Genomic DNA, 144,179 nt, shown 5'->3' on the forward strand with positions numbered 1-144,179 from the left:
CCCTATGTTGTAGCACTATTTTCTATCCTCAAGATCGCTTCATAGTTGTATGATGGTTGCTGCAGCACCAGCTTTTATGTCCACATCACATTGGACAACCCTAGGTGCAAGGAGGGCTAGAAAATATAGTATTTTACAGGGTACAATGTTGCACAGAATAAACTTGGGGTTTGGTTAGTTAAGGAAGAATGAGAGGAAGGATTAATAAGTGGGTAACTAGTAGTTTTTACCACAGTCGAAATCCTTTTATATTCTAGTTCTGGGTTGAATTTTCTCTTTTCACTCCTTCTGTTCTTTGTGGAAGTAAAATTTCCTTTCCTTTTACTCAGTTTTGGTACTTCTCTTTCTGCTACTTTTTATTCTAACAAAGCTCAGTTTTTCTTTTTCTTCCAATTTGAGATGTCAGATTTCCTTCTCTTTGTAATTTGTGTGTGTGTGTGTATGCGTGTGTGTGTTTTACTTCGTCATGTAAATAGATTTGTATTTCCAGAGTAACTCTTTTTAACATTTGCTTCATCTTCTAGAATGTCTCTTCTCATCTACAGGTTCACAAATAGATATTCTTAAGTAACTTTTCTCTCTTTTTTTTTTTTTGAAGCAGAATATATATAGCAAAACCATAAACATATATCTTGATGAATTTTCACAAAGGAACATACCCATGTAAGCATCACCCAAGTTAGGATACAAACAGAATATCACCAGGAGACCACCTTTCTTATGACCCTCCCAGTCATTTCTGTCCCCAAAGTAATGAAAACCCTAACTTCTATTACATTCATTAATTTAGACTGTTTTAGAATTTTTTTAAATGAAATCATACAGCATGTACTCTTTTGTGTCTAGCTGCTTTCACCCACATTATATATTTGACACTTGTCTACAATGTTGCATGTTGCAGAAGCTTGTTTATTTATTTATTTATTTATTTATTTTTTGCCTTAGAGCAGTGATTCTTGGGGAGATGGAAGAAGGGGTTTGATTAATCCCCCCGGGGAGACTTTTAGCAATGTCTGGAGATATTTTTGGTTGGTTGTTACAACTAAGGGAGTGCTACTGACATCTAGTGGGTAGAGGCCAGGAGTGCTGCTAAATATCCTGCAGTGCACAGGTCAGCCCCTCACAACAAAGAATTATCTGGCACAAATAGCAATAGTGTCCTACTTTAGAATACTCTACCTCACTCTTTTATTTATCCATTCCACTCCAATGGACATTTATGCTGCTTCTGTTTGGTGTTCTTATGAACACAGTTGCTATGTACATTCTCACACATGTCATTTGATACATATATGTACATGCTTTATATAAAGTATATATCTAGGACTAAAATTGCTGGTGTGCTCAACTTTAGAAAATTTTACCAAAACATTTTCCAAAATGATGCTATTAATTTATACTTTCACCAGCTGTGTGAGAGTTCCAGTTTCTCCACATCCTTATAAATCCTCGATATTGCCATTAAAGTTTTTTAAAAAACCATTTTGTAGATGTTAGTAATACCACATTGTAGTTTTAATGTGAAGTTTCTGTATGATTAATGACATTGAGAACATTTTCACATATTTGTTGACTATTTGGATACCTTATTTTGTGAATTGCCTATTTAGTCTTCTGCCCATTTTTCTGTTTGGCTGTTTGCCTTCTTATTGATTTGTAGGAGTTCTTTATCTATTCTGGATATGAGATCTTTATCAGCTATAAATATTACAAATACCTTCTTTCATTCTGTGTCTTGCTTTTTTTACCCTTTTAATACATCTTTTGATGAACAGATTTAATGTTAATATCCAATTTATCAATCCTTTCCTTTATGGTTAGTGCTTTTTGCCTTCATTTTTAAAGCTAGTTTCTTTGAGATTATAATTACAGATTGGCAGTCATTTTCTTTTAGCACTTTACATAATTCAAATGTTTTTCTACTTCCATCATATATTAAGTTTTCTATTGCTGTATGACAATATTACCACAAACTTAGCATCTTAAGACAAAATACATTTATTATCTCATAGTTTCTATGAGTCAGCTGTCTGGTCATGACTTGGATGGGTCCTCTTCAAGCTGCACTTAGGGTGTTGGCAAGGACTGGGCTTTCATTTGGGGATTGACTGGAAAAGGATCTACTTCCAACCTCCTTGAGTTTGGTGGGAGAATTTAATTCCTTGAGGTTGTAGGACTGAGGACTTCAGTTTCTTGCTACCTATCAGCTGAGGCAGCCCTTAGCACTTAGTTGCCACCCACAGTTCCTTGCCAAGTGAGATTCCCCAACATGGCCATTGTTTCTCAAAGTCAGCAAGGGAGGTGAGACTCCAGTAAGATGGGTGCTATGATCCTATGAAACATAACCATGTAGTCTTGTAATCCATGTAAGCACATACATGTAATCATGTGCATCTCATCACCTTTGCCTTATTCTACTGGTTAAAAGCATGTCACAGGTCCTGCCCACACTCAAGGGGAAGTATCACATGAGGGCATGTGTTCAGGAGGAAAAGATCATTGGGGCTGCCCCAGAAGTCTGTCTACTACACAGCATTTCTTTCTTTCTTTTTTTTTTTTAAAGATGACCAGTAAGGGGATCTTAACCCTTGACTTGGTGTTGTCAGCACCACGCTCTCCCAGTGAGCTAACCAGCCATCCCTATATAGGGATATGAACCCGCGGCCTTGGTGTTATCGGCACCACACTCTCCCAAGTGAGCCACAGGCCGGCCCCTACTACACAGCATTTCTGCTGAGAAGTCATCCACCTGTCTTAACATTGTTCATTGGAAAGTAATGTGTGTTTTTTCTATGGCTGCTTTTAAGATAGTCTTTTCATCTTTGGTTTTCAGCAATCCCATGATGTGAAAGATGTGTTTTTCTTTGTACTTCTCTTCATTGGGGTTAATAGAACTTCTTGTGTTAATAGCTTGACATATTCCATCTGTTTGGGAAAATTCTGCCATTATCTCTTTAGCATTGCTTCTTTTGCTTCTCTCTCCTCCTTTTCATACCTCCAATTACCACATGTTAGACCTTCTCACCGTCTCCTGCACAACTCTTACACTCTCTGTACCCTTCATCTTTTTTCTCTCCATTTTTTCCCATCTTTTTTCCCTTCCTCTGTCTGGATATTTTTATTGACCTATCTTCTAGATTACTAACCTTGTTCTGGTTAGTCTGATCTTTTTCTCAGAAGGTACTCTCGTGTTATGATTAAGAGCTATAGAACTCTCAGCACATAATAACTTCATCCAAACCTCTGCACTAAGAGATGACCAAACTAGCATGGCTTCTAGTAGCATAAGGCCATGTCCCTAGGATGACCCAGGCCCCCCATTGAAATGCTTACTTGAGAAAGCTCAGTGCTGCTAGGAGAACTTACCATTTGTTCTAGCTAACACCTGATAATAGGCCCTGACCTCTCTTTCTTAGAGCATTTACTATAAAGGGCTTACAATTGTGAAACCTTCCTTTGTCCTTTTGAGGTATATATGTATCTCCTACAACTCAGAAGTGACTTTCTCAAGAGCAAGAGCCATTCCTTTGAAATGTAATCATCAGGAAAGATAGGGCCTCTGTCTTGCAGTGTCTGTGGGAGAGTAGAATTCATTCAATAATTACCAGCTAGCAGACACAGGTGGCCTCATCCCATTTATACTGACCAACCCTTTGTAATTTTTCACTTCTCTGACTCTACTGAGCCCGGCTTGTCTCCTCTCTCATTCTCCCTTTAAAATGCCCAGTCATCTCTGCACAAATCAGAATGGAGCTTGGCTCTTTTCCCTGCTGTCAGTGGTTCTGAATAAAATCTGTTTTCACTGCTTTAAATAATTTCTGGCTGTGTTTATCTTCAACAAGTAATACCAGTATGGTAATGGTGGTAACAATAAATGTTTAAGTCATTATTGCTGTGTAACAGACTACCCTCAAACTAGCATAAAACAATCATGGATTCTGTGGATGAGAAACTTGGACAGAGTACAGTGGACATGGCTTATCTTTGCTCCTTACCGTCTAGGGCTTCAAGTTGAGAAGATTTAAAAGCTCAGGATGTTTTAACAGCTGAGGGATAGAATCATGTGGGGGTGTGTTCACTCATATGTGGCAGTTTTTGCTGACTATTGGCTGGAATCTCAGCTGGCTGTCGGCCTCTGGCTAAACACTTATACAGGACCTCCCTGAGTGGTCTTTCCATGATGGCTGGCTTGGACTTTTTCCCAACATAGGGGCTGGCTTTTAAGAGTGAACATAACAATAGAGCAAGACAGAAGTGTATGGCATTTTTATGACCTAACCCTGGAAGTCACAAAGCATTACTTCCACCATATGGTATCAATCAAGGCAGCCACAGAAGTCCACCCAGAGTCAAGGAAAGGGGACACAGCCTCCTCACCCAATGAGTGGATTGTCAGGATAATATTGTAAGAAGAGCAGGTGGCCACCTTTGGACAACACAGTCTGCCAAAGGGAACAACCTCTGCTCCTGAGCTGAGTGGAAATTCTTCTATTAAAAGGGTTTTGCCTTTAAGTGTGGGTTCAGATTTATTTATTTATCATGTCAAAGAAGTCCATCTATTCTAATTTTGGGAGGGATTTTAAAAAAGAAAGAATACATCCATACCAGCCAGCTGCCAAAAAAAAAAAAAAAGGCAGGGGGACAGAACAGAAAAGTAAAAGAAAAGGAAGAATACATGGTGGATTTTTTCAAATGTCTTTTTAGCATCTATGAAGCGTCTATAAAGAGGAAGCCAAATAAGGTAAAAAATGAATGAGGCTGTGATTGCTCCCTTTGAGGGAGCTGTTCATTCATTCACTCAATAAACATTTTTGAACACTTGTGTGCCAGGTACTCTGCTAGGCACGAGGTTAAAATACTGAACTAAACAGAAGTGATTCCCTGCTCTCATAAAGTTACAGCTGAAATAATCCAGATCCAATTAAATGCCTGAAGTCTGGTTTTTATGCCTGCAAACACAGAGAGAAGTGTTGCTACCCACTCTCTCACCCCTGATCCCAAACAAATTCAGTAACCTAACCCAACCAGCATCTCTTTCATTCCTAGGTTAGTGAATCACTTGTCTGGATCATGTTTGAAAGGCATGGGGCATTGACGTATATAATATTAGCCACAAGAGGGCAGTCATATGTTTAGAGTATTTTCAAAGGATCAGAAAAAGGACAAACCCAGTTCTTGAAAGACTATCTCTGGGGTTCAGACAAATCGCACGGTGAGACTCACTTCAACAGGGACACAAGCCCAGCTCCCAAACTGCTGTCCTGCTTCAGGCCTGGGCATTGCACCAATTTATCCTGAGGCTCTGGTCCCTTCAGTGGAGAATGACGCAGTGAAGCCTCATAAGGGCCATGAGAAAATAGATTAGGGTCTTTTAAACCAAATACTTCAGAGGAAGTTAACTGCACAGAAACCCTAGAGGGAGGGGCCCAGGGCACCTGCAGATCTGCCACCTTTCAAATACTCACTGAAGAGAGTCACTTATTGAGCAATATCTATTCTACTCAACAACTTGCTCTGTAGTCAAGCTGGAGAGAAATAGACTTGCTCTGGCTACTAAGAGAAGACTAGTTTGCACAACATTATGAGAAAGCAGTAAGGACAGCCATGAGCCAAGCAGTGTCCGGTTAGAATGCCCCTTCTCTCCATTAGAGAGGAAGCATGCTGAGAGGTGCCCAAGACTCCAGCTGATCTAGACACCATGCACACTTGCTGCTTGGGGTCTTGCCAGCTTAGAAGTGATTCCAGGAGCCCTTCTCCTTCCTCTCACTAACCTGGTATATAGGATCTATCTCCAGTCTTTTTTTTTTTTTTTTTTTAGTTTGTCAAAAGTATTTTATCAAAGTCCCACATTCCCTCCCCAATCTGGGTCTTGAGCAGATCTGGGAAAACATAAGCAAGAGAGACTTTTAGGCTCTACCCAGCCTCCTCCCACCCTCACATTCATACATGGAGAAGCTGATTGAACAGGAAGAAGGAAAGAGGAGTAGATGTAGGGAGAAAAATGATTAATATCTCAAAAATCTTATTCTTCCCACAGGGCCGTGAGAATACACACCTTTAGCCCAATTCTGACATATGGTAAGAACTCAATGAGTGTTAGTTATTATAGGTTCACAATCCCTTACTAGAATTTCCAAAGCCCCCAAAGCTCTAAAAGGCCAAAAGTTTTTCATAACTCATTTGGCAAAACCTGATCGGACCTATACTAATGTGTCAGCGAAACCTCACCTGAACCATTGTTTTGATTTGAATACTAAGTATTATCCCATACTCCACTGGGGATGTTAAAGGTTTATGGCATAAACCCCTGATTATCTTTCTAAAATCTGGAACATTCTGAATTCTGAAACCTAACTGGCCCTAGGGATCTGCTTCTATATGAAATCTGGGTTCTATATCTTATCTCTGCTATTACCTAGCTCTGTGATCTTAGATGTGGTAAACAGGTCCTAGGGTGGCCCTACACTTCATGTCTACTGCTATTTATGCCCTGTATAATAATCCTCTCCCTTTAAGTGTGGGTGAGACCTGTGGTTTTCTTCTAACAGAATATGGCAGAGGTGAAGAGATTTTGAAGATGTAATTAAGGTCTCAAATCAGTTGATTTTTGTATAATCAAAAGAGAGATTATCCTAGATGGGCCTGACTTAATCAGACAAAAACATTTAAAAGAGGAACTGGACCCTCCCTGAGGCCAGAGACTTCCTCCGTTGTTGGCTTTGAAGAAGTTGCCGTGCTGTGAGAGCACCTACAGAGAGGGCCACTTGTCAAGGAGCTGCGGGCAGCCTGTAGTTGCAAGAGAATCTGGCTGGCCACCAGCAAGAAAACAGGGACCTCAGTCCTACTGCAGGAAGATAAAAACTGCCCATGGTCTGAGAGAGCCTGAGACCTTTTCCCACTTGAGCCTCTGATGAAACCACAGCCCCAGCTGACACCTTAGTTTCAGCCTTGAAACCCTGCAGCAGAGGAGCCATCTAAGCCAAGCTCAGACTACTGACGCACAGAAACAAAGCTGATAAATATGTTGTTTTAATCTGCTAGATGGTAGCAATTTGTTATGCAGCATAGAAATCTAGTACATTAGGGACTTCTCATAATCTCCCTGGGCTCCTTTTGCTCATCTGTAAATTAGTGAGGTGATTGGACATGCCTAGGAGCCTTTCAGGCTCTAACTTTTGGAGACTCTATGTTTGAGGCAGATGCTGAGTACTTTCATGTTGGGGAAGGGGAGAATGTCCCTCTAGCGTGTGAGCAGATGGGGAGAGGGGCTGCCAAGGAGGTGTGCTGTTGAGTTGGCTGGTGCACAGGCAGAGAAAAATGCAGACAGCTGAGAACTCACCCTGAGTCCCTGATGATCCATCTGCCAGGCTGGACGCTGACCACAGCTGGCACTGCTCCTGGCTGCAGAGGCGATTAGCTTTCAAGTGCAGGAAAAACAAGCATCCTCTTTTCCCTGCTTTGTAAAGGAAGCTCTACCATGCTGGGCATCTGCCCCCATATCTGTTAATTTAGGAGAGGGTGAAGGGTCCACTGTCAACAATCTTCATCTCAAGACACCTAAAGCTCTTGGGCTTGTGACCTCTAGGACTAACCTGGGGAACTCACAGGAAGCTGAGTCAGGGAGGGCATCAGGTTTCCTGATAGTTCTTGGCGAACTTGTGAAGTAGGTAAGGCTGTGCTTCTGTGTGCTCCCACCCTGCCAATGTGCCAAGTCTCCCTGTTTCCCACATGCTCTGTCACCTGTTCCAGGGCCCCAGACGACCAACACACCCCTGAGATGGAGCATTGATCCTCTGCCTTCCCTCCCCCAAATACTCCTTCACACACAGCTGACACTGTCATCTGACTGGCTAAAGGGATTGTCCCTTATTAAATTCCTTGGGGGATGATCTCATTAAACCTTGTAATGGGTCACTTCTATTTCAGGGAGAATAAATTTGCTGCAGTCTATGGGCAGCTAGTTAAGTGCAACCTGAGGAAGGGATTGGGAGCAGGAGTAGGCATGGGTGAGGAGGCAGAGGAAGCCTGAAATTTCGGAGAGTATCTGGACGAGTGAGGAGCTAGGAGCTGGTCGGAAGAAGGGGGCTGGGGGTACACTGGAGGAAAGCCAATAAGGAGGAAGACAAAGGTCACGGAGGAGGGGGGCATGGAGACAAAACCAAGTGTCCACTGCAGCCTGATCTGCTGAGATAGCCTCCTAGCTGCCTCCCAGGCCTCTGTGCTCAGCTCTGCCTGGACACATGAGTGCAAACCAGCATGAAGTGATAAGGGCCTGGGCCAGGATGGGGCAACAGAGATGGAAAAGAAGGAGATATGAGAGAACTTGGAAACAAATTTGATATAGGGATGAAGGAGAAGAAAGAGCCCAAGATGACCTTTAAAAATCCCTGGAGAATGGGGAGAGGTGCCAGAGTACAAGCCCAGCAGAGGCCTCAAATCAGTGCCAAGCTCACCGCACTATTGTTTGCAGAATCCCTTTTCACTCATTTCTGAAAAAACATTTCCTGTCTCCAGGCTTCCAGCTCTTCAACCATTCATTTATTCATGCGAGCAGACATTCAGCTCACAGGAATTGAGAAGGACGGTGGATCAGACCCTGTGCTGAACACTGGCAATGCAAATATGAACAAACTGGCCGGCCTGTGAGCTCAGTTAGTCAGAGCATGGTGCTGATAACACCAAGGTCCAGGGTTCCATCCCTGTGCCAAAAATATAAATATGCTTCTTAGGCCAAGGAACATGAGTCAATTCAGAGCAGTTAGTTTATCTCAGTCTTTTACTTCAATTCCCTGTTATCAGATAGTTGTGCTGATTTTCAGGATAGCTGCTGCAGAGAAGAGAATACAGAGACAGAGGAAAATTTCATTTTGGAGACCTTAAAGTCAAATGAACTTGTGACTTTTGGTAGTGCGGGGAGACAAGTGACTTCTAACTATTTGTGTGGCTGTTGACTGGTCTCTGAACCCTCTGGGCCTGGATTTTATCATCTGCAAAAGGAGGGAGTAGGCTTAGGTGATTTCTGAAAACTCCTAGATCTTTCTATGCTCTTGTTTTATTGAGGTGGAAGCTTTGAATAGTTTGACTGTTATACAAATGTGAGGTAAGCCTTTATTTCAGAAAGGAATAACAATGAGGGTACACGCAGAGCAGGTGTGGGTTGTGACACGAAACCTCCATTCTCTACTCCTCATGTTTCCCAGTGGAAGGGGCTTCATTTGGAACCACATTCCTGGAGTCTCTCTGGCCTGTCTCTCTTGGGAAGAGGAAGAATGACTTAGCTGGAAAGTTTCAGGGAAGGAACTGAGCATGCTCAGCCAAGCCTTGCCTGCCTGCAGAGAGGATATATCCTGGGCTGCTCATCAGGCAACGAACCTGCTTTTTGTGGGCAGGGCTGAGGTTGCGCCATACTCCCTGCCACTAAGTGAATGTCTGTCTACACCAGCAATGACATATTAGGAAGCCTATGGGGACTGTGCATTTGCACCACATCCTCCAATCCAGCTTTTATCTGCCATGAAGTTGCCATTCATTCATTCATTCATTTATTTATGAAGTTGCCATTTAAATGTTCACCTGAGCTGTCCAGTTAGCTCAGTTGGTTGGAGTGTGGTGTTATAACACCAAGGTTAAGGGTTTGGATCCCCATACTGATCAGTCGCCAAAAAAAAAAAAAAGAAAGAAAGAAATGTTCACCTGTTTCTTGTATCTTATTTCCCAACAGTTTCCAAACTTGAGGAGAGGAAGAGAGAGGCTTATTTATTATATACACCCCAATCCCAGCAAAAAGAAGGGAAAAACCCATCGCAGTCCATGTTATGAATAAGTCTTCCTAGGGGATTTCGCTTTTTTCCTAAACTCCTCTCTCACCAGTGCCCTCACCATTCCCAAATGAGTATCTACCTCCAGGCACACTGATTCCCAGAACGGCCTGGCTCTTTTATTCCACTGTGACATCTTTCTAGAATGTGTTCCCTCTTCTCTATGCGACAAAATTCTCTTCATTCTTGGAGCCTTGGTTCAGAGGCCTCCTCCCAGGTAAGTCCTCCCCAAAGAGGCCCAGGCTGAGTTTGCAGCTTCCTTGTCTCAGTTCCTGGAACTCTGGTGCATATTTCTATTACATTGTCATATAGTCCTGTTGTTAGGTGACCTCATGTCTGTCTTCCCCACTAGAGCAGACTGGGTTGAGCGCTGCATCTGGAAGGACTTCCTCTGGTCACTTCTGTGTCACTGGCACCTGGCATGGTGGTTGGCTCCAAAGCAGGTGCCCATAAAGTGCTGGCTAAATGAATGAGTGGCAGGATAATATTTTGACTTATCAATCTGTATGTTTCTCATAGTATTCCTTCCTACCACTTCTATTTCATGTAGACTGTGAGGCTGGTAATTCCTCGCATCAGGGTTTTGGGCTTGGTACAAAGCAGAAGGAAACTGAAGCAGTGACTCTTCCTACTTTGGAAAAATTGAAACTGGGTTTCATGTTTGTTTCTTGGGTTGAGGAAGAGGAGAGGTGGGGAGATGACCTTTGAGAGAGAAACGATCCTGAGGGTCTGGAGGGGAGAGAGGTGTGGGTACCCTCACTGCTGCACAGCCATCCACGATAGAAGTGGCTAGTTCACCTTCAGGGACTGGGAGGCCTTTGGGGGATCTTATGCTTGGCAAAGATTTCTGTTCCCCACACATGGCATGAAATCAGAGGGCCCAGTGCAGCCCTAGGCTAATGTAGGAATCCTGCTGACATCGCCCATTGTCGGGCTCTTTTACCTGCCCGTAATCCTGCAGGCTGAGCCAATTGTCGAGCTAGGGCTGGGTCTGGAGCTCACAGACCCCTCAAGCCCATTCACAGACTGGGTCACAAACCCTTCACGAGCCAGGCTGGGTTCCCAGACCCTTCACACACCAGGCTGGGTCACCAGACACCTCACACGCAGGTCTATGAACTAGGTAACGGGACAAAAGGTCCTTGGAAGCTGTACGTGGGAGAACACGGCCACGCAGCACAGACGCCTGAGGCAGTAGACACCAGCCAAGTTGGCGGCACTGTGCAGGTGCACCAACTCCACCCACACACAACTTGCTTACAAAGAATGCACCAGACCATTCCCAAGCAGACCCAAGGCAAGGGGCCCTGATTAAATTATTCTATTTTCCCAACACCCACCTACTGCACACCAGTGGCAAATGAGGAATCTGCACAGATGGAAGACTAGAGCCCTTCAAACTTTCTGGATACGTGGATTCTGGGGGTGCCTGGGTCAGGGAGGAAAACAAGGCCTTGGCAGTGACTGAGATGGACTCTCCTGCCAGATGGGGGCCTTAAAGTAGAAATTAAATTGATTTATAAGAAATTTTAAAAGTTATGTTTCTTGCAGACTTGAGTTGGAGGACTAGACTATTATTCACTACAAATGAATTCTGAATCTCTCATTAATTTCCTGAAAGGTTGCTCTCCCTCCGCCTCTTCTGCAGAGAAGTTTTGCCAAGGCTTGAACTGGCCCAGAATTTACTCTATTGTTCCCTCACCTGTTGCCTGGAAGGTGGCAGTTTGGAAACTGTATGAACATTCCCAAGACTCATTGGTGACCTGTCCTCACAGCAGCCTGGGATAAGCCTGACACGGAGGGGAAATCCCTTCGGTGGATGGGTGCTGCCTGACAGAGACTAAAGACCTGGTAAATAAAACTCTCTGTCGTTCCCTCAGTGAGGACAGAGAGAGGAGGGGCTGTGCAAGGCCACGTTGTACCCCTAGGAGGCTGGAGAAGATGCTCCACATGAAAACGAGCCCAGCTGGGGTTGTGTGGGACAGAAAGGATCCCTCCAGACCTGCAGATTATGCCACCAGTCAGCACCAGGCTGACCTCCAAGGAACATGGGGTGCCCAAAGAGGACCATCAGGTCAATAGATCTCTCCAGCCTTGACTAGTCTCTGCAAACATCTCCCTCCTCTCTTCAGCCCCTCTCTTGTCCCTCGGCTCCACCTTGATGCTGCAAGAAAAGCTGCCAGGAACCATGTGGAGATGGAAGATGTAATCTCCCACTTTCTCACATGCAGCCTGCCTGGGAACACACTGTCTCTGAGGCAGACTGAGGAGAATTCACATTGTGATGGACCAGAGCAGCAGAGAGAAGAGGGAAAGGCAGAGTGGGGACCAGGCAGGGGAAATGACAGAAGGAGAGCTGTCAGCTTGGTTCCCCCCAGAAGCGGTGCGTGAGACAAGAGCTTGCACAGGTAGTTTATTTGGGGAATTATCCCAGGAACAGGAGTGAGGGGGTAGGAAGAGCGGCACAAGGAGGGACGGAGAGCCATTCCGTGGGTGTGTCATGTTATCAAGCGAGTCTCCACGGAGGCTGACTGGGGCTTGGTTCTCCTGGCTGCCCCCAAGGCAACTTGTAGAATGTACTTAAGAACTGTCCACTACAGGGGAAGAGAAGGGGACATTTATCCTCCAGCTCCTGTCCCTGCTGGTCAAGGGTCACCAGCAAGGGTATTAACTCCTTCTTTCTTCCAGGTATGTCCATGGTTGGCCATGGCCATGCAGGGTGACCAGGAAGGTGACATCAGCACACAGCTGGTTGCTATAAATGGCTGGAGTGAAAATGTGAGCCAGGAGGATGTCAGTGGGGGACACAATATGAGAGAGAAGGGTGAAAAAGAACACAAAAGCGTAGAGATGGGAAGGAAAAGAGGGGGCAGGAACAGGGAGGGAGGACAACTGAGGGGGACAAAACAAACTTGAATGGTCCCTGTTTTGGAGAGAGACACAAGCAGGGCAGAGGCAGCCCTTTGGCAGCTGGACACCCTCTATGGAGCTCCTGGTAAGCTCTTGGTGTCACAGAATTCTTCCTGCCACTAAGCTCTGGCAAGCCCACAGGCAGGGATGGTTAGCCTTGGCAGTGACCATACATCCCCACCCCCTTGTAGCCAGGGGCAATCTCTTTTGGGCCTCCCAGGAAGATAAGCTGTCACCTTGGTGTTCCTGACTCTTCCAGTTCAACAACATCAACTTAGCATTTCTGGTTGAGATCACACCTCTCCCAAGGGGCAGGTTGAAGGAACATGATGATATAAAATGATCATGACCTGTCAGAATGGAAGCAAACTTCCTGCAGTCCCTGTGGCCATGGCCCTTCAGTTGGGTTATGGTTGCTGCCACCCCTACAATCCGCATTGGTGGTGGGCTTGAGGAGATGGGCTCTTGAAGCTTCTGAAGTTTAAGTGGAAATCTTGAGAAAAGTAAGGAAAGGATTCCAGGGGGATCTTTTCAGTACCCTTTGAAAAGCTTGAAACCTTCCACATTTATATTTTAATTATACTTTCAACCCAGTTTTATCTCTTTCTACACAATAACTAGTCTTTTCCTTCTCTGAATTATTATTGAATTAATAGTAGCATGGATTTAGCTCTCAACCATCCTTTCATTCTTCTTTTCAAGTTATTCTTGTCTTCTTGGACTGTAAATTCTAAAACTTCACAGTATTTCCCAGGTTCCTGGTATACCAGGACTGGAAAACTGTTGGGGTTGGAGAGTGCTAAGAATGCACAGACCAATGTGTTAGACCGGCCTTCTTAGGCCTCCGGTTTTATGAGGATTCTGTAAAACCTGGCTCAACAAAAATGTCTCCCTCTTCCTCTGCCTCGCTGTCTGAAATTCCTACTTTGTATGTCACTCCTTGAGTGGCATCCTTCTAGAGAAGTGTTTATTTTAGTTGGACAGAAGTATTCTGTCACCTGGGAGGGGTAATACATTAGTCAGCCATTGCTAGTAAGAATTAGTTTCCGTAGTTAATTGTTGCTCAGACATGGAGACTGCAAGTCTTAGATACTGAGTCCTAAGCCAAGAAGGTTGGTTGTTGGAAGGGAGGAGGGGCAAGAAGGGCTGAAGTCCTGGGGCCTTGACGGGTGAGAGGATGCACTGGCTGGGTTAAGGAGGCTGAGCATAGTGGGGAAAGACACACCAAAGACACACTTTGATTTCATAGTTTTGCCTTAGGGAAGGCTTCCTGTAGTGAAGGTAACAGTATTCTATCCATTTTATTAACAAGATCTTAGTTCTCTGAGGTGGGGGACTGGTTCTTATGCATCTTCTATATCCCTCAATCTGACCCAAAGTGCACGGATGCGTGTTCTCTTGGATTACAAGAATGGGGCCAGCTTTGCAGCTCACCTTCCAGCTTTGCAGGCATCCTGGACTTATAGTGGGCCTGGATTTACTTACTGGGTCTTCCCTGTTATCCCAGGAAGGGATTTTGAGATGCCTCCCTGCAGAGCTGGTCTTTTGCCCTTCTTGTGACTTAAAGGACTAATGCAAGAAACCACAAGCAGAATTAAAAGGTTAGAGCAGCTCTACTAAGCATTTTAGGAACACATTTCTCCAAAAAGTGAAGTAAGTAAAAAGATACCATTACTCTGGGTCTCAGTGCCCTCTTCTGCAAAATAAGAGGATGATTTCTAGGTCTAGGCCTGGTGGTTACTCATGGTTACCAGTAAATGACAGTTACTCAAAAACTGGGGAGACCTTTGGAAGCTGCCCTGTGTCCTGTGGTCCTGGTGGCTTGCCACCTGGCTCCCAGGCTGCTCCCACCAGGTTCTGTAAGTCTCTGCTTTGTCTTTCTCCTGGGGAGCCCCATTCTGTTCCCCAAGGCCTGGTGCCTTTGCACTGACTCCTCAAGAGAGAAGACACATGAGATACTCTGTTTAATTTTAGGTTATTGTTGCTGCTGTCAGTCTCCTAAAGTACTTTAACAAATGCTTGTATTGTTCTCATGCCCAGAGCTTTTTCAAATGATCAGCACATTATAAAACACAATAATGAGTCTAATTCCCCACCCCCCAACACACACACACACACAATGACATTGCTAAGTCCCCCAGATATGTTCAGTAGTGAAATGAATTTGGGATTTGGAGGCAGCAGAGCAAGGTTTGGTCCTGACTCTCCCATTCAGTGCCAGTGACCTTGGGCAAGTCATTCATTCATTCAATAAGCATTTATTCAAAATCTCCTTGTGTTAGTCATATAATTTCTACAAAATGGTAACAATATCCATCCTAACTACCTTTCAGGATTGTTTAGAGGAGCTAATAAAATTGTACTTATGAAGGGGTTCAAGTTAAGTTCTATACAAATATACATTATCAGCATTAATAAGCAAAAAGATACAGAACAAAATTGGAGGGGTGGGGGACTAGGGCCCAAACCACTTGATATATCATTCATATGAGAGATGCACCTATTCCAGACTCTGGCTGTGTCCTGTGTGTTCCTCATGCCAGCCTTTCCTCTGGACTTTGCCCAGGAAAACTTTCTCTTCATTGCTGTCCTTGGAAGCCCTGCTCTTTCTCAAAGACCTTAGCCAAAAGCTTCTTCTCTATGAAGTCCTTCTTGCTCTCAGGAATTAATTCCTCCCTCCTACATGTCCCTATATTCCTTGGAGCTTCCTCTGCTACTGTGCTTTGTTTCTAGGTTGAGCCCTGTTATTAGATAAACAGACAGCAGCATTCCTGAGTGAGGTGACCATGTTCTCGGCCAGAAATCCTGACTCTTCCCCCCTTAGTCCATATGACCTTGGTCAGGTGAACTGTCTTCTCTGAGCCTCAGTTTCCTCTTCTGTAAAATTTACCTATTTTTACTGGTTGTTATGAGGATTACGTGCCAAGGGCCTCCAATAAGTGTCTTTCGAATAAAATAATTTGCTGGGCTCTCCTAATACACACTAGAGGAGATGGCCACTTAATAATATGTGCAAATGAGGAACGGTCGGATGGTCCCCGCCCCTTTACATTTTCACCACCCAGGATTTGGTACCTGAAATGTCAGAGGGAAAGATTAATACCTGTGGATTCCTCCTATGAAAATAAAAACTTTAGACAAATTAAATTCAGCAGAGTTTAACTGAGCAAAGAACAATTCATGAATCCGACAGCCCTCAAAACCAGTGGAGGTTCAGAAAGCTCTGTTCCCCAATGTGGGCAGGCACTATTTATGGACAGAAATAGCTTCATTGGTCACAGCTCTGCATGTGTCTTATTTGAGCATGGTCTGATGAGTTGGCCACCTGTGAATGACTGAAACTCGGCTGCTATGATTGGCTGAGACTCAGCTATGTGTTACAAAAGTATACTTCTTTTTTTTGTCTTTTTCGTGGCCGGCACTCAGCCAGTGAGTGCACCGGCCATTCCTATATAGGATCCGAACCCGCGGTGGGAGCGTCCCCGCGCTCCCAGCGCCGCACTCTCCTGACTGTGCCACGGGCTCGGCCCCAAAAGTATACTTCTAAGTTAGGCTGTCAGCTGGTTTCCCTACTAAGTTAGGTTGCAGTTTGTTAGATAAGGATTCAAAGTAGAGGCATCCTCAGGCCACATTGTTTTAATTCAACACTCCTCAGAAGAACTCCCTTAAGTTTCAATACCATTGGGAGAGCTGAGGCATTAAACCACTTCACCTTCTGGTGTCTTGGATAATAGCAGGAATCCTGATGAGAGATTTGGCCTAGGACAGGTCTTGTTGAACCTATTTAGTTCAGATCAAATATAACATATTTATTTAAAGTCAAAGTTTTAGGATCCTGTGTGTTTTTTTTCTGGACACCAATTGGGTGTCCAACAATTCAATTCAGTTCTGACACTGACTACCCAGACTTAGCACAGACCCCACAGGCTAAGGAATCAGTCCCACAAAACTTCCCCAACTTCAGACACCAGCCACAGGTGAGGTCCTCAAGCTACACACACTTTTGTCTGGCAGAATGCAAATTTGGGGGTTCCCTTGACCCCCCTCCCATTAAATTCAATAATTCACTAGGACAACTTACAGAACTTGGGAAAGCCCTTCGCTTACTAGTAAATAAACTTACCAGTTTATTATAAAAAATGCAACTCAGGAACCCAAATAGAGGAGACATATAAGGCGAGGAAGTGGTGGAGGTTAGCTTGGAGCTTCCATGCCCTCTCTGGGTGCACCACCCTCCAACCCCTTCGACATGTTCACCAACCAGAAGTTAGCTCCTTGAATCCCCTTGTTTGGGGGATTTCACTGAGGTTTCATGACATGAGCTTGATTGATTGAATCAGTGGCCTTTGGTAACAACTCAATCTCCAGCTCTTCTTTCTTTCCTGAAAGTTGGGGGTGGGGCTGAAAGTTTCAACCCTATAATCACATGGTTGGTTCCTCTGGCCACAGCCCCCATCCGGAAGCCATCTAGGGACTCTGCAAGAGACACCTCATTAGCATTAACTCCGGTATTGTCGAAAGAGGCTCCTTACGAATAACAAAAGACACTCCTATCAGGCAGGAAATTCCAAGGACTTGAGGAGCTTTGTGCCAGGAACCAGGGCAAAGATCAGATGTACATTTTTTTATTCTTCCACTGATCCCCTGATGTTCTTACTTAAATACCATAGTTTCCAGATCTGGAGAGGGGAAGGTGGAGACATTCTCCCTAAAGCTGGTGTTTCAAGGGCCTCAAAGCCCTTAGGAAATTCTTTCTACCGAAGCAGAGTATGTCTCTTGCTGCCATTCACTTGGAAGTTCCCTAGGGCTGGAGGGCCTTCCCTACAGTTTTATTTCTCTCTTCTCATTCTGCAGTCCTCAATTTTAGTGCTTTCTTCTCCCAGAGCCCCACAAGCTTCCTGGTGTGGTCAAAGTGGAGTCCACTGCTCTTCCCTCTCCAAGTCGTCGGTGGTCTTGACTATAATACTCAGTAGAGTCTAGGTGAGAGCATTGTATCCTGCTTCCCCATTAGAGCTTAAAAAATAAAGCCCAGACTCCTTACACTTGCGTTCAGTCCCTCAACTTCCCTCCCAGCCTTCTGTCTCCTCACTCCTCTGCTGTCCAGCTGCAGGCAGTCTGGCCCTTGGGTTGTTATCCTCCAAATATCCCAGGGGCTTTTCTACCTCTCCCCCACCATCCCCCACCCTCAGATCAGCTTCTCAGCACACTTGTCCCTTCAGTCATGAACCTATCTATCTGTGCCTGTGCTGGACACTAAACGGGCCAAGGCACTGTCTCTCTTCCTCCTTGTTAACCACCTTTAGGCAGGTTCCAGATCCTCCGTGAGGCATCCCTGATTGCCCTTGTCCACAGGGCCCCTTCTCTCCTCCTAGTCTCTCACTGGCTTGGCACCTGGTGCTACTTCCTCATTCTGACATCCTCGTGGGTTTCTGAATCTTAGCCCTACTTCCTCCATTCACTACACGTGTATTGAGAGTGTTTAGGTGGTGGCAGTGAGGCACGGAACAGGACAACATGGTTCTCGCCCCCACGCTCCCTACCCTCTGGTGTGTCAGATGGATGTGAAGGAAGAATGTGTACAACAGGAACACAGGAGAGTAGACGTTATGAAGGAAATGAGTAGGTGCTGTGTTGAGAAGTGGGGGTGCTACTTAGATGGGGAGTCAGAGGAGCCTCCTCTCCAGCCAGGAGGTCTCACAAGGTCAGGCACTGAGTCATACAGGGCAATTCCTTTCATTAGAAAATGAGAGACTAAAACTTACCTGTTCATAAATTTAAAACTGTCCTTTGCATTTACTTCCAGTTACAGACTTTCTATCTATATAGATGGAGATTCAGAGGATCACCTGATTGGAAAGAGGGACTTGGAGGTGGGTCTCAGAGCACTTTATCCAAGACAGAGGCACCTCAATCCTCCAGCCCAGAGAATGGAAGAAGCTGAGGGAGATGCCCCCCCAGCAACCTTTGGCCACCTCATGGCAGTACTTTCATGACATCCTTCTGCACTATTCCATTCTGGTTCCATGTGAACTTGTTGCCCTGGAAAAACAAATCCGTTGAGATAGAAATGTCACTGTATTTGACCACTGTGTGTCTATATGCCTAGCAGGTGCTGCCCTGGAGTGCTGCCATCAGAACAGCAGCCCCATTTTAGAGCAGTCTTGCTGAGCCAGGACTCGTGCTGAGAGCTTTACATATATGACTGTTCACCCTTGTGAGAGCCTGCAAGGGAGTACTGGGGGTCATCATGTCTGACGGGAGAGGACATCATGTCTGAGGTTCAGCGAAGTTACATAGCTGCTCAAATGTCACTCTGCTAGAATGAGGCAGAGCCTGGTTCGAATTCAGATCTGTCAAACTCCAGAGCCTCTCATCCTTAAAACCATCTGACCTTCAACTACTTGAAGTCCTCAGAATGCTTCCATATACCTTCCATGTGGAGATGTAATTTAATTCTGTGGAATTATGCTGTAAGGCAGAGCAAAAATGTTAACTCTAGAAACCGTGACTTGTCTGAAGTTACTAGCTACCATATTGTGGAGGTTTAGCATTTCCCCAGATGTCACTGCCTTAAAGCAGGTGCTGGGTGAACATAGCGGATGCTGGTTATGCTGGGGAGGGGTAGCCCAGCTCTTAGAAACCTGAGAAGGAAGGGAGGGGGCAGCTTAGGGCCCAGAAGTGAGGGTTCTCCCCGCTGATCCCTCCGTTTTCTTCATCTAAAGGGTGGTTCTAATAATAGCATCCATTTTACAGGACAAATGATAGAAGTAACTTGCTTGGTCAGGAGGGAAGAGACTATAGTCAGAACAGGCCAGGCACACTCTGATGCTACTGCTCAGGCCACCATGTCTAGCAGGCACCTGCTCCTGGCCCAGCTCCATTCCAGGTGGTGCATCAGGTACAAGAAATGATGCTAAAGGGTGATTCTGACAAATGTGGCTGTGGCCTCTAGGGCTATGACAGAAGGTGAGAGAAGAACCACTGATGTGAGTTAGTTGTAACACATTTGTAGTGTAGGTCAAGGGGTGGCCATGTTTGTAGGAGAGTGTATGTGAGCAGAGGAGTCTTGATGGGCAGTGAGAGGCCAGGATGGAGGGGTAGGAAGGATGGTGGTATCTGGGCTGAGCTGGTTTTATGGAGGAGATGGCATTTCAGTAGCTTGTAGAGGTGACGATTGGAAGCACCGGAGACTCTAGGGGAAACAATTCTTTTTTTTTTTTTTCCGACCGGGAAGGGGATTGTAACCCTTGGCTTGGTGTTGTCAGCATCACGCTCAGCCAGTGAGTGCACCGGCCATCCCTATATAGGATCCGAACCTGTGGCCTTGGTGCCATCAGCACCGCACTCTCCCGAGCGAGCCACGGGGCCGGCTCTAGGGGAGACAATTCTGAGGCAAAAGTAGGATCAACTGCCCAGCCCTTCCTGCTCCTACAGAAGGGGAAGAAGAAAGCAACTGTCCCATTTAATTGAATGTCCCATTTAGTTGAAATATAGCAGTAATAGGAGTATTAGTAATTAGGATATCAAACCTCCTAGCCTCCAAAAATATGCAGTCCATTCATTGTAGGGAATTGACTTGTTGGTATTAAACAGGAGGAGCCAAGATGGTACCTTAGTAGTCTGGATCTTACTTCAGGATTTCTGCAGCATTCCATGAGACTCTCAAGGAATCCTTTTAAAACTGAATGTATTAGTCCACATTCATTCACTCATTTCAAGACTGACAGCTATAACCTTAGTAATTTTCTTCTGTCTTTTTCTCCTGAAAAAGCCTGGGCTCTTGTCATTGCCCCACAACCTCTCAAATTCCTTCAGGACTAAGGTAACAGGAAATAGACGAATAAATGAATGAATGAATGAGTGCAATAATATACACAGATAAAATATTTATCTGGCACGCAGTGTCTCAGTGACTCTCCAGAAGGCAGTTGGTTGTGGTTATGAAAGTGAGCTCTGCAGTTGGACCGTCTGTGTGGGATTACAATCCTGCCATTTACTAATGTGTCCCCTCGGGAAAGTCACTCTGTGCCTGTTTTCACCTTTGAAAATGGCGGCTACTAATATCATCAAACACACAGGATTGTTATGATGAATGAATCCATTTAAATGCATAGTAGGGTGCCTGCCATGTAGTAAGCATTCAATAAAATTTGGTTACTGTTATCTTATTTCCTCTTTATTCACTTAACTCCCATACCCAGAGGCAGTTAGCAAAAATGAGTGAATTTGGGGAGCTGAAGGGCCTGGTCTAAAAGGGAGACTGATGTTAAGAGGAGTGTGCACCCAGTGCTGTGAGATTTTCAGAATCTTCTCCTGACGAGTCTCACCCGAGGTTCCAGTACAGCTCTTTGAAAGGTAAAGAAAGACCTTTTACATTTTCTCCTGAAGACCCCCCCTCCCCCCATTTTCAAAACCCTGCACTGCCTTTAGGGAGCGCGGGACCTTGGCCAGATCTTGAGCTGTGAGGTTTGTCCGCAGCATCCTCTTCCTCCTTCGGAAGCCCTCCACCCACCAGGTGGCTTTCGCCCACCTCACCTTTGTCCGAGTCCCGCATGCACCGCGTTTCCCCCACCCCCTGATCTCACGGAGGGGCCTCGAAAATTCGGAGTGCCGCTGCATCACCCTTCCCAGGGCGAGCTGCAAATCGGAGCGACCGTGGAGGGGGAAACGGGGCGTCTGAAACGCTCGTAGGGGCGGGGCGGGGGGGACTCCCTGTCGGGCCCAGTCTCACCAGCAGGTGGCGGTCTATTTGCAAGGTTCCCGTCCAGAAACTTGAACAGGATGTTGGTGCCACTGCAAGAGAAGAGCACCGTCGAGTCTCCCCGAGCCGAGCTGTTGGCATCTGCGAAAAAGTGGGGAGAGAGGGTAGCGGGCTCCCTGCTGGAGTGACTCAAGGATTCAGACACCGCGAGCTTCATTCGGGAAGGCTTCGGGAGGGGGTGAGTATGAGCAGCGTACGAAAAAGAGAGCGCCGTCCTTTTCTAAGGCACTGTCCTTGGTTTGCATCGACTGGCTTTCCCACCCTCCGGGAAAGACATTTCTGAAAGGGAGCTGTCTGAACATAAGGAGGGAGTACGGGGAAGAAGCCCGGGAAGCCGGCGCTAGCTCGCCCTGCGATCTGCAGCGGGAGGAGCGCGCGTTCCCTCTCGCCAGATGTCGCTGTCTAGCTTCCCCCGGCCTCCGGCTCCAGTCCCCAGAGGCTCCCGCCGCAGCGGCCGCTCTAGCCGACCGGCGCGGACTCTGTGGTTCCGGGCGGAAGTGAGGCGCCGAGCGGAACGGCCTCTGGTGACATTTTCTTGGGGCGGCGCGGACGAGTGAAGGGACTTGGTGGTGGAGGCTGCGGAGGCGGCGAGGTTCACTTTGGCCCTGGTGGGTCTCTGACCGCGACTCTCTGCTCGCCGCCGAGACTTGTGCCAAGAAGGAGAAGGCGGTGGTGACCTTCGTGTCCCGAGTCACCGCAGCAGGCAGAGTCCCGGCTAGGGGGTCGGTGCGTGTCCCGACGGGGCGCACGGAGTGGACGAGGAGGTACGGAGCCGCCGCGGAGCGCAGGTGAGGTGGGAAGGGGCGCGGGGATGCGGCCTGGCTGCTGGTCTAGCTGCGGGGAGCGGGCTGCGTTCCAGGGAGGGGTCAGGACAAGTCGGAGGGATGCGGGCCGCGGGTGAGGCGTCCAGGCGCTGGGGTCGTGACGCGCCCGGCTGGTGGGCACCGGGGGCTTGCGCCCAGACTTGGCAGGGGGCGCGGCCCGGGTGAAGGAGGGACGCCAGGGGGTCGAACACCTCCGACCAGTTTGCTCGCCGCCGCTGGTGACTCTTGCGTCCTGGCCCAGCCGAGTTGGAGGGTCACCGCCACCCTCTTCCCCAGGCCGCTGGGGCTGGGTCGAAGCGGATCCTTTTCCGCTGCGGCTGAGGGGGAGGCTGGAGGTGCCGCAGCCCCCGAGCGTCGCGGGGAAGAGGCTTCAAGGCTCTGGAGTTGTCTTCACGCAACTTTCCGGCTCCCAGCACTCCAGGGAAGCGGTGGCGGCAGCTCCGCCAGCTTTGCGATCCGGGGTCCGGCGCCGACATCTGTCCTTGCTGCGAAGAGCCCCCGCGGCCGCCCCGGTGCCGGGGCTGCCGTGGTCCTGGAAGGAGAAAAGGCTTGCTAAGGCTTGGACGCCGCCTGCCTGTAGGCGCTTCTTCGGTCCGCAGGCGCCTCTGGTCAATGGGAGAGATGTGTCAGTCTCCAAAGTGGACCTCTTCTAGGGAGTTTGTCAACTTATTTTTAAAAAACCAGCGAGGATGTAAACTGACGAGCCTCGGATTAAAGACTATCGCCTTCCCTTTCTCTTCGCAGAGAGTCGTCTTTTCCCTTAGCACTTCGTAATTTATTTCTTACAACATCCATTTCAGTGTATTGTGCTATTTATGCAGCATCCCCTATCGGAACTTCACGTCATTCATTCTCACTTTTAAATCATCTTCCCCCGTCACAAAGTAGATCCTTTCAGGTTGAAGGAAAGAGCGTCTGTACTGGTCCTCACAGGTCCTTTACCAGTTGAGCAGTTAGTTTATGCTTGGGGATGCGCTTTTTTCTTTCTTTCTTTCTTTCTTTTTTGACTGCACTTTTGCTTTCTGAACCCTTCCACCCAGAAGGATGAAAATCCCACTGATGATGCTTTGTCAAGGTTGGACCTCTTAATTACAAATACATCTGGCAGTTTTGCTTAGGTTATTATGGTTGTAGCATCGTTGGGCACATGCTAACAGCTTGAATCACTCCCTTTCTTCTCTTGGGATATTTTAAGGATGGAGGCTATTAACTTTCTAATGAAGTTTTGCTGATCCTGGCAATTTGGATTCCTTCAGTAGTCAGGGCATTGCCTTTTGATTTAACAAGCATTTTTAGAGGTCTGCAATTGATAGTTATTACCTGAAGTCTTGAGAAGTCACAAAGCTAACCATTCTTTTAGTAGGAAATATAAATATTTTGACTACGTAATATGCCCAATACAGTGCCTAGATGAGTGCTTTGTGCACAGTAGTTGCCCAGTAAATACAAAATTATGAGTTAAATTCGAATTCCGGAAACCAAGATGAAATTGATTGTAATGACCTGTATATGCTACTTTAAAAAGAACTTTAGTGAAATTTTATGCAATTCCATTAAATGAAAAGTAAAAATATTTCTTAGACATTTTTAAATCAGGTTGCTTTAGAATGCTTTTTTGTGCCACTGTAATCTTAAAACTTCAAACCACATCTTTTTCATAGTGTTAACATATTAAGATGTAAACTTCAAAATAGGTATATACAATCTGAAAGGCAGGGAGAAACTTCAAGGTAATTATACCTAAAGGACCAGCTAAATTAGATTTCTTAACGGTAAGTTTTTATTTCCTGGCACATTTTGTGGAAAATGAGATGGACTGGATTTTGTAGGTGGAAACTTTCCCTATTGTTAGCTTCATATTGAGTTCATGGTGTAGTTGTTACATTACTCACTAATTCAGTTTATATAACTTTACATTTCTATCTATCTATCTATCTATCTATCTACCTACCTATCTGTCTATCTGTCTATCTGTCTACCTGTCTACCTGTCTACCTGTCCGTCTGTCTGTCTGTCATCTGTGGCTGGCCAGATTACATCCAATAATATGAGAGTAACTTCATAATACTTTTTGTTTTATAGTTTTCATGATTAATTCAAGACCCAGATATTAAAGATAGATTCAGTTTAGTTCCTAATTTAATGCAATTCTGTTAGAATTGATTGCAAAGTGTATGTCCTTCAAAGGTTTCTTGCTCCTAATATTTATAGTGACACTGGTACTTTCAGTCTCATTAATATATGACTAGTAACTTCTGTCAGCCTCGGTACTTACTTGTTATTCAGTTGTTTTGGTGGGATCCCCAATCTTTGTTGTGACTTGTACATGGATAGACTTGATATGTAAGTAATTTGAATTTTTTTTTCCCTTTTCTTTAAAGCTTGGATCTGGTATATATTAGAGACCCAAACCTTATATTTGGTAACTTTGGTTAATCATCTTAGACCTTTTTCATTTTCCTGCACATAACTAGGGATATGAAAATTATGTATATTCTTGTTTACTGAATTGACAATACTTGAGAAAACCTGTAAGAGATGAAAAATGTTGTACTGTTAGTATGTGTTCTTTTGAAGCATACTGATTTCAGTGTTTTATATTATTTTAGGAACAAGTTTGAGACCAGATAAAGTTTCTTGGATAGCTGTAATTATGTAGGTTAAATGAAATACACATATAATAACCTCAGTAACAAGCCGTGAGACTATGGAAGGGGGAAGAGCTATTGAGAAAACACAGAGGATAAAATATTTTTGTCGAACCTCTTTATTCTCACAACACTAATTTATGGATTGCTTACTGTGTGCCAGCAGTGCTTTAGTTGCAAGACCTGTAGTGGTAAGTAAGACCAACAAGGTCCTGGTACTCAAGGAACTTAAACATTTAAGCCTGAAGTTTGAGATGGATTTCCAGGCCTAGGGAACAGCCTAAGCAAAGTCATGAGTATCAATGCCCATTGGTGGTTCAGTGGGGCCAGTGCCTTGAGTTTTCAGAGGGATGGATAGCGTAGTAGAGGTAGGGCCAAGTTGTAAAGATACTTTATTCTGCTAATGGGTTATGAATTTTCTTCTTTTGGGTGGATAAGCTCAGGTGGCATATGAAGGATGAGGTAGGCAATACTTTTTAAAGATTTTTTAAAAATTAATACTTAAATTCGATAAGTAGAAATTTTATTGGTTTTACTTATTTATTTTGGTTTGATTTCTTGATCATCAGATTAAAGAAATTTGGTATTTTTCTTTAGTTGTCAAATTTGTCTTGAATTTGATTATTGTCATGAAACTTTTAAAAAGTTTTTTGGCCTTTATTTTTATTTTTTGTGCAGCTCGCCAGTACAGGGATTGAACTCTGGAACTTGGTGTTATCAGAAGCCTTTATCTTTGATTGTACCTACCTTCCTTACTCTTTTAGAACTTATGATTGTACTTAAGGGAAAGAAGCAGTGTTTTCTGCTTCTGTGTGTGCAGCTTCTGTCAGCAGAAGTGGGATTGATGCTCAGTTAGTTTTCACACTCAGCCTGCAGGGCCTTGTGGTAAAAGGAAGGAGCAGGGTGAAACTAAAAAGTATGTTAGTTGTCTTATTTCTTTCTATGTTCCTGAACCGCTAGGAGAGGAAAAGTGTAGTAGCAATGGTAATAGTAAAAATGTGATTTAAAAATACTTTAAAATAGCCAGTACAACTCAGATTTGATTGATTGTCTTATTCAGGCTTTGTGGCTTTAATTTACAGTGTTTAAGTTTTGTTTCTGTTCTCTTTCATGTCTTTAGTCAAAATAAGGAACCTCATTTCTCTCTGTTCAGACTCAGTCACTTAATAGTCAATAGGTAGATAGTGAAGATTGCTAAGTTATTAACTTGGCTTTATATAATTTTAAAACTTACCTGGATGAGTGTTTCATTTAGGTAAAGACTAATGAAAAGTGGAAGTCTTATCAGCAGACTGTTTGTGTGTACTTGGGCACTTCAAAAAGTTCGTGGAAAAGTGGAATTGAAAGATAATATGAATCTTTCCATGAACTCTTGTATTGGGGGGATATTGCTTTGCCTCCCATGGATTTGTCGTTACTTTCCCCCTGGGTGACAGAGCTGCCAAAGATTACTCAAAGCCCATCTCTTCTGAGCAGTGAGAAGCCCCCGAAAAGGGGTTAACCTCCCAGAACCCTCAGGATAGAGGCATTTCTTCCATCTGGGAAATTAACCACGAATTGGGGTTCTCTTCCCACATTTATTCTCCAGACCAGGAAGTTACAGGAAGGGAACGTAGGTGGGGGTTTTTGCTAAGTACAGTTTAACAAGTTTAATGATAGAAGCTGGTAACATGCAAATTAAGTTGATCCACTAACAAAAGCTTGATTTTAGCATACATTCTCTTCTTATAGTAATTTCCCAGTATGTTTACATATCAATCGGTAACCTGTCTGTCTTTGAGCCAGCAACCTTGCTGTGTTACAATTCTTTATCTTACGACAGAGACTATATAGCCTGGGGAAAATTTCCTGTTTTTTGTAAGGTCAATATTTGAAACTGCAAGGCTTTGGAAAACCAGGCCCTGTGAAGTACATTTGCTTTATGCATACTCTACAGGGGGAGGGGGAGTGGCTGGCCAGTATGGGATCTGAACTTGTGACCTTGGTGTTACCAGCACCATGCTCTCCAAGTGAGCTAACTAAACAGACCTCCATGAAGTACCCTCGTATGTGGGGGGATATTCACACCTAGTTAAATTAAAAACTTGTTTACTGAGTACTTATGGTCCAGGTGGGGATGGGTACATAGATAAAAGAAATAGTTTCTGCCCAAGGACCTCAACCTAGTGAATCAGATGATTTCTAAGTTTCCTTCCTACTCTAAAATGTGCAGAAGAGAAAGTAGGGTGTAGGGGAAAAAAGGACCGCATAACAGAACAACTAATTGTAGTGTGGAGCTAGTCTTTTTTTTTCTTTTGTGGCTGGCTGGTATGGGGATCTGAACCCTTGACCTTTTTTTTTTTTTTTAAAGATGACCGGTAAGGGGATCTTAACCCTTGAGTTGGTGTTGTCAGCACCACGCTCAGCCAGTGAGCGAACTGGCCATCCGTATATGGGATCCGAACCCGGGGCCTTGGTGTTCTCAGCACCGCACTCTCCCGAGTGAGCCACGGGCCGGCCCCAAGAACCCTTGACCTTGATGTTATCATTGACACTGTGCTGTAACCAACTGAGCTAACCATCCAGCCCTGTAATTTTCTTTATAAAATCATTTTAAATAAGGTATTGGAAAATAGCATTTTTCTTAAATGGATCTTTAAGCTTAAAAGAGAATGACTGGAGACTTGAATGTACTTTTTTTTTTTTTTACTGCCAGTTCGTTTGCAAAATACTTTTTTCCTCTGTCTATACTACATGTCCATGTATTAGTAAATGAATTAGTTCTGATTGTTGTTCAAAGAGCAACACAATTAAATCTGTTAAGACTTACTTATACCAGCCATTCTTTTTTTTTTTTTTTCTAAAGATGACTGGTAAGGGGGTCTTAAACCTTGGCTTGGTGTTGTCAGCACCACTCTCAGGCACTGAGCCAAACAGCCATCCCTATATAGGATCTGAACCTGTGGCCTTGGTATTATCAGCACCGCACTCTCCCACTCTCCTGAGTGAGCCACAGGCCAGCCCCTCCAGCCATTCTTAAGCACCGAGCCAAACAGCCATCCGTACATAGGATCTGAACCTGTGGCCTTGGTATTATCAGCACCGCACTCTCCCACTCTCCTGAGTGAGCCACAGGCCAGCCCCTCCAGCCATTCTTAAGAATGTGTATAAAGTAGGATTATGGTTAGGTAATCTAGAAATTAAATTCTCATTAGCATGGTTAACGTTAGGGAAACAGGATACTGTCCAAAGGGATTAGTAGAAGTTATTTTTTTACTGAGTTGTCTGGTTTTAAAAAAAATGACTTTTATGATACATAGAGTCAGCATTTTGTTAGATGCCTTATAATTAAAGAAAGGTATTGCTGGGGATAGGGAAAATGGGTGTGGACTAAAACTCCAGGAAAACAGGACTGTTTTCCTTTCTGTATTAAGAACAAAAACGTCATGTAGTTAAGATTTTAAGCAGTATCCTGTCTGCCTTAGTTTTAACCAAGCATGGAAGCATGGTTTATTCTTAAGTCAACATTTTATCATCAAAGGTTTCCCATTATTTTTCTCCATTGCAATCCACTAAACAATTTGCAGTAAGCCTGAGGGTATGTATAGTGGATGGATTTTGGCAACATTTATCTTGGGAACCTTAGGCCTCAGCATATGGTGACCCATCTTCGTGTGGACTATCTTCTGAGGGAGAGTGAAAATGGCCAGAGCAGAAATGGTGGAGGAAATTTAAAACTTGTGTTCTAAATTATTCTTGATTTATACTCGTGGTGCTTTTGAGTACTTTAGAGGCTCTTATTAGCCACAGTACATTTTTTGCATTTGGTAACTTCATTGGCTTCTTACTTGATCTAGTTTATTCACAGCCTTGGTGCTGGGCCAGGTACATGCCAGAAGTGGTAGTATCTGCAATATGAAGTGATTCGAGCAGCCATTATCACTCTTGGCCTATTTATAGAGCTTATATCAGGGGAGAAAAGGTTGACTGGCAAGCAAGCAAAGCTACTTTCTTCTCGTGGTTGAAGTCTCACAATTTATATTTCATTTCCAGGTATGCCAAATCCAGCACATTATGGACAAATCCATTCAGCTATATTAATTTTCATGTTCCCTTTCTGTACTGTAAAACTTTAGCATCCAGTTTCTTAGTCAACTACTCTCTTGAAGGAAAGAAAACCAAATAGCTACTTGGACAAATCCATTCAGCTATATTAATTTTCATGTTCCCTTTCTGTACTGTAAAACTTTAGCATCCAGTTTCTTAGTCAACTACTCTCTTGAAGGAAAGAAAACCAAATAGCTACTGTCACAGTGAAACATAATTAGTAATAATTCCTCACTGTCATATGATAGTGTTCAGTGTTCTCCATTATCTCATAAATGTGTTTTTACATTATTCAGATCAAGAGCCAAGTAAGGTCTGTGCATTGTTCTGTAATCTATAGGTTCTCCCTCCATTTCTTTATTTGTTGAAGAAACTGAAGAGTTTTCCCACCATCAGAACTTGCCAGTTACATTCCTGTGGTGGTGTTAAACATGTTCCTTTCACCCCTGGATTTCTTGCTAATTGCTCTTAAATTTAGAGCTTTATCAGATTCAATTTCTATATCTCCGTCACTCAATTTTTCTTTATTTGGGGTTGGGGGCAGAATATTTTGTAGATGATGTTGAGTACTTACATCAGGAAGCACATAATATTTGCTCTGTGATGTTATCAACTGTTGTTTATCATTGCCTAGCTCAATTAATTAATTACTCATAATTTCTCACTCTGAATGCCTTTCATCATTCCCAGTTTGAGTCTTTTATACTGTATCTTTATAGCCTCTTCAACTTCTTTCTTTTGAGATATTAGGGAAGGGATGAGTTGCTATGGAGAAAAGGCTGTTTCTACTATATTATAATTCTATAGGTGTTTTTATTTCTGTCCTAATCTTTGTGATAGAGTTTGGATGTGTTGTCTACCAAAACTCTTGTGAAAATTTGATCCTGAATGTGGCAGTGTTGGAAACTGATTGAGCCGTGGGGGCGGATCCCTCATGAATGGGTTAATGCTCTCCCTGGGGGAGGGAGGATTAATGAGTGAGTTCTCACTCTGTTAGTTGCTGCAAGAGCTAGTTGTTTAGAAAGATCCTGGCACCTCCTCTCTCTCTCTTGCTTCCTCTCGCCATGTGGTCTGCTTGTAACCCACTGGCTGCTGCCACTTTCCACCATGAGTAGAAGCAGCCTGAGGCCTGTGCCAGATGCAACTGTCCCAGAATCAAGCCAAATAAACCTCTGTTCTTTATAAATCACCCAGTTTCAGGTATTCTGTTGTAAGCAACACAAAACGGACTAAAACAGAAAATTGGTACCAGGAGTGGGGTGTTGCTATACAGAAAATGTGGATGCAGCTTTGGAACTGGGTATTAGGCAAATGTTAGAGGAGTTTGGAGGACTTAGAAGAAGAGAAAATGACGAGGGAAAGTTTGGAATGTCTTAGAGACTTACGTGCTGGTGAGCAGAATGCTGACAGAAATGTGGATAGTAAAGACCATGAGGATGATGAGGTCTCAGATAGAAGTGAGGAACTTATTGAGAATTAGACAAAAGATCACCCTTGGTACACCATAGCAGGGAACTTGGCTGCATTGTGTCCATGCCCTTGAACTTTGTGGAAGTTGGAACTTAAGAGTTATGAACCAGAGCATTTGGCCAAAGAAATTTCTAAGCAGCAAAGCATTAAGGAAGCTGCACGGTTACTTTTACGAGCTTACTCTGAGTTGTGGTGGCAAAATCATGATATAAAGCCAGAATTTAAAAGGGAAGCAGAGCATAAAGATTTGGAAAATTTGCAGCCTGGCCATGTGGTAGAGAAGTGGAGAGCAGAAAAACTCAAGGGTGAAGCAGATAAACTTGTTACTAAATACATTATCTTGGTGATGAGGCAGCCAGATGCTAATAGCAGAGACAATGAGAGGAAAGCCCCTCAGGCATTTCAGAAGTCTGGAATGGTGCCCTACCCATCACAGACCCTGAGGCCTAGAAGGACTGAGTTATCCTGGAGGACAGACCTGGGGCACAGCTGCCCTTGGGATCCTGCTCCCTGCATCCCAGCTGCTCCAGCTGGAACAGGCCCAAGTGTGGTTCGTGCAGCAGCTCTGGAGAGTAGAAGCCTGAAACCTCAGTGGCGTCCATGTTGTGTTAAATCTGCAGGCCGGCAGGATGTGAGAGCAGTGGAGGTATGGCAGCCTCCACCCAGATTCCAGAGGATGTGTGGAAAAGCCTGGGGGCCCAGGCAGAGACCTGCTGCAGGGGCGGAGCCACTGCAGAGGCCATCTACTAGAGCAATGCCAAGCAGGAAAGTGGTTTTGGAGCCCCCACAGGGATCCCCCACCAGGGAAATGTCTAGTAGAGCCAAGGCGGCGGGACCACCATGGAGACCCCAGACTTATGGAGCTACCAGAGTGGAACACCAGCCTGGAAAAGCTGCAGGCAACAGCGCAGCCTACTGGGCTGCACCTGACAGAGTTGTGGGAGTGAGGTTGCCTGATGTTTTGGGGGCCCAAATGACCCATTGTGCCCAGGAAGCAGGACTTGGAATAAAAAAAGATTATTTTGGAGCTTTAAGGTAAAGTCTGTCCTCCTGGGTTTCGGACTTGTTTGGGGCCTGTTTCTCCTTTCTTCTGGCCTATTCCTCCCTTTTGGAACGGGAATGTGTACCCAGTGTCTGTTCCACCATTGTATCTTGGCAGTAGATAAACTTGATTTTGATTTTTACGGGTTCACAGCTGGAAAGACTTTTACTTTTGGTCTCAGATGAGACTTGGGACTCTGGACTTTTAAGTTGGTGCTGGAACAAGCTAAGACTTTTGGGACTGTTGGGATGGACTGATTGTATTTTGTATGTGAGAGTGACATGAGTTTTGGGGGTCTAGGGGCAGAATGATAGCGTTTGGATGTGTTGTCCCACCAGAACTCATGTGAAAATTTGATCTTGAATGTGGCAGTGTTGGAAACTGATTGAGCTGTGGGGGTGGGTCCTGGATTAATACTCTCCCTGGGGAAGGTGGGATTAATGAGTGAGTTCTCACTGCTAGTTCCTGCGAGAGCTGGTTGTTTAAAAAGACCCTGGCACCTCCTCTCTCTCTCTTGCTTCCTCTCCCTGTGTGATCTGCTTATACCCGCCAGCTGCTGCCACTTTCCGCCATGAGTAGAAGCAGCCTGAGGCCCGTGCCAGATGCAACTGTCCTAGAACTGTAAGCCAAATAAATCTCTGTTCTTTGTCAGTTACCCAGTTTCAGGTAGTCTGTTATAAGCAACAAAAAATGGACTAAAACACTTTGTTTTCTGCACTGTCCACTTTATCCATGCTACAACTTCTCAGTGGAAATATTAACCCAAAATCCTGACAAACAATTGAAAACCTAGGAAAGAAGGGAGCAAGAGGATAGTCCCTATTTTCTTGAGTTTCTCAAATGCACTCCTAATTTCATGATAGAAAAAAAAGAAAGAAAGAAGTCCTTTCAAAAAAATTTTTGTTTTGAGGTATTGGTATTTATTTAAGATAAGAATACTGTTGTCATTTAAGTAAGTTAGTATTTATATAGAGAAGTTAGAAAAGAGGTTATTTTTTCTATTTCAAAGGATTTGGGAACATCACTGTTTATGGATGGAATAGAATATCTTCCTTGAACTGAATGTCTGAGGGTAGGGACCTTCATTTTGATTTTTAGACCTCATTTTGCTTTCTCCTTATTTCGTGTTAGTGACTTAAGATACTTAATATTATAGTGTCTGAGTTTTGGATCTTTATGCATACACAGTCACTTTATATATAGTATTTGAAATGTAAGGAAACAGCTTTCGTAGGTTATTAGCAGTTTTGTCAGTTTTTGTCTCATTTTTTAAGTAAAAAGATCAAAGTGAAATTACTCTGAGAAATTATATTGATTTTTTTTCAAAAGAAGACAAAACTGTTTTTATTGTTCATATATTATAATCATGTTGATTCTACGTAATGGAGTATATTTTTATATACAAGTGAATAATACTATTAAGCAAACAAGTTGTTTCATTAGTGGTCTTGGTGATTTTTTAAAAATTCAGTTCATTGATTGAATAAATATTTATTAAATATTATGTGTTAGAAACTGTGAATGAACTGATAATTAACATGATCTCTTTTCATAGGAGATTGTAGTATAGTGGAGCTTGAGGGGGTGAGTAAAAATATTCACACAAATAACTTGTTTCTTTTTAATTGTTTTCTCATGACATGCTATTTACTTCCCCTTTCCCCCTTTTATAAAGTTAACTCTTTTCTTCCGCTGAAATTTCCCCAGTCATTGCTCTGCATGTGTGTGTTTTGTTTGCTTTAGAAATCACCCTCTTAACAACAAGGTCAAGGGTTCTGATCCCCTTGTCAGCCAGATGCCACACACACAAAAAAGAATCATCCTCTTTATAAACTGTGTGTTTGAGTGGCACGGTCAGAAAAATCAGGGAATAATTGTTAGGTGTTAATTTTCTTTGATGATTACTAGTACTGTGATTCTCTCCCACCATTAGATTGTCACAGTATCTATTCTGATTCCAACTTGTCTAGCATCGTTAAATAATATTTAAATCTTTTTGTGACAACTACCCAAATTGGCAGGAAGCAGGCAAACAATACTGTTTGAAAGCCCTGCTTTGTTCTAGTTTTATTTTCATGTATTGCAGTATCTCTTGGTTTCCAGTTTGCATGTTCCCTGTCTCCCATTCTTGTTTGTATTTAAAAAACAAAACCAAGCAACTTTGAAACACCTTAAATTGGCCAATTTTTTTTAAGCATCTAGGTGTAGAATAGGCAATGTTTGACAAAGAGCTAAGGGAGGTTTTAAAGGCCTACAACTGATTGTTATGAATTTTTTTCAACCCCCAATGCTCCTATGGTTTTTGTCTTTTAAATCTTAGTCCCAACTATTACGGAAGTTACTGCTACTTAAAAAAAATGAATTAGCAGTAGATGCAAGCTATAAACTGTTATATAACATACCTGTCTTAGAGGCAGAGACTTCTATTGTCTTGACATTAGCTACATTCTTGGTGGTCTCATGACTCTGGTTGTTTTTTGTTTATTTTTTTAAGTCCCATCCCTATAAGAAGTGTTTATAGTAGTATAGAAGCAATCCATTTGTCTTGATTTTTGGTGCTAAGGTAGTTGGAGTGGGTAATTTCTGAATCATGGATTCAGTAATGAACATCCAAGGTCGAATATTTAAATGGTAAACCAATTAACAACTTTTGGATGTTGAAGCTAAGCCTATTAAAAAAAAAAAACTTAAAAAATTTGTTTAGGCTAGATTTCTGGGAGGCAAAACTGTAACTCCCTTGCTTGATTACTCCCTCTTCTCTTCCTATATGGCATAGTATTCTTTTTATTGATTAATCATTTGGCATGCCTTGGGCATAATTTTAAGTAAGTGTAGTATGGAAGCTATAGACTTTTCTCCAAATGTTAATATTAAAGATACCAAGGGAATGGTGGTTGTGTGATTTCTATAAAAATGAATCAAAACAATGCATGTTTTGTTTTTAGGAAAAGTTATCAAATCACCAGCACTTACATTTATGAAGTGGCTTAGTACTGTATTTGTTACTTAAACATTAGTAGCTGGTTAATTGAGCCATAGATTTAAGCAAGGATATGGCAAACCATATGCATATCCTGTGGCTGCTATTTTGAAAAAAAAAAAATTTATTTCTAAAGCCTTGTATCATTATTGTGTATATTCAAAGGGCAGATGTTATGTTAATGATGCATTTCTAGGTAAAGTAGCAGAATTTTTTCTTAAATTTTTAATGGTTTGGAAATGATTAACATAAATATATAGGATTTTAGAATGTCAACTTAATTTCTAAAAAAATCTAAATGTCCATAAGATTCTATTTTAATAAAACATTTTTAAAAACCAAAGATATGAGACTTCATATCCATGGTGCCTAGCAAAATATCTTTTCCTTAGTAAATACTGAGTATAAGTATATGTTGTTTAACAAATACTAAGCATCTACTCTGTGCTGGATGTTTTTCTAGGTGCTGCAGATGTAGTAGTCAATGAGACAAAGTCTCTGGCCTCTTGTATCTTATATTTTGTAAGGCAGACCGACAAGAAACTATACAAATAAATAAGGTAATTTTAGACACTTTAAAAAATAGAGAATAATGGAATATGAGTGCAAGGAGATATTTAGTGCCTTTTGCTATGGCTTGAATGTTTCAAATTCATATGTTGAAATCCTAACCTTGGTATTTGGAGGTGGGGCCTTTGGGAGGTGATTAGATCATGAAGGCTCTGCCCACATGAATGGGATTAGTATCCTTTTAAAAGAGATACTGGAGAGAGACTCCTTACCACTTACACTGTGTGAGGACACAGTGAGAAGGTGCAGTCTGTGAACCAGGACCAGAATCTGCCTGTGCCTTGATCTTGGACTTCCCAGCCTCCAGAGTAGTGAGAAATAAATTTCTGTTGTTTAAGCCACCCAGTTTGTGGTATTTTGTTATAGCAGCCCGAGTGAACTGACAAATTTTTAATATGAATTTGAGTTGAGACCAGAAATATAAGAAGGAGCCAGCCTCAGAAAGAGCTAAGGGAGTGCTTTCCTGGCAGTAAGAACAGCAAAGTGCTAAACCCCTGAAGTCAAAAGATTTTGGTATGCTGAAGGATCTGAAGCCTAATGAGGGAAAATGATGCTGAAACTGAAATTTGAATGATACATTCTTTGTAGGCCTTTAAAAAATTCAAATTTTATTTTAACTGGAAGGGAACTTATTTTTATTGAAAAATAATTGATTGAACATATTTGTGGGGTACAGAGTTGAATATCAGTATCTGTGTACAAAGCATGAGGATCAAATCAGGATAATTAGCATGTTCATCATTACAGAATGTAATCATTCCTTGTGTCCATTAACCAGTTTCTTGCTAGGCCCCCTCCCCATACCTCTTCCTCCTGTAAGGGGAGCTTAACCCTTGACTTGGTGTTGTCAGCACCATGCTCTGCCAAGTGAGCCAACCAGCCATCCCTATATAGGGATCTGAACCCATGGCCTTGGTGTTACCAGCACCACACTCTCCCAAGTGAGCCATGGGCCGGCCCAGGAAAATTTATTTTAAAGGAGTTTCTATTAAAACCATATTTTTGTGTGTATAGCCTAATTTATATTTTATAAATTTCCAAATGTTCAGAACTTTGTTGTTTGGTTAAAAGAGACTACTTGTATGGGATGATTTAGTCTTAGGCTAAGAAGCAGGTTGGAAATTCAGAAACTGTTCTAAATATATCTGTCTAAATTTCTCTAATTATATCTTGGCCATTGACCTACATATTCTTGTCTTAGAAATGAGGATTATGCATTTCAGGTTAGCTATGAGCAATAATTAATAAAAATAATTAAAATTTAAAAATGTTCTGAAAACCTAAATGGAATTGTTTAGAGATAGTTGTGAACATGGGTAGACCATTACCCTGTGTAGCATTTTAAAATTACAGCTTTTTAAAAAGCCTACAAATACGCAATAGAACGTTCATCAGTTTAAAAAAAAATCGTTAGTGACTGAAACATTCTTTTGGTGAGTTTTTGAAATGAAATTGCCTACAGTTTTTTTTTTTTTCACTATTCCTTGAAATTTTTGAAAACATTGAGGTCTTGGCTAATTCATGGTAAGATTATTTATGCTATATCTAAAATTTACCAGCATTATCAGTGACACCCTGTAGTGTAGCTTGGAGGCAGTAGTTTTCAGTGCTGACAAGCAAAAGCCAGGGTAATGCAGATTGCTTCCATGTTGCTTTATCCATGAAGACTAGGAGCAGAGCCATAAAGTATAGTAATTTCCCCCAATTTATAAACATTTTATTTCTTGCCTCATTGCCTTGTAGGATCTATGTTTACTAGAAGAGGTTATCGTGTTCATTTTTGTTTTGTTCTTGAACTTTAAGGAAAGTGGTCAATATTTCACCATTAAGTATTATGTTAGTTGTATATGTATATATGTGTATATATATATTTGTAGATACTCTTTATTAGACTAAGGAACTTTTCATCTCCTTATAGTTTATCATGAGTGGTTTGTGAATTTTATGAAAAAGTTTTTGTATGTATTGAAGTAATTGTATGTTCTGCTAATGTGGTGGATTATAGTGATTGAGTTTTGAATGTTTTTTTTTTTTTTTTTTTCGTGACCGGCACTCAGCCAGTGAGTGCACTGGTCATTCCTATATAGGATCCGAACCCGCGGCGGGAGAGTCGCCGCGCTCCCAGCGCAGCACTCTACCAAGTGCGCCACGGGCTCGGCCCGAGTTTTGAATGTTAAGCCTACTTTGCATTTCTAAGATAATACACTAAAAATTATCCCAACATTTAGTGGGGGCTAATTTTAGCAATAAACATTTATCATCATCTCTCAGTATCTGAGGGTCAGGTATTGAGGAGCAACTAGCTGGTCAGTTTTGACTTTATCATGATATTGTTGTCAAGTCTTCATCTGAGGCTTTAGCCATCTGAAGACTTGACTGGGGCTGGAGGATCCATTTGTAAGGTGACTCACTCATACGGCTGGCAAGATAATGTTGGCTTTTAGAGGAGGCCTCAGTTGCTTTCCCCTGAGACCTTTCTCAGGCTGATTGAGTGTCCTCATGGAACGGTGGCTGGCTTCTCCCAGAGGGAGCAATCCTAGAAAGAGAGAAGTGAGGAGAGAGAGAGCAAAGCAAGTCAGGTGGTAGCTATCTTCTTTATGACTTCACCTTGGAAATCATAGAACATTACTACTATCATCTTCTATTAGAAGCAAGCCACTAAGTTTAACCTGCATTCAAGGGATGAACACTCATCTCTCTACAGTATTTACTAAGAGTCCAAGATCTCAACATTTAATCAGGTCCAAGTATGATTGAAGCTCTTCAGATGTGATATCTTATAGAATACAGTTCTGTGAGTACAGGTTCCTTTTGATTGGAGGACCTGTGAACTAAAGAGGCAACTTATCTGCTGCTTATATACCCAATATATAATAGTTGGATAGTCATCAGATAACGTTTATAGGACTCCAGTAGCCCCCTTTTCAAAAAGGGGAAAACTGGAAGTACAGTGGAGTCACTGGTCCATAGCATTTTTTTTTTTTTTTTAATTTAAAAGATGACCGGTAAGGGGATCTTAACCCTTGACTTGGTGTTGTCAGCACCATGCTCTCCCAAGTGAGCTAACCAGCCATCCCTATATAGGGATCCAAACCCATGGCCTTGGTGCTATCAGCACTGCACCCTCCCAAGTGAGCCATGGGCCGGCCCCTCCATAGCATTTTTTAAACCAGCAGGACATATATTGATAGTTCCTTGATTAGAACTGTTTTTCTTTGCTTCTTTATTCATGAGAAAATATTTAGTAAAGATGTTTACCCACTGCTTAGTTGTAGTTTTCAACCAAGTGCTTATCATCAGCCAGTTGTTGACTTTGTTCTTTTTAAATTTTATTTTGTTCTTACAGCAACAGTGGGTATCTTGAACTGCTTTTATTCTTCCTATTGTGCTTTGAAGGTGGCAAGGTTTTCCTGGATTATCTTCTTTAAGCTTCAGGAGCATGCCAATTCTTTGTCCCTTGTAGGCTCTGGTTTGGGGGTTCTTCTACCATCCGTGGCTCTGCTTCTTGATCTAATTTGAAGATCACATTGGGTTTGGTAATGCAGCCTCCCCAAAACACCAGGTTCCTGTAGGTCTCCAGAATCACATTCTTGTACAAAGTTCTCTGAGCATCATCCAGTTCCTGCCACTTTTCCCAGGTGACGTCCACAGCCACATCCTCAAATGACACCAACCTGTAAGATTTATTCATTTTTTGTTCTTCTTGGAAATGCATAGAACACTGGAAGCATAGCTGCATTTCTGTGGCACTAAGTTCTGGGACACTCAATCTGCTCCCCAGGGTACCCTGAGGCCCATGGGGCTCCTCTTTTACCCTTGCCCCTCCCTTGAGGGTCACAGAACTCAACACTAGAATCTGAAAGGAAAGTGTGGGGACAGCCACAGTGCCCAGAATTGCCAGGTGAAAGATGGTGGGAGTGGGTGGGGCACTTGATTAGAACTTAAGAGCCTACTTATGATTCTCCACTTTTATATACTTTGTGCTCCATTGTGGGTATTTTCAAATCTGTCTTCCAGTTTTGTAGTTTTCTCTTCAGCTGTATCTAATCTGCTATTTTACCAGCCCTAATTTTTTCAATAATGTTTCCATTTTTGGAAATTCTGTTTTCTTCTTTTTTAAAATTTAATTTTTAATAGTTATTTGTAAATGCAGTTTTGAAAGGTTAATTTTTACATTGGTTCATAAAGTAAAGAACTATGAGACTATATAGGGAAAGGTTCTCACATTCTCATCCTGTCTACGTTTTACTTTCCCACTCTGCACGAGTAACAGTTATTATTAATTTCCTGGATTTTTTCTTGTGTTTTAAAATGCACAAATATAGTTAGATTTTCTTTCCCCCTTATTTTATGCAAATAGTAGCATATTATACATGCCCATGTTTTTTTTTCCCCTTAAGAACGAACCCTGAAGATCCTTCCTGATATGGAGAATTCCTCATTTTTCCTTTTTGCTAACTTAGTTTTCACATAGTAATCATAATCTTAAGTCTGTAGTCCAGCTAGAATTGGAAGAAGATTAAGAGAAATATGAAACCCAAAGAATTGCAGCAAATGAGCACTCAGAGATTATGGCTTTTTTTTTTTTTTTGTCGTTTTTTCGTGACCGGCACTCAGCCAGTGAGTGCACCGGTCAGTCCTATATAGGATCCGAACCCGCGGCGGGAGCGTCGCCGCGCTCCCAGCGCAGCACTCTACCAAGTGCGCCACGGGCTCGGCCCTAGAGATTATGGTTTTTGAGAGCAGCCTAGGAATAGATGAGATAAAGCAAAAGCAAATTTGAGAATTGCCTTCAGTCAATATTGGTGACCTTCTTGCTTGTTTGCATTCCTAGACTCCAAACCCTCCTTTGCTTTTACACTTCTCTCTGTGAAATGGAGATGGAAAAAGAAAGAATTACTTAAAGCACCATGAATGCCATGAGAGGCCTGAAGTGATTGCCCTTCAGCAACTCCCCTGTTAGGAGGAGAAAGCTAAATGTGACAGCCCTTATTCAAAGTTAGCTTCATTTTATTGTAAAGACAAGGAAGTTTCACAAGAAAAATCAGTTGACTCAATCATCAAAGAAAGACATAAAAACAAAGGCAGTATAAAACTAGTAACAGCAGTAAAATTAACAATGTGATATTCCAGAATGCAATTTGTAAAAGGTAAGTCGATCCACCAACAAACAGCTTGCCCTTAGCAAACATTTTCTTTCCCTACAGCAATTTCCTCAGCATACTTAAACAACAATCAAGCAGCTTCCTCAACATATCTTAACAACAATCAGTAGGTTAAACTGCACCAAGGACATCTGCCCTTAGAGCCAGCAATTTTGCTGTGTTACAATTCTTTATCTACAGCAGAGACTTTAGGCCAGGGAAAGTTTCCTGTCTTTTGTAAGCTTAACATTTCTATGTGTAATACTAACAAGTTAAGCCCTGTGAAATACATTTGCTTCATTAATGTTAGTACTCTCCACACTTCGCTTCTGCAATATTTATGTCATCTTTTATCTTGCTGTGGTGGTTTTATAATATGTCAGCTTGGTAAGGCTGAACTATGTTTCCCAGAATTCCCTTTCCTGTATGTTTCTGTTAAGGTTGGGCATGGGAGAGATTATTGTAGGAGATTGGAGGGTGGAAGCAACAACCATTCTGTGGCTTATATGTATTATTGCTTATCTGTTGACTTACCTCTTTGTGAGTTAGATAGTGAGGCAGCTTCTGGGTACAGCTGTTCCACCTGGGTCAGGTATATGTTTAGCCATTTGACAAAACGGCCTTGGTTCTGCAGGACATCTGTACTGTCAAGGTCAGAGGCAAAAAGAACTAACACAGAGTTCGATTTGTCCTGTGGACTTAGCTTATGCCTGTGGGTTCTAGTGTGTGCTTGCTCTTCACCACATCCATCTTCTCTTCTTGATTCCTATCCTGTGAATTTTAGGCTCCAACATCAGTTGCAAAGATAGTAGCCTTACAAAGACTTCTAACCAGCTCTCATAATTGTATAAGGTCAAATCTCTACAACATGTGTTTGTAAGACTTGGTGGCTCTGTTTCTCTGATGAAACCCTGACTTACACATTTTCCAAAGACTACATGCTTGTCATCTAATTGTTCTTAGCAGCACAGATGGAAACTGGGAATCATTTATATTGAGTTCAGGATTTGCTATGTATAAGATGTCAGGACCTGAATGATGCAGGATGCAGTTTTCATTAGCAAATTTCTTACCACAGATGGACTTGCTACTACTGCCATTATGGTATGTGAAGTCACCACTCTGACACATAAACTCGGAACAATTCTTTGAAAGCAGAAACCATTCTGTTCCCATCCTTTTCCTGCAGTACTTGGGGCATGAAAGTTTTCTGCTGTCTTTGGATCTGTCTGGAAGCAGTTTGAAGGAGATGTGGCCCTCTGGTGCTTGCCATTAGCATATGGTTTTGTCTTGAAGTATGGGATGGGGTTGACTCTGGTTGGGTTCTGAGACAGCTTGGGCTGGTGAAGCCTGGCTCTGTATGGCAGCCTCCATGAAGTGGTTGCTTCATTCATTTCTCCAGCAGTAGGGTGTTGCATTACTACTCTAGATATTTTGGGGGCATCTCTTGTTTCCTGCTTTGTTTGATTACATCTTTTTCATTTTTTCATTGTTTCGAAATACTTCTCATATGGGCTTTAAAAAAAAATCTGTGTGGGATGATTCCTTGGGGGTTTGAATATTTGTAGTTTCAGCTGACTCTTTGTCAAGTGGACTTGTTTCCTTCTGCATTTTGGAGTTTTCTTATTATAAGCTTCTGTTTGATTAAACTTAGGTGGTGAAGATCCTGAGACCCTAGGTTGGTGATGCTTTCCTTCACTGCAGATTTCTTTGCTTTTTCAGGATTTCATGAGCATATGGGCAAATGTAAATTTGAATTTTAGATCCAAGTAAGAATAAGGCAATGGAGCTGGCTGGTTAGTTTAGTTGGTTAGAGCACAGTGTTGTAACACCAGGGTCAAGGGTTTAGATCCCCATACCAGCTAGCGACCAAAGAACTAAAAACTAAAAATTAAAAAATTAAAAAAAAAAAAAAAAAAAAGAAGAATAGGCAGTGGCATTAAGTCTCTGGGTACTGATCTCTTTGCCCCTGCTCACAAGTAAGCCCTCTTTGTGGGCAGGTGTTTTTTTTCCCCTAGTTCTCTTTTTTCACTGGTTGATATAAGCCACTGTGAGGATCCCAGCTCATTGCAGGAGTATCACATCCAGTTTTCTTTGCCCTGGCCTAAAGCTTAATCTATTCTCAAACTGGGATTGTATTTGCCCTGGATAACTTTGGTATTTCCAAGTTGCTTATGTTCAGGTTTCAGCTCACTTTTCAGCTCACTATTTTGCGTTTGTGTGTGTGTGTGTGTGTGTGTGTGTGTGTGTGCGTGTGTGCACGTGCGTGCGTGCGTACAGGCACTTTGAATATTTCTCTTATTGTTTTGATAGGTCAGCAAAATATTAAAAACATTTTTTGTATTTTCCTTAATATCTAGTTGCCCCCTTTGGGCAGCATGCACACTAGCTGCTCAAAAGTGCAGGGCCTGGTAGCACTCATGCAATTGTGGCATAGAAAAGGCACATTTAGATATTTTTTGTGTGCAGTTTGCATGAGGTAGGCCCCTTAATTAATGGGGAAATAAGTAATTCTCAAATAACTGCTGCCAACAAAGGCAGCCTTTTAGTGTCATCTACAAGGAATATAGAGAAGGAAGGGAGTACAGAGATCTTCAAAAAGTTCGTGGAAAGATTTGTATTATCTTTTGATTCCGTTTTTCCATGAACTTTTTGAAGTGCCCTTGTATATTTGGGTGGAGAGATTTTACCCCACCCAAATATAAAATTTTAAAAAATTACCAAAGCTAATTTTTTCCCTCTGTTGTAAACTCTGAGATAGAAACTTCAAGATTGGGTTATATGTCTTCTAGATATGATAGAGGGAATGTTATTTTACTTCCACTAGAATGACTAAAGTTAATGATTAAAACAAACAAAAAATGGCAGTGTGGTATTGGTGAAGACGTAAGAAAACAAACTCTCAGACATTGTTGACAGGAGGGCAAATTAATTCAGTCATTTTGGAAAACTTTCTACTAAAGCGGAACATATGCATACTCTAAAGACCTAAAAACTTAGGAGTGGTATTAACTCCTAGGTATATACACAACAGAAATATATACAAACATGAAAGAGGACATATACAATCTTTTCATGAATGCATTGCTCATGATATCCCAAACCAAAAACAACCCAAATGTCTATCAAGAGTAGAATGGATAAATTGTTGATTACTTTGCAGCAATGAAAATGAACTCCTGCTGCATGCAGTTGCATGGATGAATCTGAGGCATAGTATTGAACTAAAGAAGCTTGACACAAGAAAGTACATTGTATGTTTTTATTTATGTGAAGGTCAAGAATAGGCAAAACCTATCTGTGATGATAGAAAGGTCAGAATAGTGGCTACTACTTCTTTGGTGGTGGGTAATGACCAGAGGGGGCATGAGGGATGCTTTTGGGATGTTGGGAATGTTCTGTATCTATGTATTACATGGATGTGTTCATTTTGTAAAGATTCATCAAATTGCATGCTTACAATGTGTACACTTCTCTGTGACTTTTTATGTTGCTTTTTGGTCATAGGCATAGACAGAATTTTTGTTATCAATTTTAAGTAAAATGACAGACTACAGTAATCTTGGAAAAAACTGTCATCAATTCTATTCTCTTTTTTTTTTTGTGGCTGGCCATTGTGGCAAACTGAGTCCTTGACTTTGGTGTTGTTAACACTGCACTCTAACCAACTGAGCTAACTGTCCAGTCCCATAAATTTTATTCAAAATGCAGTGTTCTCTCAAGGGAGATTGGTATTACTTGATATTTGTTGTTTGTTTGGGAGTTTTGTGTTTTTGTTCGTTTTTGGTGGCAGATCTAACCCTGGACTTTGGTGCTATCAGCACCTCGATCTAACCTGTAGAGCTAACAGGCCAGCCCTATTGCTTGGTATTTGAAGCTAGATTAGATTAAAAATAGGTGTATTGTTTGGACTAATCGTGAATTGCAGTAGAATAGACACAATCATCTCTAAGGCTTTTTTTTTTTTTTTTTTAAAGGTTAAATTTCTGTGACAGAACATACAGCCTCTAGTGGGCAGAACCTTTCCAGTTTAGTTAGTAAAGCATTGACCCCTTTTAAAGTTGTTTTTTTTGTTTAAATAGAAAGCCATATTTAGTTCAGAGTATTGTTTTGTTCAAGAGAGCAAAGTTGGAATTCATGAATTATCTAATAATATAACTCATACATGTGGAGCAGCAATGTAAGTTAACAGATTCATATAGATCATGTTTGAGGCATTAGCTGCTTTTTTTGTTGTCGTTTTGGTGGCTGGCCAGTGTGGGGATCTGAACCCTTGTCTTCTGCTTTTCTGGGGTGGTGATATAAAATTAATAGATGCAGGAGTGCTGGCAATTAGAATGTGCCATTTTACGTATCTGCAGAGCAAAATCTTGCCTAGAAACGGTATCATTTAATGGGCTGTGCTTGTGTCAACTTGTGGTTTCAACGGAAAAGTGCCTGTGGCAACAGTAAATTTATGACAGCAAATGCCTTCAGTTTGCATTTGCCACATCAGGAAGGACAATACAGTTTTAGTTTATTCATTCATTTTAATGGCAGTGTCATGTCATTATAGTGATGTTGAAGGATAGTTAATGATGGTTCTTGTTCACGAGGGGATAAAATTGGAAGGGGTATAAGGCAGGCTTTTCTTATATTGAGTGCTTAGTGATTTTATACACTGCAATGTCAAAACCCTCAGGAGAATTTCCTGTAGTGGTTGGTCTTAGATAAGACTCCATTAATCATGGTCCTTTCTCACAATTCTAAGTCTACAGAAGTTGTTAACCATCTAAGAAGAGCATTTTGACATTTTGAGAAGGAAGTCTTCTGCATGTGTGTTTTATGGATATCTTTGTCTTTTTTTCTTCAAAGATAATTCTTTGCCTACCAGTTTATACACAAAAGCAACTGATTCACATCTTTTCACTTCAGCGTCTGTTAAAGTCTGTTCTCTGTTCACTCTATGTTTTCTTCCTAGATAAACTGATGTATTCAGCTATTCCTTGTATTAATGATGTCCAGTCTGTTATTTCTATATTTCATTTTTTTGAGACCTGTGTTCCTGTGAGCATTATCCAGTCCAAATCCAAGTTGGTTATTTCTCTACCACCAAACTTTTTACTATTTCTGTAGTCTACCTGTAATCACCCAAGGAGTGGTCTTCTGCCCCATTTTTTTCTCTTTGAAAGAACTTCCCTGATAAGTCATGAAGCCTCGTCTCTTGTCTCTTTTAAATATCTCAAATCTATCTTAACTGATGTCATGTAATCTCATTTATGGGTAATTTAAGTAATCAATTTATTTGTCAGATATTAAACACTAACTCTTTGAGAGTTACTCTACTGAGTGTTGAGGATACTTAAAACGTAGTCCTTGTTTAGGTACTCACAGTTTAGTAGAAGAGAGCTATCTAACAAAAAATGCTGGTATGTGTACGGTATCCTGGATACACATAGTAGGATGTTTAGCTTTCTCTGGAAAGGTCAGTGAAGACTGGAGGAAACTACACATTGGAGCGTGCATTCATTTACTCAAAAAATATTTGCTTCTTTTGTGCTAAGCAGGGGGCTTGATGATGGGAGCAGTATGACAGACGACATGGCAGACAATGTCCGTGCTGTTATGAGTTAGGGACTAGTGGGAAATAGATATGATACAAGTAATGAAGTACATTAATTACAGTTTCATAAGTGTTACGAGGGAGGAAAATAGTATCTCATGACAGCTGCTTCCATAGAAACTAAGGTGGCTTAAAACAGAAGATAAATATTTTTTTCTCTCATGAAAAATGTGAACTGAGAGGGGCCTGCAGCACAGAATTCTGCATTACCATCCTTAATATTTGGTTCTTGTTTGGAGCCATGTTTGGATCCAAGGGTGTCTTATTGTTGCCAAAGTTCAGCCATTGGGAAGGGGGAATAAGGAAATACACGAGTAGAGCATATTACCTAAAAGATGGACACATGCCATTATCCATCTTAATTATATTGACACCTACCTGCAAGAGACGTTGGGGAAAATGTAGTGTCTAGGTGAGCAGCTGTGTGCACAGGTACAGCTTGAGGTAGGGGTTCTTTTACGAAAAGGAATAAAGGATTTGTCATAGAGTGTTTAATAGTGAATATAATCTAGTATGAAGGTGATAAAGGAAGGCATCTCTGAGAAGGTGTCAGGTGAGCTGAAGGATGAGGGAATTAGTTGGGCAAGTTTGGGGAAGAAGAGCATTCCAGACACAGGTAATAGCATATGAAAATGCTTTGAGTTATAAGAATTCTTTCTGTGCTATGGATACCAGTCATTTACCAGATGTTTGATTTGCAGGTACTTTTTCCTAGTTTGTGACTTGAGTTTTCAGTTTCTTAATGGTGTTCTTTTTAAAGTGCAAAAGCTTTTTAATATTTTTTCAAAGTTATTTTGGCTATTCTGGATCCTTTTCATCTCCATATGAATTTTAGGATTAGCATGTCAATTTCTTTCCTAAAAAGCCTGCTGGAATTTAGATTGGGATTGCATTGAATTTGTAAATCAGTTTGGGGAGAATTGCCTTATTTATTGATCCTTCCAATTCATGAACAAACATGGAGTGTGTTTCTGTCTATTTAGATCTTTGATTTCTGTCAACAATTCTTTGTAGTTTTCATTGTCTTCCACTTTGTCAAATTTATTCCTAAGTATTTTTGCTGCTGTTCCAAATGGCATTGTTTTAATCTCATGTTCAGATTGTTCATACTGTTATCTAGAAATACAATTGATTTTTGTATTTTTATCTTGTATTTCTTGAGCATGCTGAACTTGTTTTTTAGTTGTAATGGCTATTGTGTATCTCTTAGGATTTTCTGTATACAGGATTACGTCATCTGTGAACACAGTTTTTTCTTTTCTGTCTTGGATGCCTTTTATTTATTTTTCTTGTTTAATAGCAGGGGCAAGAATGGACATACTTGTCTTGTTCTTAATCTTAGAAATCTTAGATGGGCATTCAGTCTTTCACCATTATGTTAGCTAGGTTTTTCACAGATGTCTTTATCAGGTTTAGGAAATTCCTTTTTACCTCTAATTTTAAAAACTATTTATTTGTTTGTTTTTTGGCTGGTCAGTATGGGGATCTGAACCTGTGACCTTGGTGTTCTAAGGCTGTGCTCTATCTAACCAGCTGAGCAAACTGGCCAGCCCCTTTTATTTCTAATTTATTGAGAATTTTTGTCTGAATGAGTGTTACACTTGGTCATATGCTTTTCCTGCATATATTGAAAATATGTGGTATTTACCCTTTTATTTATATGTTATGTAACACTGATTTTCTGATGTTAAAGCAGTGTTATATTCGTGGAATAAATACCACTTCATCATGGTGTATAATCCTTTTTCTATGTTTTATAAGTTGCTGGATTTGGTTTCCTAATATTTTGTTAGGAATTTTTGTATCTATCTTCATGAGGGTTATCTATAATTTTCTTGTGATGTCTTTTCTGGCTTTCATATCAGAGTGACATTGGCTTCAAGTGAATTAGGGAATTATCTCTTTATTTTCTATTTTCCGAAAGCATTTGTGAAGGATTGGTATTTTTTCCCCTTTAATTATTTCATAGAGTTTTCCAGGGATGCCATCTAGGCATGGGTTTTTCTTAGAGGGAAGATCTTAAATTATTAATTTAATGTCTTTACTTGTTACAGGGCTATTTAGATTTTCTGTTTCTTCCTGAGTCAGTTTCTGTAATTTGTCTTTTTAGGAATTTGTTCATTACCCGTTATCAAATTTTTTTTAACATGAAGTTCTTCGTAATATTCATTTATACTCCCTTTAACTTTTGTAAATTTGGTAGTCATGTTCCTTTGTTCTCTGTTTTGGTTATTTGTGCCTTTTTTCTCTCTCTTTTCTTACTTTGAGTGGTGTAGCTGACTAAAGGTTTGTCATTTTTGTTAATCTTTTCAAGCGAAATTTTATAAATAAAAATTTTGGCTTAATTGTTTTTCTCTTTACTGTTCACTTGATTTCTGATCCTCAGTATTCTGGTATTTAGTATCTTTAGTATTTCCTTTCTTTTGCTTGCTTTGAGTTTTGCTCTTCTTTTTCTAATTTAAGGTAAAAGCCATGGTTATTGATTTGGGACATTTCTAATTTTCTGATAAAAGCATTTAAAGCTATAAATTTTCTTCTAAGCACTACTTTAGCTTCAGCTTATAAATTTGGGTATGACATTTTAATTTTTTCGGAATAATTTCTAATTTCCATTTTGATTTCTTTGATCAATATATTACTTAGAAGTGTGGTGTTTAATATCCATATGTTTGGGGATTTCCTGCATATCTTTCTGTTGTTAATTTCTAAGCTAATTTTTTTTGTTGGAAATATACTTCATATGATTTCAGTCCATTTAAATTTATTAAGATTGTTTTGTGGCCTAATGTATGGTCTATCCCGGAGAATGTTCCATGTGTGCTTGAGAAGAAAGTGCATTCTGCAGTCATTGGATGCAGTATTCTGTATGTTATATGGGTTGAGTTGGTTGGTAGTGTCCAAATCTTCTATATTCCTGCTGATTTTCTGTGTAGCTTGATCCATTTAGAATGGGATATTGAAATCTGCAATTATTAGTGTTGAATTTTCTCTGTCCTGTCAGTTTTTGCTAAATGTATTTTGAGGCACTGTTAAGTGTATGTGCATTTATAAGTGTATATACATTTATACCTTTTATATCTTCTTTACAAAATGTTCCTCTTTCACTCTAGAATATTTCCTTTCTTAAAGTATGATGATATAGACATTTCAGATGTCCTGTGGTTGTTATTTGCATAGAATATATTTTTTCCGTTCTTTTATTTCAAACTGTTGTGTGTTTCTCATAGACAGCATAGAGTTGGATAATCTTTTATCCAGTCTTAGAATCTTTGCCTTTTGATTGGGATGTTTAGGCTGTTCACATTTAATGTAATTATTAATATGGTTGAATTTACATTTACTATTTTGTTACTTATTTTCTAGTGTTTCATATTTTTATTGTTGTTGTTCCTCTGTACCTCCTTTGCTGCCTGTTTTGGGGATTAGTTTTTTAACTATATTTTTTGAGTTATTTTCTCAGTGATTACTCTAGGGATTGTATTTGTGTCTTCATTTATCACAGTCATTTTCAAGTGAATACTTCATTCTAATAAAATATAGAAACACTGTTTCAGTAGAGCTTTGTCTCCTCACTGCTTTTTTATGCTATTATCTTCATGTGTGTTGCATGTATATATATTATAAACTTAATAATGCAGTGTTATAATTATTGCTTTGTACAATCTTATATTTTAAAAAGAAGGTAAGAGAGGAAATAAGAAATTACTTAATGACTCTTTCAACACACGTATTTACCACTTTTTGTTGTCATTATTTCTTTTTGTAGATTTGAGTAGCAGTGTAGCATCACTTCCTTTCAGCCTAAATATTTCCTTTTGTATTTCTTGTAAAGCACGTCTGCTACCAGGGAAATCTCTTAGTCTTTTAACCAGGAATTTTGTTGTTGTTTGGTCTTCATTTTGAAAGAATAGTTTTGCTGAATATATAGTTCTTGGTTAACAGTTTTTTCTCCCAGCACTTCAAATATGTTGTTCCAGTACCTTCTGACCTTCAGTGTTTCAGACAGAAAATCAGCTGAATTGTGTTTTTTTCATATATGAGGTTTTCGGGGTTTTTTTTGCAGCTTTCAAGGTTTTTCTTTTTCTTTCACTTGTTTGGACTGATTTGTTTATGTGGGTCTCTGTGTGTTTATCCTACTTGAGATTTGTTGAGCTTCTTGGTGTGTGGATTCATTTTTCATGAAATTTACAGAAAGTTTTGGACTATTGTTTTTTCAAATACTTTTTCTGTCTTATTCTGTGTTTGGGATTCCCATTAAACTTATGTTGGTATTCTGGATGTTGTTCCATAAGTCTCTGAGGCTCTGTTAATTTTTCTTTCATCTTTTTTTCTCTGTTCTTCAGATTGGGCAGTTTCTATTGATCCCTCTTCATGTTCACTGATTCTTCTGCAGTACTGAAATTGCTGAGCCCTCATAGTGAGTTTTTCATTTTAGTTTTTGCACTTTTCAACTACAGAATGTCTGTTCCTCTTTTAATAATTCCTGTCTCTTTATTGATTGTTGTCATACTTTAATTTTAAAAATATATCTTCCTTTAGTTCTTCGAATATATTTAAAATAGCTCTTTTGAAGTCTTTGCTAAGTCCAGCATCTGAGGACTCTCATTTTTTTTCTGACTGCTTTTTTCTTCTATGTATGGGTCACAGTTTCCTGTTTATTTGAAAGTCTCTTAATTTTTTTGTTGAAAACTGGGCATTTTAGGTAATTTATTATAGCAACTTTGGATTTTGATTGTTTTTTCCCTTTGAAAGTGTTGTTGCTGTTTCTTTGATTAGATAAATCTGTGAAATTTATCTCTCCTAAAGTGTTATAGTTACTGTTTTTCTGCTCAATTGTTTTGTTTTTCCTTCCCTTTCTTGTTAATTTTTTTGCTGTTTTTCTGTTTTTTGTTTTTGTTTCAGTTGCTGGCTGGTATGGGAATCTGAACCCTTGACCTTGGTGTTACCAACACTATTCTCTAACCAAGTGAGCTAACCAGCCAGCCTTGTTTTTAATTTTAAGCTTGGCTTTCTAGCAGTTGCTTCTGTCATTTCTAGCATAGCTTACTGGTTAGCTAATGATTGGACAGAGGTTATGCTCAAATACCTGGAGCCAGCAAAGCTTTTCATTCTCTCCTGATACATCTGTGTATGGATAGAGCATCTTAATGTTCAGGCCTTTTTCAAATCTGCCTTGGGCTTTTACTTTCTGAGATGCTTTTGGCGTCTACTCTGCGTTATCAAGCCTCCTCTGCCAAGAATATGCTTGACCCATTCACAACCTTATCTGTAGGCTAGTAGATCCCTTGGCTACCCGTTTGCTGCTGAGATTGTCAGTTACACCTATAATGCTGGATCTAGGTATGGCCTACTTCTCTGAATTGCACACCTGTAGTTCCTCAAGACCTACCTGACCTTAGCAGAACTACTGAGTTGGGAGGTGGGAATGGCTCCAGGCAAGAACGCAAACTCCCACTGGTCTTAACCAAAATTTAGTAGTTTTCCAAGCATCAAAACTTCTGTTTTTTATGCTTTTGATTGATTTCCAGAACACTGAAATGGTTCTTTTTGTCAATTTTGTCTTGTTTTGCAGTAACTTTTTCGAGAGAGGATTTGCTGACCCTGTCTATCACTTGCCCATAGCCAGAAGTTCTGCCCTACCAGTACTTTTGAATCCCTGTACATTAATAATCTATCACACCTCTTCTACCCAGAGGTAACCACTATCTTGATATATTGTTAACCATTCCTTTGCTTTTTAAAGTAGTTTTACTGTACAACTAAGTATCCATATATAATGTGTTATTTTATTTTTTTCTGGTTTTGAACTTTATATACATTGAGTGATACTGTAAGGTTTTTTGATATTTGTCTTTTTTTTTTTTTTTTTGCTTACTATTGTTTTTGAGATTCATCAACGTTGATGTGATTGTCCTTCGTTTGTCTCACTGTTACATGCTTCTTCATTGTAGGAATGTACCACAATTTATTTTTCCATTCTACTGTTTGTAGATGTTTATTTTTGTTTTGTCTGTCACAGCACAATGCTGCTATGAACAATCTTGTAATTGTGTATGAGTTTCTGTAGATAGTTTGTTTCAAGCTTTCCTATTGGTTGTGAAATCAATTTACTGAGTCATGATCGGCACTAATTTTCTTAAATATATAAAATAGAAAAGAAAATACCGAGTGCATCACATGTACAAGGGCAAGTTTTTGTCTCATGAATGTTACCAGAAGAAGCCTCAAACTTCTAGGTTACCCCTTATTTCCTGCACTCCAGTCTCCAAAAAGAACTGAACATTTCCTATTCTATTTCTTCCCCTTCTTCTCCACTTCCCCTCTACTTTGCCATCTGGAGTTCATGTTCATTATCAGCAAGATCACCAATGTTGCAAGCCTCTTCAGAACTTTTCTTTTACTTTTTTACACTGATGGTGACCTGGTTTTCCCCTGAGGACACTGCTTGACCTTGCAAGTGGTGGCTGTATTTTTTCTCCTGTAGTCCTCATCTGTTCTGGCTTGAAGGAGGAGGAATAAGTAGTTTCCTTGTTCCTCATTACCATTTTTCTGATAATTTTTCTTCTTAAAAAAAAAGAAATCCTGCTTTGAATGTTATGACATCGGAATCTCTCTCTAGTCATGCGTTGCATAACGAAGGGTCTACATTCTGAGAAATGCGTTGTTAGATGATTTTGTTGTTATACGAACTTCTTAGCGTGTACTTAGACAAACCTAAATATTATAGCCTAATACACACTTAGTCTGTTGCTCCAGCCACCATCGTATATGTGGTCTGTCATTGACCAAAGTATACTGTTGTGTGGTGCATCACTATGTTTACATCTGTATTACTGTCATCTGTTTATGGCTGATCCCTTTATTGCCACAATTTTTGTTCCTTGTTTAGTGTCATTTTGTTCATTATTATTCTTGTCTTAATTGGTGATTTCAACATACACATATATGGTCCTTCTGACACTGCCCACTCAGTTCTGTGAACAAATTTCCCATAATGATTTGTCCACCACCCTACCTCAGCTACCTACTTTCATGGTTGTACTCTAACCAGTGCTTCTTGGAGTACGCATTGTGACATAGCAGTGTATTTTTATTTCCAATCCACCATTGATTGATTCTTTTATAAAATACAGTAAAAATCAATTACTAGGAAATTGAAATGCTGTTTTGTTATAACATCAATATCAAGTTGCTGTAAGTTTCTAATCAACTACTCTTAATTACTATACTTCTTTCATTGCAAAGGGACAGTCATTCACAGACAGCACTTTGAGTAGCATTCTTTAGATCCTGTAGTTTACCAGTAACTGTAAGCCTTTCATAATCTGTTTCATTCACAGCACTTTTGAATTCTATTTTTGCAGCTTATTCTCTATAGTACTCTGATTCCAACATTCTTTGACTCCACTGGGATGTCCATTCCATTGGTCTTACCACATTTTCACTGCCCTGTACCTTCTTGATGTGATCATTAACATCATTTCATTGCACACACTTTTGCTTCTATTTAAAAAAAAAATTACAGGAGGCCATTGTTTTGGAATAAGTTTCTGCACTAGGCCCCAAAAGACCAGACTAAAAATAAAGATGGAGTTACCCGTACTAAGTTCCCTAGTCACTTAGATTGTGGTCTGACCTTCCCAGAAATCAGGAGAAAGAGATAACAGCCAGTTTCCCAAACAGGCCAGTTTAAATCTTCAGTAGGTATGATAGTGAAGTTTTCTCTGCCTTAATTCTTACACAGAAGAGATAGTCTGAAGTAGCCTGATGTTAACTAGTCAGTTGTTTTCCCATTGTTCTGTCTCTCTGTTCCCACCTTATAAGGAAAGTAACTTTGAAATGACCAGTCTGCTTTCTGTTCTTTGTTTCTGCTTTCTTTTAGCCTTTTCTGTCTGTAAAACTAACCTTCTCTACTCGGCTCATTGGATCACTTATTCCGTTTTATGGAATGAAGTGTTGCATGATTCTGGAATCTCAGAAAAGCCAGCTGAGATCTTTAAATTTGTTGGGATTTTGTCCTTTGACAGTTCTTTCTTGCTTTGTTCTACTTGCTTGGCAGAACTATAGTTTCAGTTAAATCTGACTTCTACCTCCTCTGCACTTGGATTTATACATCTGAACTTGAAAGGAGAAAAACACATCCATGTGTACCAGTCTTTAAGTTCATGGCTACAGCTTTTACTATGGGCCCTTACTATTGCCTGGAAATCATATTATACTGTACTAGTTATACTTCCCACTTTCCTACTACTATTTTACACCTGGTTCTCTGATCAGCCTCAACACCACCTCATTTATCAGTAACTTTTAACTCATGACCTTGCTTTCTACTTCCTTGAGAAATTTGCAGTCCAAAGAGAACTTTCACAAATTCCCATTAGTTTATCATTAGGCTATGCAAAATGAGAATGACGCCTTTTGCTTCCGTAATAGTATTTGCCTTAAGGTCTGTTTTGCTTGTTACATATGGAGATAAATCTAGTGTGGTGGGGGTTGGATATATGATTTTCTCTTTTTTCCTTTGAAACTGCTATGTGTCCTTTTATATGGGTGGTGGACATTAAGCAATTATACAGTCACTTAACTACAGTTGTGTACAGTGCTATAAAGGAAGATAGTGTGGGTTACATGCATATAATAGGGTAATATTAGTCTGTAATATTATCAAAGACTAATAATATTATGGGCCAGCCTATGGCTCACTTGGGAGATTGTGGTGCTGATAACACCAAGGCCACGGGTTAGGATCCCTATGTAGGGATGGCTGGTTCTCTCACTTGGGAGAGCGTGGTGCTGACAACACCAAGTCAAGGGTTAAAATCTCCTTACTGGTTATCTTAAAAAAAAAATAGCAATAATAATATTAGTATGTAGTATTACCAAAAGCTGCCTCGATGAAGTAGTATTTATTCTGATTTCTGCAAAGAGTTGTCAGCAAGAGGGCAGGCACAAAGAATGAAAGGCCAGAGATCTGAAAAAACTCTGTGTATGTGAACATTCTTTGTAGCTGGAGAGAACTAGTGTGTGTGGCCCAAGATGAAACTGGAGAGGTGGGTAGGGATTTTGAGCAGGAGAGAGCAATCATATTTTCCCCCTTAAGTTTGTTTTAATGGTCCCTACATTATTTGGAAATTGAGCATTGTGAATTGTTCATTTTAACTCTGTATAAGTTATAGTACTCAGCAGTTCTATTCTCTGTCAGATTCTCTGTAGTAGATATTATAACCCTTTTCCATTTTTTAATAAACTTCCAAAACCTACTTTTCTTTTCACCTCATATTAAGATGGAGGAGTGACATGAAATGAACTCCCTCAACTTTTCTCCTCCAGATTTTCATTGTATTTTCATCTTCTGTTGTCTTAGTTTCTTAAAGATTGTAAAGACTAACAAATAAGTGCACTTTCATTGTCCAGAATTAACAGGCTAGTTTTTTAGATTATTGCATATCATCCTTCTTTAAGGGGAGAGAAAAACCTCAGATAAAGATCAAGTTGTCTTTAACTATTCTCCTCTTGATCATCCTTCCTCCTCACCCACCTTTCTAGGACATTTAAAAAACACTTTCTCATGTAGAGATGTCATATGGGCATTGAAAAACTATTATTCTGCCTGCTCTATGGAGTACAGGTTGGTGGATGGGAACAAGATATGGGGAGAAGATATGATTGTTAATACTTCCATTGAGAAATAAAAGATGGGGATTGTGTCTAAAGTGGTGACAGTAGAAGTGGAGAATATTGGACAGGGTAGAAAACTATTAAGGAGTTAGGATTGTTAGGAATTAGTAAATGATGGCATGCAGTGAGTAAAAGAGGAAGGCACTGTCAAGGATAATCCTAAGAATTTTTAACATGAATAACTGAAATAAATGGCAATAGTGGTGCTATTTCCTGAGCTACAGAAAAGTAGAGAAGGAGCAGAGTGGGGTGGGTGAGAGATGACTAATTTGGTTTTGGATATGATGAAATTATGGTGCCTTTGTGAAATCTAAATGCACATGGCAACTGGATATTTGAGTGGACTGGTGGTAGAGCTCAGAGAAGGTCTGAGCTGGAGAAACAAATTTACTAGTGTAGGGGTGGTATTGGAAAATATGGGTTTAGAAGAGCTTACTTTGGTGGATGGGAAAAGGACCTAGCTAGTTCTAGGACTAAATCTTGAGGTTTGGTAGAGGAAGTGAAGCCTACAAAGTTTTTAATACTTCACTGTAAATTCACTGTGAACGTTAACCCAGAAGGTTGAGAGCCTTTTATCCCATTTATATGGTGCAATTCCCATTTGACAATTTTATCATTTTTCCACTGCCAGCTACTTGACTACCCCTATCAGAAAAATTTATTTTTTCCCCCTGACCAAAAACAATATATGCAGTTAAATAATCTGATTGTTTGGAAAGATTAATCTTTATGTATGACATAAATGTTTAGGGCACTTTGTTTTTATTCCACTTTCTATGACTTTTTATTCTTGTATTTAATTAGTTATAACAAAATTCCACTATAGTGGGAAAGCCTAATAGAATTTGCTGACTAAATTTGACCCAAATAGTTGTCTGGTGTCATGGCCAGAAAAAACACAACTCCCTTTTCTTCAGAAGACTTTTATTTTGGAGTGGAGTTTTGAATAGGTAATACTTGTATGTAATACAAAATTCAAGAGGTACAGAACTGCATGCAATTCAAGTCTTCTACTGCTATTCCCTCATTTACTCTCTTTCCTTCCCAAGGCCGGAAGAATTCTAAAGTATCCTTGCAGACATTCTTTGCATCTATAAACTCATAAATATAATTTTGTTCTTTATTTACACAGAAAGTATCTTTTTGGTTGGTTTACCTTTTGTTCCTGTTTGTGGCTGACACCAGTCTTTTGTGGTTGATTTGGGCATATTTAAATGGTTTTGATGGCAGTACTGGTTACTTATTTAGGCAACAGAAATTTAAAACTCAGTTAATACTTAAATTTAAGGAACTTGAAAGATAATCATTTGATTGGTTTACCATATTGAAAGTTATTGATATTGTCATGTTTTCTTACAAGGAAGAAAAGTCTAGATTCATTTGTGCTACTACCCACACAACTTATTTCCTGAAGAAACAAGTTTTATGGTCATTTTAGCAAATTTACTTTTCATCCTGCTGTTGTATGTACTTTGTAAAGATCGAATGCCTTCTTTCAAAAATTAGAGACTTTTGATGCTTATGCTTTATGGCTGATATTAACTTCCAATATATTTGAGATACTTCAAGAAAAATTTTTTCTTGAGTATATAACCTCATACTAAAAAATCAATTTTCATTTTTATTCAGTTGAAAAACTTTGGGTTTGTTCCTCATACTAGGGGTATTTTATATCTACAAATATTTTATTTCATGTTTATATTGCCAGTGTGCTTCATTTATGATGCTTTGTTGGTTGGTTTTAACTTTTACTCCCTCTGTTGGCTTTCAGTGGTGTTACATTCCTTTTGGAATAATGTTAGGAAAAACATTTATGCTTATTTTCATTTAACTAAAAAATTAGTAATGATGCAAATATGCTTATGAAGTATGCTACACATGGATTGTTTTAAATTAATATATGTTCCAGTGGCCATGAATATTCTTGTTTTCATGAATGTGTTAAGGAAACTTTATCAGAATGTTTTATCAGCAACTGAGAACAGGACTGTGAAAAACAAAAACAGGCATATAGAATACTCTTGTTGTGTTAAGTAAAAAGTAGGCTTGGCATGTTAGATCAATAAAAAAGGATTTTTTTCAGGTATATTCTAGTTTTTGTCCACCATAGATTGAACCATCAGGTAACTTCATTGAGTGAAGTGATGGGGGTGCCATACTGTACCTGCCTAGCATATCATGTAGATTAATATTTGTGTCTGTCTGTGACCTGTGGGACATTATATTAGTTGCCTTCTGGAACAACACAAGTACAGGGCTAGTTATTTACTTGCCTTGCACATTCTTAGCATCCTCTGAAAAACCACCAGTTAATGAAGTTTGCACAGTATAGGTCACAAACTCTTGTGGTTAATGATTATGTCCTGTTCCTCCATGATTAATTGGAGTTGTCTCACTCGTGGTGGTGAGGGTGTTAGGTTCTAAATTTAGCATATAAAGTGTATGTAGGGTATTTTAGCTTACGTCATTTATAGAGTAAGTTTTCTGGGTTCACAGAGTAGTTGAACTGAATTTAGTGGCCATTGTTTAAGAAACACAACATCTGCTTAGCATAAGGAGAGGTATGTGGGAACTAGGAAGGACTGAGGGAACAGCAGATTCCAGCCTTTCATCTTAGCGCTCTTCTAGAGCAACTCCTTTTGAGGGGAACGCAGACAGGTTTGATATATAATTATTTTGGTTGCTCATTTGCCAAATGCACATAGTTGATTGTTTTTTCTATTTCTGTGAAGAATGCCATTGGTATTTTGATAGGGGTCACATTGAATGTGCAGATTGCTTTGGGTATTAAGGACATTTTGGTGATGTTAATTCTTCTGACTCATGAACATGGGATATTTTTCCATTAATTTGTGTCCTCTTCAGTTTTTTTTCCAGCAGTGTTTTATAGTTTTCATTATAGAGGTCTTTTACCTGCTTGGTTAAGTTTACTCTTAGGTATTTCATTTTTTGGTAGCTACTGTGAATGAGATTACATTCTAGATTCCTTCTATGGCTATTGCATTGTTGGCATGTAGGAAGCCTATTGATTTTTGTGTTGATTTTGTATCCTGCCACTTTACTGATCTCATTTATTAGTTCTAGTAATTTTTTGGTGGAGTCTTCAGGGTTTTCTATGTATAAGATCATGTCATCTGCAAGTAGGGATAGTTTGACTTACTCCTTTCCAATTTGAATGCCCTTTATTGTTTTCCCTTGCCTTATTGCATAGGCTAGAACTTCTAGTACTATGTTGAATAAGAGTGGGGAAAGTGGGCATCCTTGTTCCACATCTTAGAAGAAAGACTCCAATTTCTGTCCATTCAGATTGATATTAGCTATGGGTTTGTCATATATGGGCTTTATTGTGTTCAGGTATGTTCCTTCTTTACCTAATTGGTTGAGTGTTTTCACCATGCAGGGTGTAGGATTTTATCAAATACCTTTTCTGTGTCTGTTGAAATGATCATATGTTTTTTTCCCTTCATACTGTTGTTGATGCGATGTATTTTTTTATCTTTTAGTTGTATTTTCCCATCAACTTTCTGATACCCTCATATTAAGTCCTTTGAATTTGACTGTTGATCAAGCAAGCAGATAATAGATATATATGTTTTTATATTTTATTGTTTTTTGTTGGCTGACCAGTATGGGGAGATAAATATTTTTTAAAGGTGTGTAATGGTAACTTTTGCCACCCACTTAGAAAGGTAGGCATGTTGTGTTGATTAAATAATCTTTCATTTCTGTTTATTAATTTTTTGTGTTTTTGTACAGGTTGCTTTCCTGTTGCATCTTTGATATCATTTCCTAGACTCTGCTCCATGATTTAACTCAAAATTCTGAAATGAAGATGGAGGAGGCAGTGGGAAAAGTCGAAGAACTCATTGAGTCTGAAGTCCCACCAAAAACATCTGAACAAGAGACAGCAAAGGCAGAAGATGGATCTGTAGAACTGGAATCTCAAGTTCAGAAAGATGGTGTAACAGATTCTACAGTTCTTTCTTCAATGCCCTGTTTGTTGATGGAACTGAGAAGGGACTCTTCTGAGTCTCAGTTAGCATCCACAGAGAGTGACAAGCCGACAACTGGCCGGGTGTATGAGAGTGACTCCTCTAATCACTGCATGCTTTCCCCTTCCTCTAGTGGTCACCTGGCTGATTCAGATACATTGTCTTCTGCAGAAGAGAATGAACCCTCCCAGGCAGAAACAGCAGTAGAAGGAGACTCTTCAGGAGTGTCTGGTGCCACAGTTGGGCGCAAGTCTAGGCGGTCCCGGTCTGAAAGTGAAACATCCACTATGGCTGCCAAGAAAAACCGGCAATCCAGTGATAAACAGAATGGTCGAGTCACCAGAGTTAAAGGTCATCGGAGCCAGAAGCACAAGGAGAGGATCAGGCTACTGAGGCAGAAACGGGAGGCTGCTGCTAGGAAGAAATACAACCTGCTGCAGGACAGTAGTACCAGTGATAGTGACCTGACTTGTGACTCAAGCACGAGCTCGTCAGATGATGATGAAGAGGTTTCAGGGAGCAGCAAGACAATCACTGCAGAGATACCAGGTAGAGGATGTTTTTTAAACTGACTGTAAAGCTCCTGATGGCATTTCTCAGCTGTCAGGCTCAGTTAGATGAGTGACACTTGAAAAAAAGTCCAGGAGACCTGCAGCTTTGTAAATTTGAAGACTGCAGTGTATTAACCAGACATGGCCAATTTTAAAAACCTGTTACGAGGTTTCCAGTGCACTTTAGCACGTCAACAAAAAACCAAACCAAAACAAAACAAAAAAAATTAAATGGTTAATGAATGATAGGGACAAATTATTTTTAAGTAATGGAATTTCTCACAAATCTCTTTTTCTGTAACATATATTACCTGAACTCCCATCATTGCCTTTTTAGCACTGCTTAGATTTAATATACTCACTGTTCTGCATTATTACTAAGCATGTTCTTCTCAGGAATAGGCACCTTGCTTTACTATATTGCCACTGCACTCGAGCTTATGGTGTCTGAAATAACACGCTCTATCTTTCATTAAAGTTTTCTAATAAGTGTTCCTCTTAAAACAGTAGTTTTTATGTGTTTCCCCCCCATTCAGGGCATGATAAGCTAGTTATCCTTGTTGCACATTTTTCTATCCTAAGTTGTCACTCGTGTTGAAAAGAGTGTTTTTTGCAAAGTTTCCCCCTAATTCTCCAAGCTTTAAAACATTTGTTAGATATCTGCTTGTTCCAGCTTTCATTGGTATAAGGGTCTGTAATTTATTACATGTTTGACACATCTGCTGTCCTCGTATTATCATTCGGTACTGTGTACTGCAAAGGCAGTCCTGAGATTTCTTAGTGGAAGAAAGATCATGTCTGAACAGTTCTTAAGTGGTGAATTCTCATTATTGAAGAAACTCAATATCATTAGGAATCTTTTGTAAACTACACAGTGTTTAACAGATCATGACAGTATTGTTTATTGCTACATTAAAGGGGGGAAATTTTGGTTTTCTAAAGTTTTATGGGTGACTATGTTTTTTTCCTTTTCTGTTTCTATACATGAAGACAGCATATTGCTGAAATACAATGAATATTTAAAGGAAAATCATATTGGTTAATTAAACCTATTTATATAAACTCAATGACAAGAATGATTGGTTTTAAAGCACTTTATTAGGTATTCAACTTAAAGTAATTAAAGTCTCATCCATACAGTATATTAAATATGAGTTTTTAACAGTCTTTAGAAATCCTTTTTACTGTTGAATTCTTTTGGTAGTTCCTTGTACAAATAAAACTCCTGGGAAGAGAATTTAAGTGAAGCTCATTAGTTGAATGCATGAGGTTGTTCTAAGGCAGGTTCTAGGTATATTTCAGTTTTACCTTTAGTAATATTTTTAAGCAAGCCTTATTAACACCTGTAAAATTGTTTATGCATTCTTATATCATGTTCTAATCTGTTAATCAAAATCATGATGGATCTCTTGATGCAGTACCTACTTCCGTTACTGAACAGGTTTTTATGTAACCACCCCAAAACTTTGCCTTTTTGCGGAAAGGGAGAAGATGAGTGATAGAACTACATTGTAGAGGTGGCATGAGAAGTGTCTTCATGCACACTCTCCCTGTTAGGCTTATATAGATTAGGAGTGCTTTGTTCATATTTTCCTAACCTCTTTGCTGATTGACTCCCTTGATCATTGTTCACAACTTCTAAAACACCAGGGTGGTCTGTTTCTTGTCTATTCTGAATTGTATGCTAACCAAATATCAAAGTAAATTATCTGTATCTTTAAGTTAGTTTCTCTTGTTTACACCATTTAATAAGTTTGTAGCTTTTGAAAATATGTAGAGTATTTAGGCTGGCTGGTTGGCTCAGCAGGTTAGTGTGCAACCTTGTAACACTAAGGTCAAGGGTTCGGATCCCCTTACCGGCCAGCCACACACAAAAAAGAAAATAATGTAGAGTTTTCAAAGGTAATTACGGAACATCAAATGGTAGGTTAAGGTGCAAGGCCACTGTATATGACTGCCTGTGCTGTGCACTGCACAGTTTTGGGAAATGCCATTCACATGAGACAGGTATGAATAGTCTTTCCTGGAATTATGTAAAGCAGCAAAGATGGAACAACCTAGAGTTTAAATATTAGGAATTTCAATTTATCTATCATATTGTTCTCTCAAAAAGTGTGCCATTGTGCATTTTTAATATAAGTTATATTTCCTTCAGTTTTCTGAGTCACATTATAACTTTGGGAAAGAGAAGATGCACACTCAATCTTATAGGAAGAGCAATTGAGGAAAGGTTTTATAAATTGTTAAGACAGGATAAATTATGAATTGACTTGAGTGCAACAACTTGGGCATTCAAGTGAACTTAAACTGTATGTACCTAAGAAAATCTCGTGGATGTTGAAATTTGAATCCAGCTGTTTACACAGAATGAAAACCAAGTAAAAAACTAAGTTTCTGCTATATTGTTTCATCAAGGTATAGCCAGTTTAGTAATTCAGAAAGTGCTTATTTATAAACTTTTGGCAGCAGCTTAAATGTTAAAGGAATTATGCTAAATGTTCTCTTACACCAAATAGTTGCATTTCTTTTTTTAAAGCGCAAATAATGACTTATGCAGACTAATATGGTTCATGGTCATGCTTAATAATTGAGTTTATCTGGGGAACAGGTGTTTATGAGACCCCTCCCCCCATTTAGCAGTAATTGATAGGCAGCTTAGTATTGACAGCAGATCATTCTTGAAGTTTTGAGAAATTTGAGGGTACTTCAAAAAGTTCATGGAAAGATTCATATTATCTTTTAATTCTATTTTTACACAAACTTTGAAGTACCCTCCTATGCTGATGTTTTAAGAATCTGTTTGGAGGTAGTATCAGGATAATTCTGGCAGTAGTTTCATTTGGGGATAGAGTATTTTATAGTAAATTTGTGGTATTTTACAGTGAACCAATGTAAAAATACTATGTAGTTGTTATCTTGAGTATTCATTATCAAATGTCTCCTTTATCTTCATAGAGTATCTTTTTGTGGTTTGATCATTCTTTTTTGTTTTATGATTAGAGCATTATTTTTCATAGGGGGACAGTTTCTCTGTAAAATCTCTATTAAGTTGAGACTAGCTCTGTAAAGTCTGCTGTGGGAGGGATATTTATTTAAGTTAATATGAATAATGGATATTAGACTGTGTTCAGTTCAATAAATTAATTCTCTGAACAGAGTAACAAATGTGCATCCGTGTATATGGGTAGCGGGGGAAAGTTTTTCCAGTAACTGTGTTTTTCCAAAAATATTTAGCATAGAGTTAACCTCAGGGTAACTTCATATTGTCTTGGCTATAATGACTTGCTTTCATGTGGTTTAATAGTCCACTATATAAAAGCCTGTTCAGATTGAGTTTCAAAAATAGTACCCATCTTGGTAGGTAAGAGTCAGTTGTCTTTGCTGGTTTGGTTTGCCTTTAGAAAATCTAATTGATCTCTTTTGGAAAATGTCAGGGAGGCTATTGAGGAAAGCTGTCTAAGAGCACTTGAATTCTCAATCCATGTAGCCAGGCCAGACCAGCTCAGCCCCATTGAAGCTAGGATCTCACATTACTCATACATATTTATACACTGAAGTGCATCATGATAAGCTATCATCTTGCCTCACAGCTTTTTCTGCAATGGACATTATACTTAAGTAGTAAATCCTTTGTAGAAATTTTTGGAAATAGAAAAATGTGAGGTAGATTAAAATTACCCATAGTTCTGCTTTTGTTAACATTTGAATGTGTTGCCTTCCATAATATATAACAAAATTTGTCATACTGGGTATATGTCTGTCTTCCTTTCCCTCTTAACATTGCATTTTGAACATTTTACCAAAACACTAAATATTCTCCCTAGAATGTATGGACTTTGAATAATTTAGCTAACTATAAAAATAACTTCCCTAGTGTTAGTACTTTCCATGGTTTTTAGGTTTTGCTATTATGAGTAAGGGTATGAACACTTAAGGCTATATGTTGACATATTGCCATACTACTTTTTAAAAGTATATTAAGTCTGTTTCATTCAGGAGTTTGTTTATGCATATTGTTCTTGATAGTATTTATTTTTAAAAAATCTTGCTGATTTGATGGAAGAATTATATCTTAGTGTTAATTTGCATTTCTTTGATCATTGAAAAATCATGCTTAGCCATTGTATTCTTTTAGTAAACAGTCTGTTCATGTTCTTTGTATATTTTTCTCCTGGTACATGTGCTCTTTCTGATTAGTTTGTTAGGGTTCTTAATCTATTGGGGATTTAATTGCTTGGACAAATTCTGATATTCGTTTAGGCAGCGAGGACTCACGGTAGAAGATAAGACCCCAAGTCCACATAGGGAATCTCATGAAGCACAGTTAATGACCTTTTCCTAGATTGAATATAAAGTGGCTCTCCCTGGTGGCTAAAAAGCCCTATTACCCACTTTAAGCCCCTTGTAATATGGTTGTGTTTTGGTAGCTATTTAGGAGACTCACTAAATACATTGATAATAGAACACTGAAACAGAGTAATCAGATAAAAACTGTTTTCAGTTAAGTAAGTGCAAACGAGTTAGGTGAAATAATCCATGTAGTTTTCAATCTGACTTTATATTAGAATCATCTAGGGAGCATTTAAAGCTTCTGATAACCTAGGTCCCACATTAGCCCAGTTATATGAGAATCTTTCCAGTCTAACCCCAGGCATCAGTATGTTTAAAGCTCCCCAGGTGATAATAATGAGCAACTGGGGCTGAGAACTGCCAAATTAAGCAGTGGTATGTTAAGTCTCCCATAGCTAAAAATCATGGTGAAACTCGTGATCTGGCTTAATTAAGTTCTCTTACTGCTAATGGTTATCAAGTTTTAAACAGTGGAGTCTAGTTTCCTGAAATCATTAGTTGTAAACCATGGCGTTATTCTGTAGTAATTAACAAGGATAAACACCTTTCTATTTTACTCCATTTAAGTGATTATTTTAAAGGCATGTTTTGTTTGAATGTGCTTTTTTTATATGTTACAGTATCAATTATAATATGTTATAATGCTAACTTAAATTTACAAGCTTTGAAGTCTTACTGGTGGGTATCCTTTGGTAATTTCTCATGTTAAAGCACCAAAATATCATTTTCAGCTTACTTTTCCTAACTTATTTCCTGAAGTGAGTGCCTATATTAACTTTGAATATGCAAAAGCATAAACTTTGCTTTTGATATGTCTTTTCCTCAAAATAGGATATATCTTAATGTTAATAAAAGGACATGCGTGCTTAAGGTAAGAATATGTTCCCTGGTTTTTAAAAAATAGACTTTTTTAGAGCAGTTTTAGGTTTATAGCAAAATTGAGCAGAAGGTATAGAGAGTTCCTATGTATCTCCTACCCCTACTACATACACACAGCCTCCCCAACTATCAACATCCTGCACTAGAGTGTACATTTGTTACAATGATGAACTACGTTGATTATTACCTGAAGTCCACAGTTTACTCTTAGGGTTCACTGTTGGTGTAAGTTTCTGTGAGTTTCAACAAATGTCTGGTCACAGTTTTTAAGGCCTCAATATGTCTTTCTTTATCATTGTTTATTGCTGGTAGTCACCTTTATGAGGCTGCAGCTTATCTCACTGCCCCCAGCTAAGTGTTCTCTGTATTGTTTTCTGAACTCAACTTTTAAATACCCATTTTCAGTATTCATTGAGAAATATGTAATGCCAGAATCTAAACAGATCAAAGTAGCCATCTTATTTCCTGTCCTACGCTTAAGTTTGCCCAGCATTTATAATGGGGTTTAAAGGAAGTTTGATATTTTTAAAAATTCCATTTAGTCTGTTTTTCCATAAGCTAAATATACTACACTTTGGGGAAAGGTGTGTTCTTGAGGAAGTTTACATACAAACAAGAATTTCTTTTTAAAAAAGTGAAGATAGCATAGGGGATGGAGTAAGTAGAGGAAAAGGAATAAGATGAAGTTGAAGGGAAGGTTGTTATGTTACCAGCTTCATCAGGTTTTCATTTGCTAGGTAGAATTGGGCTAAAAATTTGTCCCATTGCCTTCTAGGAATTGAAAATAAGTGGCATGACTCATTTAAAAAGTTCTTATTGTCTAGAAGAAACACAGCTATTCTTGATATTGACACACAGGATTTTTTTTTTTTTTTTTTGCACCTTTATAAAAAGCCACTGTGATAAAGTGAAACATGTTTTCAAACATACTCTGAGCTAAATACAATAGAGCAGTTCATAGGACTGTTCTTTATAAAACTTCTTGATGTAGGTAGAAGGTATAAGGCCAAGACTGATTGAACCATCTATCTTTCATTTATTCAACAAGTGTTTGAGTACCTAGTATGGGGCATAGGGACACAACAGAGAATAAAGTCTGCCCTCATGGAAGTTAATCTTCCTTGAGGAGATAAACAATAAATGAATTTGTCATATGCTGTTCGATATGGATATATGCTATGAATAATAATAAAGCAGGATGTATAAGATAAAGATGGAATAGGAATGGAGTAGAAAAGTTTTTTTAGTCAGTGTAGTCAAGAGTGGTCTCAGGAGGTAACATTTTTAGTAGTTCCCTTAGAATGAAGAGTTCAATATATAGTAATTAGTTGTATTAGAGACCCAAACTATAGGGTACCCAAGCCAAAGATGATCTGGCCTAGTTCTAGTATAAAACAGTGTATGTATAGGACCATATCCGAAACTGGAATCCTATGAAACCACTTTTCTACTGGATATTAATAGCTGCACACATGTTTACATATTTGGAAAGTGCTCTCAACAAAGGAAGGATATGATTTGTAGCATACACCAAACTTAATCACAAAATTTGGGGGGTTTTTTGGGGGGGGGGGTGAGGTGGCATACCTTTTAACACCTTGCACAAACCAGGGTTTGTAAAAAGCTGATGCAGAGGTATACATGGGTTCTGTTATATCCTTTATATGATTTTTCATAAGGATTCTTTAAAAAACTTTAAACAGAGCTTTTGACAAGAATCAATCTCAGCTAAGAATTAGTGTATAATGATTTCATACGGATCAGCTGCCAAAACAAATTTTTAGAATTTTAAAGTCAAAGCAGTTAAAATACACAAGGACACAGTGGTTCTCAGCCAAGGCTGCATATTGAAATCACCTGCGGAGATTAAAGCCAAATGAAACAGGAGCCACCCTAGGTTTGGGGCCTTGTTAAACCACTCCAGGTTCTTAATGTTCAGCAAAGATTGGAAACAGCTGTTATATATTGTCAGTTGTATACACGCTCCCAGGCAGATATATTGAAACTATGAAAAAATGCTAAGGTTATGTTAGTCATTTTATTATTTTTCTTGGAATTAGGTACTTTGGTTGATGAATAAAAACACTGCTTATCAATGCTGTATGTATCAGGCTGTTCTTAGCAGTGCTACACTATTTTCCCGAGTAAGCATGTCTTAATGAAAATACAATTTTATGAATTAATAATGTTTTATCAAATAGACTCAGTATCTTTAAAGCTGACTTCAGTCCTGCTGTGGAATCTGAAGGAGTGCCCAGGGAAATTCCAGGATTACTTGCCAGGGGTGCTCAGTGTGATAGGAACTGCATAAGCAGTATCCTAGAAGAGAGGCTGTAAGCTGTTTTTTCAAGATGCAGAAGCAGACAGAGAAGTTCTGCATGTGGATGGAGAATTTAACTCACCTTGATGCTGGTGAAGAAAACAAGCAGCTACTGGAACACAGGAGACCTAAAATGCAACTAGTTGGCCAAAGAATTTCCCCTATCATCCAATCAGGTGCTTACATACAGATGCCTGATTCCCAAGTACTGCCACTGCAGCCCTTTGTTTCTTATGTGACTGGGTGAAATGTGGACAATACGTTAGAATTCCCAAAGACTTATAATAACAATTTTCCAATTAATGTTGCTGAAAATGGAAATATTACAGAACAACCTTTGAATCTATCACAAAATTAATTGTGTTTACTATCTGCTTTTTGGATTGTGTAAGAAAGAATATGCTTTTGCCTGTTATAAGTTTCTTTTGATGATGTTTAAAAATCTATAATAGTAAGTAGTTTCTTTTTTAAAAATTAGGTATTCAAAACAGAAAGCACAGTTTGATAAATTTTAGCTTGAGTTTTGGTACGTATGATTGGGACATAGAACCATATTTATACAATAATAGGAATGATCCTCTTTATGCTTTTTGCATGCCAAAAATATAAATAAAATTAAAAATTGGGAGTTTTAGTGAACCCCAATAGGTAAATAGTTAATTGCTTGAGAATCTCTTAGCATTTATTCTCTATAAACACTCCTGACTCCCTTCTGATTCTAATTGGGGGATCACGTAATTAATCCCACTATGAACATCATGAATGAATGTACTGTATGAACATCATAAGTCATTCTTACATATGTTATTTAATGAACTAATTTGTTGCTATCCTTTAATGAATTATAATATTAAAGAGCATTTGTATGCAGAAAGAATGCATTACTTTTTCGAGCAAGTATTTACTCTGTACCTACTATATAAAATACTATAAGAAAAGCAGATTAGACTGGAGTTTGATTTCATGCATGAGAAAAATAGTATTTTTCATTGCTACTAGATGGATTTTTATCTTTTTTTTTTTTTTTCCCCCTAAAAGGATGACCGGTAAAGGGATCTTAACCCTTGACTTGGTGTTAGCACCACATTTTCCCAAGTGAGCTAACCGGCCATCGCTATATAGGGATCCTAACCCATGGCCCTGGTGTTATCAGCACCACACTCTCGCAAGTGAGCCACGGCCAGCGTGGATCTTTATTTTGAGCTGAATGCCTGAGGCAATAACCTGACAGACATTATGTACTGGAATTGTCTGGTACCCTGATATAAAGGGTACTTCTAGAGGATAAAGATAAAATGGTCACTCTATTAGGGGTATATATTGAATGGGTTTTAAAATTGCTAGTGACTTAAGTTTTTTTAGCTAATGTACTACTGGTTTAATTTCGTTTTCATACTCTGAACTGAAAATAAATGGCCTTTAGTTATGTTAAGGGGCCCATGAGTGTGTCAAAGGGAAGAAAACACCACAGGAATGAAAGTCTTGCAACATGATAGATGTTTTTATGTGTGACCTTGGATTGGGAAATACTGGTATTTTATCTTTTCAGGGTTTATGGGAATATTGTGAGAAGTAGCTAAATTAGGATGAAAATCTTCAGTAGGAATATGTAACTTTGCTAACACCAACTGGTTTTTTAACATTGTGCTTTCTACTGGACTTACTTATAAGATAAACTTGGCCTTTCCCTTCACATTTATAACTTAATAACATACTGATTTGAGAAAGTTTAATTTTATGATTTAATGAGGTTTCAACTTTTGAAAAAATCTAATTCTGTGTTTTGTGGGAAGAAGGATAGGTGGTGAATTTGGAGTTTCATAGATAAACAATCAAAAGACTTTTACTTTATCTTAATATTTGTCAGCAACTTTACACAGACAAACTGTCATTGCTTTTTTAATTCAATTCTATGTCCAAATATTTGCAACTTGTAAATTAATGTTAATAGACTGAGGCAAATTTTTCCCTTCCTGGTTTTGAATTGAAAAATAACCAATTTGGTTTTTTTCCTTTCAGAACTTGATGTATGAGAATTGGGTGTTACTTCGGGTCAGGCTTGTATATATATATAAATTGATGAAAAAGACAAGTGGTTTCCTCTTTATTGTGTAACGACTCTCACATTTCCTGAACTTAATATTTGACCAATGGAGGTAAGGTTTGAACACCAAGCAACTTGCAATAAACAATGTTAGCATGGTTTTCACAATAAAATATATAGGAATTTATTACAACCAATGGGTTTTTCTCTGAAATGGTAGTGAGTGCAACATTTCAGCTAATTTTTTTTTTTTTTTAATTTAGTTTTACATCAATGGGAAGAAAGAGCATATTGGTTTTGGATGATTGACTGAATTTTAACTAATCCATAACCCACAGTCTTGAAGTTGAGATGTTTTCAGGGAACTTTGTTCTGTCTTCACCTTCTTCCTGGGATCATAGATTTTATTAGACATGGACATTTAGACTTAAGAAAATATTGATTTAATTTTATGCATGTTAATATGACTACTTTTCTATGAATGTATAAACTGCTTGGCACTTAACAGGTTTAGATTTCTTTTTTGTTTCATGGTGAAGGTGTCTAATATATTTGACACATCCTGAACACTTTTTATTTTTAAAATAGAAAAGATTAATTCATCTTTTAAGAATAACATATAGACAAATTATTGTTAGTGTTGTATTGACTGGATATGTTCTAATTTTTGTTGTTACTGGATAACTGGGCAAGAACTCTATAGGTTTTTTTGCCTTTCAGAAAAAAAATGAAAAATATTTCAATCAAATGGAATTAGCAAACATAGGTTTTAATAATTGATAATCAGTGTAAGAATAACATTTTGAGTATTGAAAAGGTATTAAACACAAAATTTTGGGTAAAGATGTGGAAAGAGAGGTTTTGGTAGAAAGAGAAGGAACACCATAATACATTGGATTAATTCATAGAACATATATCAAAATAGTAAATATTTATCCTAAAGTAAAATTTGACATTCTGTGGTTTGAAGAGTTTAACCATATGAGTAATTTTATAGTAGAAATATATATACAAAAAATTCTAATCCTGACTTTCAGTTTCGCACAGTGCCTTGAAGATAATGTGTTCCTGCCTTAAGGATTTTGTTTTCAAAAATGGTAGGTTTTGCTTTGAAATGATGACACCTTTGCCAGATTGTACAATTTAAAAGTTCCTCTTTCAAAATAGTTTATTTTTGTATTACGGACATTTAAAGAAGTATAAAGTATTTGAAGTAGTTTTAATACATTTTTTTACGTGACTGCTCTTGTAGATGTTTGAATTCTCTTTCACTGAAGTAAAAAGTCTGTATTCTTAAAATTACAAGTACTAATACTAGTAAGAGGGAATTACTTTTGGAGTATGCGACTTTTTATCTAGCTATTGTTTGAGTGCTTAGTGGTCCTCCCTTCATTTTTCTTGATTTCCCTTAATTTTCCTAGAATTTTCAGAAGGATAAAGACTCTTTTCTGTTTGGATGTATTTGTAGTCTATAAAGAGCCAATGCTGGAAAGAAACGTCTTTCAATCTACAACAGTAATCCAGACGGACATGGTTGAAATGCTTTTTGTTTAAGAATAAAATCCCGTATTTGTACAATTTCATCTCTCTAATATGTGCATATGGAATTTCTCTTTTTCCAATCTATCTGATGATTATTTTCACTTGTAACTTGTTTTCATGGGATAGAGAATTAGAAGGACTAAGCTGCAGACTTAAAAAAAAAAAGTTATTACATTTAAAAAATTACTGAGCATTGTAAAGAAGAAAACCTTGTGAAATGTTAGGAAACAAAGTCATATGTCTATGAAGGTACTTCAAAAAGTTCATGGAAAGATTTGTATTATCTCTTAGTTCTGTTTTTCCACAAACTTCTTGAAGTACCTTCGTATTGTTGGCTGTTATAATATGTTGATATATCCTTGTAGTACTTCTTTTTAGTTGGTGGCATTTAAGAGGGCATTATACCTTCACCAAAGGTAAATGTGTTTGTGTTATCTGTGTACAGCCTGCTTTCTGCCTACTTTGTACTAATTCAGTGTTCTAGGACATTATATCATCTTAAGAAAATTTAATCAGCAAATTAGAACAGTCTGATTACTTGATCCACTTATTAAATCTCTTAATTATATTGATGCATATTTTATGTGCATTATTAAATTTGTGTGACTTTAAAAGTTCAAATAAAATTTTAATTGTGAACACAACATGGTGTAATTGAAATCTTAAGATTCAGTATTTTGCATGAAATTTTTTTAAATTTAGAAGTAGAATTGTGCCGGCCCTTGGCTCACTTGGGAGAGTGTGGTGCTGATAATACCAAGGCCACGGGTTCGGATCCCTATGTAGGGATGGCCGATTAGCTCACTTGGGAGAGTGGGGTGTTGACAACACCAAGTCAAGGGTTAAGATCCCCTTACTGGTTTAAAAAAATGTTTTTTTTTTAAAAAAAGAAAGTAGAATAAAGGATTCTGTTATTTGGGGACTCTAAGAGAAAAGCTTATCTTTTTTGTTGTTGTTGTTACCTAGTTAGAGAAATGAGCTTAGTCTCAGGGATTTGTATATATCGTATGTGTGAGCATGTGTGTACTCATCTTCAAAATTCAGAAATAATTAATTCTAAATTTCATTAATGTTTTATCTGTCAAGTGGCTGGAGGTAGATAACTATGCAATAGTCTATAGTGACTCCAAGGTTTAGGTCATTAATATAATATATTTATTGCTTCCTAAAGATATGTAAGAAAAAAAAGTTCTCCACATGTAAGCCTAGTATGGTAATTAAACTGGAGAAAAAAAAGCTTTTAAAAAAAATTAACTAAACATTTTGGACTTAAAAAAAAAATCTCTCTAGCAGATTGAGTAAAAGAATATACAGGAACTAATTTATTTTGCTTACTGCTTTTGTCATTTTTGTCACTCCCTACTTTTATGTAGATTTATCATCAAGGGTATTAGATATGACTCAATTTACTTAAATTAATTACTTAAAATTTTACTCAAAATCATTTGAAGTGTATTAGTCTGCTTGTTAATGAAAGAAATGATATGGTAAATCCTTTTGTTGAGCAAACAAAGCACCCTAAGTTGATATTACTGATAATTTCCATTTTTAATATACAGCTAACTTTGCCTATAGGTACAGTTACATGAAGAGGCTTTGTGTTATCATTTTTTTAGAATAGCAAATTATGGGCAAGTTACCTTATAGAATGAGATCTTTTAAAGTAATTGTACTTGTTATGTTTTATTTAGCTTATATTGATTTCCCTCTCTTTTAAAAAAATTATTTAAATAGTACAACAAGGACACAATGAAAAAAAGATTTTGTAGAATGCTACATGTCCGAAAACAGTATCAAAACAGTTCCTGCAGGTTTATTAAACTTATACATTTATTATACATTTATTCCTATGTTTGTTCTGTAAAAATTATTCTCAAAGAAAAATTCTCCTCAAAAATCTTCTCCAAAAATGGCATATATGCTCTCAATCATCGTACATGTAAGAAAATTGTCATTTTAAATTGTCTAGAAGCTGTATGAGTTTATGAATTGTAAGTGACATGAGTAACTTCTGGGTTTCTATACATTTCTTTTTTTTTTTTCTTGATTTCTGTTTTTATTTCCTCTGAAGTTTAGGAAAGTTAATGGGAGTTGGGAACAAACTGGTAGTTTATTTGTATTGGTACGTATTTTCGTATTATATTAAATAACCACAGAGTGAAATAGAAGATGCTATAAAAAAAAATGAAGGAATAACCCTTGAAGAAGTATACTCTTTTTTAATGAACTCTTATTCATGTTATAACTAAGATTCGGAAAGAATGTTAGCAAAATATTGTTTTTATTTTATTGCATTTTCTTTATATCTTTTACTTCACTGTACATTTGAAATGTAACTAAGCTAGATAAATAAAAATTTTGAAAGAGAAATGTTTCTTGTTACTATGTTGAGGGCAGTGTTATATTAGTGATTCCCTATCAGTTAATTCACATTAAGTGTTCCTGAGTCAAGAAGCCTGCTTTTCTGCAATGAATGAAATAAATGGTGTTAGTTTCTAGTTAGTATAACTAATAATAGGTTTTACATAATATTTTTGTGATAGTTTTCAGTTTTTATTTATTTATTTATTTATTTATTTATTTTTAATTTTATTTTGTCGATATACATTGTAGCTGATTAATGCTCCCAATCACCAAAACCTCCCTCCCTTCTCCCTCCCCCCCCTCCCCCCCAACAATGTCCTTTCTGTTTGTTTGTTGTATCAACTTCAAATAATTGTGGTTGTTATATCTTCTTCCTCCCCGCCCCCCGGTTTGTGTGTGTATGTGTGTATGTGTGTGTGTGAATTTATATATTAATTTTTAGCTCCCTCCAATAAGTGAGAACATGTGGTATTTCTCTTTCTGTGCCTGACTTGTTTCACTTAATATAATTCTCTCAAGGTCCATCCATGTTGTTGCAAATGGCAGTATTTCATTCGTTTTTATAGCTGAGTAGTATTCCATTGTGTAGATGTACCACATTTTCCGTATCCACTCATCTGATGATGGGCATTTGGGCTGGTTCCAACTCTTGGCTATTGTAAAGAGTGCTGCGATGAACATTGGGGAACAGGTATACCTTCGACTTGATGATTTCCATTCCTCTGGGTAATAGTTTTCAGTTTTAATTTTTGTAATTGGTATATTGAAAAAGGAATAACAAAATGCCACTGTGAACATGAAAGGTGAAGATTCTCTTCCATTAAACTATATGTCCTGTTAAGACTCTTAAAAACTCTTGAAAATAGCAAAATTTACACTATTTCAAAGTGTAAGTAATCAAAAGGCTGGAATGGATGACTCTTAAGCAAGGTACATAGACATGGGAATGTGGTTAATATATCTAATTTTTGTGCTCTTGGTGTATATAGTGCAGTTATTTTAGTTTTGTTCTCTATAGATCTGAAAGCAGTAGGTCATGGATTTGTCCCTGAAATAGAAAGATAAATTGAAAGATAGTGACCTCTTCAAGTGCCCTGTTTCTGTATTTATAGGTTCCCTTAAATATCCAGGTAAATTACCTGAGTTATCTTTTGAATAACCTCACTTGCTTTAGAGCTTTCCCTAACCGTAGTTAGTGGTGAAGTGTTAAATTGTTTGTTTTTTTTTTTTTCTTTTGATCAACTTTTCAGTTACTCTGATAATCTTGAATCTTTGTTTTACCTCTTCTTTGATCCTTTCAAAATGGTAAATGAACTCTTCATCAATATCATACATAGCTTTTCTGGGTGGACAAAATGACCTGTCATTCACCAATATGATGTAAGGATAAACATAATCCTTAAAACTTTATTTCCATGTTCGAAACTTTATAAAGTTTAAATTTTTATTTTTATTTTTTTAAGCCAGTCAAATTTAGTAATGGGGGGTTGTGTACCCACTTTAGTGATACTGATGTTATAAGTACTGATAACCCACTACCATCGAACCAGCCAACTTTAAATTTCTAATAATTGAGATGAATTTAATGAAAAAAGTACAAAATAGACATTAGTTCAGTTTTATTTTTAAAATGGCTTTATTCCCAAAGTTTCAGCACATATTGTTGCACTTTATTTCTAGCTGCTTAGACATTTTTCTTTTTACTGAAGTAGCTTTCTGAAGAAAATATACACATGCAGTTTGGGGTATTTAAGGCTGTTTTTCTGGAGATGGCACTTTTCAATATAGATTTTTGTCTTTTGTTGTTGATGTAATTATTTTTGTTCCTAAGAAATGGTTTGAAAATGACTGCTTTCTGTTTATTCACATTGTTCTGTATACATTTTCTATTTTTTTGGCTGATAGTAATAAAAATACAGTACAGATATTCTCTTAAGTATTTTTTCTCATTTGCAAATATAAATTTTCGTCTTGGTAAATATTCTTGTGTGCAGTGAGACTGCTGTTTTTTCTTTAGTAGGTTCTACTAAAGTACAAATTCCCTTCTGCAACTCTTGAGATTTGCCTCTTTCCCTCAGTCCCACACATCTACATCTCATTTCCTCACCTGGCCACCATGAACAAACTCACATACCCATTTCCCCTTCTCAGATTCCTTGGCTAGGTAATTTCTAAGAACGTTTCTTTCATTTTTTGTCTCACTATCTGGACTGAGACTGAATATGATGTCTGCCCACTCCCCCTTTTTCCTGATGTTGTGTAGATAATGACACTGGGTAAGCCCTTTGATGGCTGGGGAGAAGGAGCTTGTATGGAGTCTTTCAGCAGCAACAAGACAGATTTTTTTCCTTTCGTAGAGAGGGAATTAGAGAGATCAGGTGTGGTAAGGAGGAAAGAAGTAATTTTCCCCGGGCTTCATTGTATGTTCCTATAGCCATAGGAATGGGGATCAAAGGGGCAAACCATATATTGGTCCATCCCCCCACCTTGGGCCTAAAACTTAACAATAGATAGGAAAGGAGAAGTTACGTTTCTAGGCATCTCTGGTATACAAGAGAAATTCCTGTTTCTTAGATTTAATTAGGCTTTATAATGAGAAACTTACAGCACTTGTATTAGTGGAAGTGCTGTGTAGGCAAGGATGATGCTAAATATGGGCTAATCCAAAATGATCTCTCTTTGGCTTTGAAGCACTTTTATATGAATACATACAAGCTGACATTTCACTTCAGACAAAAATACAAAAGCCACATTTGTGACGACCTCTTTTAACTATAATCCCAGCAAAGCATTTACTTGACAATACCTGTGACCAATATAAGCTACCAGCCCAGGTAGTGATGTTTCCTCAAAGCTTCTTGCAGCAGAGTGTACATGCAAGGGTAAGCAAACAAATAATGAAGTGAGGCAGGTGCTAATTATAATGGAAGGGTAGGGCAGTGAAACAGTGCTTGAACTCCTGTTGTGTTCTGTTACGTCTTCTTTATTCCTCACCATAACCCTGTGAAGAAACTGAGTAATAAAATAATTTACCAGAGTCATACAGCTAAGAGGCAGTAGTCAAGGCTATAATCTATGCATCTGTAGCCAAAATTCTGTACTTCCTATACTGCTCCTGGTTTCATCCTGTATATTCCTCTTTTCCTTGACTATGAGAACAACTGTAGTCTGTTCTGGTTCTACCTAATTAGCACTCAAATTTCTCACCTGTAAAGTGAATGGTAAATTTGTAATTACCATGTATAGTTTTACAAATCTGTGCTCTGGTTGTCAAATTTGAAAAGAGGAATTTGTCATGGATAAACATATTAAAGGAAAAGTTAGGTTTTGTTTTGCTTTGTTTTTGTGATATAGATTTTTTCCATGAGATTTAGAACATATTTGAAAAGGAAACTAATTCATCAAATTAAACATTTGATAACAACAGCACAGAAGGTTGAAGATCATGAAAGAGTAAACCTCACTGTATCAGGAATATGTGACAACGTAGATACGTCTATATTTTGGTATTTGAAAAGTTAGAACTTATTTGTAAAGGCCAAGAGATTAGCGAGAGGGTACAAACCTATTTCTAGCATAAAATAGATGAGCTGATTTCTTAAAATAAAAAGTAGTTGGTGGGTTGGTTGACTGAATTTTCTTCTTGCTTTGTAATTATAAAACAACAATTTCAAAAGATTTCAATCAAAAGGAGAAACAGCACTTGGATTAACACCGATCGAATAGTTATTAATTGTGTTAAATTTAGCTTTATAGAGAGGTACTTTTAATGATTGTAGAAAAACTAGTAAGTTCATTACAGTAGTCCCCCACTTATCCACAAGGGATATGTTCCAAGAACCCAAGTAGATGTCTGAAACCGAGGAGAGTACTGAACCTTATATATATTATGTTTTTTCCTATATGTATGTACCCATGATAAGGTTTAATTTATAAATTAGGCACATTATGAGATTAACAACAATAACAAAAATAATAATAAAATAGAACAATTATAACAATACTCAGAATGGCATGCAATTTAAAACTTATGAATTGTTTATTTCTGGAATTTTCCATTCAAATATTTTTTGGACCACAGCTGACCGCAGGTAACTGAAGCTGTGGAAAATGAAACTGGATAAGGGGGTACTACTGTATTATAAATTTATGTTTTAAGATTGTGACAGACATCAGAGTTGGCAGATGGGAGAATGTGCAGTTTGGGTAACCTTAACTTTTGTACACATGGAATGTACTTATGTTAATGACTAAATCTTAAATTGGAAATGTTTCAATGTATAACTTTACTTGAAGTGACTACTTTGATGTTCTTGAAAGTCAGAACAATCTCTTAGTAGCAATGCAGTGTTTTAACAGCACAGAGGAATAATGAATTGAGAGCAAAGACTATATCCATATGTTTATTCTATCCTGTAATGAATTGACAGAGTCATATAGATAACTGCTCCTGTTATTAATGTGCTGAGTTTTTCTAGCTCCTCCTCAGTGATCTGATTTTTTCTTTAAGAGATACTTCTTTTAAAAAGCAGATAAAATCACTATAGAATATTACCTATCTCTTAGTTGTCTCTTAATTCTTTGTAGCAAGAGATTGTCACAGATTGTCAGCATCAGTTAGCTAATATTCGTGTAAGTAGTTCAGAGTACAACCCCGATGCCCGTTGCTTTAAACATATCTTATTTAATCTTGGTTTGCTGATGATAGATATAAGATGACCTTGGAACACAAGACTCTTAACTGGTTTCTTGTTGGAAGACAAAGTTGGAAAGGCAATCATTCCATTACTTTATTGAAGTTTGTATAGTATTGATTTGTAATCATTTTGAATATATTAGAAGTGAAAATCAACAGTGATCATAATTTAACTGTTAAGTGTAATTAAAATGTGAAAATATTGCTGTCTTTGTTTATGATGAATGCTAAATTTAAGCTAAGTTATAAGGTGTGCTGTTTGGAAATGTGGAAGATACAAGAATGAAGCCAGATAACAAGTTTATGCTTGTATTTCCTACTGATGAAGACTTTCAGACAAGTTATTTCCATGGGTAGGTGATGTCACTCTGCATGTATATATACACTTATACTTTTTGCATGATTATACATGTAGGAGTGGTACAATTTTGACTTGACTATTGATCTGTTACTTCAATTTGTGGTAGGGGTGGGGAATGTGAGGGCAAGAGGCTCTGAATGATATTAGCGATATAATTTTAAAATAAATCACTAAAAAAATTTATTGGAAACATCTAAAAAAAAAAGCCCCTTTAAAAACAGAACATGTGGTCAATTAGTCAATATTGTACTTGGCCCTCATATCTTCTGCACCCAAGTATTTGGACATCACACAGTATCTTGATTCCATAATAATCATTTTGAACTCTGACGAGAACTCCATAGAATGATTCAGCTTTCTTTTCTTCTTTAGAAAAGAAAAACCTCAAAAATGAACCAATTTTTTGCTATTTGAACTAAACTCTGTTACCAGCTGATACCAAGGCCACATTGTTGAATTTTATGGTCATTCATGAACTTGATTTACTCTTTTAGGGGAACTGGAAATTATTTTTAAGTAGTCAGCTAAAAATGTCATGATCGTCAGAATTTCATATTGTGACATGTCTGTTCTTTATGCACCTAACAACTCATTTGCTTTTATGTTTGGTCATTTTTTATTTTAAAAATGTTGCTACTTAAGCCTATGGTTTGTGAGCTTAGTTTTAAGGAATAAATACGCCAGGTGTGTTCCATGTTTTTGTTCAGTGACAATTTACACAATGGATGTTTGTATTAAAACAGTAATTCTTCATTGTGTTATATTTTTATGGTTCATTGGCATATGTATTCCTTCATAGTCAAGAATTTCATAAAATAGGTGTGTTTAATATTGATTCATTGGGTGATATTTAAAAATATTTGTGGAAATATAAAATTAAATATTTTAAAAAACAAAAGAAAAATATTTATGGAAATAAATGGTTTGCTTGCACTTTGTAAATAGCTATTGGGAGAGATACAGCATTCTTCTATTCTGCTTTATTTTTAAATGGGGGTAGTAGAGGCATTTCTTACTTGAATGAAAACTTTATTTTTGCTTTTTGCTGTTATGTTAGAAAAAGGGTAGCATTAGCATTTTAAAGCATGTATCTATTCTACTAGCATGAATATTGAGTTATGTTAGCATGAATTGCTGCAGTGTAATTACTTTGGAACTCAGCTGCCTTTTTCAGCTGGTTAGGGTGATATGGGAGTGGAAAGGATCTGTTTCTTTTCCAGTAAGAACTTTAATATCTTCTAAAACCACCCATAAGATGCATATCATTTACTTGCAGTGTTAGCTGGTTGTCTTTCTCAGGGAAAAGAAAATATCTCTCACAAGGCATCCAAAACAAAATCCTGAAAATGGATTTTGTGAGTATTGTCTTTTTGTAGAATGTTGTTAAGTATATAAAATCCCTGTAGATAAGCTAAAGTGAAGTAGAGCTTTATTTAGTGTTAACCTTATTTCTTTAGTAAGTAGGAAAATGTATGTTTGATTTTCTTCTCTTAATGTTTTAAGGACCTTTAGTATTATTAATTTACTAAGAGAAGGAGCTAGATTTGTTCTCTCAAGAAATATAAATTAGGTTTTGATAGTTTGCATCATTTTTTTCCTTTAAAAAATCAGTTTCATTTTCTCTGTGGAGTTGTCTCCTTTCTCTTAATCTGTTGCTCTTTGGGAGTATGACGGAAATTCAGTGTAACATTGTTCAGTATAGTCTTGTTGTCTGTTCTTCATAATAACACACCTTTTCCTCCTTCCAAAATGTGTCCCTCATCTATCTTTCCCACCTTCACATCATGTACAAAATATTAGATTTATAAAGTGCAGCTTTTCTGATCAGATAGAATAATAAGGTAAAGGCAACTGGCATTTAGAGGGTTCTTATTTAGTTTCAGAAGTATTTTTCACCCCACAAGTTAGATACAAGTATACATTTTCTTTCCTCCCTAGATGGACCTCCAGTTGTAGCTCATTATGATATGTCTGACACCAGCTCTGACCCAGAAGTGGTAAATGTGGACAATTTATTGGCGGCTGCAGTAGTTCAAGAGCACAGTAATTCTGTAGGCGGCCAGGACACAGGAGCTACCTGGAGGAACAGCGGGCTTCTAGAGGAGCTGAATGCAGAGGCAGGTTTGTCTCCCTTCCCACTCCCCTTCTCTAATGGTGTAATGTGCATGTGTCCTGGCAGCTATTTTCCTTGTAGTAGAGCCTGCTGAGGAGAGCAGGCATACCAGAGACATCTGGTGTTGAATGATAGTGACTATCCAGGTTGCCATTTATAACTGAAAAGATTTGGGTGGCATGCCTTTTCTAATCAGAAGGAAGCAAAAATAAGATATATAAGACATTAATTGTAGGCATTGGTAGATTTCAGTAGGCATATTTCTTGGGCTAAAAATGCCCAGTGTGTGCAAAAACAACCCAGATGCCCTCATATTCTTTGGCCAGTTCTTCCACTCACTTAACTTTGGATAGCATCCTTGCAACTTGGATAGGGTACCATGGAAACTCCTTGTGGAGCAGTGCCACTGTTTCTTCTGCCTCTTGCTGTGGAGTATCCTTGTTAATTCCTCTTCAGTAAATTCTCATTTGTCTTTTCTGACCCTTTTCTTTCACTTTCTGCCTCTGTTATGTCAGGAAAAATCTCTCTCCCTGTCTTGTATTATTTATCTTGGTTCTGTGATTGTTCTTTTTTGTGTGTGTGATTATTCTCAAAAGTGATATTTCTTCACTAAAAAATGCACTGCTGTTACTTTTGAAAACTTTTTACAGTGCCTCCAAATCTCCGTCAATATTTTCTTCAAAACTCTTTCTTTCAACATTCTTTCTAATTTAACCCCCTGCCCCCAAGTTAGTAGCACTTACATGTAAGAAAAGAGAGGGAGAGAATTGCTGCTTATGTAGTGTATATTTTCTTACTTTAGGGTTATTGAAGGATTATAGTTTTCTAGCTAAATTATAAATCCACTGTTTTATGAGCTAATCTAGTAGCTTAATCATTACCTAAATTTTATTTTTATGGAAAATGAGTTTTACATTACAAAAAAGAATTATAACTTAGAACTTTTTATATTAAGATAGAACTTCTTTGATTCTTGTCCTGAATTCTTCCTTTCCTGATCTTTGATTGGAACTAAAGAAAAATCACTTATTTGTTGACCTTCTCTATTAATTTATTGTGGCTAATTTTGGAATAGGACCTGGATTTAGTTTTGACTACTAACTGCTTGTTTGATCTTGGACCAGTCGTTTCGCCTCTGGACTTCAGTTCTTATAAGTATAAATACTTGTTTTGTCCAATATGGGTTTTTAAGGATTTATTAACATGTATGAGTACTTTGAAAGGAATTGTTATAATACTTTGTATCAAAGGAGAGTAATTTGACCACATTTGTGCAATAAGTGTTTCTAAATTATGTAATTTGTTTCTGTATACTAGATGTAGTTTATCTTTGTTTTTCATCCACTGACAGTTCTGAGTGATTCATTGTACTTCAGTATTATTTCCCAGTTTCCTTAGTCTTGTTATTAAGTATAGACCACTTTAATAATAAATTATTGGGGGGGAAATGAACAATTACCATTTTTTGCTCTTTGTATAGAGAATTCTTAATATTAGGTTGAACCATATGGATTAATATTTGACTTTTTGACCTACAACAAACCCAGCAATTTCATATGATTCAATCTAATAGTACAAGGTTCGAGGTCTTAAAATAGCATTGGGGATTCAAGTAATTGTTAGCTTGATTATTTAAAATGAACACTCAGGTACCTACCCTGTTCTTTTTAAGAAATAAACATGGCCAGAGTATGTGAGGAGGGAAATACCTGTGGCTTCAACTCTGTTGCACTACCTTTTCTTCCTCCCACCCCAAAGCTATGCTAAATTTGGTATTTAATGTTTGCTATTTCTGTGTATTTCTTTGTATGTATATTTTTACTGCATTTGATATGTATCAGTAAACAAGCATGTTTTAAAACTAACCGGTATCACATTGAAGGTAATCATTTGCAACTGGCTTTTTTAATTCAACATGTAAGTTTTGTTAAGTGTGCCTCTAGTTAATTCATTTTCCACTGCTATTTAATATTCTACTATATGAATATCACAGTTTACCCATTCTCTTGTGGACATTTAGGGTGGTATTTTAAATGATGCTGCCATTAACATTTCTTATATGTGTCTCTTGTTATGTGCACATAATAATTTTCTTAGGATATAATACAGAGAGCACAAGTGTGTATTGGGCTGTAAATTATGTGTAGGTTTTTGTATATCATAAGATGTAGTCACCACTGTTCAATAGATCCCCATGACATATTCTTTTAAAAATCATTTATTTATTTATTTATTATTTATTCATTCATTCATTTATTTATTTGTTTATTTATTTTGATTGATTGATTGATTGATTGATTGACCTGTAAGGGGATCACAACCCTCAGCACAGTGTTGTCTGCACCACGCTCAGCCAGTGAGTGCACCGGCCATCCCTATATAGGATCTGAACCCGCCGCCTCTGCGCTCCCAGCGACGCACTCTCCCGAGCGCAACGGGGCCAGCCCCCGCATGACATATTCTTCTGAAGCCCTTTACTGGCTCTTTCAAAGTCATTTCCCCCCCTAAATCTGACAATGCAGGTATATGAATAATAAGTAAAACTTTATAACCTAGTCTTGATGTAATTGTCATAGTGGGGATCCATCCTGCGAATCTGAATATACTTACAATGTTAAAATAAAATGTTAATAGAATTTATGCTTGATTGCCAGTTTATAGTTTTGAGACTTAGACTATTAGTAGCAGTCACATGGTCATTCTTTCTTGTGGTTTGAGTGTAAGGTAAATGTTCTAACGGTTAATCTGGGTCCTCCCTATTCCTCTTGCAACAAAATAGTAGCCCAGTTACCCAGTCACTAAATAGATTATTCTGGGGTTCACTTTAATCAATAGTAGTAGCATCTCAGCCCAGGTCTACAGTCCTACTTCATTTAGGATCACTTATATAATCACTGTTGGTAATGTAGCTTGCCTCTTTTCCCAAACAATTAGATGATGTTCTTGTATCCAAAATAGTTGTTACTATTTAGTTTTAGTTTTAATTTAGGCAAAAGAGTTGAATCACAAGCAGATTAAAAAACTAAATTGATGTCAGGGAAACAACCAGTCAACAAGAAACCTAAATTTTCCACTTCAGCTCTTGCCATGTGATAACCTTTTCTTACGTCGTGCTAGAATTGAGCCTTGTGGTGAGTGGTTTTGAACTAACAGCCACTCATAATCTGTGTGATCTCAGGTAAATTATGTAAAGCCTCAGTTTTCCCTATCTACAAAACTGGGATAAAACTAGCATCTACCTCAAAAGTTTATTGTTGCTATTTAGTGAATTAATGTATAAGATGTGCTTAGTACAGAGTACAGTACACAGAAACTCAGGAATCCTAACTAGCATTATGTTAATATTATCCTGAAGTATACTGAGTAAGGAAGTGATTAATGGATTAATGAGTGGTTTCTAATCTACTGTCCTTCCTTAGAGTGAGTTGCTCTTGCTACAGTATTTCCTAAATGTTTCCTGAGCATAGAAGTTACCCAGGGTGCTTATAAAAACTCAGACTCTTAGGTTTCTACCTGAAGATTCTGTTAGTAGATCTGATTTGGGGTCTGGGAATCTCTTTTAAGTAATAACCCCTAGGTAACTCTTGTATCCAGCATGTTTAGGAAACTGTACCAGTATATCTGAAAATGGGTCAGTTTTGTTAATTGCTAGTAATAGCTCTCACTGTAAGTGTAAGTGTAGTTGGGGCGAAAAGAAGCAGAAGTTTGAGGTATTCTTGGTGTGGAAGGCTTATAATTGTGGTGAACTGAGCTGATTTAGATTTTTTTTTTTCTGAGAAATTATAAATTCTAAACTATCTCATTTTTCCGTCAGCCTTCTTTTCAAGAAAGTAGACTGTGAGCATTTCCCGCATCCTTAAAATATGGGTGATAATCTTGATTTGTACATAACATGGGCATAGTAGCAATGCAGAGAAAAAAATCTTGGGCTTCCTGTTCCTGGTGTAGGGCCTTTTATAATCAGACCACAATGGCTATGTTTCTATTATTAGTACTATTGGCATTATTAAAGACAATGTATCAGTCTTATAAAGGAGGTGGAGTTTGGTCATGTTCCTCTTGTTTAGCTGCTTCATATTGACTGTAAGATTTTAGATTTCTGACTTCCTCTTCCCCTTGTTGAAAGAACTAAATACAAAGTAATAATTCACTTGTTTTAAAGCTAAATGAGTAGTGATTAAAGATATTAATCTTTTTTCATACCTAGCATACCGCTGTTATCCAGTAGGTAATACTTTCCTTCAATGTGCTTTCAAATAGGCTCAGGCCTAGTTCTTACCCAGTAGATTTAAAAATTTAAATCTACTTTAAATTTTTTAAATTGCTATATTATTTAAAAAGCTACATTATATACAACCACAATTACTTGAAGTTGATACGACAAGCAAACAGAAAGGACATTGTTGTGGGGGAGGGAGGAGAGGGAGGAGGGAGGGGGGTTTTGGTAAGGGGCAACAATAATCAACCACAATGTATATAGACAAAATAAAAGTTAAAAAAAAAATAAAAAAATAAAAATAAAAAGCTACATTATTTCTTTTGAAGACAAAAAGACATTGCCATGATAATTTAGTTACTACTTTTTCTATGCTCCTTTTCCTTGCTCTATCTTGGTAACTGTTTTTGACTTCTTTATGTGTTGAGAAGTTCTATGGTGGGAAGATAAAGATTTAGAATTTTCACATAGAGTGAAAGAAGTTATCTTTCCAAAGATCTACACAGAAACAGTCAGCTGCCACAATAACTAAATATAAGTGCTCTGCTTTATTTTCAGTTCAACATATAGTCATTCTGATATTTATGTTTTTCTCTACAGAGTTTGTTCTTGTTTTAGAACTGGAAAAGATTACTATCACTGACAATATTTGAAGAACCTCATAGCATCTTTGGCTCACTTCTGTGTATGCTTTATGCACTGTTCTGTCATTGATTTCCTGTGAGGTCATTGTGGGTGGGGGAAGAGCAGAGAATGCCCAAAGGCCAGAGAATATCAGGCTTATGCACAGGAGTTCCCAAAGGATGTGTGGCACACTGAGGACGGTTACAGTGTAAGAAAAGGACTAATTGTCCCTGGCTCTGAAATAGAAGGAAGAAGGAAGGGAGGCATCCATAAATGTCTTTGGTGTCTCTTGTGCAGCATGGCATCCTATAGACTTGTGTGGGTCCATCTGACTTGTTGTGTGGCACATTTTATGTAATGTTTGTGACAGGAAATGTGGCAAAAGTCTCACACCATTATCCAAGGAGTTCTTAGCATTCACCAGGAAGTTTGTTTTTAGCACCCCCATTACTTCCTCAAGTCCCTTATTTTATCTTATACTGATTATTTGACTCAGTAATGCAGATATTGGCTACCAGAGCAGACCCTGATTTTAAGTGAGCATCATATAGGTTCTGTAACAATGCTGAATGCCAGCAGTTTTCTTTTTTTAAATGACCAGTAAGGGGGTCTTAACCCTTGACTTGGTGTTGTCAGCACCACGCTCTCCCAAGTGAGCTAACCGGCCATCCCTATATAGGGATCTGAACCCGTGGCCTTGGTGTTATCAGCACCACACTCTCCCAAGTGAGCCATGGGCGGGCCCTGGATTGCAATTTTTATGGCCAAAATTACATCGTCAAAATTGTTTGGATGATCTAATAATGTGAAAGCAGTATATAAATTATTAGTTTCTAGATCCATAATGGATAAACAAAGTTAGAAGAATCTGAAATTGGGGGTGGGTACCTTGTATTTCTTAAGACAGTATAAAATGAACAAAAGTAGCATAGTAGCTTTTCATTTTCTCCCCTTTAAAAAAAAAAAAGGATGATATTTCTAGCTCTGAAATGAAGCTTTCGAAGGTGGTAGGGTCAGAATGGAGGGGCCTACTCAGTGAATACTAGTTAATTAGAAATACTGATGACTGAGACATTTCACAAAACATTCCTACTAGAAAAGTTACAATTATAAATTAGAATTATGGCGATAGAACTGGGCTCAGTTATACTAAGAATTATTCTTGTCGTGTTCTTCTGCTTTTTAAATTACTGTTTAAAAGTATCAAGTAATCGAGGAAGAGTTTGGTTATAGAAAAGTGTGACTCTTAAAATCTGCCTTTTTAAAGTGGTTTAATTTAATTCACTTATTTGTTTTTGGGACTGTAACAGACTGACCCCCTTGCTGTGAGTCTACCACAACTGACTTTAAAAAGTGCCTCTTGGAGCTCAGCTCCTTGTTTCTTAGTGAGTAGGCAAGGACAGTTTTGAGGTGTTTGTACACATAAAAAAATGAGTATTCTTGATAACAGGACTTGAAAGTGGAGAGAGAGAGAGACTAAGTCAGGTGCCTGCTATGTTGCGTGAATGAGTGAAACTGTCCTGGAGTCAATGTATGACAGTGAAAGGGTATCCCTTGGAAGATAGGGTCTGCTCGTTGTTGGTACATGAGGATTGAGGACAGTAATTTATAGGTGAGTCTGATCCCCAAAATGGTAGTTGGGCTTCCTCTTCAGAGGATTGCAGGAGAGACAACATTGTCAGGAAAGTGAGGTTTCCACAAGGAGGTGGAGAGAAAGTTCAGTGCACTTTGCCATGGAATTGGCATTCCAGGGGACAGTGGAAAAAACATTGGAAAGTGAGTAGTGGGTAGCCAGAGCAAAGGAGAACAACAACAGGGTGAGGGAAAAGTCAGGAGTATATGGATGATCTCAAGGGCTTGTGTTTTGTGGGTAGCTAAGAGGATAGAAATGTAGTGCTTTTCTTCTCAAAACCATTGTTTTTCCTCCTATCTCTCCTAACTGCTGTCTCCTTTTCCACTGGGGGCTTTTCTACCCTCTCACACTGTTACTGACACCACACTATTCTTCTGCCTTATTTTACCTGTCTCCCAAGCCCCTTATCAGTTATGTCCAGGCTTCACTACCCTCCCTATCAAGCCTACATAGGCCCAACTCTCCTTTGCCAAAATCCTCAGATCCGTTGTAGAGTTGACTTTCCTCCAATCCCTGGATGCACACTTCGAGCTTATATCCACACTGCTAAGCATAGCTGGGGGAAATGACGTAGTTGCAGAGTTAAGGGTTGCCTTTATTTCCTAATCTGCAGCTTCATCCTGGCCCTTGGTGCTGCCCAGCAGTTCGCCCTTTTCCTCAGGTGGCATTCTTTCATAGTGGCTGCTTAACTTTTCCAAGCCCCTTTCCTACTACCCTACCCACAACTATGCTTTGCAGCTGGCCTTGCCACATTCTTCACAGATCAAGATAACCTCAGCTTTCTGCCATCAAACTTGTTTGTTCTTTGCCTTTTTTCCCCCCTAAATATATCCGACTCTCTCCCATTTTTAAAAACTAAACATATATACACACACACCTCCTTCCTCAAACTCTTCTTCCTTGTTCAGTCCCATACTATCTCCATTTCCTCCAAAGCCAAACTTCTTAAAATTTGTCTGCCCTGGGCCTGCCCAGCCCATGGCTCACTTGGGAGAGTGTGGTGCTGATAACACCAAGGCCAAGGATTTGGATCCCTATATAGGGTTAGCTCACTTGGGAGAGCGTGGTGCTGACAACACCAAGTCAAGGGTTAAGATCCCCTTACCGGTCATCTTTAAAAAAAAATTAAAATTTGTCTGCTCTTCCTTCCCTCCCATTATTCTTCAGCTTGCTTTGTTACATGAGCTTCAGCCCCATCACTCCTAAGGTTCCCCTTGTCAAGGTCATCTATGATAATCTTATCACTGTTTCTAGTAGTATCTACTTAGTCACTCTTCTTATCTGACCTCTTCCTTGGGCATTGTTAAATACTTCTTACTAGAAATGCTCTTTGGTGTTCCTGGCTTCACATCTTTGTGTTTTCTTTCTACCTCTCGCTTTCCTTTGAATGAACACCCCTTCTCTGCCCATCTCTCTTTTTTTTTTTTCAACTTTAGATTTATTTAATCCTCATATATACTCTATGATGTAGATACTGAAAGGATGAGTCGACACCAGTTGACGATCCACCAGAGAGAGCTCGTTTATTAGGCGGCACACACACATATATGTAGGGCTTCTAGGGAAGGCTGATTGGCTTAAAATACAATCCGTACTTAGAGGGCAACCAGCGCCATGATGGGGTGTGGCCGAGAAGGAGTTATGTGATCAGGGTGTGATCCCTTGGGACATTTGGGTCCCTACATTCCTCCCTTTTTCTTGTTTTAGGAAAGGGGACGTTGAAGTCATCGAGCTACTTCCTGCTGAACTGGGGCGTTGGGGGGGGGCAAAAGGAGGAAGGTACATAAATACCCATTATGAAACCCCAAAGGAGGGTGGAGAAACAAGTAATTTCAGAAGGGGAAAAGTCCATAAACATTCCTTGAAGCCACAAGTCGAATATGCACCGGTTCCATTGTTCGTAGTTGGAGACCGGAGGGAGCAACCAGGCGTCGGTGACAAGGGCGTGTAGGAATGCGTTTCCTCTGTAAGGTGGTGTCTCTTCAGCATCGGCTGAGGCACTCACGAAATGAGGCGGGGGGTTCATCGGTACCTAGAAGCTGGTAGTTTCTAAGCAAAAGCTGGTTAAAGGCCTGATTAGAGATTTTTCCCACTTGGGTTTGAAGAAACCTAATGATGCAGGGCAAGAAAAGGCAGGTTATGACGATAATGATTAGAGGTCCCAAAATGGGCCAAATCCAAGTTAGGATAGGGTTTAAGATAAAAGAAGAAAAGGGGTTAGAACTGGATGTGGTTCGTAGGCTGGAAGCTAAGTCGGTGAGTTTGATGATGTTTGTTTCTACTAGACCGGATTCATTGATATAATAAAAGCATTCTTCCCCCAGGAAGATGCAAGTACCTCCTTTTTCTGCGGTGAGGAGGTCTAGTGCTCTACGGTTTTGGAGGGTGACCTGAGCTAAAGAGGTGATCTGTCTCTGTAGAGAGGAAAGAGATTCGGCAGTGGAAGTCAGAGCCCCTTCAAGTTTAGCATTGATGTCTTCTCGACCGCCCATAAACTGTGTCCTAAGTCTCCTCCCGACAGGCCGGCTCCGACCGCTGATGTTGTTAGGGAAATACCAACCATGATCGGGAGGAAGGCGGCCCTTTTTTGCTTTGAGGGGGGATGAAGAAGATGGAACAGTTCTGAACTGGTGTACAGAGTGAGTTGAGGGATGATGGTGACAACAAGGCATGGGGCAGTAAGATTAGGCAGGATGGAGGTAGAGAGGGTTCCATTGCACCAGAAGAAAGCCTGGTGGGGCGACGCTGTGGGTATAAATGGTTGAGGAAGGGAAACGTTTAAGGGGATGGCCACCAGGAGCGGTCGCATGAGAGAAAACAGTTTACGGGAGAGAGAGAGAAAGATGAGTGTGTAAGAAATGATCTGTTGCCAGGTGTAAATGGGTGACCCTGGGGCGCTAGAAGAGGGGCCTGAAAGCTCCCTGGGTGAAATGAAAAGCCAAGGAGAAGGTTCATGTCTCCGGAATTGGGCGTAAGGCTGAGGTCCGGGATAGGCGGAGTTTGAAAGGGTCGGTAGGATGAGGGATACACTTAAAAGAATGGTGTGTTAAGTTCTTTTGCAGCTTGTTATTGGAGTTCTCAGTGGCCAAGGGCGGATCCTGAGTGTAAGGCTTCAGCCTGGAAATATGAATCCATGGAGAAACATGATTACCTGGCAGGGCAAGTTTAGCAGCAGTTGGAGTGCAAAGGATGACAGGACATGGGCCTTCCCACTTAGGGGTTAGGGGGGTTTTGGGTTCCGGGGAAGTGTAGAATACTAATTGGCCTGGGCTGAGTGAAAGATTATTTTTGGAAAGTGACGGATCTGGAAGTAGCCAGTCCTGGTACTTCCATAATTTGGTGCGAAGGTGGGAGAGCAAGGGTAAGTCCATGGTGGGTGGTATGGGTCCTTCAGTTGCTGTGATCCCTGGGGGTAGGAGGGGCCTACCATACATTACTTCAAAAGGGGAAAGATTGGAGGGCCTTTTTGGGAGAGCCCTGGGCTTGAGTAGAGCGAGAGGTAGAAGACGGACCCAATCAAGGTGTAATTCCAGAGACAATTTAGTTAGTATGTCCTTTAAGGTTCTGTTGGTTCTCTCTACCTTTCCAGATGCCTGAGGTCGGTAAGGGCAATGTAAGTGCCAGGGGAGGAAGAGTGACTGGGAGAGTTTCTGTATTACCTGGGCGGTAAATTCAGGTCCATTGTCAGATTGAATGGAAGTGGGCATCCCAAATCGTGGGATGATTTGGGAAAGGAGAGTCTGGGCTATGGTGGAGGCCTTTTTATTGGATGATGGGAATGCCTCTACCCATCCTGAAAATGTATCAACAAACACCAAGAGGTATTTGAGGCGCCGGACGGAAGGCATGTGTGTAAAATCGACTTGCCAGTCGGCCGCGAGTGTGAGACCTCTGGCCTGGTGGGAGGGGTATGGCCCAGGTTTGAGAGGGGTGTTAGGATTGGTACGCTGGCAGATTGTGCATGAGGAGATTTTTCATAAGAGGGCTTTGTCAGATGGGGTGACTGAGAAGAAGGCTTGTAAAAACTGGGATAAAGTTTAGGGGCTAGAGTGAAACAGGTCATGGAGCAAGCAAAAGAGAGAGGACTTATCATCATTCGGCGGTTGAGGCTGAGAGGGTGTCTGTGAACCATGGGAGCAGTATGGAAGAATGGGAAGTTGGTTTTGTGTCTGTGGGTGCATTGCCGCAGTGTGTGCGGCGAGGTCAGCCTTACAATTCCGCGAGTGATTGGGGAATCATCCCTCTGGTGGGCTCTGCAATGAATAACTACTAATTCACAAGGTAAATGGGATGCCTCAATTAATGTGGAGATTAAAGCTGAGTTGGTGATTGTGTTACCTTTGGTGTTAAGCAGACCGCGTTCTTTATATGGCGGCATGAGAGAGAAGTATATGAAAGACGTAGTGTATGAGTTAAGAGTTCTTCCTTCAGCTAGAACGCAGGCTCGCATGGTGGCGATAAGTTCGGCCTGCTGGTTGGTAGTACCCTTGGGTAAATGTTGGGCCTCTATAACCAAATCATGGGAGACTATGGCATACCCTGCATAATGAGTGTTTCCTTCCTTGAATGAGGAGCCATCCGTGAACCATGTGAGATCAGCATGAGATAGGGGTCCCTCAGTGATGGAAGAGCGGTAAGGTATAAAATTTTGAAGGCTTTCTACGCAGCTGTGCAAAGGGGTGTTGGGGGAATCTGGTATAGGCAGTAGGGTGGCTGGATTTAGGGGTGGGCAGGTAGTGAAGGATAGGGCAGGATTTTCCAGAGACGAGGTTAGGAGGGTTAGGATTCTGGAAGGTGGGAGGGATTGGAGAGCCTTATAGCTCAGGAGGTCTTTGAGGTGATGTGGTGAGAGAATGGTGAGAGGTGCCCCAAATGTTAATTTGGATGCCTCCTTATGCAGTAACTGCCCCGCTGCTAGGGCTCTTAGACAGCGTGCCCAGCCTCGTACAGTGGGGTCCAACTGTTTTGATAGGTATGCTACGGGGGCAAAAGAGGGGCCATAATTCTGTCCTAGGACGCCTAGAGCTTGTCCCGTTTTTACAGCGAGTACGGGAGTATTGAAAGGGGAGCGAGTGGGACGGAGATACCCCTTTTCTAATAGATCCTGAATGGTGGGGCTTAACCCGATGAGGGCTGTTGTGGTTAACGGATACTGAGCCTGACAAATATATTTGGAAGGGTCTTTTAGTTTTATGTGTACAGGGGAACACTGGGCCAGAGCAGGGCTGGCAGTGTCCCAAACTGTGGGGTTAACAGGGTGCGTTAAGATGGGTAAGGACTTCTTTGTAAAAGGCGAAAGATTTATGCGATCTGAAGAGAAACCAGAGTATGATAAGGACTTCTTTGGAGGGGTGGGATCAGTAGGATCTTGGGCTTGAACTAGCGCTAGGAGGAAGGAAACGGGGGAAGAGGAAGAGGACAGGGGCAAGGTAATGGAGACTTGAAGCCGTGATAGAATGTCCCGACCCAACAAGGGAACGGGGCATTGTGGCATGACTAGAAAGGAATGGGAGAAAACGGATTGAGTGCCTTGAAGGCAGCAGGTTAAAAGAGGGGTTTTTTGGGGAAAGATTTGTTTACCTCCTACCCCGAATATAGGAGAGCTGCTGGAGGTGGTGGGGCCTTTATATTCCCTTAAGACCGAAAAGGCGGCTCCAGTGTCCAGGAGGAAAGATATTGGGTGGCCGTCCACAACCATGGATACCCTGGGCTCTTGCTTTGTTATAGAGATGGTCTGGAAGGGCCCAAGGCTCCGTCAGTCCTCCTCAGCGAGGCCCACCATAGGTGGTGTCCATGGTTCGGGGGACTGTGGGGCAGTTGGTCCCTCACCCCTTCGGGAGAGGGGGCAATCAGATCCCCAATGTCCCTTCTTTTTGCATTTTGGACAAGGAGTGGTGGGTGGCCTGGGGGTGGGGCAAGCCCTTGCCCAATGCCCTTCCTTTCCACATTTAATGCAGGCTCCAGGTGGAGGCTTAGAGGTGGAGGCTGTGGGAGGGCGCCCAGGGGGTTTGATAAGCCAGGCCAACATCTGGAAGTTGGCGTGGTCGGCCTTTTGTTTTCGACGTTCCTTTTCCTCCTCCTGATTATGAAAAACCTTGAAGGCCACTGCCAGGATTTCGGTCTGAGGGGTTGCAGGACCCTGCTCTAATTTTTTAAGTTCAGTTTTAATGTTGGGAAAGGATTGGGCCAGGAAATAGGTCACAAGGACATGCCGGCCGTCTTCTGAGTTGGGGTCTAAGTTAGTGTATTGTTGAAAGGCCTGAGTTAATCTATTGAGGATCTCGGAGGGAGTTTTCTCCTTTTTTTGGACAATTTCTTGAATTTTTTGGAAATTGACGACCTTGCAAGCCGATATTTTGAGGCCAATTATTAAGCAAGAGGCAAAATGGTCTCGAGCCTGGATTCCCTGGGCTGTGTTATAATCCCAATTAGGTTCCTGTTCTGAGACTGCTTGGGGGCCTGGCGGGTGATCCGGATTGGTACGATGGGTGTCAGTGGCATGGGTTTGGGCTGTTTCCCAGACCCTGCAGCGTTCCTTGGGGAGGAGGGTATTGGCTAGGAGCATGAAGATGTCATGATGTGTGAGGCTGTAGGCCTGCAGGATCCATTGGAATTCTTTAATGGAGGTGGTAGGGTCGGTACAGAAAGAGCCTAGTCTTTTTTCTAATTCTGTAAGGTCAGCTAGGGAAAAGGGAACATGGACCCTAACTACTCCTTCAGCCCCAGGTACCTCACGTAGTGGGGCGATTGTTAAAGGGGTGGGGGGTGGTCCTCGGGAACCGGTGAAAGGGGGGCTTAGTGGGTCAGGAGTAGGGGAGGGTAAAGACAGAGGAGTGGATGGCACTGGAGGTGCAGAAGGTGACACGGATGACGGGGGAGGAGGAGCAGGCGCCAGAGGCGCTGGGGGAGGTGGAGGTCAGTAGGGTGGGGGTTCATCAGCAGGGTCGAAGGTGGAAGAATCGAGGGGTGACTGTGAAGATGGTTTACAGGCTAAAAGGACTTGAGAGGGAGCACAGGAGGAGCAGAGGGTGGGGTTCTGAGCCAAGAGGTGAAAAGCCTCGATGTAGGGGATCTCCTTCCATTTTTTTAGGAACTGGCAGTAGTTAAAGAGGTCTCGTAGAATGTTAGGATCTAGTGTGCCCTCAGGGGGCCATGTGTTCTGATTATCTAGAGGATAATAAGGCCAATCTTGTGTACAGAATTTGGTGAGGAGTTTAGGCTGAGAGTCCCCTAGGGAGGAGGAGGAAGCGCCCATTCTGGTCTCTTAATGGGAATTTAGACAGAAATCGGACAGAGATTTAGTGATAGGACAGATCCTTCGGCCGGTTGGGAAAGGCAGGATCCTAGAGGGCGTCCCGGGATCCTAGAGGGCGTCCCTAGTAGGTCACGTCAGTCCCGGCAGGTTCAGGTACGAACCAGGAGGAGAGAAGGGAAGTGTGGGTCGTCACTCAGACCTCCACTTCTCTAGGGCAAAAGCCCGGTGCCTGAAGGAACCTAGCGCCAGGATTTTCTGGTTGGGTCCTGGAACCGGGAAGTGGAGAGAAGAGAGTGGTGGACAGGAGGGTGAAGGAGAGAACAGAATGGGGCTTTTAACCTCCAAAAATGAAAGTAAAAGTTTACCGGGGCTTTGAAACCTGTTATAGTTTGGGAATTTATGGTGGTCGTGAAGACCGTGGTGGGGTGGGGTATGGGCGTTAGGGGCTACCAGACGATCTAGACTCCGTGTGGTAGCCTGAAAAGGGCTGGTGCCCTTTAGGAAAGGGGGCTTATCTAATGATGAGCCGGTGGTGAGTGGAAGGAGCCAGCACCGAAAAGAATGGATGAGGGTGGACCGTAAATGGTGAGCGGTGGAAGGGAGGCCGGTCCTGGCGGGACGGAGTTCCCGAGGGGCGACTTGGAAAGTGTTGCTGCTGCAATTCGAAAAGTGTTACAGCTCGAGGGAGCCCTGAGGGGCGACTTGGAAGGTGTTGCCGCTGCGATCTGAAAAGTGTCACCGCTCTAGAGAAGCTCCGTCCCGGGTTTCGGCACCAAATGAAAGGACGAGTCGATACCAGTTGACGATCCACCGGAGAGAGCTCGTTTATTAGGCAGCACACACACATATATATAGGGCTTCTAGGGAAGGCTGATTGGCTTAATATACAATCCCTGCTTAGAGGGCAACCAGCGTCATGATGGGGTGTGGCGGAGAAGGACTTATGTGATCAGGGTGTGATCCCTTGGGACATTTGGGTTCTTACATTCCTCGGTGTGATCCCTTGGGGCATTTGGGTCCCTACAGATACAATTATTATCCCTATTTTACACATGCAGAAATCGAGGCATAAACACATAGGCAAGTACATCAGTTGAGGGGGTTCAGGCAGCCTGGCTCTCTGTGCTTTTGTCCTCTTTCTCCCCTGCCTCTTGGTGGTCACCTTCAGTCATCTGTGTACCTCTTTATTAGATTTGCTATATTCACGTAACAGGGGTGTGTGTGTGTGTGTGTGTGTGTGTGTGTGTGTGTGTGTGTGTGTGTGTGTGTGTGTGTGTGTGTGTGTGTGTGTGTGTGTAAAGTTAATTTACCTAGTCGTGGGCTGCCATCTCTTAATCATTGGTATTCATCAGGGTTTTATTCTAGGCCCCCTTCACTCCTCTGGATGACCTTAATAGTCTCACCTATTGCTGAGGACTTAAGAATTCTGTATTTCCTCTCTAGACCTTGGATCTGAGCTTTAGAACAGTACCTCCAACTGTCTATTGGACACTGTAAAGGCACACTGTCATCATGTCCCAAGCAGTCACCCTCACCTTTCATTAGTGTACTGAATGGCACTATAACTCTATACAGTTACCTAAATCAGAAATCTAAGTATCATTTTTGACTTTGTGTGTTCTTTCGTTTGCCTGATTTCCCAGCAGTACTTGACCCTCCATATGTGTGCATGTGCACAGAGTATTCCCCATTTTGTTCCTTCCCTAGTTCAGCCAGTCATTTCTCACCTAGGAAACTTCAGCAATCTAACTAATTTCCTTGCCTCCAGTTATTTCCTGTCCTGCTATCAGTTTCATTTTTACACTCCAAAATGAAATTTCTTTAACATGCAAAACCAGATCATGTCACTCATTCCTCAGCTTAAATCCTTCAGTGGCTTAGTGTTTCTCAAGTGCAGACTCCTTACCATGATCTGATCTCTGCTGACTTTGCTAGCCTTGTTTCTCACTACTCTTTTGGTACCATTACGCCAAATCTCACCAAACTTTTATACACTAAAGGGCAAAGAAATGTTTCTTACGCTACTTTCCTTCACCTATGTCTACTCTTCCCTAAGAGGTCAGATTCCCTGTTCACCCTCAAGTCTGGGGAATGTGCCTTTTCTCTGTCTCCAGGCTCCTCTTTACTTTCATATGGCAGATAAAGAGCAGTTTTTTTTGTTTGTTTGTTTGTTTGTTTTTTTGTTACCGGTAAGGGGATCGCAACCCTTGGCGTGGTGTCACCCTCACCGCACTCAGCCAGCACCGGCCATCCCTATATCGGATCCGAACCCGTGGCGGGAGCGCCGCTGCACTCCCGAGTGTGCCACGGGGCCGGCCCTAAAGAGCAGTTTTTAAGCCATAGTGCAATGGGCTGCTTTTTATTACCCCTGAACGCGTTGTAGGCTCATTGAGGACAGAGGTTATGCCTGCCTTGTAGCGTGTTGATTCTTAGCACTTGGTACAATGTATAGGTTGTCATAAACAAGTATTTATTGTAGGAACAAACAGATGGAGTAAACAGTAAAGATTGCTTGAATTATTGATTATGGACGAGTTGAAGGCTTGAGAAAGAGACTATCAATTTATATTCCTCCCTAGAGTACAGTTGGAACAGTGTGCATGATGGTAGTCATAACTAAACCACTGATGTAGAAATTGGATAAAAGACTTGGCCAGAAGCAAGGTATTAGGGGTCAGAGCAAGAGTCTAGATTTACCAAAACTAGACTTAACCAAATTCCATTTAAGCAACCACCCTAGATTTAACAAAACTGGCTTTGGTCTGGTGAATGTCACCTCTTGTGTACATGTAAGGTTCAAAGATATGTGCCCAATGCTAGAGCCACATAGGATCCTATCTAGATTACAAACTCATGCAGATTGTGATATAATCTCAAGCACTGGTTGTAGCTAGAAGCCATTTTAAGCTTTTTAATCTTCTGTTTTCTCATATGTATGTACACCATTTTCAATTGAAGAAAAGGTAAAAATAGTATTAAAGAATTATGAAAAAGATGCACAGTCATACTCGATTACTTTTTTACACTTTTACCCAGCACCTCCATGTTTTTTATTGTGTAATATGTGATACTTTGTATGTTATTTTCCCAAAGTTTCTGTATAGCACTGCAGTGAATAATAGCTTTTGGACATCATAATATTTTTCTTTTTTAAACTCTTTTCCCTTAGGGTAAATGCTCAGGGATAAATTTACAGGGTCAGAGAGTATAAAAATTGTAAGGTTTGCTTTGAGACTGTCTATAGCTTTGCAAAAGGGTTACACTGAAAGTTGACAGAATGGATGAAAGTACAAGATTTCTTAGTGATCTTGTAGCATTTGGAGTGAATAAAGGGAGGAAGAGGGAGAGATGTAGGTATAAAGTTTTATTTTCTTTACATTGGTTTAGTTTGTATGAGGTGTCATGAATAACTTTTTTTTAAATGTGGAGAAATACTTTTGATCAGATGACAATATATTTAAGTAAAAATACCCTTTAAAGAGTAAATGAAAATTTGTACCCATTGCAACTCTGTTTATTCTACGTTAACTCTTAGGTATTCTAAAATTCATCCTTTTAAGTCAAAACATTCAAGAGCTGGGTACACAGGCTAAATTATTTTAACTCATGCTAGAATTGTCTTTAGAACCATGTTGATGCTACACTGGTAGTCTTTATTGAGAGAGAATTCTGTGAAGCTCATGTTTTCTGTGATGTCCAGTGTGTTTTAGTTGCGTCATATAATATATGCTTCATGAAGACCCTTGTGAAAAAGTCCTTACATGCCCCAGTGCCACAAACTGTTGTGCTTCTCCAGGGTATGTGGTTTGTTTCTGTCTAGTGATAACTGTCAGCAGTGTACAAGTCATGTTTCAGTTACTTAGAGCCAAAATTGTGGGCTATCTGTAGCCTTCTCTTTTAGATTTAGTTTTGAGTCAGATTTTATCAAATCTGCATTCCTTTAGACAGAAAAATGTTAAATCTTTCACACAGTATCCCAGTATAAATATGATATTAATGATTACTTCTGTTATTATGCCATTTTTGCTTTTGAGTTTTTCTGGTTTAGAATTTTGTTCTGTTAAAATAATAAGCAGTAGAGAACCCTGTTGCCCTCTAGGTGGTTATGTACATCATTTAAAAGCAGACTGGAGTTGAATGCAAAAAACATTATATATATTTGGATTATTTACCAAAGTATTTAAAGTTTTTTCTCCTAAGGAGCAGGATTAGAGAGTGAGAGACTGAGTTCATGCTTTTATGTACTGCCATGTTGTTTGAATACACAGCATGAGCATGTATTCTGTTTATTTTTTTAAAACAAGTTTAAAAAAAAAAAAAAAAAAAAAAAAAGAACATTGCCCCAGCTTATTTGACTTGGATAACAGTTTTGCTGTGGCAAGATTTTATAAGGCTATTCTGTTCCTTTGATTAAACTTGGATAAGAAATCTGTCAATAAGTTGTTTCTGCTGTTGTAAGAATCAAACTGTAGTGCTTGTTTTTCCTCCCCTTCTCTCTCAGGTCATTTGGATCCAGGATTCCTAGCAAGTGAAAAAACATCTGCCAGCAATGCACCACTGAATGAAGAAATTAATATTGCCTCTTCAGATAGTGAAGTAGAGATTGTGGGAGTTCAGGAACATGCAAGGTAGGATATTAACTGGGGCATTCTGATATTTTAAATTGCGAATTTTATTTTAACCATAAAACAAGTGATAAGAAAATGATAGACCTCATGGCATGGTTGGCATGAATGGTGGGCGCTGTGTCTCAGCTTTCTTTGGCTTAAGAAAGAAACAATTTTTGTTTAGACATAATATGAGCCTCAGTATGTGTTGCATACTGTCTAATGTCAATATCTCAACTTTACATGTATGTGAACTAGAGCTGATGTTTTTCTCTTTTAAGCAAATGTCTAGATAGCTCGACAAATTTGTCTCAAAGCAGAAGTATCATCATACTTCCCACCCTCCTCATTCATACTTTCTTGCCTTTCACTTTACCTTGAAAAGCATCCGGAGCAAACAATTGGGAAACATGCACCTGACATAATTCTTTTGCTTGTTTCCTAGAGCATTTCTCCATGTCTTTCCTTAAAAGCAAACTAGCAAGATATTTTGGTCTGTTCTTACAGAGTGTACTTCTAATGATGTTCATGTAACTAATTTTTAATTCTGTTTCTTAGGATTAAGAAAAGCCACAAACCATCAAATTATTGTGTGGTATTATGAAAATTATTTTATTAAGTTTGTCATTCTTTAAGATAAGGGTCAGCAAACTCTGTCCCATAGACCAAATTTGGCCTGCTGCCTGTTTTTGCATAGACCATAAGCTAAGAATGCTTTTTTATATTTTTATATGGTTGGTGGAAAAAAAATCAAATGAAGAATTATATTTTTTGACATGAAAATTATGAAATTCAAATTTCAGTGTTCATAAATAAAGTTTTATTGTAACGGAACCATGCTTGTTCATTTATCACCTATGGCTGTTTTCGTACTCTAGTGGCAGAGTTGCGTACTTTCAACTGTATTGCCCTCGGAGCCTAAGGTATTTACTGTCTGATCCTTTGTGGAAAAAAATTAACTCCTACTTTCAGACATGTTCATAGAATTGGTTACAGCCCCCTCAGAGGTATTCTTTGGAACATTTAACACACAAGCCTGTGTGCACACAACCCCCCTCCCCCCAAATTTAGACTTTAGAACACAGAAAATTTTTCTTCTGTGCCACAAGGGCTAAGTTGTGATTTTCTGATAAATAGATATATAACATAATATCTTCATTACCTTGTTCTTTGATCTGATTTTACTCTGGTTAGCAAAGTAATAAAACATTTGCCAGCTTTTCTTCTGTTGCTAATATAAAAGGTGAGCTTAGAAGTGTAGAGTGGGGGTGGAATACAGATGCATATAAACTTTTTTTTCATTGTAACATAGTTGATTGTACATATCTGTAGGGTACAGAGTTGAATATCAATACCTGTGTGCAATATGTGATGTTCAAATCAGGATAATTAGTATGTTCAACAACATACAGTGTGATCATTCTTCGTGGCCCTTTGCTAATTCCTTCTTTACTCCCCTCCCCTTTCCTACCTCTTGTAACCTCAGTTCTGTTCTCTCCTTTTGAGAGTTCAGCATATTATTGTGATTGTTGTATCTTTCTTCTTCTTTTTTTAAAAAATTTTTTAGCTCCCACTTATGAGTGAGGACATGGTAGTATTTCTCTTTCTGTGCTTAGCCTATTTCACTTAACATGATTTTCTCTTAGGTTCATCCATGTTGCTGTGAATGGTAATATTTCATTCTTTTTTATGGCAGAGTAATATTTCGTTGAGTATATATACCACATTTTCCTTATCCAGTTATCTGTCATTGGCATTTAGGTTGGTTCCAACTCTTGGCTATTGTAAATAAAACTGTGATAATCATGGGAGTGCAGGTATCTTTTTGACATGATTTCCTTTCTTTTGGGTGGAGTTGCTGGATCATCTGGCAGTTCTATCTGTAGTTGTTTGAGGAACCTCCATACTGTTTTCCATAATGACTGTACCAATTTATGCTCCCACCAGTGTAGGAGGGTTCCCCTTTCCTTGCATCCTTACCAGCATTTATTTGTTCTCTGTCTTTTTGATAATAGCCAGTCTAACTGGGGTGAGGTGATATCTCAGTGCGGTTTTGATTTGCATTACCCTGATGCTGAGTGATGTTGAGCATTTTTTCATGTGTCTGTTAGTCATTTGTATATAAGACCTGAAACTATAAAACTCTTAAAAGAAAACATACGGAAAACACTTCAGGAAGTAGGACTGGGCAAAGATTTAATGAATATGACCCCCAAACACAGGCAGCAAAAGGAAAGAGTAAACAAATGGGATTATATCAAATTAAAAAACTGCTGCAGAAACAATTAAGAGAGTGAAAAGACAACCTACAGAGTAGAAGAAGATATTTGCAAACTGCATCCGACAAAGGTTTAATATCCAGAATATACAAGGAATTCAACCTAACAGTAAAAAAACAAATAACCCAATTAAAAAATGGGCAAATGAGCTGAATAGGCATTTCTCAAGGGATGCATATAAATTAAGAGTATCTTTTTCTTTCTTTTTTTTTTTTTTTTTTTTTGTCTTTTTCGTGACCGGCACTCAGCCAGTGAGTGCACCGGCCGCCATTCCTATATAGGATCCGAACCCGTGGTGGGAGCGTCGCTGGGCTCCCAGTGCCGCACTCTCCCGAGTGCGCCACGGGCTCGGCCCAAGAGTACCTTTTCCTGGTGAGATCTGATTATATTTCTGGGAGCATCTTTCAGTTAACGGAAACTTTAAGGATGTAGGGTTGACTCATAGTTTAACATGTCATCTCCCCAAAAGTGACCAATTTTTTTTTTTTCATTTTTATTTTTTATTGTGGTAAAACATACATAAGAATTTCATTTTAAACAGTTTTAAACATACAATTGGATGGAATTAATTATATTTACAATACTGTGTAACCACTACCTCTATCTATATCCAAAACTTTTTTGTCATTCTAAACGTAAACTCTGTACCTATTACGCAATAACTTCTCATTATTCCTTCCCCCTATTTCTGGTAACCTCTAATCTACTTCTGTCTCTGAAAATTTCTTTTCTTTTTATTTTTTCTTAATTGACCCATAGTAATTGTATATATTTATGGAATACAATGTGATATTGGGGTACATTTAGACTGTATGCAATGATCATATCAGGGCACATAGCATATCCATCATCTCAAACATTTGTCACCTCTTTGTGTTGGGAATATTCATCATCCTCTTGATAAGCTACTTAAAGTTGTATGGGAATTTGTTGTTGGCTGTAGTCTCTCTATATTGCTATAGAACATTAGATCTTATTCTTCCTATTAGCTACAATTTTGTATCCATTGACCATCCACCCCTTCCCTTCCACTATTCGATTCTTTACTTTTATGAGATCAACCTTTTTAGCTTCCACATGAGTGAGAACATGTGGTATATCTCTTTCTGTGCCTAACTTATTTTACTTAACATAATTTTCTCCAAAGCTCATCCACGTTTGCTGCAGCAATTTTGTCTTTATCAGAACTGGTATTGTCCTAGCACTTCATCCTCTATTCTGTATTTATGCCCCAAGTATGCCTGCATAGCTGCTTTCTTTTCTTTTTCTTTTTTTAATAGTTATTTTCCATAATCTTGTGGGAAAGAATTTTCATTTTTCAGTTTTTCCTTTATATCATTCTTTTCTCTTTTGCCCTAATCAAAAACTTTTTTCTGTTAAGTTCTCTTCCAGTTTTTCATCTATTAAAACTGGCTTATCCATTCATTAGATGAGAAAGATAGAACTAATGATTTCTTCCTTTATTTCAGCATGTTTGCCGTTAGTTTATTTCACCATTGTTTTGTACAATACAGTAGGTATTATCCTTTTAAGACCCATGTCAGGATCTTTCTAGAATTTTTTTTTCCAGGCTCCTTACCACAGTCATGCATTACTTAACAATTGGGATATGCTCTAAGAAACGAGTCATTAGGAGATTTTATTGTTGTATGAACATCATTTAGCATACTTACACAAATCTAGATGGTATAGCCTACTGCATATCTAGGCTATATGGTATAGCCACCATCCTACATGCGGTCTGTTGTTGACTGAAATGTTGTGCAGCACATGACTGTATAATACCTTGTCTATTGATGGATTGATATAGGTAAATTATCCTCATTATGCCAGGAGCACATTATCCATTCATCAGTTTCCTCTTGAGTTATATTTTGGATTTTAATTTATTGTACACATGTTTTTGCTTAAGTAGGAAAGAGTAGGTAATAACTTGTGTTGTTTATGTAATCTCTTCCTCTGTGTTAAGACATATCTCTTGGTCCAGTTTTCTATTAACTTCTACCAAGTCTCCCTTCTTTATTGTTTCCTGATACTTAGAAATGTTGTAGAATGAGCCATTCTTCTTTTTAACTTCTTTGTTCAACATTTCTTCTATCATGAAATCTTTAGCTTCCTTTTCTACCAATATTTTGATATCTAGAGTTTAAATTATTATTATTGTATTTCTATTAAAACTTGGAAATTTAAATTTTCAGTCTCTCCCCACCCCTAACACACACACCTATCACTAGTTATGTTCTTCTCTGAACTTGTTAGGTCTTTTATCTAGATTGTCATTTTACTCTAAAAAATGTTTGTTCCATTCTTGAACTAAGTCAAATGATTTTGGCTACATTTTAAATAAGGTACTATAACATTCCTTTTTCTTGTAGGCTCTAAAAGCATGAAGCTGTGTTTTCTGATTCATTGGTTTGAATACTGGGGAAATCATATCTTGTAGGTGACAAATCCATTTTGAAACCTCAGTGATGGTTAATACTGCCCATACAATGGAATGTAGAGTTTACAGATTCTGTTGAAGTATTTTAAACTGATTTCTGTATCATTTTGAAGGTATCTTTCATATTGGTCTTTGGGTCTAGGACTAAGTAGAGTCTCACTGACTCTGCTCTTTCTGAAAATTTTTTCAGCAGTTCTTTACAAGTCACCTGATACTCTTTTAATCATTAAGTTTACAAAGCTAAGAAGTGAGTAGGGCAAGAAGTTTTCTTGTTGGTTGTTCAGAATTGCCCCTTTGGCTGCCTGTATCTCATGTGGAATTTATTTCTTTTACAGGTCTAGGGTTGCAGTTATGAAGTATTGATGTGCTTCTGGCATGGTTATCGCTTGGAAAAAGGTTTTAGGTTTTGATCCACATCTTTTTGCTCTAGTTTGATTTGCATGTATAGATGTTTTGTCTGGATTTAGATGTCCTGTTCTTATTTTTTATTTTGATATTCTATGTTGTTAACGGGCTTTCTGAGAGTTTTTAAAAACTCAGACTTGGTCCTTGAGTTGTTCTCTTTGGGACTGTGGTTCTTCTGACTTGTGTTGGGTGCCGTTTTTCCATATTGGAAGCATTTTGTTTGAACTTTGCACTCAGTAACTCCAGTTGTGATGTGCCCCCTCCCTTGATACACAGTTGTTTTTCTTTTCTTGCATGTTAATATCTTTCCCTATTCTTTTATTTTAGATTTGATGTGATTAACGTAGCTTCCGTGTTTCTTCTAGTCATAGACTAGAAAGCATGCTTTCTGAACTAACGACTGAATGCATCTTTTATGGCTGCCTTGTATTGCTGTGATGAGCTCCTGTTATTACCTAAATGTTATCATTTCCAGATGTTAATTTTTGGACATTCCGGATTCACAAGATGTTCTTTGCTAGTGGGATGGAGATTTTTCCAACATTCTGTAGTTCTTCTGTGCCCACTTAATTTTGCTAGAAGTTTTCATTTATGACCTTCATGCCAGCATTTTTCTTTCTCCTTTGTCCTTTTTCCTCTCTTCTTCTGCCAGCCTCATTTGTAATTGCCTTAGGAAGATGAATGCACATAGAGCAGAACTTTCTGTTACAGAACTGTGTTGGAACAGTTTCTTTGGTACCTGTTTGGAGGCTTTTGTGAATAATCATACTCTCACTTCATTTAGTATGTAGGATTTATGGTCATTGGTGTTAATGTTGGTTCATCCCTCAGCAAAAGAATTGATGCAGGAAGCATTTAAGACTGATTGCTTCATAGAACCAATTGCTAACGTTAACCTGCAAAAGCTAAGTAGGGATATGAACATTTCCCTGAAATCACAAGGACTAATTTCATCTTCAGTTAGGAAAAATAAGTAGGAATTTTATCTAACAGGTCATCTTCAGGCTGTGTAAATGAGAACAAAAATGATTAATTTTTAATGTTGTTTTCTTAAAATAGTTAGACTACGATATCAAAAGCTGACCATCAAAGCCTGCTCTCTTTCTGTGTTTTTTTCCCCTTGTTTCTACTGTGAAGTCTCTCCTCTATTGGCTTCAGTATAGGAAGAGCAGGAAATTATTCTGTCAAAACTTATTATTTATAAAGTGTTTTTCTAGCATTTTGGGAAGTGAGGCCTAAGCATTTTCTTGGTTATAAATTTCAAAATATGACTCAAGGTCGTGTTTCATACCTGCCGCCAATCATATGCTGATTAAACTCTTGTGAGAACAAAGCCTGTATCTGTGCTAGAATTGGGTTAGATCAATTAAAAACCAGCGGAGTATGTTCCCATCCTGCATCTTTCATAATACAGAAAAACCATATGTATTAATGCATGAAAATCTCACAAAATTTTGAGCCTCTCACATTCTTCTTTACTGGACTTCGCAGGGCTTATAACAAATGTTGTGGTCTCACTTCCTCTTGAAATTCTTTCCCTCTCTATCTGGTATAAGTTATTCTGTAATGTACAGCATCTTATAAAATAGGTGAAATGTTTCTCAGTACCCTTTTGTTTACTAGATTGACCTTTCTGTCCTATATTAAAAAAAAAAAAAACCTTGTATCTTTATCCATTTCCTACCTACCACTTTTTTCAAGGTGGTTGAGGTCGTTAAAACATAAATAAAATTTTGAATGTTTTATTGGCTTATAAGACACACAAAAAAGTTATAGTGTACAGTTTAATTTTGCAAATTGCTTATACCCAAGTAACCAGCACTCAGATCAAGGCACAGAACAGAAGCTCCTCTGTGCCACCTTCCTCTCACAACCTCTTCCTTGCCTTTCCCCCTGTAATTACTATCAGCACTTCTAACAGGCTAGTTTTACCAGTTTTTGAACAAATCTTAAAGTCACTGATGACTTTAGAGGTCATCTTAGAATCATCGATAGCATTTCTGACGGATGCCCCAGCAATTGTTTGAACGTATAAAAGGCAGTTTATTCCATTTTGTGGTGGCTGTGATTGTTGTGTAGTGATCATCCAAAACTTGCTCTCCAGAAACTGATACATGGTTTCTACTATGCCTTGAGATCTCTGCACAAGGTAGAGTAGTAGTAGCACCTTCCATGGTGGCTACCCAGCTCACAGTGATCCTCCAGATTTTGGGAACTGCCCTTTCAGCTACAACTAATTGGAGCCAGGAAAGCTTTTGACCAAAGATGAGATCATCACATTCTCTAAAGAATCTAAAATTTTGAAGTAGGATATACAGACAGAGGGATGGGGCTTGTTCCATCATCCTTAGACTCTTTGAGTTACTCTAATGTCCTTCTAATAAATTCCTTTTTTTGCTTCAAGTAACCTAAGGTGGTTTCTAGTAACTGGAACCATCTGTAACATAACTACAGAAGTGATCTGTTTTTAGATGCTTTAAGAAGTGACTTATCTCCTTATTCTTCTCTCAGCCATTCCTCAGTAGCAAATACAGTCTCTAAACCTCTCACTCTCCTAGTCCTCCTCCTATATCAGACACTTTCTACTTTGCTGCTTATTGAATGTCTCTGGAGACCAGACAGTGCTCCTTTCTATCAAACATAGTGTAGTACTTCAGGTGTAGTCTTAAGAAGGCGTAGTTATTTAGTGCAAAATTAACCCCTGAGTAGAGACCTGATTTTGTCCTGATTCTGTGCTTAATTTGCTTAAGACCTTGGGCAATTGTCTTGATTTTGTTTTTCTCTTCTGTAAAATGAATAGATTAGATCACTGCCTGATGTTACATTGTATGATTATTTAGGGAACAGTGCAAAGTAACAATTGGGATTATATACTTCCTTTATTCAGAAATATTTCTAGGAATTTTTCCAAAGATTACATTTACTCTCTTTGTAGCTGCTCATTCCCTGAACTCTTTTTAAGTTTCTAGCCAGCTTTACTTCAATTAGTGTTTGCACAGATGAGCTTTGAACTGTTGAATAATTTCATACTTTTAAATTGTTAGTCTGGGTTTATCTCTTCTGACTTGCTGTGTTTTGCCTCACCCAGTTTGATACATCTGCAAAGGGAAAATATGGTGTAGAAAACAGTGGACCCAGAATCAGATGACCTTAAAGTTCTTTGGCCTACTTTCAAGCAGTGTGACTCTGGCCAAGTAAACCCGTTTAGCCTCTATTTCCCTATCCGTAGAATGTGGATAATAACTTCTTTTGTCAAATTAGGTTAATAGATGTGAAATTGCTTAGTGTCCTCAGTATTCTGTTGGCCATCAGTCATCAAAGTCATTTCTATAAATGTTGAATGGACTCCTTTGGTTGATGGTCTTTCATGATTACGTGGTCACTTAATCTGAGTTAATTTAATGGGTTGGACAGGTTTGGATTGGACATTGGGCTTTTTGTGCCTTATTTTAATGCTTTTCACTATCTAATCTTTCAAAATGTAGTAGCCTCTGGGTTAGTAGCTACTTAGCTCATTTCTGAACAGATGACAGGCCTTTGATAACTGTAACAAATCTGCATTCCGCCCCCTGCTCTGGCTCTGAGGGGTCTGTTTGCATCTCTCTGAGTAAGGGAGTGGTTTTCAGGCTACGGTTTGTAGTAGTAGGGCATCCTTCCAGGAGTTTAAAGAGTCTTTGGGGCAGTTTTGCAACTGAATCTTGTCCATTGTCACCCTAATGTACTTTTGAATGCAATGCTACAGGTAGCATTAGATTAAAGCTGGAATTGTCAAGTGAACCTAGCATAACTCATTGTATACAGATGGTCAGAACAGTTGTCTAGGAGCCACTACGAAAGTTTGTGTGACTAGACTTGTGACACTTATTACTTCTCACATATGCTAAATAGGGACTGGTCAGTAATTTAGATGTGAAGACATAAGCTGCATGGTAGCTTGAGCTGCTTGTCATCTTCTCGTGAGCCGAAACTTACTCAGTGCTTCATCCTGGAGGCTCACAGTTCTATCATTTGACTGAATATAATATAGAACTATAATATAGAACTGAAGCTGTCAGTGTTTCTGAAACAATTTTCTTCTAGTGAACTTTTGGTGTGATTGTCAGCAAGGCAGTTCTGTTCCTCTGATAGGCCCTTTTAGGGAATCTAAACTGAGTACTTCAGCCTTGTTACTTTCACTCAACCAAAGGTAAGCAGTTACAAGTCACATGTTTCTGTTGTGACCTTCAGGACAATGGAAACTGATCCTTTCTGCATAACCTAGAACATGTAGACTTTTAGAAACCTAAGTTGTAAAAGAATATTACTGTTACTGTTTTTGAAGGTATTATTACCAAATACGGTACAAAACTTTATTTATTTATTTATTTATTTTGGAAAGATGACCGGTAAGGGGATCTTAACCCTTGACTTGGTGTTGTCAGCACCACGCTCTCTCAAGTGAGCTAACCGGACATCCCTATATAGGGATCTGAACCCGTGGCCTTGGTGTTATCAGCACCACACTCTCCCAAGTGAGCCACGGGCCGGCCCCCAAAACTTATTTTAAGAACAAGTTTCACCTATTTGTTCAGACTGAGATTGTTTGGGCATCTTAATTTTGTTCTGGATTTATATGTTGCCCTGTCATGAAGATCCTAGAGGTTCAAGTCCAGAGAAACACCAACTGATTTTCAGTTACTGATCTGGACACAACTCAGGAGTTTTTGTCTGACAAGGCCCTTGGTCTTTTGAAGCCTAAACTGAGAGAGAGATAGACAGACAGATAGACAGACAAATATGGTGGGCCGAAGGGTGGGAGACAAACATGGTGGGCAGAAGGGTAGGAGACAAACATGGTGGCAAGATATTGACTGTGGACTTCACGAACTTGCATAGTAGGCTTATCTTAGTAAAAATATTGATCAGTACAACTGAAGTAGAAAATCTGTCTTTTATTTTTCCTATGGTGAAATTAACCATACTTTTGTTCTTCATCTTAATTGTAGGTGTGTTCATCCTCGAGGAGGTGTGATTCAGAGTGTTTCTTCATGGAAGCATGGCTCAGGCACGCAGTACGTTAGCACCCGGCAAACACAGTCATGGACTGCTGTGACTCCCCAGCAGACTTGGGCTTCACCAGCAGAAGTTGTTGATCTTACTTTGGATGAGGATAGCAGACGTAAATACCTACTGTAATACAATGTCACTGTGTTTCCTCTGCACTGTTCCCTTCCCCTTCCTCCACTTGTTGTGACATGGATGTTCATTGTCATAGCTTCAGCTTCAGAAGCTGTTTGTGGCATTTGTAGAATTGGAACTCATGGAAACCCCCACCCCCTTCTTTTTTTTTAAAAAAAGAAGTCAGTTAGGAAAATAACTTATCACAGAGAAAAGGATTTCTTCTTTCCTTCAGTAGGAATGTGAGAATGATGAATTTTATTAGACTTTATTTTACTTGGTGACTTTTAATCTTAGGAAACTTCACCTTCCTTTTAGAATAATATTTTAATTGCCAGGTAAAATGGATTTCAGTTTTTAAAAAATCTTTTATTTATTTTTCTGTACAATGAAATTAATATTTAGATTTGACCACTATCTGCCCACCCCATTGGCACTCCCATCTTAGGGCATTCGCACACATATCAGTCAGGTTCTATTGGCACCTAATAGGGCATGTGCATTTAAAAACCTGACCTTAAAAACAGAAGACAGAAGTATTCAATGCATCTTTTCTTTTAGCTTAAGTCTTCTGCCTTCTTTCCTGACTTAGCTCCTGGTTGACCTCCTACAACACAAATAATTAACATGCCCCTTTGTGTTTATAAATATTAAGGTGACTTAGTTTGTCTCCTTGTTGCAATAATTTATAACTTTTTGGAAAATGTCTTCTTTGGGGCAGAGGAATTTTGGATAGATACCCACTATAAGGTTTTCTGGGCATCTGAATGAAGAGAGTATCGAGAGATCAGTGGGAAACTCTCTCCCTCAGCCTTTTTTTCCTGGTTTATTCAAATAATGGAGAACATAGAAACCTGTTACTTATGAAGGACAGGAAAAGTTGTGTGGCTTCTAAGGCTACAGGCACTTGCCAATCTGAGAGGAAAATGCCTTCTTTCATTGCTGGTCTCTTCATGAAGGGTATATAACAACTGTTTAACGCCTGAGCTAAAATGGACCTGATGATGTATGTGGGTATTTTTCTCCTCTACCTTCTAAAAAAATATACCATAAGAAAAATCAATATATACCATAAGAAATCAGATGCAAAGCACATTAACGGCACTGTAAATTTTACAATATCTAAAAGGAATAGCAAAAGGTAGTAGGAGCTTCAGGGAATTGAGGAAATGCCAGCATCGGAATTTTGTGCATTAGTTACTACCTTTTATCCTATAACATGTTGTAGTTACTAGTGAATTATTTTGAAAGCAATACCTAGAGTTAGAACACTATGTATTGTGCACAAAGGGGAGTGAAGTAATGTTGGCCTAGAAGACCTCACCTTTTGTTTTTCACAGTTTGCTTTTTTTGTTTTTGTTTCCATTGTTACCATATGATGTTGCTGTGGCCCTTTGTCTCCCCAAACGCCTTGGTGGCTCTTCCATATCATTCAGCAAATGCATATACCATAGTGCATAAGGCACTATGTGGGGGTGGGTACAGTGGGGGCCACTGAGATGAACGAGACACATCCTGCATGTGCATGCGACAGAGTCTGCCTGGCTCCACCTGCCTGGACTTCTCTCCTTTTTTTGTATAACAAGTTTATTCCTTTATTCTTCTTCCTGTTGCTTAGTTCTTCTGTATATCCCTTCTTCCATGGGAATGTATTTGAGTGTATGTTATTTGATCTTCTCTGATAACATCTCGATTGATCTGGCCTCTGTTCTTCATCAGCTTTTTATTTTTCCTCCAATCTACTTTCAATAGGTCAAGCTTTTTAGATCATGAACTTCCAATTTAAGCACCTCATATATCAGTCTCTCCCATGGCCACAATTCTAGACAAAAACCAAAGACCCAGAGGCCGGAGCAAAATAGGACCTTCTGCAGATTCACTACTGGTGTATCCTTGGACCTTCACATGTTACTTTAGGATTAATTTATTGAATTTTACTGTTACACATCATTTTTGACTTGAATTAAAATACTAGACAAAGCAGAAATGTACAATTTCTTGCCTTTGTTTTCCAGGAAAATCATTGGGAAGAGAATAGAGTGTATTATATGACTTGAAGTTTTTGCAGCTTATTTTTACCCCAGTATCAGGGCAGAGCCCCGTTAAAGAATGTTTTTACGTTACCTAGTCATACGTTAATGGTATATTTTTTCCAATTTCATACAGCAGGTGATTTCCCATGACATATTTTCTTTAGTCCCTAATAGTCATCTGTGTAAAGAGAGAGAGAACTTTTTTGTGTGCTGTGTGCACTATGGATTGGGGAGAGTGGAGTTGTAACCAAGCTCTTTTCCGGCCTTTTGCTTTTACACCAGGTTGTACTTTTCCCTTACTTGTTTCTCTTCTAGCTCCCTGGCTACCTGACTTGATGTACCAGAACAGAAATTTAGACATTGAGATACAAAAAGGTGAGGGGAAGGGATGGTAGAGACAGTCAGCTCTCTCCCTTGCTACCATCCAAAGAGTGGGGATATGGTTTCAGGCAAGGTATTAATGATTAAATTCTGTGATTTATAGTTCTTATGACATTTGAAAAGTTTCTTGAAGGGATTTTTTTAAGCCATAGGTTTGAATTTGGTAGCAGAAGTAGTTCTTTATGCCTCATAGAACAATGTCTGTTCAAAGTAATATTTCTGCTAAAATGGTACATGTGGGTCACTGATTGGCTTATGCCACCAACTTAAGTTCCCTTTCCCTCTAATTTTAAAAAACAGAGCAGTAATGTGGCTCTGTCCATCATGACTGCCCTATAACTTATAACTGCTGCTCTCTAGTAATTGTCTTTTCATTTTGATGGTAGGGGCCAGAATAAATGGACTCCATCATTTTTTACAATCAAGCATCCCATAAGCTCTGCTTTTATTGTCATCAATTGTGAATATGAACCATTTGATTTTGCTAATTTAGTCATTTGTTCATCATTACTTTTTGCAGATTAGCACCACAGCTAACTTTAAAATGAATTTGTTGCCTGCTTTCTATACTTGTCACAAGGTTTTTGAAAAAGCTGGGGACACAATTTTGTCTTTTAGTTTTAAACTTTTTTTAAAGGCAAAGACCCCTGATCCCTGTTCTCCAATGCGTATAATGATGTGACTTCCATGTAAATATAAAAATGATTGTACCCTAACCAAACTTCCTCAGATTGTGCACTGTTTGTTTAAAATAATCACGTATTTTAGTCCAATGCTGTTGAATTTTTTCATTTTATTTAAAACACTACTTAATTTCTTTTAATAAATTTTAAAGGGTAGTGAGCTTAAAAAAAAATCACTGGATAACTAGGAAATAATTTTGTTGTCGTTTTGTTTTTTAAAGAGTATAAAGGTCATTGAAGCCTTTTGCTCCTCTTACCGTGAAAATGAAATGTTAGCCATTGTATGGCTAGGAACCAATGCACTTGGTGGTTAACAGATCTGCTGTTGCTGGAGTGTGAGCGTGGACTTGATGCAGTGACGACAAATCATTGCTTAGAATTAATGTTTTCAAATGTGCAACTCTAGTTTTTAAAACAAAATTTGGTTCTTTACATTCATTATTTAGTTTTTGTTTCCATTTAGTATTTAATGGTCTTTGGAGAAAAAAATAATAAAACAGAGTGTTATATATATATTTTTTGGTGCAAGATAATTTTTCTGTTTTTTGAAATAAGTCTGTAGCATAAAGGTTAAACTATTTTAAGACAAAATAAAATAGAGTGTATTTAAACAATGATATTTTCTGAGGTTTTTTTTTTCCTGTCTGCTTAAGTTAATTAGATAGTGCTTGGAATGGCTCTCAAGTTACCTTTTGGATGTGAAAGTGGATTATATTTTAACAAATCTTTTCATTATAAGATGCCTGATTTTTCCAAGCAACAACTGTGTCCTACTCCCAAGATGTTTTGCAGGTAGCCTGTGGTATGTCTGGTCTAGATAAAGATAATTTTGCATTAGCTTTTCTATAGCCCCCATCTCCCTCTTTAGCTAGATCAGTGAGATTTCACAGAGGACTAAAGGCTTTATAGTGCTGGGCACCTTTGTTCCTGGGAACAAAATTCAGCTGCTGGTCACTTCCCAGTGACCGACACATTAGGGTAAGACACTGCATCTGCATATGTTTTGCACGTGGTGGAATACTGAAGCAAGTATATGGTGTTTCAAAAATATTCTAAGGAACTTTTCCCCTAGTTTTCCAGATATTTTATTTGGTTATCAAAATGATAGGAACTACCATATTAACATCTCACAACTTTTGTAACTTATCTTTACATAAAGGAGAATGAGGAACCAGGGAAAGACCTATCTTTATTAAAACACCAAACTCCACAATCTCTTCATTTCCTCAAGAACTTTTAGTTCTGCTTGCACTGGAAAGAGATCTGTTAACAATTAGGAAATACACTGTTAACAAGCAGGAAATGTTTTTCAGTTTTTTGAAATGGTTCTTTTATACTACCTTTTATCTGAGACCTAGACATATTAATGCCTGTGAGAAACTCTTCTCTTTTTTTGACTCTAGAAGAAAATTGTTTACCTAAGACCCTGCTTTTGAACCCTTTTGCCCTTGGATACTGCTTTTGAAGAATAGACTAGGCACAAGTAAGTGAAATATCTGTGGCTAGTACTTTATCTCATTTGGGCTTCTTCCTTCTATTCTTTGCTGGCTTCTGGCCTTCCCTTCCCTTATTGTTTTTCACAGTAGATGCCAGCTATTTATAACTTTACTTCAAACAAAAAGCTACAGATAAATCTTGATCAGATATATAAATATTTCTTCAGCTTTATTTTTACAACCAAAGTAAAGTGAATTTCTTCTAGATTTTGTTTTAACCATATTACTGCTCTCTGAAGCAGTGATCCTCATAGGTCATTGGTAGGTATGATTTTCTTTATTTCTGACTCCATGTTTGAGAGCACTGATGCATATAGAATTAGAGAAGTTCCTGGGCTACAGTGAATCTTTGGTTGGGAGAATCTGCCTGGAGCAAAAGAAGGCAGTAGTAAGTAGTGGAAGGAGCAAGAAGCTTAGAAAAAGATGAAAGTGATGCTCGTGAGTATCAGACATATAGAAAGAGCATCCATTAGCCCAAGAGGTTGTGAATACTGTCTGTGGTTCAATTCAGCGCTGCCGTTGTACTGCTGTGCAGGTGACATGCCTTCTAGGTAGAGACAGTTTTAGGCAGGGATCCCTTTGTGTAATGAGGATTCACTGTTTGTTCAAGCCTTGACTGCCCCATTTGTTGGGGTGGGTATGTAAAGGACAGAAGTGAGTGCTGGTAGTGAAATCAAGCTTCAGAAAGGAGGTGTGGCAGCAACAACTGGTGTGATATGCTAATAAAGTGTGACCTGCTTTATTAGCAGTTGATTGTAAAAATTGGTTGTATCTGTTTAGCCTCTTACTCTTTTGGGAAGGAAGCTATTTTGTATAGCTTTTTCCTTTGTGCTTTGATAATTGACACCTCAGAGGAGTCAAGATCTCTTCCCTTTCCATGATTGCTCCATCCTGAGAGTGGGAAGGTGAAGTGTTGTGGACTCTTAAGTCCTCACTCAGTCTTGTGACCGATTCTAAAGCAAGCAGATCTGACTTGAAGATGGCTGCAGCATGAGGGGGTCAGACCAGAGTGTGGGTGAGTGAGATATAAAAGGCCTGAACCGGGGAACAGGAGACCCCAGAAAGGCCATGTGACTGCTAAGAGATTTGGTTTCTGTACCTGTAAAATCAAGAGTGTCTTAGATTTTTGAGACTGAAAGGTCAAGTTGTGTTATTTTAGGAGATAATTCATTGTTCTATAGAGCCATCAGGCTTTTCAGGCAGGAACTCAAAAGAGAGCTGCTCACTCCAAAAAGCTGTTCAAAGGACTCTGTTCTATCATCTCACTTTAGGTTTTGGAAGGCATTGGATGACTAACACCCACAGAACCTTGAATTTCTACAAATTCTTTATTTTCAAAGTTTTAAAAGAATGTTTATTTCAAAATTTCCACATGGGGCAAAAGTAGTACAGATTGTTATCTTAATTTTACAGATTGAAAAACTGGGAACAGAAGAATGATAGCATATCCAGATTTACATAGCTAGACTTCGCAAAAGCAGATTTTTTTTTTTTTTTAAATAATTCAAATTGGGACTTTTTAACTTTAAGAAAAACAAAACCTTATTTCTCTGCCTCGTTTTTCTTCTTTTTGTTCTTAATTCTACTTTGTTCTGGCCTGAGAAGAATTGAAATTCTTCCTGAGAGGGTAATGTTTGATTGGTTCCCTTTTTCTTGGACAAGTATTCACAGATTTAAACATATTGTGTATCAGTACTCTATACCTAAGTGTACATCGTAGCTCAGGCTGCAGAATGGACATGGAAACTTTTTCTGTAGACAGAGATTCCCCATCTCATAGTTTACAGAACAGGAAAATACAGATGGCCAAGAAACATAGGAAAAGATACTTGAGCTCACTACTAATTACGGAAATGCAAACTCATATTACAGGATGCCATTTCACTTAGGCAGAATTAGGTGGGAATACATTTAAATCCAACAAGGAGACAGAACAATGGCAACTTGCTTGTCTGCTTATGAGAGCATAATTTGCTACAACTATTTTGGAAAACAGTGGGATTGTCTAGTAAAGCTGAATATGTACATATATTCTAAGACCCAGCAATTCTACTTTTTAGGATAATACCCTTGACCAGTATTTAAACTGTGGTTGCATCCTACGTAGGTTGTGGAATCAATTCAGTGTTCGTTTATAAACTAGCTTTTGTTTATTTCTTTAAGGAAATAGAATAACAAAAAATAACCAGAGACAGTATTGTTACATGAAACTGTTGTTTTTTATATACTGATAAACATCTACACAAAAATATATGTCTGTGTGCATAGGATCAAGGTGCAAAATGTATTTTACTGTTAGTTGTAGAAAAAAAAATGTGGAAAGCCCTGGCTTTAGGGAAACTAGTTTATGTGCTCCCTATTTCAAGTGGATCCATCAAGAGGGTGGATAATAATGTATTTGTATGATGTTAAACCACCATGGAAATTAATGAACTAGAGCTACATTTATACACTTATTATATCAACATGGACAAATCTCGACAATGTGGAGTGGAGAAAAAGCAAGTTGCAGAATATGTACTACACGATTCCATTTACTTCATATTTAAAGACACAAAACAATACCACATAGTGACAAAGAATATATACACATGTAGTAAGAATATAAAGAAATTTGTGAGAATAATAAACACAAAATTCAGGGTATGGTTACCTCTGGAAGGAGAGGTATGGAGGAGACACATGGTACTTCAAATTTCTTAATTTGGGTAGTGGGACACAGATGTATGTTATTTGTACATTTTTGTATATCTTAAATATTTCATAATAAAATTAAGTTTTTTTCTGTTCCAAGTAGAAAGAATTAAAGCTCTTTTATGACTTTCCCAATTTATTAGTAGAAATAAATAAGACCTGAGGCTGATTCCTTTTAGATGCCCTCCACCCTTCTTAGATATGTCACCAAAAACATGAAGCAACAACAAAAAATAAATTTAATACATTGGACTTTATCAGAATAAAAGGACACCATCAAGAAAGTGAAAAGACAGCCCACAGAATGGGAGAAAATATTTGTGAATCTTAAATCTGATAAGAGACTTGTATCTAGAATATATAAAGAACTCTTATGACTCAATAATAAAAAGACAAAAAAAAATTTAAAAATAGGCAAAGGATCTGATTAGATATTTTTCCAAGGAAAATATACAATTGGTCAATAAGCACATGAAAAGATGCTCAACATTTTCATGTCATCAGAGAGATGCCAATCAAAACCACAAGATACCACTTCATACCCCCTAGGATGGCTAGAGTCAAAAAGTGAGGTAACAAGTGTTGGCAAGGAAGTGGAGAGCTTGGAACTGTCATACACTGCTAGTGGGAATATTAAGTGGTGCAGCCACTTTGGAAAACAATTTGGCCATTCCTCTAATGGTTAAACATAAGAGTTATACTGTATGACTCAGCATTCTGCTCCTAGGTATACACCCAAAAGAAAAGATATCTACACAGAAACTTGTACACAGATGTTTATAGCAGCACTATTCATAATAGCCCAAAAGTGGAAACGACCCAAATGTTCAGCTGATGAATGGACAAGCAAAATGTGATGAAGCCACATAATTGAATATTGTTTGGCCATAAATAGGAATGAAGCACTGATACATGCTACAATGTGGACTGTCCTTGAAATCATTATGTGAAGTGAAAGAAGCCAGTTTCAGAAGACCATATATATTCTATTTGTAGGAAATGTGCATAATAGATAAATCTATAGAAACAAAGTAGATTAGTCATTGCCAGAGGCTGGGGGGAGGTGGTAATAGGGAGTGACTGTTAAGGGGTAAGGGGTTCCTCTTGGGGGTGATGAAAATATTCTAAAATTACATAGTGGTGATGGTTGCACCCCTCTAAATATATTAAACTGAAAACTTTAAGAGGCTGAATGTTATGGTATGTAAGTTGTATCTTAATAAAGTTGTTACACAAAAATTCTGATTACCTTTGGACTTGAGGGTATGGTGCTTTAAGCTTTTAATGTCTTGGCATGAATAGAGGCCACACGCTTTTTAGAAAATGGGTTTAGATAGTGGGAGCAGAAAGGATAGTAGGAAGGGGCAACCCAGCTACAAGGGACCCCGAAGACCAAGATGGGGTCTTGACCAATAATTGAAGACCAATAATTGAAGGCAAGTGCGACCAACTTTCTCACTGCAGACTACCCAGACCATGAAATACGACTTTCAGAGGAGACCTACCCATTGTGAAGAGAAATGTGGTTTGCTGAGGTTTCTGTGCCATCCAAACCTGCCACATAGGGGTGAAGATTATCCAGAAAGAAACTAACCTTTATTCGCTGTTCAAGTGTTAGTGTGTAGCAATTTCCGGTGAAGGCTCTGCAGACAAGTGGTATGGGGTGGGGGGCGAAGGGTGCAGGTGGGTTACCCCTCAGGGCAAGGGCATGACCACAACCTGTGAGCTCCTGGGACCTGCCCCTGGCTTGGCCCCTTGGCTTTTACACAGAAAGTTTTGCAACCACTGGCGGGGGTGGGGGGTGGGGGGGTGGACAGGGTGCTGTCTGACAGCTGACATCCTGCCAGAATGGCCATAAATGCATTCTTTGGGCGTTGGGGTGGGGGCAATTTCTCACTATACATGCCTTTTCCCCCTCCGAGATTCTGCTGCAGTGATTCCCACTCCCTCTTTGTTGCAAGCCCTGAGAGTCACTGTCACTGCTGAGAGTTCATGGTGTCCCTCAGGGGTGCCAAGGCAGAAAGCATGTTGGGACCTTGGATTTAGGCAGTGCTACATATTTCTCTTTCAACCACTTAATAGTCTTTTACTTCTCAGAGTCTTGGCTAAACTATGTTGATTAGCTCTTTGGGCTCTTGGCAGCGTGTATTCGTTTATTACATTAAAAATGCATACCATTAAAAATGCAAGCCTTTCGCTCATCAGTGAAATATTCAAAATCCCCTCAGCACTCTTTCAGGCACCAACCAGTCAGAACTAGCACTGGAAATATGACTGGCACAGGCTCCTGGAAACCCCGGTCTGTGTGGCAGGTGTGGTATTAACCCTATCACTGCTAGAGTGTGTAGATCCTGGGGGGTGAACAGGGTGATGAGGAAGGCATTCAAGCAGCTCAATGTATTAGTTTGTTTTCTGTTGCTTATAAAAGAATACTGGAAATTGTATAATTTATAGAGAAATGAAATTTATTTCTTAACAGTTTGGAGGCTAGGAACTCCAAAGTACAGGGAACACATCTGGTGAGGGTCTTCTTGGTGGTGACTCTTCAGAGCAACATAGGCTGTCACATGGTGAGAATAAGGCAGGAGCAAGAGAGAGCTGACCTCCTCACTCACCTTATAAAGCCATCAGAACCACGCCTATGACAACGCATTAAACCATCAACCCATTACTCCATGAATGAATCAATCCATTCACAAGGGCTCAGTCCTCTCATCCAATCACCTCTCAAAGGCCCCCCCTTTCAAATACCATAATAGGATTTCCCACCTTCTTAACACTGTTAGAATAGGGGGTCAGGTTTCCAGTACATGAACTTTTGGGGAACACAACCCATAGCAGCACTCAGGGCTGGGGCTGTTTGCCAACCAGAGCTGAAGTATGTCATTGTATTAACAACTGATAGAGCCAAACTAGTACATTCACTTAACCTCTGTGTGCCTCAGATTCCTTATTCATAAAATGGGGATAATAGTACCCACCTTGTAGGATTGTCCTAAAGAGTAAATGAATGGAGGCCAAGTTCGAGCTATTAGTCTTGTCAGCCCTGCAGCACTCCTTGTTGTTTGGCGAGCTCAGCTAGAAGTGTGTAGACCAAATAAAACCTGTCTGTAGGCCTGCTAACAGTTTCACAGCAACACAGTTAGAGCATTACGTATGTTCTTCAAACAAGTGAAATACTTTAAAGAAAGCAGCAAGCAACAGTTTGGTTATGTGATAACTGGCAAGGAGTGATGAAAATTCACAAGTCTCAAGATCTGGCTTTGAGTGCTGCCTTCATTGCTAACAAACTGTGTGACCTATGAGGCCAGCCTTCTCCCTAGATGTCACCTTCTTTTGTGAAGGGAGCTTTTCCTACCACCATCCCTAGATTTTTTTGGTGGGTGGCAGGAAGTCAAATCAAATAATATAATAGCATAGAATGATTCACAGCACTTTAGAAATTGCAGGCTCGAATGATTACAGAAGCAAGGCTGGTAATGGAAGTAACTCATTGGGCCAGATAAGAGACATTTGTAGAGTGTGACAAACTAGAAAGAGCTTATGCTTGGCCAAAGGGGAAGCTGCAACACTTGTTGCGAGAGAGTACCGGTTCGATGGTGCCAGATCTTTGGATTTTTCAAGAGAAAATGAAAATCTGGATTTTTAAAATGCAAGTGTGAAATTTCTGATTTGTAAATGTTCGTGTGTGGCCATGGTCAGGCCTGCCAAACACACAGCTTGGTTAGACCTGTTGGTGTAGGAAGAAATAAAAATAGGGTGGATCAGACACTGATGTGCCACCTCCCTGACTGTCCACCCTCAGAGCCTTTCTTGCATGAGGTAAAAAGCAGTGAGCCTGGGGTGGTCTGGTGCTCCCACCCTCATTCTGTGCAGGCCCCTGAGACTTTGAGCTGCAGTTGAGTCACTCATGTAAGGGACAGAGTACACCCAGGGAGCTGTGGTCACTTAAATCCTTGGTCTGACATATTTTCTCTGTGTATCTCTGGCTGGCTAGACAGACAGCCAGTGGAATGGAGGTCAGTTCTGTCTCATCATTCTCACCAGCCATATCACCTGGGTCATTCTATTTGGCCTAGCTCAGCCAGGAACTGTGTGGGCCAAACAAAACTTGTCTTCAGGCTTGATAAAGCCTGTGGGCTGCCTGTTTGCTGCCTCTGTACTACGCACATGTCAATGGTTTAGCCAACACTTAATATTTGCTATGTGCTAGGCATTGGGTCAGACCCCGGGGCCAGTCCTCACCCTCAAGTAGCTGGCTATATCTGGTGTAACAAACCATTGTCACATAGCCTGACAAGTGTTAAGATTAGAGATCCATGCAGGTTGCTGTGAGAACAAAAAGAAAGCCCCCTAAGCCAGCTGGCAGGATGGAATGAACGGATGATGGAAGAGCTCTTACAGAAGGCAATCGTTCAGCTAAGTTTGAAGGATGGAGGGACTATGGGGTCCAGGGAAGTAGAGAGTGGAGTTGTGGGTGGGTGTCATTCAGGCACAAAGCTCAGGCAAGGCATGGAGGTGAGAGAGAGCATGGCCCAATAGAGGAACTGCTAGTTGGGAGAAAAGGGGGAGGAGAGGTGGATAAGCTGGAGACATGAGAGCCATGTGGTGAAGGGCCTCAAATGTCTTGCTGACATCCCACAGACACACTGGCTATGGAGACCAAGAGAACCTATTTACTACCCTCAAAAAGCCTACATTTAGAGGTAGAAAGTGGACATCTAAATAGATAAATGCAATAAAGGCGTACCTCTGAAATGAAGGGGAATGCTAAGGTATTGTAGGGAGGGGAGGAATAAGAGCAGCTCTCCCTGACAGTGAAGTGAATTAGTGGAGAATTAGTGAATTGGAGGAGAATTGATATTGGAAGTAGGGAATTTTGTTAGGAAGCTTCTGCAAGAAAAGAATAAATGATAAAGGGTGAATCAAGGAAGTGGTGGGAGGGGAGTGGAAAGGAGAGAGCAGAATGAAGAAATATTTAAGAGGTTGAATCTGCAGGACTTGGTGATTGAGGGGATGGGAGGAGCACATGGGTGAGGAAGAAAGGCTGTCAGTTCATGCATCCACTGTGTAGGAAATATAGAAAAGGAATTGGGTTTGGAGAGTGTAGCAAATGCTTTTGGGTGCCCAATGTCACACCCCTCTAAGGTGAGGATAAATTATTGCCTTATGTATCCTCTACCATTAAGAAGACACAGTGCTCTATGTTTTTGGAACATACCATATTTAGAAGTACCATATTTAGAATACCATATTCAGAAATAGTATTTCTAAACACATACCATATTACCATATTTAGAAACACTGCTCCAGCCCATTCATTAGGTCACTTTGGAGCAAGAAAGGACTCTGTAGCACAAGCCAGGCATACAATGCAAGCTGCCCTGCCACTTGGACCACATGACCAAGCAAATTCAGTGATGTTGGAGGTATTCACTGTGGATAAGGATGCAGTGTGGAGTCTCAGACAAGCCCCTATGGGAGAGCTGTATCATGGTCCCCTAAGGAATTTGGAGCAAGGCTATGCCTTCTGCAGCAGAGAACTATCAACCCTTTGAAAAGAAGCTCCCAGCATGCTTTGGGGCCCTCACAGAGACAGAGCATCTGATTATGGGACATCAATTGATCAGAGCATCAGAGATGCTTATGAGCTGGATTTTGTACCACTCAGGTCATAAATTCAGGCTGGCCCAACAGCAATCCATTCTGAGATGGAAGTGGTATATCTAGGATTGGTCATGAGCAGGGCCAGAGGGCACAAGGAAGCTGCAGGAACAGATGAGCTGCACATGCCTCTTCCTCAGGCCTCCCAGACACTTACCCTGTTGCACCAATGACTCTCCTTTGGTTCATACCAAGAAGTTTCTTGTGACCAGCTGATGAAGGAAGAATAATCCTAGGCCTAGTTCAGTGTGTTCGTGTTAGTCAAAAACAGACTGCTATTTTCACTTAAAGCCCCGGTTAAAGGAAACCCTGAAAGACAGTGGTTAGTGGAAACCCTCCCAGGGGGCAGAGCTTCAAGCCTGTTCAAGCGCCCTTGTTTATGAAGTTGGTATAAAGGGAAGAGTGTCCATAAGGATACATATGGAATCTTGGGCAGCAAATAGTTTGGTTGGCTGGTCAGTGGCCTGAAAGGAAAAAGAAAAGGGAGACGAGGAGGTCTGGGGAAGAGGCATGCGGATGATCCTATGGGAGTGGGACCAGACAGCATCCACCACAGAAGAGGCGCTGAACGACCAGGTAGATGACATGACTCACCCTGTGGAGGTCAGCCATGTCCTCAGGGCTCGCACAGTGAGCCCATAGGTGGAGTAGCCATGGTGACAGGGATGGAGGCAAGGCATGGGCCCAGAGATCTAGCTACTGCCAGTGTGAGACTGATCTGTCAGCACAGAGACAGGCTCCGAGCCCTTGATCAGCCAGCCACTTGAGGCATATTGATTACATTGGGCCTTTTCCGCTTTGTAAAGGGCAGCAACTCTTCTCTCCTGGGGTTACCTACCTTAGTGTTATTCTGAGGGTTTTTGGAGTGTGTGATTTATCTGCATATGATGCCTTGTAATATTACCTCAGATTCAGAAGTCCACTGTATGGCAAAGGAGGCATGGTAATGGATGCATGACCATGGGATCCACTGGTCTGGTATATACCAAACTGGTAGAAGCACAGGACCTAACAGAATGATGGATATCTTATTAAAAACTCAACTAGGGTCCCAAGTCAAGGATGATACACTGGGTCATCCAGAATCAAGCTGATATGTGATATTCTCTCCCCAGTTGCTAGAATACACAGGTTCAGGAATCAAAGGTGGTTGTAGGATTGATCCCTTTCACCATCACTCTCAGGTGAAAGAATGTTTACAACTCAGAAAATTTGCTCAAGAGTATGTCTGGAACTCAGGAAAATGTTGGTGCTTTCATGCCTGGTGATTTCAGAGAATGGGCCTTTGCCACAACCATGGACTGACAAGGCCAAGTCAGGGCCTTGACTCAGACCTCTCGGGATGTAGGTTTGTGTCAAACCATCAGTCAAGCAACCTGGACCAGATGAAGTACTGGCTGACGGTGAGGAAAATCTAGAATAGATGGTGGAGAAGGAAGATAATGAACAATAACTTCAGCCTTTGGACCTGCTGCAGCAATGAGCGGGCTTGGAGTTTGTCCCACTAACTTTCCTGTACAAAGTATTTTTAGTAGATTATGCCTGGCTACCACCTTGAAGACTGACAGAATGGACTTCATGTGGGGCATGAGTGGGTAGGAATGGTGCAAGGAGTAAACCATTTTGGGTGCCCTACATCACATCCCCTGATTTCAGCTCCAGGTGTGGTAGACAGTTCTGTGTGAGCTTGGACTCATGCTGACAACACCCCAATTCAAATGCATGGAGTGCATTATTCTGATTTCTATTTTAGAGCCTCCTGTAGTGTCACAGGGGTGTCTGTGTTGTGTGGCTTAAGCACAGCTCAGAAGTTCGGGGAGTTAATGGCACTGGAACAACCCTCAGCAACATAGGATGGGAGCCGGTGGATAAATGCCACAGCCTCTTTTGGTTGCCCAATTCTGGGACTATTCTGTGTGCTGCTCAGTACATCACAGTGGAATTGAGCCCCCGCTGCTCAATGTGAGCAATTAAAGTGACTTTGACGATGGACCTTATATTGGCTTTTCCTCCTTTCTCTCTCTTCTCAATTCCTTACTCCTGTTTCCTGAGATCACTTCCCATTTAAACCAACTGCACCTAATTCCTTGTCTTAGGATCTGCTTCTAGGAGAATCCAAACTAAGACGAAGAGGTTGAGTTCACTCTGAGCTCTGCATGCTGAAGAGCTATCCAGTGGAAACAGGCAGCAAGCCGTGGCCACATGACTTTTGGAGATATAGATCTAAAAGGATATACGTGGTACTAAAAGCCAGAGCACAGGTGACCTGAGTTGGATCAGGTAAGGAAGACTTCTTCTCCTGAAGCTGGAAGGAGGCAAGAGTGGCACAGTGTACCTACGGTGTGGGGGAGGGAGTGTGTATAGGAGTTAACCTGTGGAGTCACAGGAATTAACCTGCGGGCCTTCTTTGTCCTTTGTGTGGAGACAGAGGGTCTGATCTGCAGGCTATAAGGAGAGAAGTGATAGGGTAGGAGGCCTAGTATTAGTAACTATTTGTTGATTGATTCCATGTGGTTGTTTACTGTATTGTGATTTGTATTGCTTTATTCTCCCAAAAGGGTCTCCTTTGGAAGTTTGTCCTTTTTCTTGCCTGGTGTGTTCCAGAGGTGAGCACAAGGCTATGTGGTTTCACTTGAGATGTCACCTAAAACTCCCCTTCTCTGTGGAATGCCCTGTGGAAACCCAGAGTTCTCTCCAAGATGTTTGTGGACTTGGGGTTTAAGTTCTTGGGGTCACCTTTGCTTCCTGGTTCCTGAGTCTGCACATGCTGCCTCTATTCTGCCATGGACTTGAAACTTGGATATGAGTTATGTACAACCATCTTTTGTTGTACATAACTGCCTCATCCCAAGCATTTGGGTGAGGGTGGGGTCTAGAGTCTTGCAGTGGCCACCTTGTGCCATTTTGTGATCACCTTCCTCATCATCTTCCCTTTACTGCTCTTCATCCATCTCTGCAAATTGCCACCATCTCCAGATCCTTCTCCCTCTATTTGTCCAGCCCTTCTGAGCTCCCTGCCCTGAAACAGGCTTAGCCCAAACAACCATGATGTTGCACAGGAGACAAGAAAACCTCTTATTAGAGTCACCCTCCAATAGAAGACACTTATAGTTAAAAATAGTGCAAATGTTCTTTCTGTAAGACCACAAATTCACCAGTTAGGGTTTGGGGACCTCAAAGAGTTATGCCCAAACCCACTGCAGCAACTCATTCTCAACTAGGAAGGCCCCACTCTTCAAAGACCACTGTCTCCTCATGTGAGGTATTAGCTCTGCCTGGGACAGCATAGGGAGAAGTTGAAAGGCAGAGCAAAGCTAGAAGCAAATAAGAGGCCCAGCTGAGAAAAGGGTCTCACCCCAGCCTACCCACTCCTTCTGTCTCCAGAGGGCTGCCCTGGAAGTCAGAAGGCCCAGCTTCTGGAATTTGCTCCTCTACTCATCAGTTTTGTGATCTTAGGCCTCGGTGTACTCATCTGTAAAGTGAGGATATAAGGAAGGAACAAAGATTTAATGAAATAGGATATATGATTACCTGCCTCATAGTAGCTACTTAATACGGTATGTTCCAGACACTGCATCCTCTCCTTGCTTTCGCAAGAAAAGGACCTGGGCCTTAAACTTTTCGGCTGGGTGTTCAGAATCATTAGCTAAGTGACTCAACAACTTCTTTCTTCAGTGCTGGTCAGTCAGTCAGCCACAGTGGGGTGGAGAGATACAAACTCATGGTACCCTTACAAGCTTCTGCTCTACCTGGGAAGATGAAATGGTTACAGACAAAGTGATCAGATGGTAGTGAACACTGAGTGTGGAACTGATGGCCAGGGTAGCATTTATTTTGGAAATTAAAATGAATGAACATTTTGTTTAAAAAATGTTTCATATTTTGATATTCTCCCTGAGGAAATTGGTACTCTCACAGCCACACACAGGGCAGGGCCCTCCCACGCTGCAGTTAACTGGCTCCTGGTGCAATGCTGGCAGTGCCCAGCAGAGGCCGACCTAGCTCTTCCCTAGCTCCTGCTTGGGCAGGATTGCCGAGGACTTGAGGACTTACGTAGAAATTCAGTGGAGTTTATTTCTGTAAGCTAGAGTTTTGACCGTGACCCAAGGTAAGATATGCATTTTACATCACCACCCAGTACAGGTATATGCACATGTATATTTTGCTGACAGTACTTACCCTCACTACATGGATGCACTCTGATCTGTTTCCGTTCAGGTCTGTCAGATTGAGTCATTTAAAAGAAGCTGCTCATACCCAGTTGGCTGATCTCATAACCCACCAATAGATGGAGACCTGTGCTCTGAAACCCACTGGGATGCTAGGCTGGGGTAGTGAGTTGGGGGAGGTGGAGCTTTGGGGTCACCTGGGAAAGGGTCCCCCAGTACAGCAGTTACAAGTGGAATCCCAGCTCTGCCTTGTTCTCCATCTGCAGCCAGGATGAGTTACTCCACCCCTCTGTGCCTCAGTTTCCTTGTCTATGAAATGGAATGATAATAGCGCCTACCTCATTAGAGGATCCCTTTGTGTGATGTGCTTAGGACAGTACCTGGCCCCCAGGAGGCACTCAGTAAAAGACAGCACTGGTTATGACAGCTCTGTTTCCACTCAGAAATAAGGATTGCTGCAGAGTGTGAAGCCTACCTGGGTGTCTTGTGGACTCATTGATCCAACCTGTGTTGACACCTGTTACCAAAGATAACTAAGCAGAAAGCTCTGGGCCTGGCCGGTGTGGCGGAGAAGCACACAGACAATTACAATAGATGTGATAAGGACTCAGGTGTGACTAGCATTGGGCACACTGGGAACACATGGGCACCCGGCGGAGTCAGCTCAGTGGCTCTCAGAATGGATCCCTGGACCAGCAGCAGCAGCAGTCTCACCGGGGAACTTGTTAGAAATGCATATTCTTAGGCCTTAACCCAGGTATATAGAATCAGAAGCTCTGGTGAGAGGGCAGCAATCTGTGTTTTAATAAGCCCTTCTGGTGATTCTGATACATGCTCCGATTTGAGCACTGCCAGTCATTACTAGACTTTGTGGTACTTTAGAGTCATTTGGGGGAGCTTTTGTCCAGGGTGCATCCAGTACCAATTTAATCACAATATCTAGGAGTGAGTGTCAGGTACCAGTAGTTTTTCAAAGATTTTCAGGTGATTCCAATGTGCAGCAAAGTAGGGGAACCTAACTCAAACTGGGGCAGTGGGCCATCAGAGAAAGTTTCCTGGGGGCGTGTCATGTAAGCAGAAACCTTAAATGCACTTTGGGCTTGCAAGTGGAACATTGGTTGGAGGAGAATGTGGAGGGTTGAGGGGGCTGTTGGTATTCATAGAAGGTTCTGAAGAGACTAATGTTTAAAAAGCTGGGCTATAGAGACAAGCCACCTGGGTGTGAATTCTGCCCTACCCTTATTAGCTGTGTGACCATGGGCAAGTCACTTAACCTCTATGTTCCTCACCCACCCGGGGTTCCTATGAGGATTAAGCACATATAAGAAATACTGTTGGGGTGGGGGTTAGAATCATAAATTGAGCTAAAGGCCCAGAACTAAGCCAGAATATTTGGGAGCTTCGTGTGGCAAGAAATGACCCTGGAGAGATTGGGAGCTGGGGAAGAACACAAAGCCACAGAGGGCTTTACCATCATGCTGTGGACCTAAATGTGCTAGGAAGCCACTGAAGAGTGTCAGGAACAGGGGAGTCCTGTAAGGAATGTGCCAGAGAGGCAGAGGAGAGTGATCAGGGAGGGGCTCAGCCCATGAAACAGGGGAGATGTGGTAGTGCCTGGCTGCCTGCCTGCCAGACAGGTGACTGAAGAGCTATTAAGATGGTGAAACAGCAGGATTTGGAGATGAATTGGACTAGATTGGGAGTGGGAGAGGAGGAGATGTGGGATCAGGTGGGGAACACTCCTCTACACAAGTCCCAGCACCAGGCTTTCTCTTTGTTCTGTCACTGAGGCTGGGTCATAGGCATAGTGAGAGTGAACCTTTTGACCACCTCTTCCCCACTTCTCAGGAACGATTTGAGTATTTTGGAATCATTTGTCATTCCTTGGTTGAAGACTGTGAATGCTCATCAGGCAGGGTTCAGGTTGTCACCTGAATGTGTCATGCATGCTCCCACCTCCAGGCCGTTGCTCATGCCTCTGCCCTTCCTCCCTATCCATCAGAATCTTTCTGTCAATCACAACCCTCCTCCACAAACACACACCAAGGCTCACCTCCTTGAAGCCCTCCTGACCACAGCGATTGTCCTGGAAATGAACACAGTCATGGATGTGCCACAATCATATGTCAGTCCTTGCACCTGTGGCAACTGAACTATGAGCTCCCAGAAGCTGAAAAGGGCCTCCCAGGTCTCTTCCCTTGCCAACATGCCTGGCCCAGTGTTTTGCTAAACAGGTGTGGAGTGAGGCCCCCTGACTGGGCTGGGAGAAAAACGCAGAATTCAGTTACCAGCCAGGAAGGCCGTGTTGAGAAGTAGATGATCAGAATTATCAGCTGGGACCTCAGCCCCTAGGGCTCGTGGGAGAGAACGGAGCATGGCAACTTCTCACTGTGTTGTCCTCCCCAGGTCTCAGGGGGTTGGGACTGGGTACATCTGCAACGTGGTCCCTCTCCCATCTTGCAGCGAGAAGTGGAGACAGCTGGGCTGGGCCCTCTGTGGGCCCCTGTCTAGTCCCCTTCAGTCGGCTTCTCCCATTGCATGGAGGTGGAGGTGAGGATGCTGCCAGCACCCAGCGAGAGGCAAGATGAGGGCCTGTGGTCAAGACAAACCACCTAGCCCCTAAAGATCCACTCATGTGGCCATGTTAGGTGCTGTACAGGAGATGCCAGACATACTAAGATTAAATCCCCAGAAATAATAGCCCCAGAAACCATGCTGGGGGTTAAGCAAGGAAAAATTTGGACTTCGGACCCAGATATCCCCAGGGTTTGGAATTGTGACTCTGCCATTGTTCACTAGCTAAGGGTCCTTGGGAAATGCAAGAGCCTGAACCTTTCTGAATCTCAGTTCTCTCATCTGCTAAATGGGATGACAATAGCACTTTAATTCAAATGATTAAAACTTTAATTATATATACAGTTGTCCCTACATATTCATGGTTTCTGCATCTGTGGATTCAACCAACAACCAATTGAAAACATGAGGGTACTTCAAAAAGTTCTGGAACGATTCGTACTATCTTTCAATTCTATTTTTGTATGAACTTTTTGAAGTACCCTTGTATTTGACAAAAATTTTGTCTGCAGTGAACATGTACAGATTTTTTTTGTCATTGTTCCTTACACAATACAGTATAACAAGTATTTACATGGTATTTACATTGTATTATGTATTATAAGTAATCTAGTGATGATTTAAAGTATATGAGAGGATGTGTATAAGTTATGTACAAATACAACACCATTTTATAAAAGGGACTTGAGCATCCTCAGATTTTGGTTTCCATGGGTCCTGGAACCAAATCTCCATGAGTACTGTATTCAAAAGTATGAAGCAGTGATAAGTAAGTGATACACATGACAAAGCATGAGAAGTCCTTAAGCACAGTGTCTGGCACAGAGCAGACTCTCAGTAAGAGGTAGCTATTACCTCTGTACTAATAAACCTCTTTGCTGTAGTTTCATTCTGGTTATAAATGAAAACAGGAGTTTCAGAAAGGATGAATCCACTGAATAATCCTGATTGGCCTGAGGAAAATACAGGACTTATGGGGGGGGGGGGAGTAAAAAAGAGAGGAAGGACTAACTGGTCAGAGGGAGCAAGTGTCCAGATTTTCAAAAAGAGAAGAATATAGTTCCTGGGATGTAAGCTTAATGTCACTCAACAACTTTATAGAATTATTAAACAGATGGTCTGGGAGTACTTTATGAAGAAAGATGCTCATTCATATTTTTCATCCACTCAGCATATTTATAGTCAGCATGATAGGAAAAGCAAAGGATATCTCGGCATGGCACTGCGGGAAGTTTCACGTGGACATGAGAGAGATGTGAGCAGGGGGCTGCTCTGTTAGGTGAGGTCTGTAGCAGTGGGGGCTGCGGGGCTCTAGTTCAGTCACTGAAGAGTCGGAGGAGGTACATAGAGGGGAGGGATGGCGCAATAGAGAATATCATTGGCACTTACGGACTCAGCTGTTTAAGAGTAAAAATAATAGGATAACAGAGAAGTAACATTATACATGCAATTATTTTTTCTAATAATGGAAATAATATAAGTTCATGGTAGAAAATTTGGAAAATATAGGAGATTATAAAGAAGTAACTAAAAGACACCTGCAGTTCTACCTGAATGACACAGTTTAATAGAATGACCAAGAAGAATGACAGTGAGAATGGAATTCAGGTGATATTTAAGATGGTGAGGGGTTCAGAATTGTTGAAGCTAGAAAAGGAGCCATGCTATCAGTCTTTGAGGAGTTGACAGGTTTCCAGAAGAATCTGTATGCTATTCTGCTCTGTTCAAGAGGGCAGAACTAGAACACAGAAGCTCAAGGAGGCCAATTTCAACTCTTGGAAAGTGAAAGAGCCTTGCAGGACGTAATTCTGCTCACTGATTGAGTGATGGAACGGGCTGCCTTGTGAGGGAGGAAGGGGGTTCCCATTCATTGGGAGTATTCAAGCAGAAGCTGATTCTTCATCACTCTCTTCTCTGAATGCTATCAAAGATTCCCTTCACTGCTCTTGCTCCTTTCAACTCTAAGATATGTGTATCTATAGGTGAAGACAGGGATGCAGGAGGAAATGTGTTCAGTAATCACTGAGGGAAATGAGCATGTTGCAAAACAGTGCACTCTCAATTTTGTTAGAAGAATAAATATATATCCATTGAAACGATGGCAAGAAAATGAATATTAATGCTTGGACTATGGGAGATGCTTTCACCTCTGGACTGTCTGGATTTTTCCAACTCTTCTACAATTGAGTTATTTTGAAATTCAATAAAAGTCATGTTAAAGTAAATATGTTTCCTAACATATGTGAAGATACTTTCTTTACTGAAACAATAGATTACAGCAGGGATAGGTGGGAGCATTTTCTAGGTAGATGTCTAGAGTGGGGTTGATTGTAGAAGGCCTTGAAAGTCAGGCAGAACTGTTTAAATCAGAGAGGGTCACTACAGTAGCAATGATAATGACTTTATTTGCTGAACCAAATGCAGGCCTGATAATGTTAACAAATAACAGCGTATTTATGGGGATGAGGGGATAGAATAAGTAATTAAAATTACACGATTCCTTGAAAAATCAGTGCGTTAGTCAGCCCAGACTGTCATAATAAAATACCATAGTCTGGAGTTTATTTCACTATTGTGCCAGTTTACTTGTCTGTCCCTCTCACATACTCTGATGAGCCCTTTCTGCACAGTGCTGTACCCCAGTGAAAAGTGTAACACCCAGTACCTAACAGGCTTGGTGGGTATTTGTCAAATAAATGAATGAATAACAGATTAGTGGGGAGAGAGCCTGGAGTAAAGACCAGTAAGAAGGTGGGTGCAGTGATCTTAGACGTGATTGGAGTGTGCAGGGGGGTGGGATGGAGAGCACATACCTGCTGACTCAGTGGCCCCAGGGCTGCCTAAGCGGGTGCTCATACCCCACTCAGTGCCACTGACCCCTGAGGAGCAGCAGGAAGCATGTGGCCCAGACACTGACCCAGCACCTTCCCCAGCTGCCTGACCTGCAGGGCAGCCTGTTTGGGGGCATTTTTCATTCTTTATGATCAGAAGTCATTTAAGAAAAACAGGCCATACCTGGTTCCTGCTGTACTGCTGGCTGATCTGCAGCACTGCTTTTCTCACACCTCCAGGATTCTTCTTTGCTGGGGGCATTCAGAACTGGCCTCTCATCTCCCATGTGGTCTGAGGCAGCCATCAGGGCCGCCACAGTTATGCATAGTGTCCTCTGCCTGGAATGCCCTCTCTTGGTTGCTCCAAGTTGTCCAAGGACCAACCCAAGTGCCACTGCCTCCCAGAAGCTTTCTCTTCAGAACCACCTGTCCCCACTCTGCATATTACTGTCACTGTTTGTACCTGTTCAAGAATCTGCAGCTCACAGTGTGCTTTCACATCTGCTATCTCAAAAAAGATATTATCAATTCCAGGAAACTGGGGCTCGGAGAGGTTATGTGGCAGGGCTGAATCGGAACCCAGGACCTCTGAAGCCAAATTCTTTGAACTTTCCACTCTCCCTTAGTATTTTGCTGAACACATTTGTCTCCTACACTAAATAAGAAATGTCTAAAGATGGAGCCCAGATATTAATTTTGTAATCCTTCCTCCACACTGTGCTCAGGATGGTATTTTGTGCCAGATGGTCAAGAGGTCAGAATGCTGAATTGAAGGTGGGAGTCAGAAGTGGATTTAAAGTTGGAGGCTCCCTTGGAGAGTCCCTACCAATGTGTGCATGTGGCCATATGTTTCTGTAAAATTTACAAAAGTAAGATCATTTAAAATGCATTGGTTAAATCCATTGTTTCTTTCGTCCGATGTCCCCTCTGTCACACTTCTCATGACAGATGGCGTTAGAGTGGCTTTGTGTGTTTCAGGATCTAGCTGAGGGGAAGTTGAGTTAGAGGTACATTTAGTTAGGGTTAAGTGGGGTTTATTTATGTGGCTTGCAGTCATTTCCATGTATGGTTAGCTTATTGCTGGTTGTCTCAGTGTGGAAATGCCTTCTGGGGATATTCCTACACTTCACTGTGCTGACTCCTCCAGTACCATGGCATGAAGGTTCAGGGCCAGAGGTTGTATTGCAATATGAGTGTATCCCGTGAGGCTGGACTGTGGCATATGTGGATAGTGTTAGAGAAACATGATTTGAAATGATGGAGCCAGAAGCTGGTCTGGGGGAACATTCTTCTGTTCATTGAATTTGTAAAATCAGAAGCTTTGGCACTTAAGAATCCCTAGTCAAATTGGAAGTTTAATCCTATGATACATACCATTTAAAGTAGGAGCCATGTAAAATAGAATTTATAGTTTGCGTGTGTGTGTGAGATTAGATTTTTGGCTGATTTGAACAAGGAAAATTGAAATGCCCTGAAATCTTATAGCTTATATACAAAAGAAACTGATAGAGGTTTTCCCAACTTCAGCAACAATCCTAAATATTTACATGGCAATACCTATATGTAATAATTTGTGAACGGGAACATTTTCTAGACTATCCATCATAAAAACCAAACTTGGATCACCCACATTAGAGGAAAGACGAAAATATCTATTTTCTCTATGGAAAAAAATTATAAAATTGTCATAAGAAAAGGTAATGAAAGGGTTTGCAGCCAAAAAATATGGAGAAAAAGTGTAGTAGAGGTGGATTACACTGTTTATTGATAAAAATGCTATGTTGTTTTTCTGGATTTTGTGATATTTGTGGTATTTCTGAGCGTTTTTGGGGGGCAGCTGGCCAGTATGGGGATCCAAACCCTTGATCTTGGTGTTATCAGCACTACACTCTGACCAAGTGAGCTAACTGGCCAGCCTCCCATCTCAGCTTTTTAACATTTGTAATTTGCTATGCTTTTCCCCCCTCATTTTAAATAAATTTTCATGTTTGTACAAATTTTATATTTGTTATTTTATATTATCTTCCTTATATCCTCCTCCTAACCTCTGCCACACACACACTGCGTAAGCTTTAGGCCCCTTTGTCCTTGTCCTGCAGATGCATGACTCAGCCACTCTCTTTGGGCCTCCGTATTTTCCTCCCAGTCAGGGATGTGCCCTGACCTTCCATCAGACCCTCTTCCAGGGAGAATGAAAGAGATGAGCCGGTTAATCTCGCGATCATCCTTGTGACTGCAGAGGCAGAGCACATGGCATCCACAACTCCATTTGATCCTTACTGCAAACCAGTAGGAGAAAACTCCACTTTTGCTTTGTGGCAGTGTCTAATGTACACAAGAGGAGGTAGAATACCCACGAACCATGTTGCTGGTTGGGCGAGGCAAAGGAAGGGCCAGAAGTTAGATCTCTGCAGCTTGAATCCTCTCTCCTGTCCCCACACTTCATTGTGCTTGCCATGTATGAATATGTGGTCACATCTGAATCCCTCTGCCTGGCTTGGAAACCAAAAGAACCTCTTATCCTCAGTTTGAGGGGCAGGAAGTCAGAAGCAGCCTGGGGGCTGTCCCCAGCTGAGCTAACAGGCTCCTTCTGAACATGAAAAGGGACTGAGACTATTTCTCCCTGGGATGGGCACAGGATCATATATGTGCTGTGCACCTCATCCCAACCTATTAAAATACAAGCAGGGTTGGGAGAAGACAGTGCCTTTTGGAAAATATCTCAAACAAATCTTATATTCACCCACTCTCAGGGTGACAAGCGTAGCCCAAGGGGCTCATGGGAGCAAGGAGAGGAGAGTCTGCTCACAGCTGGATGATCTGCTCACAGCTGGATGGAGCCACTTACAGTTGGATGGAGCCATCTGCTCCTGGAGGAGCAGAATAGGGGCTGTGTATAGAGCCAGACCAGGGGCCAGACTCCCCGGGTGAATCCCTGGCCCACATCCTCACCAGCCACTTGACCCTGGGCAAGACACTTGACCGTAAAATCTTCTGTCTGCTTAGCTATAAGATGGAAAAAATCGAAGCCTTTACCTCACATAAGAAAATACACTTAGCATAGAATCTGATGCGTACACTCAAAAATGTGAGCCACTGCTGTTATTTCCTGTGCTGACATCAGACAAGGATGAAGAGGAAGGAATATTCTCTGCAGGCTCCTCTCCCTTCTTCACAGGGAGGAGGCTGGATGCCAATGGCCAGAGGCTCATCCTGAAATCCAGCCCAGCCAGATCGCCTTTCAGCCTGGAGCTGGGGACCATCTTCCTTTGTCTGGAGCTGGGGAGACCAGTTTGGGAACTGGAGAGTGTCTGGTGTCACCCATGCCCTGTCTCTTCTGGGGCTGTCCCTGGTGAGGGAGAGAGCCATGCAGACAGTCTTTCCTATTCAGCATGAACAGGTGGGAAGCCTGGAACCAGAGAAGGAAGCTGGGGAGGGGGTCGGAGGGCTGGCGCTGGGGCGGGGGAGTCTTTGGCAGGGCTGTGAAGAAGGCTATTTTTCACAGGCTCCCCAGCCTCACCTCTTCTCTCTTCTTTGGCAACCCTGATCCCCAAGTTGCTCAGGTGCCCACTACCAAAGCACTCTCCATTCGGGGAAAAGGGGTTTAATAAACTCATTTCCATTAAGGTGTGGAGGACCAAATGCATTTGCTGGTCCAGGGAGCTTGGAGGTAAGAAACAAAAATCTAACCCTAATACCCCTGCTTTTCCGGCCCTGGGACTAGGGATATACAGCGAGTGCTTTAGAAGTAGTTTCCCCAGAGCTTGGCTGAACTGATGAGATGAGGGGCCACCCTGTATTATCCCTCCTGTTTCTACCTTCATTCCCTCCTGTCCCCTGAAATGTCCAATGGGCATCCCCCAATCTTCACTGCCTCCAGCCTTCACCCCCAACAAAGGCCAATGCCTCTGATCTGTTCAGGCTGCTGTGTCAGCCCCTGCGTGGACACACGGGAGCCACAGCCTTCACTTTCTAAGTGTGGCCAGGGAACTGGACCCCGCAGGAGGGGAAGAGGAGGGGACCTAATATTTGGAGGCCTCTGGCTCTGCCCTTGCAGATAACTTGACCCTCTGGATCCTCTCAAATGCTGCATCCTGGACACCAGAATCCCTCCCCTATCTTCGAGTTGGGTCCGTCTGATGCCAAAGCCAGTGTTCCTTCTTCCTCATGAGCAACAGTGAGAAGCAAGAGATTTGATGTAGCTCAGCCAAATGGAAGAGCTTAACACAGAGCCAAGAGAAGAAAAGTCAGAGAGTGAGGTCCATAGCACAGCCCATTTACATTAATGAAAATATATGTGCCCCAAACAAGAGTGTTAGAAAATGCCCCATGGAGGGGAGAGGAAGAGAGGAAGTAGTGGGGTCAAGAAGAAATGGGAACAAAAAGAGGGGAGAGGGGAAGTCAGAAAGAACGACAGAATGAAAGAGCAAGCAAACTCCTTACAAATGCAGAGTGTTTCTTCTGAGAATACAATTTGGATTTATTTAACATGTATATGTATTTTCATATAAAAACATAAAGCCTGTACAATTTTCAAAAATGGGAAATTGTATTAGTGAATAATTTTTTAAAAGTAGACTTTCCCCCCTTTTTGTTTAAAGGTCATTTTATGGCTTGTAGCACAAAGGACTAAGGACAGATACAATATTCTCCTTGAAACATGGTAGACTCAGAAAAAGAAATACCTTCTGGAAGGAAGGAGGGAAAGGAGCATCTGGAGCCAGTCCCGCACGAGCAACCTTGGGCCACTCTATCGCCATTTCAATGCCATCTCAAAGGCCTATGAGTGAGATTGACTTCAATCATGTGAAGGCACAGGACAGTTCCACAGTCAGACCTGAACCATGTGGAAAAAGAAGAAACAAGGATGGAGAACTGTGCAAACTCTGTTCTGGAGAGTTACACTCCAGTGAAGAAGAGGATCTCCATAGACTAAATGACTCTGGAACTTTTCACAGAGCAGACGTGAACCAAATAAATGAGCCCTCACTGCGGCCTTACATGGTGGGCTCTGGTCAGGGAACGTTAACCCAGGAGCTTTCCCAGAGGAGGTAAGCGCCAGATGCCAGAGGGTCCAAGCCAGAGGCTGGCCAGGCTGAGCAGAAGCTGTTGCTGTGGGCTCTGAAAGCAAGGTCAGCTGGTGTGGACCCTTCATCTGTAGGAGGACATGGAAGACCTTCCTCCCAGACACACTCCTTTACCTTTCTCAGTACCACTGAAAGGGGCATGAAGCCAAGGGCTGGGTCTGAACCTGGAGCCGGGCATTGTTCTTCATTCTCTGCAGAGGGTGGGTTCCCTTCAGAGGCTCCTCTAGGGGCTAGTGTTGAGGGCAGGCTGGGGCCTCCTGCTGAGCTGGCCAGTCCTCTTTGTATGTGTATGTGCATATGCATGCATACAAGCAAATGCGTGTGTGCAGGCATGAGGGAGGGAGCGATCAGAGTCCAAGTTTATCCAATGAAGAGGGCCCAACGTTGCAGTTCAGGTCACCAGGAAACATGGAGATCTAGGCCAGCAAACCTCTTAGCGGTCCCAAGAGAGTTGGCTCAGGATTGCAGAGGCCATGGTCAGCAGGGGAGGGGCCTGGGGCCGGTGGCTCCAGCAGGGCTTATTAAAAGGAAAAGGGTTCAGGGTTCCAAGTACCTGGAGGGGTGGCCACCACCTCCTGGAGTGTGAGTGGAAATGATGTGTGTCACTTGTGGGCTGGGCTTTTAAAAAATTAATTATTTATGTGTTTGTTGACAAATAAAAATTGTGTATATTTATGGTATGTGAGTACATGATATTTTGAAATCTGTATATATTGTGGAATGACTAAATCAAGCTATTCACATATACTTTACCTCCCATACTTATTTTGTTGTGGTGAGAAACTTAAAATCTACTGTCAGCAATTTTCGAGTATACGACACAATGTTCTTAACTATGTTGTACAATAGATCTCTTGAATGTATTCCTCCTGTCTAACTGAAATTTTGTATCCTTTAACCAACTTCTCCCCAATCCCCAGCCCCACCCCCAAGGCTGGGGCATCTGCCTGGACTGTGCCTTGGACAGGAACATGAGAAATGGATTTCTACTGTGTTCAAGCCTTTCTGCATCTAGGGTCTGTTTATCACAGTTTTTAACTGCCCTATCACTCTTAGCATTCCCAGGCTTGCACCTGCATGCATATTTACCCCCAGTGGGTCTGTCTCCATTGAGGTCTCCATAGCTGCTAGGCTCATGTGTCCATCCATCCATCAATCCATTCTCTGTTTATCCATCTATCCATCCATCCATTTTGTAGATATTTCAGTAAACATCTATGTGTTTACTTCTCTCTTTTTCTCTTTCTCTCTTACACACACATGTACATATCTTCAGGCCAACAAACAAGACAGCAAGGCCAGTTGTGCCTGAAACAGCTGAGAAGTTGGATCCTAACCAACATGGGTAAATGGTGAGTAGCTGTGGCAGCTGGCAGGCCTTGGCTGACCACAGGCCAGGCAGAGGTATGAATCCATGGAATGATACAGGGATGTCCCAGGAAGAGGTCTGGGTGGGAAAGGTCTGAGCTCAGCTCCAAGCCTAGAGTTCAGAAAGTGCTGGAGAGGGCCCTGGCCTGGGCCATGGCCTCCTCTCCTTCAGCCTTTCCCCAGGGGGAAAAGGTCTATTTGCCTTTCCATGCTTTATAGTTTTGATAGTCAGCTTTCTAAAGGTCACCTCCTCTGTGAAGTCTTCCTGGATTAGATCAGGCAGAGAAGTCCTTCCCATCTTTTTCATGCCTCTAGTACAACCCTTAGGACATTGTCTTAGCCTGTTTTCTGCTGTTATAACAGAACACACCACAGACTGGGTGATTTAGAAAGAACAGAAGTTAATTTGGTTCATGTTTCTGGAGGCTGGAAAGTCCAAGAGCATGATGTTGACATCTTGTGAGGGTCATCCCATGGTGGAAGGTGAGAGGCAGAAGTGAGCACTCGAGACAGAGAGAGCTCAGGGGCAGACTCCCTTTTATAACACCCTTTTCTTGAACTAACTAACCCATTCCCACATTAACAGCATTCGTGCACTTATGAGACTTCTTATTAGGCCCCATCTCCCAACACTGTTGCATTGGGGATTAAGTTTCCATTGCATGAATTTGGGGGACACATTCAAACCATCGCAGACATTGTGTTACAATTTACCTTTCCTCCTAAACTATGGCCACCCCAGGCATAGGATTCACAGTACCCGGTATGGAGCCTGGCACAGAGGAGGCACACAATACACAATAATAATAAAATGAGATGTCCTTAATATAACAAATATATTTAAAAACTAAAGAAAAAAGATAAGCCCTATTTAAAATGTACAAAAGATATGAACAGAAAATTCACACATGTATACAAGATATAAAAATAGCCCTTAAAAGAAAAGATGTTCAACTTCATTCATCTTAAGAGATATGCTAATTAAAAGTACACTGAGATACCATTTCACACTCATCAGATTGCAAAAGTGCAATAGCTTGACAACCCGCTCTGTGGACAAGGCCCTGGGAGACAGGCCCTCCTGCCATTGTTGCTGGGAATTCAAAGTGGTACAACCCTACAGAGGGAGAGGTGTCTAGACCTAAGAAAACTACATACACACACACTTTCAACCCAGTAACCCCATTTCTAGGAATGCAGCCTGAATATACATAAGTACGCATGGTTTGCGGCAGTATTATTTGTAATTGCAAAATATAGGAAACTACCTAACTGTCAAAGCATAAGAGATTGGTTGTATAAAGGGACATCCACACAGTGGGGTTCTGTGCATCTGTGAAAATTAATAAGGATCTCTTTGAACAGATGTGGAGTGATTTTCAGGGTATGTTGTTCAGTAAAAAAATAAAAATGCAAAGAGAATATATAGTATACCATCTTTTATGTAAGAAAGAAGGGAAATAAGAAAGCATGCATGTATTTGCTTATTTATCTTTCAAAAAGAAGCACAGTAAAGATAAACCTAGAGCTAATGAAATTGATTATCTATAAGGGGTGAGGTGGGGGGATGAGCCTGGAGGGAAGGTTTATGAGGTGGCACCTCTTTGACTAGACCTTTTAATGTAGTTTTGGCTTTTGGAATTATGTTAATACTTGACATATTAAAAAACTGATAATATTAAGTCAATATTAATATTAATGGGGGTAACCCTAAAATTGAGTTCAAATGGAAACAAATTAATCTGACTGTATTTCAAATGAATAAAATAACCACAATGAAGGTGGAAAAAAGTAACCAAGTAATTTTCGAACACAGTATACTTCAATCATATACCTTCAGTCTGCAGACAAAAAGAACCAGAAATAAATCTTGATTTCTTCTGACTAGGTTTACTTTTTGTAGTGGTATAAAGAATATGATTGGGTCAATTGACAAAATTGGAATATGGATTTTAGATTAGAAAGAAGAATCGTATTAATGCTACAAATGTAAATAATGTTTACAATGTATCAGATTTCCCAAATTTGTTAACTGTATTGTGTTTATGTAAAAGAATAGTTTTGTTTTTAGGAAATACATGCTGAGGTATTCTTGGAACTTTTCTCAGTAAGTTTGACATTATTTCAAAATAAAAAGTTAAAAAGAGAGAATAACAAGAGCCCTCAGGTACTGCACTTAACATACTTGGATGTTGCAAAGATTTTGCATATGTTATCGCATTTAATCCTCACAGTGCTCTGACACAGGAGCTTCACTGTTCCCATTTTACTGATGAGGAAACTGAGGCTCAGTGAGGTTATATTACTTGCCTAAGGTCACAGTGCTGGTAACTTGGGGGATAATTTGAAGCTTGGTCTGCATGATTCTAAAATCTTTTGTCCTTACCCACCGCCTCTCCCAAATATTGAATGAATGAAGGACTAAAGTTTCCAGAAAATACTTTGTCATTTCTTCCTAGCCATGCCATGGACTTCTGCTTCTCAGTGCCTCAGTTTCTACATCTTTAAAACAACTTCCTGCCTCACCCGTGTGAGAGATAGGCTAATGAGATGACTGCGGTGAGTCTGGCTTGAGAAACAGAAGGCACATTCTCATCATGTTCCAGGGTTGGAACTTAGCCAGGGGGCAGGCATGAGGCAATGCCGCCTGTTCCCAAGATGACAGGTGGGGCTCGCCCTCACCAGTGGGTGTGTGCATGGGGTAGGGAGGTCAGGAACAGGACAACATTGGAGAAGTGACTGGGGTTGCTGTTGAGCAGGGAGGAGCCACTTCTCACTATACCCCTGATCACCCCTCCTCTGCAAAGGGCATTAGCCCTGCTCTGGGAGAAACTGTCTCCGTGTATCCTGATCATTCTATTTCTTCTTGGAGTCAGACGAGGGCAGGGATCATTCAGCTTATTTCTCAGCAGAGCTAGAGATAGGTGGTTGGTCCTAGGTGCTCAGGCCCCTTCCCACCCACCAGGGTGCTGGAAGGCCAGGTGCCTAAGGGGCGAAAGCAGGGAGGTGCCCACCATCTAGCTCAGGGATGTTCACAGGATGCTGTTGGTGTAGAACCTCCAGAGGCAAAAACAATAAAGAGGAGGTGCTCTGATTGAAACAGGGTAGGGCTCTGGCTTCAGCACAGGGTGGGACCTCTCCTCTGCCCTCTGAGGGGACTCTGCTCAGCCCCAGAGCACAGCACGAAAATCACTGCCTGTTCGGCCAGTAAGACCTCCCCCATCTCCCCTGCTGCCTCCCCAGTTTCCCTTCCCACAGTGAGGCTGCCCTGGATATTAAATTAGCTTGGTTTCCCCTCAACCATCACAGGAGCAGGGCACTTGAATGTGCACCCTCGAATTTGCCCCAACTCATCATCTCTGCAGCCAGAACTGGGGACAGGAGATGACTGGGAGAGAGCGAGGGAGACCACCACCAATGATCTAGGATCTGGGGAAGAACGTCTCTGGTCACCCTGAGATGGAGGTGGGCTGCCCAGCTGGCCGGAAGTGGGTCCACCCATCAGACCTCTTTAGGCCCCCTCCAACCAGCATGGCAAGGCAGCATGTCCCTTACTCTCCATTCTCTGTGGAGGGGCTGGTAGATGGGGCAGCTGCAGGGGAGGGTACGTTGAGATCCTGGGCATGGTCCATGAGTGATTGCCCAACCTCTTCTATCCCATCTCTAGCTTCAGGACCACCTCCATTAGCCCTCTCAGCTTCTTCAGTCCCCACCCCCTAAGGAAACCAAACCTGGATTGACACTAAGAAGAAACTTACAAGGGTTTACAAAAGAGAAAGGCAGCCTCTGAGAGCTGAGCTGGCTGGCCCCCCAGCTAACTGAAGGGGCTGCTGCTTCTTTACCAAGTACAGCTTTGGCACTGCTTCGTTCCTCCCCCTTCCAGATCAGAATTATGAAGATACCCAGTCAGAGAATTAACCTGCTCCCTCACTGCACCTGGTGGAAGGAAAATCTCCACTTCCCTGAATGCTCCCCAAAGCCGCCAAACACAAGCCCCAACCCTGTAACAACTTCTTGCTAACACCCTCTTACTGGGACGTCCGTGGTTGCCCAAGGTGTGCTCTCCCTTGTTAAAGCTGCACCAGTAGAGCCATCCCTGATCAGCTATGGGTGTGTTCCCTGTGGTCCCTGCCTGATGGGCATCAACTGGTTACAGGGTGCTTGTAATGAGGACAGAGTCTCTTCTAGGCATCCTTCACATTGTTACACATCTGTTCTTACTGTGCACCGTGGCTGGACTTGGACTCAGGAGCCCTTCATTCCAGGCCCAAGTCATGTTTCTGCCACCAGCTTTATGACCTTGGGTAAGGCCTTAACCTGAAAGTCTCGGTGTCCTCAGCTGCAAAATAGAACTGGACTTGCTTTGCTACCAGTCCAGGCAAAGGAGGATGGAGTGAGACACTGTATGTGAAAGTGCCCTGGGAGGAGTCTGGCCCTTGGACGGTGGCACCACCGAATTTATTTTCAACACTTTGGAGAGTGAAAGGGACACTATAAATAACTGCACTGAGGCAAGAGGTGTAAACTGGGCTTCTCACCAGCAAAGTGGGAGGAAAGTCACCTGCCCTTAGAAGAGCCACTGGATATGAAGGCAGAGAGATTGTGAGGTGTCCATGGATCCAGTGAATGTAGTGTAGTGATTGAAGCCACCCCCCAAAGATATGTGTATGTCCTAGCATTTGGAACCTGTGAATGTGACCTTATTTGAGAAAAGCGTCTTTGAAGATGTGAGTAAGTTAAGGATCTTGAGATGAGGTCATCCTGGATTACGTGGGTGGGCCCTAAATCCAATAACAAGTGTTCTTATAGAAATAGAAGGTAGAAGACCCAGGGGCACAGAGAAGCCACCTGAAGATGGAGGCAGGGATGGGAGTGACATGGCCACAAGCCGAGGAGCACCTGGAGCCACCAGAAGCTGGAACAGGCAAGGAAGTGTTCTCTCCTAGATCCTTTGGAGGGAGTACAGCCCTAATGACACCTTGATTTTGGACTTCCAGCCTCCAGAACTGTGAGAGGGTAAATTTTTGTTGTTTTAAGCACCATGTTTGTGGTAATTTATTATGGCAGCCCCGGTGGGTGCAGATGCTTTAAGGACACTCTCCCCATGTGCTCTGTCCCTTCTGGGGACTTTCTCTGAATTTCATTGTTCATTTGCAACACGGGTCACCCACCAGCTCCCACCTGGCCCCCTCATGGGTTTCAGCCTAGTGCAGGGAGGAGGTAGGGCTCCAAGCCTGCAAGTGTCCCTCCTTGAGTGCTGAGCCCCCAGACCCTTCCCTCACCCCAGCTGTGAGGAGGGAGCAGCTGGCTAAGCAGCTGAGGGTCTGAGGATGGCTCTAGTGTGGCAGAGAAAGCCGCCTAATCCACTCTGTCTGAGGGGGCATCTGGCCAGGCCCTGGCCCAGGATGAGGACGGCTGTGGGAAGCCACCAGGTCAGCAGGATTGATGGGAGCCAAATGGGGCTGGTGTGGGGGGAGGTGGAGTGAGAGGGGGAAGTCAGGCAGCTGGAACCTCCCCTTTCATTACTTTTAAGGAAGTCTAATAAACTCATTCATGCCTAGGCTTGATTACAGCGCTTCCTGTCCCCTGGGGATGAGGGGGGGAGGGGAGGTAGAGCTGGAGGCTGCCTCAAGTCTAGGGTGAACTGCAGGAGTCCCTGGGGACTCACTTTAGGGTGGTGTTCCTCCCTCCTCTTCTCATCATACTCCCCATCACTCTCATCACACTTCTTAACTAAAGTCTGAAATTCCTCTGTTGATGCAGAAAGGATCTGTAATATCCTGCAATATCTGCTAACACACAAATTCCTGAGATAGAAGCCACCAAGAGCACCTG

The 144,179-nt window shown here is 40.3% G+C and overlaps 1 protein-coding gene across 9 annotated transcripts; it reads left to right on the top strand.

Annotated features, from left to right (window-relative positions):
- The first annotated feature begins 21,511 nt into the window (after positions 1 to 21,511).
- Positions 21,512 to 113,000, top strand: ARK2N (arkadia (RNF111) N-terminal like PKA signaling regulator 2N). Of its 9 annotated transcripts, none has more exons than XM_063076846.1 (8): positions 21,713 to 22,277; positions 50,199 to 50,272; positions 51,428 to 51,550; positions 59,290 to 60,074; positions 80,571 to 80,753; positions 98,975 to 99,101; positions 104,138 to 104,205; positions 109,193 to 109,274. In XM_063076846.1, the coding sequence occupies exons 4-7, from the start codon at positions 59,360 to 59,362 to the stop codon at positions 104,163 to 104,165; spliced, it is 1,053 nt and encodes a 350-aa protein (XP_062932916.1). In that variant the 5' UTR covers positions 21,713 to 22,277; positions 50,199 to 50,272; positions 51,428 to 51,550; positions 59,290 to 59,359; the 3' UTR covers positions 104,166 to 104,205; positions 109,193 to 109,274. The 9 variants fall into 9 exon arrangements, with proteins under 9 accessions (XP_062932910.1, XP_062932913.1, XP_062932916.1 ...); XM_063076845.1 differs by having other exon boundaries at positions 104,138 to 104,198; positions 109,193 to 109,273; XM_063076840.1 differs by lacking the exons at positions 21,713 to 22,277; positions 104,138 to 104,205 and adding an exon at positions 21,512 to 21,667 and having other exon boundaries at positions 109,193 to 113,000.
- Positions 113,001 to 144,179: the final 31,179 nt, after the last annotated feature.

The sequence above is a fragment of the Cynocephalus volans genome, chromosome 13 (genome assembly GCF_027409185.1).
Source record: "Cynocephalus volans isolate mCynVol1 chromosome 13, mCynVol1.pri, whole genome shotgun sequence".
Lineage (NCBI taxonomy): Eukaryota > Metazoa > Chordata > Mammalia > Dermoptera > Cynocephalidae > Cynocephalus > Cynocephalus volans.

Bases quoted from the DNA above. Each gene is read 5' to 3' on its own strand.
- ARK2N (XM_063076840.1), top strand. From the start codon at position 59,360: ATGAAGATGGAGGAGGCAGTGGGAAAAGTCGAAGAACTCATTGAGTCT. The intron at 60,075-80,570 runs GTAGAGGATGTT...TTTCCTCCCTAG, and splicing joins AATCACTGCAGAGATACCAG to ATGGACCTCCAGTTGTAGCT. The intron at 99,102-109,192 runs GTAGGATATTAA...TCTTAATTGTAG, and splicing joins GGAGTTCAGGAACATGCAAG to GTGTGTTCATCCTCGAGGAG.